This window comes from Ceratotherium simum, chromosome 4 (genome assembly GCF_057802395.1).
Source record: "Ceratotherium simum simum isolate JZ-2026a chromosome 4, ASM5780239v1, whole genome shotgun sequence".
NCBI classification, from domain to species: domain Eukaryota; kingdom Metazoa; phylum Chordata; class Mammalia; order Perissodactyla; family Rhinocerotidae; genus Ceratotherium; species Ceratotherium simum.
Window position 1 is genome coordinate 57,361,908 of NC_141903.1, and position 144,179 is coordinate 57,506,086.

General features: G+C 39.7%; 2 long non-coding RNA genes across 3 annotated transcripts; one reads left to right on the forward strand and one right to left on the reverse strand.

Annotated features, from left to right (window-relative positions):
- Window positions 1-7,356: 7,356 nt before the first annotated feature.
- LOC147917301 (uncharacterized) lies at window positions 7,357-23,509 on the reverse strand. Of its 2 annotated transcripts, XR_015551983.1 has the most exons (5): window positions 23,314-23,509; window positions 21,377-21,481; window positions 10,778-10,853; window positions 8,668-8,802; window positions 7,357-7,801 (listed from the first exon to the last, which is right to left on the reverse strand). It is a non-coding gene; the product is annotated as an uncharacterized LOC147917301 (long non-coding RNA). The 2 variants fall into 2 exon arrangements; XR_015551982.1 differs by lacking the exon at window positions 7,357-7,801 and having other exon boundaries at window positions 8,540-8,802.
- LOC147917302 (uncharacterized) lies at window positions 22,826-92,909 on the forward strand. Its single transcript, XR_015551981.1, has 3 exons — window positions 22,826-23,045; window positions 70,316-70,528; window positions 87,484-92,909. It is a non-coding gene; the product is annotated as an uncharacterized LOC147917302 (long non-coding RNA).
- The last annotated feature ends 51,270 nt before the right edge of the window (window positions 92,910-144,179 follow it).

Consider the following 144,179-nt stretch of genomic DNA (forward strand, 5'->3'; position numbering starts at 1 on the left):
CTCTGAAACATTTGTCTGGTGTCCCATCAGTTACCATGCTCCTCTTTACAGCATTTAGAAAAGCCTACATTATTTTCAGAGTCTCTTCTCTGAGAATTCTCAGCTCTTTCTTTGTCAATATGGCCATCTGTAACTTGCAGTACTACAGTAAATATAAAAAAAGCAAGCAAAAAAAATGCTTATTGGACTCTCAATGACCTTTGAAAATAACCACAAGTAAGGGGAAAACTCTATGGAGCTGAAAGGAAGACGGCTGTGCACCATCTGTCTTCTCCTTCTTCCATAGTAGGTGGGCCACGCTACATTCCCCATCCTTGCTGCCTGTTAGGCTTGGTCACACGACAAAGCTCTCTCCAATGGAATGAGAGCAGAAGCGATGTGTACCACTTCCAGGCCTGGCCCACAAAATCACGTGTGACATTTGCTAGAACAGTCTTCCTCCAATTAAGTGAAAATCTATATCCCTATCATTGCTGTCTGCTAATCTTGGTTTATTTCTCTGAAGTAAGAGGATAAGCTTATCCCTTCTTCCCCATGCCTCTTTAGGGTCCTTTTTAGCTCTAAATATCTATGATTTTATAACTGAGCTCAGAATGTCCCTTCAAAATGACTCAGTGATTAGAATTAAGGGCATCTAGGTTGATATTTATGGATATTTGATTACATATCTGTGAAAGACAGGTGAATGTAGGGGTTAAGAGGTCAGGCTCTGGGGTCACACTCCCCAGATATAATTCTTCCAATACCAGTTTCTGGCTATGTAACATTGGTCAGTTTATTTTAACTTTTCAAGTCTCAGTTTCCATATCAGTAAAATGGGGATAATAATAATACCTCATAAGGTTGTTGTGAGGATTAAATGAATTAATACAGGCAAAAGGCTTGAGAGAGTATCCTCAATAAATGTACTCAATAAATGTTAGCTATCACTATTAATTCTTGTAAATAAAACAGGCCAATGAAGCAGGAAATCAACTATTAAATCTGACCACTGCCCTACGTACCTATATTCAGCTTACTATATGTAATGATCGGTGACCCCTCCCCTCATGTCCCTTTTCTGCCTGGAATGAAGTCTGTGTCGTTTCTGATTGTTGGACTTAACTTGTAGCCTGCTTGTTCCGATGTGAATAGAATGAAAAGATGAGGGAGAGCTGGCAGATGACAAGTGGGTTTCTAGACAGTAAAATATGGGCCAAAGGGAATCTGCCTAAAACTAATTGTAATTCTAGCCTCCTTAGTGCCTATTAATGGCCAGGCTTCCTACTTGTGCAGTTTGGGGGTGAGAGATACAGTTTGTAGCGAGGGCATCTGCTTCCATGGCTTTTGGCCGCATATGTTCTCCATGGGGGTGTTCTGAAAAATGACCTAGTGAACACCTTTCTAGGCTACAAGAATGCAGCTGCCAATAGTCTATCATGTTCAAACCTTCTGGAAAAGGAAAGAGTAATTTTAAAGACCTAAAGATACACACACTAGAGAGTCCCTCAGGATCTCTGTGCAATGTGGGATATAAGGTTTGCATAACGATGACTGAAGTAAACCAGAAAAAAGATATAATCATGTCACTGTGGAACCCACCTGTGTTACTAAAGAGGCTAATTGCAAGATATAAGGCTGGAGTCTGGGGCCCCGTTCTATTCTTTCTGCAGTAACTCCTATCATCTGAACTTAAACAGCACTCAAGTCTATCCCTACACTTGTCTCACTTGTGTTTCTGCAGGCCTGGGGAGGAAGACTAGCAGAAAGATTAAGAGTATGGCTTTACTACTTAGCCTCTGTGTGAACTTGGTCACATTAGCCAAGTCTTGAAGTCTTGGTTTCCTTATTTCTAAAGTGGGAGAGTTATCGGTCCCTCTGATTGGATTATTGTGAGGTCTAAATGTGCTATGCATGTGAAGGATTTAGTTCAGTAAATGGTTGTTTTTATTGTACGTACCAGTAGGGTGTGCTTTCAGAATCTCTGTGCTATACCTTGGTTTCTTTCATCATGTTAGTCTCTTACACCCAGGAAATGTCACCTTGGAGACTTGAGTGGATTCTGAATCTTCTAATCTACTTGCTCACATATAACAGAATACTAATTGGGGGGTTTCAGGAACTATGCTCTATGTACAACAAAAGTAAATTGAAAACCTAGAGAGCTGCATGTCTCAAAGGCTGTGTGAAAACTCTTATATCCAAAAGAACACGAAGCAACAGCTAAGAATCATAAGTTATTAAGCTATTGCCCCATGAAGATTTTAATAGCTACGGAAATGGTACATATACCCTATGACTACCATACTTTATTTACTCCCTCTTTTATTAACTCATTCTGTAAATGTCTAATTTAATTCTGTGTTGGTGTCAGGCATTGGTTTAGATGCTGGAAATACCACGATGAACAAGGCAGATACATGCCTGCTCACATGGAGTTAGCATTTGAATGGGAAATATAGGCAAACACTGTTAAGAAAACAATTGAATTATTAAAAATAATTGTAAACTGTAATAAGTACTATGAAAGAAACCAACAGAAGTCTGAGATAGGAAGTAATGGCCATAGAGTGGGGGACAATTGCTTTATACTTGGGAAAGAGTGGAAAGAACTAGCCACGGAAAGAATAGAAGGGAAGCGTATTCCAGAAGGAAGGAAGATCATGCACAAAGACAAGTGATGAGGTTGGAGGTGGGTCAAGCCGAGTCATGCAGGGCCCTGCAGCCATGATAAGGAGGTTAAATTTTATCCCACAAAATGGAAGCCATTAAAGGATTTGTTTGAGCAGAAAAAACATATGATATCATTCATATTTTAAGATGCTCTGGCCTCTGGGTGGAGAATGTGGGGAGAGGAAGGGTCAAGAATGGCAGCATGGAGACAAGAGACTATAGTCGTAGTTCAGGTGGCTTAGCCTTGGGGTGGGGGCAGTGGAGATGGAGAAAAGTGAACTGAATCAATCTATGTATCTATCTATCTATCTACTATTAGGATTGACAGACCTTTGGGGGATAAAATATCAAGTAGGCAGTGGGATATGTGAATCTGTAGCTCAAAGGAGAGGTCTGAGCTGAGACGTAAATTTGGAAATTGCTGGTTTACATATGTTACAGTGTTTAAAACCACATTAAGGAAACTCTCACCTAGGAAATGCGTGTGGAGCGAGAAGAAGAGAGCCCGAGAAACGCAATGCTTTCGAACTCAGGTAAAGAGCAGCAAAGGAGATTGAGAAGGAGTAATTAACAAGACAAAGGAAATCTTGGAGTGTGTAGAAACCAAGAGATGAGAGAGTGTTAAAAACTCAATTATCAACTGAGTTGAATGCTGGCAAGAGGTGCAACAAGATGAAGACGGACAGGGCATTAGTTTGGGCAACATAGATACAGTTGGTGACCATGATAAGAACCATTTCAGTGGAGTGGTGGGGTTGAATTGGGTTGTGCTGTGTGGGGATCATGTTAGAATGGATTGAAGAGTGAATGGGGATAAGTTGATATTGTATGTATAGACGTATCTTTTGAGAAGTTTAGTAACGATGAGGTCAAGGAAAAAGAAGGGGTTTCAAAAGATGGGTTTTAAGAGAGCATGTTTGCATGTGACGAGAATGTTCTTCCAGAGAAGTAATAATTGAAGAAGCAAAGCCCCTGATCTAGAGCATAGGTGAAGGCATTGGTTTTGAGAGAAGCAGGAAAATTTCTTTTGTTAACAGGAAGACGGACTTAGATATATGAGGAGATCTGTGGCTTGTCAATTGGTCCATTTTTTGTCAATGAAGAGTGAGGCAAGACCATCGGGCGAGGATATGGATAGAGCAGGGAGCATGAGAGATTTGAAAGAAAACAGAGTTATAAAATGATCTAATCAGACAGGAGGAAAGCAGGCCTACAAGAAAAACAGGGTAGGATTGCTGGCCTTTCGAAGTGCACATTTGAATTCATAAATCTCAAGTGAGGCCTGTCCATTAGAATATAGACTCCAGAGAGCAAGTATCTTGTCTGTCTTTACCACGTCTCTCTGGTGCCTGAACAGGGCCTAGTAAATAATAGATGCCCAAGCAATATTTATTAAGTGAACGAATGAATGAATGAATGAGCTCAGTTCTTAACTTTCTCTGGCAATATTCAGCTGCTCAGGTAAAGGCACTAAGAAGGTAGAGGGTAAGACTCACAGAGGACCAGGGTTTTTCCGGGCAAGGATGACAGACAGAGAGCAGCCAGGGAGCTACAGGGCATTAGCATGGGAGTGATTATAGTGATGGGCCATAGAATCAAGGTTGGATGAGAACAAAAGGAAAGCTAATGGATCGTTAGCTAATGGATAGTGGGAAAGTGGTTTCCAGGCCATTAAGAGGTCAGAAAGTTTGGCAGTAGGAGTTCTTGAGAAAATCTTCCGGAAAAAGAAGGGTCATGACTGGAGGGTGGCAGTTTTGAAACTGGGATTTGAGAAGAAGTGCAGATGCCAGTGATGGCATAGTCCAGGTGTAACCACATCGGGGGCCCAGGCAAAGCAGAAGAAAAGGTCACTAATGATGAGATGGTCAAAGAGCTGACTGCCCTTCTCTATTTTCTCTTTAGTATCATTTAATACATCATGCTTATGATCTTGGCCCATGTGGAAGAGTAGATCAATTTTAAGATGAATCCATGAAAATGTAGGTGTAAATTTCCTACTCTCTCTATCCCCAACAAACACATATAACCAAGCATGATTATCATGGATATAAGGATATTTACATGGTTTGGAAGGCAAGCCAGAGTACACTATGTAGGGATTTGGTCAACGGTCATAAATAGTTGAGTCATTTGGAATGTAAGATGTCTAGAGGAAAAGCTTAACTAGGCATAAATATATTTTTAAGCCCACTGAAGAGTGGTTGGTGAATTGGAATTGTTGAAAATCTGAATAGAGTATCATTTTGCCGCATATGGAGTAATGATATTAGACCTTCATTACTCAAAGGTGGATTGTCACAACAGGTATCAAATTCTTGGTTTTTTAATTTGAAATGTTAGGGGTTGGTAGAGAAGGTGGTAAGAGAATCACTAGAGAAGTTTGTGGATTCAAGAATAGAAGGGGCTATGCCCTGCTCCCTTTTTCATTGCCTTGGGAAGGCACAAGCTCTTTTCTGCTATTAGAACATGGAAGAACAGGGATTAGAAATCCACACGGGATGCCTAGGCAGAGGGGCCTGAGGCACAAGTCTGGATGATGTGTGAGAACAGTAAGATTTCATTTTCCCATGCGGCTGCCAGTAGTAAGCACATAGCTGAGAAAAGGCCAGTATCTGGAGGGGCCTAATGGTTGGGGGGGTGTGGACTGTCAACAAATGTCCCATGGACCTGAGGACTAGAGGAATCTAGATACCTAAACAACTTACAAATTGAAAGATGCCAGCTTTTCTTGTTCATGGCCAGGTTCACAAGTCCCTCCTCATATCTGGACACTATAAATCCTCAGAAGACCAGGGAGTGGAGAAAACCCTGACTGGATGAGAAAACTCTGACTTAGTTGAGATGATTTTTTTCACCATCAAATTAGATGGAGCTTGGAATAGAGATTCTAAGCTGACATAATGAAAAATTAACTCACATTTCTTGCACATTTGGGAACATGGATTGGAAAATTCATACCTATTACATACATGATACTGTTTATTTTAGTTATGATACTAGTACAGCTGCTAACAAAGGCCCAAATAACATCTCTCATATAACAGTCTGAACATAAGCATTACAGGACAGATACAGTGGCCTCACAATATTGGGGATCCAGGTTCCCCCCATCTCATTGCTCTGCCATCCTCAATGCACTTTCTCCATCTTATAGCCTAGGATGGATGCTGTGCTTCTTGTCATCATAGCCACATTCTGGCCAGTGAGAAGAGGAGTAATGTGGAGGGCACAACCTGTAAGCTGCAAGTATTGCTTTCTCTCTCATCGCATTGACCAGAACATAGTCACATGACACACATAGCTGCAAGGGATGCTGAGAAATGCACACTTGAGCTGGTCAGCCATATGTCAAGCTAAAATTTTGGGGGAAATACTAACTGAAGGAATAAAGAGTAAACGTATTTTGAGGGACAACCAGCCATATCTGGTGCTCAGGGCTATGGGTGCCTTGGGGAACTAGATGAGGTATTAAAAAAGCAGCAGCATGGAGAGCATGAGTTATCCTTGTGTTGAACAACTATTCCTTTGGGAATGAGAGATGAATTTCTGCTACTAGTCCATGGGTGGGCCCTCCATCCCTGGGCCATTTAATATCCAGCTTCCTGAATGAGCTCATGTCTGGCCCTATCCTAATGGCTTCTTCACTTTAGTGCTAAGTGCTGGAAGCACAACAAAGGCTGCTCTTAAGTTTCTGTACTTAAGCTAATATTTAGCAGTTTTGAGATAATGGATCTGTTTTATTCATATTATTATTGTTAATAATATAATCACAAAACTATAAATTACAATTATATAACTGTATAGATTTTTGGTTGCCTGTTTACATCTATGATCTGATTTGATCTTCACAGACCTACTATTTTAAATAAGTATTTAAATACTTAATGTTTACAACTCTCCCTATCTTCTCAGGTTTTCAAATCCATCAGCACATTCCAACTTTCCTGTTTCTCCATTTATGACTTTTGGGGCTTCCTGTGCATGCCTCTGTTCACTCAGGATTCCTTCCTTTGTGTTCATTTCTTCCCCTGGTCCCAGGCTCTTTCCTATGGATCCGTTCTGGAGTCTTCTGAACATACCGAGCTCATTTCCCATGATTTTTCCTTCTCTTGATTTCCCTGATATTCTCCCTTCCCATCCTTTCCACTTTGGTGTCTTTCAAATATGGCCATTTCTCTGAAGCAGGTCCCACACGAGTCCTTACCTCTGTAGGGGATAGCTCCTCTCTTTTGTTCTATACCTCTGGTTCACCTCAGTCATTTTCTCTGTTTTTCTTGGCCATTTCCCATACTGTCCAAATATATTCTTTATTTCTACCCACGTCTCCTTTCTGAAGCACCCTTAACTGCCACCCTTTCTTTTACCATAGTAGGGAGTGTCCCTATATCTTTTGGGTATCCATAACCAGATGTAGTTATTTGACTACATCTTATCTTTCTTGCTTTTTGAAGGTGGCCCAAGAGGTACTTGCTTCTTGACTGTAATCTGGGTTTGAGTTAGGGCTCTGCATATGGCATGGTTTCTCAACTTTCCTGCTAGCAGCCCTTTATTTTTCTACCCCGAACGCCCCATGACTTTTGTTCACAACAGCCTCACACTGCCCCCAGTCTAGAGCTGCTTTCAGAGTAGCTGAAGCCTAGCTGATAGCTTCTCCTTTGACAATGTTCCCTCCACTACCATTTCACTTCCAGCCAACTGGTCCATTTGCTCTCCCACCCCTCATGCTTGCCTGATGAGAGCGCAGCACTCTCTGTCTTCTGTGCTACTGTTTTCAGGTCTACAGAGCACTGGGGCTGTCTTCTTTCTCCGGGATAGACTATACTTTAAATCTTCTGATTTCAATGAATCAGGAATTCCAAGGAACTGGGACCTGTACCAAGTAACATCAAAGCATTAACCTCCCTGCTTCTGCCCACTGCCTGAACTGTTCTGAGCCCCAGAACTGATGTAGGCAGCTGCCTTGGAGAAAGTTTGCCATGTGGAATGGTGAAACTTCTGCAGACCTACCTGGGCTATTCTCACACAGTTGGGGTGGAGTGCGGTTCTGACTTTATGATTTTCTTCATGGCAGAAGTGTGGATCCATGGTTATCTTCAATCACTGTGCACTTACATGACTTTGGATATTGTGGGACAGTTTTCTGTGTATTCTTTTATAGAAACATAAAAAGTTTACATGATTTCATAAACAAAGAAAAACTTCAAGTAAGGAATATTTAGATAATACTATTTTCTCCCCTTGTTGAATGTATGTGCCTGTTTTCTGGGAAAAGTTGCTGTAATTTTAGCGACTGCTTAGAGAAGAATAGCAAATGATCAGTCTGCTAATCCTCTCTGTTTCCTATCAGAAGAAGAAGTGTCAGGATGGGTGGGAGTTCAGGTTCCAGTAGGGAAATTTCCAGAGAGTCTCCCACAATAAGCTGTCGTCTTACTTGTTCATCTGTCTATTTGGCCAATTATTTAACTGAATTGTCATTATCTGATAACAACTCTGCCTCCCTTGCTAGAGTGTGAATTGCTCAAAAGCAGTGATATTGTCTTATTCTTGGTGAATGGCAGTTGTTGGAATTCAGCAAGTGTTTATTTGACGAATGAACAGATAGATAAATAAATGAGGAAACAGGAGCCAAGGGAGGTAATAAGCTGTGTGGTCTTGGGCTGTGTGTTAACTTCTCTGGGCTTTACTTATTTCACCTGTAAATTGAGGATGTTGGCAAAGCAGAAGGGGTTAAAGAAGGTTGGATGAGGCATTATGTACTTCTGAGAAAGGACTTTTTCCTGGCGAAGCGTTAAGGAGTGAGAGAATATGTGAACCAAAGGCAGGGGAGACCTGTCCTTCATACTGAGTGATCAGGAAAGACAAGTCATAGAATATCCAGCACTCCTCATTGTGTGGTGAGAACAGAAGAATGGAAATGCTGACATGCTCTGTCCAGACAGAGAGGGCCTGACACAGCTGTCAGGTTTCTTATAATCTGAGATTGGCAGGGAGAACATCTAAATATTTTCCACGTACCTGCTGAGAGGGCCAGAGGACTAGCTGAAGGAGGCTCCAGGACCTGGGGAAGCCTCTCATTGGGATGAGGGGTGCAGCAGCATGGCTGGCATGGAGAATGCGACTGACCAGGGACCATACAGGGCGTGCACGGCTCTGCAGACATCAATGGGGGAAAGGTGTCTATCAGTGACTGGAGGGAACCAGGATACTATAGTAGATGTCAGTGTAGACAGATGAGATCACAACCAAAGGCCATTTCCCATGCTCTCATGCTAAGTATTACAGTCTCTGCCCCTTCTTTGTTCTTGGAACTTAATTGCAACCACAGGGATAAGGGTCGAGAGAAGAAAACCCTGACTTGATTGATTTTACCCAGAAGTGTCTGATTGAAGTCTCTGCCAAAAGATGGAATGGAAAGTTTGAGATAGAAAGTAAGGTCACATATAGAAAATAAAGTTGAATTCTGGCATGCTTGAGTTTTGTGGATTGAGATTCTGTACCTCCTACGTACGTGAAATGTTAACACAGCCAGGAGCACTGAGCACTAATGATGGTAGAGACTTTAGAAATGCAGGGACAAGAGTGGAGATTTATCTTGGCTGTGGTTCTCTAAGTGTGGATTTTTGGGTTTCATTTCAGGATTTTGCTAATGTCCCTTTAGCCAACCAGTAATCAGGATTTTATTTTTCTTTCTTGTTCTCATTTATAATGTCCATAATTAACATATATTTGCATTTTAATTTTCTAACAGAAAGAATTGAATAAATATGCGATCTCTGCATACCACTGGAGCAGAAACACATTGAACTCCAGTAGCATGAGTTAAGGTCACTGTTGACATGCTTTTTACTTTAGCCCAAAACTATTTTCTAAGCTATGAGTGTAGCTTTCCTTTTTGGCACTTGGATCAAATAATTCCATTCTATTTTCATTTTTCCTAATGATGCTGAAAGATTTGTAAGTCTTCTGTGTGCACGAGAAATGACTTGAATATTTTTGAATGATTGGGTTTGTTAATTATGATGTTTAACTCTCCTGTATCTTTACCAATATTTTATTTGATTAAGCTATAAATCACTGAGAGAAGTGTTAAAACAGCCGACTATCAATGTGGATTTGTCTCCTCATAGGTCTGGCAGCGTTTCCTTCGTACACTTAGATGCTGAGCTATTAGGCAAACACAAGTATGGAATTGTTGTATTCTCCTTGCGACCTGCTTGTTTTATCATTGCATGGCGTCTCTCTTTATACATAGTAAGTCAGGATGCCTTTGGCTTGAACGACTAGGAATCTTATTATCTTACATGGAAAGAAGTCCAAAAAAGAGGGGTAGAGGGGTAAAGGAGTGGTAGCCATGAGAATGTGTCTTGCAGACCTCTAACTATAGAGAGCATGATTGACCAAGAACCTTCGCTGCTGTACTCTGAAAATCATTGCTGCACTTTGGTGGAAGCCGTGCTTTCCACAGGCTGCTCCCAGAGCAGCCAGTGACCGAGAGCAGCAAGGAGACTAAAGCAGGCCCATTCCTGGGAGACACGGATTCCTCTGACAACTGATTTTTGGCTTGTGGACTCCTAGACAGCCATGGACACTTCCATCCACCTTCCTTCCCTCTCTTTTCCTCAGGAATTAGACTTACCTTGCAGTCTGATCGTTCTCCCAGCCTTTCCCAGCTCCCTCCCATTTCCTCTCATTTCCTTAATAAAATCCCTGCACATTTAATCCTGTCTTGGCATCTCCTTTTCAGAGAACCTGGATAAGCACAGGAGGGCTCCTTGTTTGTTGATTTAGCCGCTTGATGATTTCATCAGGGAACACGATTTCCTTCATTTCTTGCTCGGCCATCCTCAGTGTGTTGTTCTGCTTTCAGGCCAGCCCTCATCATGGTCACTGTGGCCACTGCAGAGTGGCCACTGCAGGCAGCACATCCAGACACAACAACGTCCAGAGGGAGGAAGGGACTACATTTTTCAGTGTCTCTTTGTACCTGAGAAAATCTTTCCCAGCAGCCCTCCACAGCCTCCTTTACTTCTCATTGGCCAGACAGGGGTGATGTGTCTGCTTCACAACCAATCGCTGGCACGTGAAAAAAGATCTCACTGACTGACAGACACAAATCAATGCTTACCTATGAGTTGGGGATGAGGTCAGCTTCCTCTAAGTCCCATGGTAGAGAGACGGGTAACCAAACCAAGAGCAGTGTTCTATTATGAAGGAAGAAAGGAAAGATGGATATTGGGTGGGCAATCAATTGTCTGCTATATTTGATAACACTTTTGGCTCTAGGATCTATTTCATCAAGTATCAGTCACCTTTCTTTCTGATAGTTTTTTTTTTTTTTTGGTGAGGAAGATTGGCCCTGAGCTAACATCTCTTGCCAATCTTTCTCTTTTTGCTTGAGGAAGATGGTCCCTGAGCCAACATTGGTTCCAGTCTTCCTCTATTTTGTATATGGGACACTGCCACAGCATGGCTTAATGAGCGGTGTGTAGGTCCATTCCTGGGATCTGAAGCCACGAACCCCGGGCCACTGAAATAAGGTGCATGAACTTAACCACTATGCCACTGGGCTGGCCCCTCTTTTGGTTAGTTTTTGCCAGTATATCCTTTTTTATTTCTTTACTCTTATCGTTACTTTATCATTTTATTTTAGTTGTCTCTGTTGTAGATGGTATATGCCTGTATTTTGGTTTTGTTTCATTATTTTTTTTCCAATCTGAAAGTCTTTTACTTTTAGTTAGTATGACTGGCACATTTTTGCTTATTAGGATTATTGATCTCATTGGATTTATTTCTGCTATTTGATTTTCTGCTTTCTATTTATTGTGCTTTTTTTGCATTTTTACTCCCTTTCTGGTATTTTTTTTCCTTAAAAAAATTCAAAAATACATAAAAGTAAGAAAATAGTATGATAAATCTCTATACCTTTCTCACATAGATAGGACAATTACCAATGTTCTACCACAAGTACTTTATTTAACCCTTCTCTCTACCTTTACTTAAGGATTTTAAAGCAAATCACCCATATCATGACACTTCATCTTAAATACTTAAGTGTGAATGATGAAATTTTCTTTATTTTCCCCTTCCCTTTAATTCTTTGAAAGTTTATTTATATTCTATGTTTTATTTATTTATTTATTTGTTTATTTATTTATTTATTTATTTATTTATTGTGAGGAAGATCAGCCCTGAGCTAACATCCATGCTAATCCTCCTTTTTTTGCTGAGGAAGACCAGCTCTGAGCTAACATCTATTGCCAATCCTCCTCCTTTTTTTTTCCGCAAAGCCCCAGTAGATAGTTGTGTGTCATAGCTGCACATCCTTCTAGTTGCTGCATGTGGGATGCGGCCTCAGCATGGCCGGAGAAGCGGTGCATTGGTGCGTGCCGGGATCCGAGCCGGGCCTCTAGTAGCGGAGTGTGCGCACTTAACCGCTAAGCCACGGGGCGGCCCCTCTATTTGTTTTAAACATGCATAGTCGGTCAATATAGCCACTATTCACCCAAAAAAAGCAAGGACTTTAGAATTAACTTCTCCCCTTACACATGACTGGGTTGTGTGGTAGTTTATATTCATCTTGGGGTATTAGTTAGGCTAGGCTCAGCTGTGCTGTGATATAAATAAATCGCGAAATCTTGGTTGCTTAAAATAAAGGTGTTTTCTTGCTTACATCTCAGTCTCATACAGATTGGGAAGCTCTTTTCCAAGCAGGAAGTCCGGGAACCAGCCTGCTACCATCTTGTAGCTATGGCATCCAAACATGTGACTTCTGAAGTTTCTGGGGAAGGGAAGAAAGAGCTAGAGGATTTGGGGTGGGGGAGGTGATTTTAGGGGCCAGGCCGTTAGAATCCACCCACTGTCTATTTCATTAGTCCTAATTCAGTCACATAGACTCTAGGCTATTTGAGATGGTGGCTGGGAAATGCAGTCTTCCTATATTTTTAGAAAAAAGTCTAAATAGACTTTATTTAACTTATTTAAAATTAACTTAATTTTTTTTTTTTTTTTTTTTTTGTGCTGCTCCCTTTTCTCACTGCTTGTATTATTTATCTTGGGCTGCTGTAACAAAATAGGATAGCGTGGGTGGCTTAAACAACAGAAATTTATTTCTCATAGTTCTGGAGGCTAGGAAGTCCAAGATCAAGGTGCTGGTAAGAGAGGTTTCATTCTGAGGCCTCTTCTCTTGGCTTGTAGTGGCCACAATATCGCTGTGTGCTCATATGGCCTTTCTTTGGTGCATGTGTATGTAGAAAGAGCTCTGATGTCACTTCCTTATTTTATAAGAGTATCAGCCCTATAGGATTAGGGCCCCACCTTTATTACTTTTTTAACGTTTATCATCTCCTCACAGGACCTCTCTCCAAATGTAGTCACATTGCAGGTTTGGGCTTCAACATCTGAGTTTTGGGGGATCACAATTCAGTCCATAGCACTTCTGTTACTTGGAGCAGGAATATGACCAAAGAACCAATCGGATCTCTTTTTAGGGATTTATATAGATGCTGATGGAGAAAGAATGGTCTCTACAGCTGACATTAAGGAATATTTAATATTGGATCTGCTGGGGGCCATTGTTGCCACATGTGGGGAAGGCCTGACTGATAATGAAGTCAATTGAGTGAAAAATTGAATGGAGAGAAATGGAAAGAGGGACAGAATCCTGACAACATCATTAGAAACTTTGAATTTAGCTATGACTGAAATTAGATTTAATCTATTTCTCAGTTATATTAGCCAATAAATTCCATGTTTTTGTCTAGAATCTCTGACACAATGGCAGAATCCAGAAAATACAGTGGTGCCAAATAGAGACTGGTGATAATAGATAAATGTAAGCCCCGAGAGTCAGACAACTTACTGGCTGACACTATCTTGGGTCACATGACGTGACGGGGTGTTATTGATCTGTTGTCTGCTGTTTATGCTTCGGGATTTTCTCTACCACAGTAGAGCACAACTGGACTCCACCATAGTATTCTAGGCTGCAGTGGATCAAGTCCCTGTTGAGAAAGAGAGTCAGGGGACTGGGTTTGAGGGGAAGATTAAAAACTTTTTTTTCCTTTTGGCTGGATCCCCCATTCTATATCTACTATTAGTGAGGAAGCTTTTGGCTGCTAGAATCAGAAAATTCTGACTCAAATTGATTAATCGATAAGGAAATTTATTGTCTCCTGTGTGGGCTTCAGGTGTGGTTCAAAGCAGTAGCTCAGTAATGTTATCAGGGACCCAGGTTCTTCTATCTCTCCATTTTGCTGGCCTTAGTATTGGCTTAATTGAAAGCCTAGTTCTGACATTCCCTCAGGGTGACCTTTAGTGTAACTGGGGTTACCTACTTGCCTTTCCATGTTCAGCTGCCTACCTCTGGACCAATAACAGTGGCTAGGGATATACCATTCCCTTCTTGACTTAGACTAATTAGGAGCTGAATTTGGTGTGCATCAGGATACATTACGATTGGTCTCAATGTTGGGTCTCTGAGCTCCCCAACTGCCTCTTAAGACACATGGTGGGAGGGAGTGGTTGTATAAAAATTGAGGTTCTGTTATTAAGGAAAAAGAAGACGATGAATGCTGGGTTGGTACCAGCAGTGTCCACTATATACTTTGTTGTAGCATTGAAAAAGGAAAGCTGGTTCTACCCATGAATTTGATAGAGGGGCTTAATATTATCTTACTACCAAGGCCATACAAGTTGTACTACATCACTCTGCTAGTTCTCTTGGTAACATGAATCCAGGCTAGTCATCACAACTTGTACTTGTCTGTAGCAGAGGAAGTACATAAGCCCAAATATGTTGTTAGTTTGTTAGTGAATATCTTAAGATTCAGATCTTAATTTGGGGACCCAGAATGGATTACACAACAACTAATCATATTGTATAAAGGGGAACATTTAAGCCAGTCTTTGATTGACATTGGGAATGTGAGCCAGCTTTGGAACTTATGCAAAAATTGGGGAGCCATTGCAAGACATCTTGGCTGGATAGGCCTGGAAATTAGTGGTGAAAATTTTAGTAAGTCACTTAAGATGGTATAAAAATTGAGTAAACAGTTTATATATTAATTGCATGAGTAGAAAAATAAATCAGAAAAGAAGTGCCATGTTTACCGGATACCTGAACTGCAATGTACTTGTACTTGTAGTTGTGGGCATCCCTTCCCCCAAATTAGAGAAAGTGTTAGACTCATAATGAGTATGCAGCAGCTGTTCCATCAAGCTGTTTTCCAAATGGGCTTTCACCATTATTGTTGTTGTTAGACAGAGAGGGAAGTGATTTTAGTGTGAATGTGAAAATGAATTAATGTTGCCTGTCAGGAAACAAAACCAGTGCCAGGAGATCAGCTTATGCACAGCTGAAAGATTGAAAAAGAAAACTCTGGGAAATCAGAGAGCTAAAAAGACAATGATCCCAAATTCACACTAGTCTTGGAACATGGAAGTCAATGTTCCACTCCAGAGATGAAAATAGCTTCAAATAAGGCACTTTTGGTCACCATATCCAAGAAACTTGGAAAGTAATAGTGACACTGGCATTAAGATGATCTCATTCCCAACCTGAGCATCAGATAAAAATATCGATTCTTTGGCCACCTGAGTCAATTTGGAGTAGGTTTGCCAGATTTAGCAAATAAAAACACAGGATGTCTAGCTAAGTTTGAATTTCAGATACACAATGAATAATTTTTTGGGGATAAGTCCTAAACATTGCATGGGTCATAGTTATACTAAAAATTATTCATTGCTTATCTCAAGTCCAAATTTAACTGGGTGCCCCGTGGCAACCCTAATCTGGGATAATTAATACTCTTATCCTAATTTCCAGAACATTATGATATGGTTGCTTTTGAACTCTTCCCTGAAATTCCAATGTTGGACTCTTACTAATACCTCATGGCAGATTATATTTTAGATCCCAGATTATATTGTAGATTATATCTTCTGACAACATGACATTGACACTCTTCCATTGAGGGTGGGGTCTGGGTGGACTTTGTAATGCCTTGACCAATAGAGTATGGCAGAAGTGACACTATATGACCCCTGAGGCTGGATTATTAAAGGTAGGATAATTTCCAGTAGGCTCTCTTTCTCTCAGCACATTCACCTTGGGAGCCCTGAGCTGACATGTCAGAAGTTGGCTAGCATGAAGCCACCAGGCTGGAGAGACCATGTGGAGAGACCACATAGAGACAGAGAGGATGCCTGAGGTGCCCAGGTTCTCCCGCCTCCAGCTTTCACATCTTCTCTGTTTAGATGACCCCAGCTTTGAGATGACCCCAGTTTCATCCACTGTTTAATCGCAACCTCATTTAAGGCTGAGCTGAACTGCTTAGCCAAGCCACTCCCAGATTTCTGACCCATAGTCACTTGAGAGTTAATAAGTGATTATTGATTTAATCCACTGTTTTGGATTGATTAGTTACACAGCCACAGATAACTAATATATACTGGTTCTGGGGAAGAGGAATAACATTACTTTTAACATTAACATCTTTTGTAACAGTCTTTTAAAATAAGTAGCTTTGTTTTTAGGGATATGGACACAGTATTATGTCCAAATCTTTGTTTAAGTCAGGTTTTGAAGGTTTTACTGTTATTGTTTCTTCAGCTACCTTTTTTTTTAAAAAAAAATTCAAACAAATGCGTTAGTACTACGGGAATTGTATTGTCCATAGGAAAAACAAAACAAAACAAAACAAACAAGCAAACTTCAGTCCCAGTATTGTATAATGAAATGAGCACTGATACAGGAGATCTAGGTTGTCTTGGCTTTGACACTGAGTAGCTATTGGACTTTGAACAAGTTACTTATTCTCTAAAACTCAGCTCTTGTATCTAGGTAAGGGATGACAAATAGGCGGCATGCAAGCTACCGTTTTCTCTAGCAGACATCACTAATGAATTGTAGCACTCTTTCAACAGGAAATGACCTTAGTGTCTTTCTCAAAGCAGAACTCCAAGCAGTCAGGAGCAATCAATCACAGATGGCAATAATGACGAAATCATTTTTTGCCTTCCCAGACCTTGAACATGTCTACTGTTAATTCCAGTATTAAAATTTAATATCTCTATAATCTAAGTGATTCATCCAAGTTCTTAAAGAGTTGCTAAAGTGATTGTAGAAGTAATGTTGGAAATACTTGAAGGATCATGGAGCAAAAATTATTGACTATGCACTGGGTGCCACATAGTTATTTATGTATTGTGATGATATAATGTTGAAAAAGACAGTTTCTCCAAGAGAGAAAAGGATACACACAAATAACTCCAAATGAGACAGTTTTACCACCCTGATTCAGATTCGACCAATTTTGCCCAGATTGTCAGCTGAGACCACTCAGCTGTGGTCTTGAGGACAGTGTAAGAAAAGAGGTAGTGGGCCGGCCCCGTGGCTTGGTGGTTAAGTGCGCGCGCTGCGATGCTGGTGGCCCGGGTTCAGATCCCGGGTGCGCATCGAGGCACCACTTCTCCGTTCATCCTGAGGCCGAGTCCCGCATACAGCAACTAGAAGGATGTGCAGCTACGACATACAACTATCCACTGGGGCTTTGGGGGGAAAAAATAAAATAAATAAAATCTTTAAAAAAAAAAAAAAAAAAGAGGTAGTGATGTGTCTCAAGGGTACTTTGTTTACATTTGATCTAAGAGTATCTAAAGGATCCAGCTGCATAGCAGCACCACATACAACTTCAATTCTGAAAGAAGTCAATAGTTAACTCCTCTCAGCTCCCTACGCCTTACCTTATAGCCCAAGAATTTGCACTCCTTTGTAGTATTGCTGACAGCTCCCATCTTTCACTCTTTCCTTATATGGTTCTCCACTTTTATTTTAAACCTTTTTAAAACTGTATTACTATCTGTTTATTTCTCCACCACAGGCTTAGAAATTTCCCTTAAAGGCTATCAGCAATTCCCTTTTCACATGCCCTCTTGTTTGATCATCAGCCATTGGTTGTCTTTCCCTATCCTGGACCAAGTTTTCAAGATTTTTCTCCAAGTGTGTGGTTAGAATCCTCTTTTAAATTACATGAGGTTTTTAAATTTTGTTTTCGTATAAAAGGTTTGCAACCATTATACATAGTAGTAAGTGTACACATTCAGGTGCAAAATCTCAATATAATTTTTTGAATCCTTGAACTATATAGCACAGGACCCTCATTTTAGTGTCATCCACACAGCCACATATTGAACACTGATCTCTTTGTGTACCTACCCTGCATCTGAACCAAATAATAAAGTAACTGATCTCAAAAAGCAAAGGAGAGAGGCTGATTTCCAGCTGGGAGAATTGGAGAAGGAACTCTAGAGGAGGTAGCATCTGCCCTTGGCCTTGAAGGACAGATGGGAAATCAGAAGGCAGAAGTAGAATAGGGTGGGGATGGTGGGGGGGCATTCCAGGTTGAGGAAAAAGCAGGAGCAAGGAGTGAAGACAGAGAGATAGGAGAGTAAAATATATTTTTGTCTGCAATATAGTAGTCATTAGAGTAGAAGAGAGGTGGTGGAAGACCATTTGGCAGAGGCCCTTGGTATCTGTGGATTGGTTGATTAAGTAATTGAAGGCTGGTCCTGCTTCACTTGAGTTTTGGGAGTAGGTGATATATTTGCAAGTGGTTCTCTGGTACTTAGTCTCTGTTCTATTTTTGAAAGTTAAGGTTTAGAAAGGATGACTCCCTTGTCTATGCCTCCAGCCTTCTCTGTGAAAGAGAAATGTGGCAAAGGCAAATATTCAAAGTGGCGAAGATTCACCGTGCATTTAAATGACCATTTTAACAATCTGCTTGGAATTCTTTCTTTTCCCAGTATAGATATTCTCTAAGCCTCTAATAGTTGATCCTTCTAGCATACACTTAAGCACAAATGTACAAATTGGGCTTCCTAGGAACCACCAGAGAAGTAACCCAGATTTCCTCCACAAAGGACTTTGTGTAGCAGTCATTCTCCCTTTTTTCATCAATTCAGGAAATGTTTGTTGAGCAACTACTAGGTATGAGGCACTGAACTGGATATTGGACATAGATTGATATGCAACATAGAATATCCTTTGCATTTAGAGGATGAGCTCCTGAGAACCACATGTTAGGCATAATCCATCAGAAGAGATTGACATCCAATAGTACACATTGACAAATGCCAAGAAGGAAACTAACAGGCTGTAAAAATAAAGACTCATAGGGGGAGTAAATTGGGAGATTGACCAAGTTGACATGCTCTAGCCAATATCAACCTCAATCCTTAGAAATAACAGAAAGGCCTTTTTAGTCAAGGCACTACATGGATAACACTAGCTGCTGTAACAGATAAACCCCGAACTCTCGGTGGTTTCACATTGTAGAATTTTATTTCTTTTTCATGTAAAATTCAAAATGACTGTTTGTGATGAACTGGTGGCTCTCTTCTAAGAAGTGATTTAGGGACCTGACTTCTTCTATCTTGTGACTTTGTCCCTTTCAACATTTGGCTTCTAAGGTTGCTGTGTACATTAGCTCAAGCCTTAAGAGAAAAAAATCTGGTGGATCAAAAGTGGAAGATTTTTATGGTCAAGAATTGAAGTGGACACCTTACTTCTCTCCTCGTTATTTGGCCATACCTGCCTGGAATAGAAGCTGGGAAATGTTATATAGCTGTGTGTGTAGAAAGAAGAGGAGACAGTTTTGGTGAACAACATATGTATATATATCTTTGTCTGAAACATCATCAAACAGACCATGTGTTAGGCCGTGAAGGAAATTTAAACCAACATAAAAAAGGGAAAAGCACTATAACACAATCCAAGTAGACATTCTCAACAAAAGTTAATTCCTACCCCAAAACATCTTTATAAAAACAACCTTTTAAATAATTTTTGGCTTAATGAGATTATAAAAATGACAAAGTATTTAAAAATGAACAACACTAAGAGCAGTACACACAAAAATCTGTGCTTTGGGATATAGCAAAAGTGGTAGGCAGAGGAAAAATGTGTAGCTTTAGATGTAAATATTAGCAAATGAGAAAAATAGAAATTAATAGAATTGAGTGCTCAATACAAGAAGTTAGAAAAAGAACAAAATAAATTCAAAGCAATTAGAAGGAGGGACTAACAAAGATAAAGACGTAAGCAAAACAGAAAACAAACGCAAATACAAACTCATGAGAGTAGATCAGTAACAATAAAAACTTAAAAAAAACTAACAGAAGAAACTAGCAGATTTATCTAGAAAATAGAGAGAAGACACATATGTAACAACAATAAGAAGGTGAAAGGGGACCTAATTGTAGATATGACAGAAATTTTTAAAAATGACGAATATGTATAAATATTACCAATACATTTGAACATTAAATGAATTAAAATATTTTTTGGAAAATGTAAGAGACTAAAACTGAATAAAGAAGAAGTAGAAAACATGAATAAGTCTAAAATCCTTAAAAAAATTAAAAATGTGCAATATCTTTTCAAAGCTCAGGCAGTTTTGTGAGTAAAGTCTTCCAAAACTTCAAGCAAAGACAGTCCTCGTGTTCTAGAGCAGACAAAAACATGGCATGATATATACTCAACTTATTTTAAGAACCTAATACTTTTCTGATCCCCAAACTGGACAAAGATATCAGACCCATAAAAATAAGGGTAAGCAATCTCATTTATGAATGTGAAGGCAAAAATCTGAAATTAAGTATTTACAAATGTAATTTAGCAATGAATTAAAAGACTGATATATTATGATCAACTTACAGGTTATTACAGTAATGGAAGAAGGGCCAAATTTTTAAAAATCTATTAATCATTACATTAAAGAACTTATGAAGAAATATCAATTGATTATCTCATTGATCATCTCACTAAATATGGAAAAGCATTTGGTAAGAATAGGTACCCATTTTAAAGAAAAATCCTAAGAAACTAGGAATAAATTAAACTTCTTTAAGTTGATACAGGCAGCAACATAAAGCATCATTCATGGAGGTAGACAAGGACTTATGGCAACTGCTTAAATATATATCTCCATATTCTCCAAAAAACAATATAGAACAACAAGAACACATAATATGATGCCTTCAGTATAAGTATAAAATATACTGAACTTCAAATCACTTGTTAATAAAAAATGAAAAAGCTCCAAATCCTAGTGACTGAGTGGTCATGCCTTTAGTGCTAGTGTTTGTGGCAACTAAGGGCAGCCCCGAGAAAAACCGTGAGGAAGAGAGAAGTAGAGAGCTAGGAGTGGGCTTGAAATTGCTCCAAAGCAACCACCAGAGAGAGCAAGTTCATTTGAAACATGAAAAGAATAAAAAAGTGTCCTATTAGATTACAGCACTGACTACACGGAGGGTCTTAAAAATATGCATGATATGAGGTAGCAGTCTTTAAAAAGCATAGCCTCTGAGTGAAGAAGGCAAAAAAGATGGTAAAGAGGAAGATAAGGGGAAAATTTAGAGTCCTTTGAGACAAAAAAGAAGGAAAAAAACCACAGAGGACCACAATGCCTCCTCCAAAAAAACAAAACAAACCTCCCAAACCAAACAAACATAATGCTGGGAAGTAAGGAATTTCAAAAAGTAAAAGGATGGAGACATGTCAAAGGGACACAGGCATCAACTTGAAAGAATTACCAAAGGCCAAAGGTGGAATATCGTCAGCAACAAAATACTGGATTACAAACCAAAGTATAAAATAAATATAGATGAATCCACATTGATATAAATAAATGATCAAATAAAGACATAAATGGGGGAGAAGACATACCTTTTTCTGTAGAAGAATTCCAAATAGTATATGTTGATACTTCCCTCTGCAGGAAGTAGAGCTCAGATCCTTTGCTTTTGACTGTGGGCTGGACTCTATGAGTTGCTTCCAAAGAACAGAGTATGGAAAAGGAAAAATAGTAACTTTACAGTGGAGAAAACCGGCAAACACTACCTTAACCAGGTGATCAAGTTTAACATCACCCACGATATCCTGAGGATGTCCTGTACCCCTGGTATGATAAGATGAGAGAGTTACTTCATCTCCATGGTATTCTTTCCAAACCCTGTCTTGGTTCTTTCTAAACCTAAACCTAGTCTAATCTGAGAAAAACATCAGGTAAACCCAAATTGAAGGACAGTCTACAAGATATCTGACCAGTACTTCTAAAAACTGTCAAGGTCATGAAAAATTAGGAAAGGTTGAAAAAATGTTACACAACAGAGGAAAGAGGACAACTAGATGCCACGTGGTAACCTGGGTTGGATCTCAGAACAGAAAAATACATTAATGGAAAAACTGATGAAATCCAAATAAAGCCCAGAGTTCAGTTAATGGTAATATACCAATGTTGTTTTCTTAGTTTGTACAATTAACACTAGGGGAAACTGAAATTGACTGAGAGGTGTACAGGTGCTCTCTGTACTCTTTGCAGCTTTCCTGTAAACCTAAAATTATTCCAAAATAAAAAGAATATGTAAACAAACAAAACCACCAAAACCCATCCACTAAAGAGACTGGACTTTGCTTACTGATAGAAGATGGTGCCCTTGAATTAGAAATCTAAAAACCACCTCAAATTTACAAATTAAATAGGAGAAAGCTAAATATATCTATATAAAATTAAAATTACTATATTAGAAAATGATAATTAGTCTACGTCAGCTGATGAAAATTCATTCTCTCATCCAAACAAACAAATAAAGCAAGCAAGAAGCATAAGAAAATTGTAAGGTAACACTCCAAACTGATGAAATATACTCAAACAAGCAGTTGGGGATATGATAGCTTATCTTGAATGAGAAATACAAAAATTAAAAACAGAAGTAGACAAAATGACAGAAAGAAATGAAAAGAGAGTTGATTAAACTCATGAAAGAAATAGAAGAATAAAGACCAAATCATCTCACAAATAAACACTAAGTTACAAGTTGCCTGAGGGAGAATAGACTCAAAAGGAAATTTAATGAGGAACATTCAAGAAAGACAGAAAATAGCCAGGAGATTAAAAACGGGATAAAGATAGATGTAAAAAGGATCGGAGAGGGAGTGATTGAAATGGAAGAAAAAGGAGAAATAACGTGTGATTAAAGCCCTTGAAGAAGAAGAAACAGAACAACAGAACAGAACTAACAAACTCATAATGCAAGAGAACTTTTCAGAAATAAAAGAAGACCTAGATCTGCATATTAAAAGAGCTCACTGGAGATCTTGAGTCAAGATGGTGGTGTAAGCAGACTCGGAACTCACCTCCTCCCGCGGACACAGCCAATTTACAACTACTTGTGGAAAAATTACCCCTGAGACAGAACTGAAAACTGGATAAGAGGAACTCCTGCAACAGTGGACAATCCTAACTGAGGTGGAAGAGGCAGAGTCTCCCTTCTGGAGAGGAAAAACGACCTCTTCACAAGCCGCCAGCTTCACGGCCGCCGGGAGCAGCTCACAGGTACGCAGCCTCCCTGGAGGTGTGGGGCCCTGAGCCGGGGAGCGCCCCCGCTGTGGGCATATTGTGGACCCAGCACAATCGAGGCGAGTGGCATAATATCTGACTTTGCCTGCTACTAAAACATTGGGGAGTACCCCCAGAAAACCCGGTTCACAAAGAAACTAAAACCGGCTCTTAAAGGGCCCGCACACAAACTCACCCATTTCAGAAAGCATCCTAAAATCACGAGAAAGAAAGGTGCACAGTGCTGTGGTGAAAAGAGACTCACCTAATAGGCCCTGAGTGCATCTCGGTGAGGGGTGAGACCTCTCCAGGGACTGGGACATTGGCGGCAGCCATTGTTGTGGCCCGGTGTGCGCGTGCTGACACAGACGCCATTGGAGTTCTCCCTGAGGCCTGCTAGCCCAGGGTCTGCCCCACCCGCTAGAGCACCGATTTAATCCAGCTCAGCCAGGGCAGGCAGCCCACCCTAGAGACTGGCCCCACCCAACAACAAGCCCTCAGGCAACTTGTGGGCCTGCATAGATTAGTGACTGGATTCTCTGCAATCTGGCAACTGAGCCCACTTTAGCGGGGCAGGGTGTGCACAAGGAGCGGGTGGAGAGTGTGGGGCAGTGGTGGAGTGTGTGGGGCTCCTGCCATGGAGAGACTGGGTCCGCTTGGGGAGGTCGGGGTGCGTACGCTGGGCAGGACTGTGTTGACTGTGTGTGTGGACCTGTGGGCGACAAGACTTGTCAGCTGCAGAAGACTTGTGCTTCTCAAAGACCCACATAAGGGGTTTGCCCCACCTTCCAAAGCCTGAAACAATTGGGTGCTCCTGTGCCTGAGGCCAGCCCCACCCAGCTGCAATCCTCAGAGAGCTGACAAGAGACCTAATAGGCTAGAGGCTTACAGCAATTGTAAGGCCCTGAGCCTAACAACCTGCCACGCTGGGGGCCTACTCACTTAAAAGAAATACTGCAACACAAATGTGGTATCAGAACTTGCAGCCAACTGTGCTGGGGCTCCCCACAGCTGATAAAGAGACTGAAGGGCCCACAACAACTACAAGCAGCTGAGCATTACAACAGCTGGCCAGGAGCATAACTCAGCCTCCCTGGGCGCCTACAGGGAGAGCAAACAGGCCACAGCAGAAGGATACACATAGCCCACATAGGGGTCACCCCTGGAACATTGAGAACTGAGGGAAGCACACTGGAAGCCTCCTAAGCCATCACTTACATAAGGTCACCTATCCAAGAGCAGGAGACGTAGCTGACCTACCTAATACGTAGACACAAGCACAGGGAAAGAGGCAAAATGAAGAGGCAAAAGAATACAGTCCAAGTAAGGGAACAGGACAAAACCCCAGAAAAGGAACTTAGTGAAACAGAAATGAGCAACCTACCTGACAGAGAGTTCAAACTAAGAGTGTTAAGGATGGTCACTGATCTGGGGAGAAGAATAGATGGACTCAGTGAGAATGTCAACAGAGAAATGGAAGATATAAAAAAGAACCAATCAGAAATGAAGAATACAATACTGGAAATGAAAAACTCATTAGAGGGACTCAAAAGCAGAGTAGAGGATACAGAAGAACGGATCTGTGAGCTGGAAGAAAGACTAGAAGAAATTACCCAAGGTGAACAGGTAAAAGAGAAAAGAATTAAAAAGAGTGAGGACAGTCTAAGAGACCTCTGGGACAACATCAAGTGCACTAACATCCGTGTTATAGGTGTCCCGGAAGGAGAAGAGCGAGACAAGGGGGCAGAGAATCTATTTCAAGAAATAATAGATGAAAACTTCCCTAACCTAAGGAAGGAAACAGACATCCAGGTACAGGAGGCACAGAGAGCCCCAAACAAGATAAACCCAAAGAGGCCCACACCAAGACACATCATAATCAAAATGTCCAGAATTAAAGATAAAGAGAGAATCCTAAAAGCCGCAAGGGAATGTCAAGTTACATACAAAGGAAACCCCATAAGGCTATCAGCTGACTTCTCAGCAGAAACCTTACAGGCTAGAAGAGAATGGCATGATATATTTAAAGTGCTAAAAGGAAAAAACTTACAGCCAAGAATATTCTACCCAGCAAGGTTATCGTTCAAAATGGAAGGAGAGATCAAAATTTTCCCAGATAAGCAAAAATTAAAGGAGTTTGTCACCAAGAAACCAGTGTTACAAGAAATGTTAAAGGGACTGATTTAAGGGGAAAAGAAGACCACAAATAGGAAAAATTATCTATTTCCACGATTAGAACGTAATGGATACAAATGCACAAAAAGAGGTTGGATATGATATCAAAAACATAAAAGGAGGGAGGAGGGTAGTTAAAGAGTACAGCTTTCAGACAGAGGTCAAACTAAAGTGACCATCAATTCTGTATAGAAGAAGTAAGGAACAGAGAAGGACTACTAAAACACTGAGGGAAAAAAAAAAAAGGTAAAAAATGGCAGTAAGTACATACTTATCAATAGCTACTTTAAACGTCAATGGACTAAATGCTCCAATTAAAAGGCATAGGGTGGCTGACTGGATAAAAAAACAAGACCCATATATATGCTGCATACAAGAGACACACTTCAGACCTAAACACACTCACAAACTGAAAGTGAAGGGATGGAAAAAGATACTCCACGCAAATGGCAATGAAAAGAAAGCTGGGGTAGCAGTACTCATATCAGACAAAATAGACTTTAAAACAAAAACTGTAAAACGAGACAAAGAAGGGCATTACATAATGATCAAGGGAACAATCCAACAAGAGGATATAACACTTGTAAATATCTACGCACCCAATGTAGGTGCACCTAAATATATAAAGCAATTATTAACAGACATAAAAACAGAAATAGACAGTAACACAATAATAGTAGGGGACTTTAACACTCCACTTACACCAACGGATAGATCATCCAAACAGAAGATCAATAAGGAAACATTGGCCTTAAACGACACACTAGAACAGATGGACCTAGTAGATATATACAGAGCATTCCATCCAAAAACCGAAGAATACACGTTCTTTTCAAATGCACATGGAACGTTCTCCAGGATTGATCACATATTAGGCCACAAAACAAGTCTCCATAAATTTAAGAAGATTGAAATAATACCAAGCATCTTTTCTGACCACAAAGGTATGAAACTAGAAATCAACTATAGGAAGAAAATCAGAAAAGCCACAAATACGTGGAGATTAAACAAAATGCTACTGAACAACGACTGGGTTAATGAAGAAATCAAAGAAGAAATCAAAAATACCTGGAGACAAATGAAAATGAAAATACGACATGCCAGAATTTATGGGATACAGCAAAAGCGGTTCTAAGAGGGAAGTTTATAGCAATACAGGCCTATCTCAACAAACAAGAAAAATCTCAAATAAACAATCTAACAATGCACCTAAAGGAACTGGAAAAAGAAGAACAAACAAAGCCCAAAATCAGTAGAAGAAGGGAAATAATAAAAATCAGAGCAGAAATAAATGAAATAGAGACCAAAAAAACAATAGAAAAAATTAATAAAACCAAGAGCTGGTTCTTTGAAAAGATCAACAAAATTGACAAACCTTTAGCTAGACTCACCAAGAAAAAAAGAGAGAAGGCACAAATAAGTAAAATCAGAAATGAAAGAGGAGAGGTTACAACAGACTCCTTAGAAATACAAAAGATTATAGGAGAATACTATGAAAAGCTATATGCCAACCAATTCGACAATCTGGAAGAAATGGATAAATTCTTAGAATCATACAACCTTCCAAAACCGGATCAAGAAGAAGTAGAGAATTTGAATAGACCAATCACCAGTAAGGAGATCGAAACAGTAATCAGAAACCTCCCCAAAAATAAAAGTCCAGGACCAGACGGCTTCCCTGGGGAATTCTACCAAACATTCAAAGAAGACTTAATATCAATCCTTCTCAAACTCTTCCAAAAAATTGAGGAGGGGAGGAAGCTCCCTAACTCATTCTATGAAGCTGACATTACCCTGATACAAAAACCAGACAAGGACAACACACAAAAAAAAGAAAATTACAGGCCAATATCACTGATGAACATCGATGCAAAAATCCTCAACAAAATACTAGCAAATCGCATACAACAATACGTTAAAAAGATTATACACCATGATCAAGTGGGATTTATTCCAGGTATGCAGGCATGGTTTAACATTTGCAAGTCAATCAACGTAATACACCACATTAATAAAATGAAGAATAAAAATCACATGATCATCTCAATAGATGCAGAGAAAGCATTTGACAAGATACAGCATCCATTTATGATAAAAACTCTGAATAAAATGGGGATAGAAGGAAAGTACCTCAACGTAATAAAGACCATATATGAGAAACCTACAGCTAATATCATCCTCGATGGTGAAAAACTGAAAGCTATCCCTCTAAGAACAGGAACCAGACAAGGATGCCCACTGTCACCACTCCTATTTAACATAGTATTGGAAGTCCTAGCCAGAGCAATCAGGCAAGAGAAAGAAATAAAAGGGATCCAAATTGGAAAGGAAGAAGTGAAACTGTCACTATTTGTAGATGACATGATTTTATATATAGAATACCCTAAAGAATCCACCAGAAAACTTTTAGAACTAATAAACGAATATGGTAAAGTTGCAGGATACAAAATCAACATACAAAAATCAGTTGCATTTCTGTACACTAACAACGAAGTAGCAGAAAGAGAAATTAAGAATACCATCCCATTTACAACTGCAACAAAAAGAATAAAATACCTAGGAATAAACTTGACCAAAGAGGTGAAATATCTGTACACTGAAAACTATAAAACATTGCTGAAAGAAATTGAAGAAGACACAAAGAAATGGAAAGATATTCCGTGCTCTTGGATTGGAAGAATTAACATAGTAAAGATGTCCATACTTCCTAAAGCCATCTATAGATTCAATGCAATTCCTATCAAAGTTCCAATGACATTTTTCACAGAAATAGAACAAAGAATCCTAAAATTTATATGGAACAACAAAAGACCCCGAATAGTTAAAGGAATCCTGAAAAAAAAGAACAAAGCTGGAGGTATCACACTCCCTGATTTCAAAATATACTACAGAGCTATAGTAACCAAAACAGCATGGTACTGGCACAAAAACAGACACACAGATCAATGGAATAGAATTGAAAGCCCAGAAATAAACCCACACATCTATGGACAGCTAATCTTTGACAAAGGAGCCAAGAACATACAATGGGGAAAAGAAAGTCTCTTCAACAAGTGGTGTTGGGTAAACTGGATAGCCACATGCAAAAAAATGAAAGTAGACCCTTACCTTACACCATACACAAAAATTAACTCCAAATGGATTAAAGACTTGAATGTAAGACCTGAAACTGTGAAACTTCTAGAAGAAAACATAGGCAGTACGCTCGTCGACATCGGTCTTAGCAACGTCTTTTCAAACACCATGTCTGACTGGGCAAGAGAAACAATAGAAAAAATAAACAAATGGGACTACATCAAACTAAAAAGCTTCTGCACAGCAAAGGAAACCATCAACAAAATGAAAAGACAACCTAACAATTGGGAGAAGATATTTGCAAACCATACTTCTGATAAGGGCTTAATCTCCAAAATATATAAAGAATCATGCATCTCAACAACAAAAAAACTACCAACCCAACTAAAAAATGGGCCAAAGACCTGAACAGACATTTCTCTAAAGAAGATATACAGATGGCCAACAGACACATGAAAAGATGTTCAAAATCACTAACTATCAGGGAAATGCAAATCAAAACTACAATGAGATATCACCTCACGCTCGTCAGAATAGCTATAATTAACAAGACAGGAAACAGCATGTGTTGGAGAGGATGTGGAGAGAAGGGAACTCTCATACACTGCTGGTGGGAGTGCAAACTGGTGTAGCCACTATGGAAAACAGTATGGAGATTCCTCAAAAAATCAAGGCTAGAACTACCATATGATCCAGCTATTCCACTGCTGGGTATTTATCCAAAGAACTTGAAAACACCAATTTGTAAAGGTAAATGCATCCCTGTGTTCATTGCAGTGTTATTCACGATAGCCAAGACTTGGAAGCAACCTAAGTGCCCATCAAGGGACAAATGTATAAAGAAGATGTGGCATATATACACAATGGAATACTACTCAGCCGTAAGAAACGATGAAATCCAGCCATTTGTGACAACATGGATGGACATTGAGGGTATAATGCAAAGTGAGATAAGTCAGAGGGAGAAGGTCAAATACCGTATGATTTCCTTCATTAAGTAGTAGATAATAACAACAATAAACAAACACATAGGGACAGAGATTGGATTGGTGGCTACCAGAGGGGAAGGGGGGAGGGAGGAGGGTGAAAGGGATAATTTGGTACACGTGTGTGGTGATGGGTTGTAATTAGCATTTTGGTGGTGAACATGATGTAATCTATGCAGAAATAGAAGTATAATGATGTACACCTGAAATTTTTACAATGTCGTAAACCAATGTTACTGCAATAAACAAAAAATTAAAAAAAAAAAAAAAAGAAAACCTCTGGAAAAAAAAAAATAAAAGAGCTCACTGGATACTTGTGGAATTTAGCCCAGAAAAATTAACTTTAAGCTATATCTGAGAAAAATAATTAGACTTAAGTAATAAAAAATCCTCAAGGCCATCAGGCATAAAGATCAAATAACAAAAGCTAAGGATTCTGACTGGCACCCAATTTCTCAAAAACAACATGAAAAGCACGGCAACAATGGAGCAGCATTTTCATTAAAGTAAAGAAAAGTATGAACTAAAAATTCATACCTAGCCAAGCTATCCTTCAAGTACATAAGGTATCAGTAAACGACTTTAAACGAAGAGGAATTTAGGGAATTCTCATTACCTCCACTACTATTCAACACTATATGGGAAATATAAGTATCTAGGAAAGCAGCAAGAAAGAAAAACCATGTGGGAGACTAATCTTATGACATTAAAACATAATATAAACTGTCTATAATTAAGGCCGTGTAATACTGATAAATGAGTGACCAGACTAGTGAAATAAAATAAAAAGTTCAAAGAAAGACTCAGGTACATAAGGAAATTAAGCTTATGATAAAGGTGACATCTCAAATGACCAAGTCAAAGATGCATTTTTTAATAAATAGTGCTAAAAAAACTGTTTACTCATTTGGAAAAGACACAAGAATAAATGCCAAAGCCATGCAGGTTTGAAATATAAAAAATGAAGCCAATCAAGCAGAATTTATTTTCAAGAAGAAAAATGGGTGAATTCCTCTATAACCTGGGTGTAAGGAAAGGTTTTCTAACTATGATTCAAAATCCAGTGGCTATGAAAGATTGATAAATTTCACTATATAAAAATAAAAAATTGTATGTCAAAAAGCACCATAAACAAAGTCAAAAAACCAATGATAAACTGGTGGGAAATATTTCAACATATATTGTAGATAAAGGATAATACATCTACTAAATAAAGAACACTTAAAAACCGACAGAATAAAATTCAGAAACTTGATAGGAAAGTGAGCTAATGATATGAAATGATAAAAAAAAATCACCCTTAAATTAATGAAAAGCTTTTCAACTTTACTCATAATTATGGAAATGCAAATTAAAACTACACTGTGATACCATTTCTCACCTATCCTATTGGGTGAAAATTAAAAGCAGTATGACTAAAAACGCTGCTGGTGAGGCTGTGGGAAAATAGCCCCTTTCATACATTATTGGTGAAAATGCAAACTGGTACATCCCATTTGGAATGGAATTTAGCAAAATCTGACAAAATCATACGTGTACTTACCTTTTGACTCAGCAATCCTTCTTCCAGAAATTTACCCTGAAGATACACCTCCAAAAATCTCAAAATACAAATGCGCGTGGTTATTTATGGCAGCACTTTTAAAATTGCAAAATACAGGAAACAACTTAAATACCTGTGTATAGGAGAGTGATTGAATAAACGATAGTACAACCACACAATGGAGGGTTAATGGGGAGGATCTCTGTGAATCAAAGTATGGAATGATTTCTGGAGGTGTATTGTTAAGTGAAAAATAGAAAATGCAGAAAAATATCTATAATATGCTATCTTTCATGTTAAGAAAGAAGAGGAAATAAGAAAATATATATGTATCTGCTCATTTGTGCAAAAAAATATATGCGAAGGGCGGGTGGAACAGAATGGAATGGATGGGGGATGGACATGGGGTGAAAGGATGCAGAGAGTGACACTTCTCTCCTTGTAATTCTGTATATTTTTGACTTTTAGAATCATGTTAATGTTTCTCACTGTATATATATAAAAATACATATAAAATATATATATAATTTTATATATAATATATATAAATACATATAAAATATATATATAATTTTATATATAATATATATAAAAATACATATAAGAATATATATAATTTTATATATAATATGTATATAAAAATACATATAAAATATATATAATTTTATATATAATATATATATAAAAATACATATAAAATATATATAAATTTATATATAATATATATATAAAAATACATATAAGACTTTATATAATTTTATATATAATATATATATAAAAATACATATAAGAATATATATAATTTTATATATTATATATATAAAAATACATATAAGAATATATATAATTTTATATATAATATATATATAAAAATACATATAAGAATATATATAATTTTATATATAATATATATATAAAAATACAAATAAAAATATATATAAATTTATATATAATATATATATAAAAATACATATAAAATATATATAATTTTATATATTATATATATAAAAATACATATAAAATATATATAATTTTATATATAATATATATATAAAAATACATATAAAAATATATATAATTTTATATATAATATAAAAATACATATAAAAATATATATAATTTTATATATAATATATATATAAAAATACACTTAAAAATCCACACCCAAAGCATTCTCTTTGAAGTCAAAAATAAATCAATGGTGCCTGTCTTAATTGCTTTCATTGCTGCCATTCTACTTTGTACTAGAAATCTTAATGTATACAATATGGAGAACAAAATATATAATATGCATGAATATTAGAAAGAAAAAAAATCGCATACATTTGCAGATGTTGTGTTTATCTGCTTGAAAACTAAAACAGAATCTAGTGACACATGAATTGTATTCTAAGACAGTAAATCAAAATGAATGTATAAAAATCCACAGCTTTCCTATGCATGATCAACAGAAAATTAGAATATATGAAGTTGATGGGCTAAGATATCAAGTGAAGGGCATTGAGGAGTAAATGGGAATCAGATTACAGAGACTGTGTGTGCAAGCAATTCTGAGAATTTTGCATACAAAGAGGAGGAATGGCTGGCTGGGTATGTAAAAGAGGGTAGTTTTCTTTCTTCCTCTTCTTTCTCCACCTCCTCCTTGTTCTTGGGGAGAAATATTAGAGCGTTTTTGTATACTATGGAAATAATCAGTAGGAGGAGAAACACTGATGTTGCTGAACAGTGATGGTAACCAAAGCCCCTGCAAATGCATTGGGATAACCTTAGAAAAGAACAGATCGTTTCCTTAATTACCATAGAGGAAACTGTGGAAGATGTGTGCACATGGGCAAAGATTTGTGGATCTGGGGGTGTAACAATGAGGAAGCATTGTGAAGTACAGGCAAGCTCAACATCTGAGGACGAGGGTGGGGTGGGAGATTTGAGTTTACAGGTGAACAGGTGAAAGAGTAATCCTAGAGTCAGAAATCAAGTTTACTATAGAAAGGAGTAGAATTACTGGGCAGTTGAGATTTTATTTGCAATATTAGAATATGAATTAAAAGCAAAACCATTTTTCCTTGTTTATTTGAATTTCTCTGGCAATATTAAGCTGCTTTGGGTGCAGGCACAGAAAAGGTGGATCGTTGCTTTGCATCCAGAGTGGAGTTTTCCCAGGGGGGTATGATGGAGGGAGAGAAGGGACAAGGGAATTGATGGTGTTTGCCAACATCAATTATGGTTTAATTACAGCGATGGAGCATGTCATCTAAGCTGAACAAGGAGAGAAGTGAATGGAGGATGAGGCTCTGGGTAGAGAAAAAAATTATAGGACCAAGGGTTAGAAATCATTATGGGGTTGAAACATTTTAAAATGGTGATACTTAAGCAAGTGTGCTAGCTGGAGAGGAGACTGTCTAGAGAGTGAAATGTTTGCATTCAAGATGTCAAAGTTGCACAACTTTTGGTGGACACGGTGTGACCATCACAGGGGGCTGAAGTAAAGTCAAGTCACAAAGTAAGGAGCTCAAGAATTTGAGTGTCCCAGGGTGTCCGTAAGGTCTTCCGTATGTACATTGGCATTACTAAAAGTGAAAAAAGGAGTTGGAATGGAGAGGAAGGTTGTGAGCCAGGAACAAGGCAGTATAGCCAGACGGCATAGCCTCAAATAATGGGGTATTTGTAGGAGGGTAGAGGTGCAATGGAGTGGACATGACAATGGAAAACAGGGAAGACAACCTGCCCATCATAACATGAGGCTGGAGACAAGAACAGCCTGTATTGGGAGGGCTACCCAGAGGTGCTTTGTTTTCAAGAGACAACCAGATTTTAATTAAATGAAAAGGTGGAGGAACTATTCCAAGAAGAAGTTGAGTATGTAGGGTTGTTTGCTGATCACCAACACGAGTGAAAGGTTTTGGGAACGAGGAGATCAAAGGTGGATTGATTCAGATGGGATAGACAGAGCAGTGTGGGTGTAAGAGTTTTGGTAAAAGTAACCAGGGAGGCTTGTGCTGGGATTTGAATCGTGATAGGTTTCACCTGATCATTTTCTAATGGGGCATGAATTTGTTCCACCGTATTTGTGTGTAAGAAATGTAATTTTTATTTTTCTTTATTAAATCTTACTTGGCTCTGAGTCTTTGTCTGCTTATCTGATAAGAAATGAAATTTTAGGCATGTTTGGTGGTCCCCTTCTATTCTCTGGGATTGTGTAAGAATGGGAGGTTTTTTACACTGTTCAGGAAGTTGGGGAGGGCCTTCTGGGATCCATATCATAATTGTTTCTGATAAACTGCTTATATTGTCCAAATGGTGTTTCATTTGAAGTAAGGCAGTTATTCTGCTTGAAAGTCTATTTGTAACCCCCAGTTCTGCCCTATGCAATTTGACCATGCACCTCTAGGCTGTGTCTCCAGATTCAGTCCCAGGGAATCCACATCCTAGCTTTATGAGAAGGTCCTAGTATCTCCTGGAGCATTGGGTGAGGTTGGGGCAATGATCTCTGCCACTGGCAGAACCCACTTTCGTTTCAGTACTCCACATCTTCACAAAATTCTTCTTACCCTGAAGTTGCGAAAAACCCCATTTTAACTGTTTATTCCCATGAGCATAGGCTTTTGAAACAAATAGTTCCATTCTATCCAAGGGTTAGATCTAGAAGATAACACTCTTGCCTACTGGGTAGAAGGAAGGGAAAAAGACTGCATTCTTTCATGACAAGGCTATGGGAACATTTTTCAATCAAATTATTCTCATCTACCTTTTAGAGTGGAGTGGGCACTCAGATCTTGTCCTGGGGTGTGAATACATTAGCCATGGCATGGAAATTTCCAGGGCAGCTGCTCCCTCTGTTTTTAAGAGCTCATGTGACTAGACTGAGGTGGTATAGGGTGATGAGAGGCACTGCTCCCTCAAAGAGGGTGGGGTGATGTGGCTTTGATATCTGGCTCCTGCTCCCTTAGAAACTAGCGTGGCATGTGGAACTGCAGAAATAGGAAAGACTTGCCCCAAACTGGGAGTTCTCCACCATTATGCAAATCAGTTAACACCAAACAGTTGCTTTCACAGTCACATAGTCAGGGTGCCCAGAGTAATCATTTCTGTTGCCACCATCGGGTGGGTGTGAGAACTGGGCTCATCTTAAAACATATGACTAATGAGCATGTAACCGGGTGGTCCATCTGGTATTGATGGGCTGATCTGAAATGATGGCAATGTAGCCAAGACCCAGGAACACAGTTTATGGACGACTGAGTGAGCCTTCATGGCTTTCTCCATGTGGGGGTTGGTGGTGGGAAGGGAAGGGTTTCGGTGTCTCTTGTTTTATTCAGAATATCTTCCTTTTGAGAGCATTTAGTTGAAAGATATCCAGGCAAATCAGTTACCAAATCAATTTGTAACCTTCTGCTTTCTGGAAAATACAAATAAGGTAATGCTCAAATGATTTTATTTAGGACCAGCCTGTGGTCACTTTGGTTAACACCATCTGTCCTCTTGATTTCACTTAGAAAGTAGCATGTGAGCATGAGAAATGTCAACTCCCAGAAGAAAATGAACTGAGGGCTACATTCCTGGAAAGAAATGAAAGTTGAATCATCCACTTTAATAATTAAGAACAGGAAACATAGGACTCTATCTGATAAATGCAGCATATGTGATAAAAACATATTTTAAAAACCTACTATACATTAGTTAAGAAAAGACTGAGAGAATGCAATATAGATAAAAGAGAAAACCAGAGACAGCTAGAGAATGGGAGGGTAAAAGTGAGAGGAAAAGCAATAAATTATACTTACCACCAAATACCCATTATGATGGAGTCTTATTTATATTGTTCTTCCTTTGATTTTCACCTCCTTTTCTACCTATTTTCTTTTCTCTTGTTGGCTTAGAGACCTAAATTTGAACAAAATCAACTTTTGGTGGTATTAGTTGAAATGAGTATTAACCTCCTCTCCTCCCATATTATTTACTTGATTTGGATTTATGTGATTTTTAGTCCATACTCTGATCTTTACTATCAGCAAGGGGCTTCCTGGAAAAGGGCTATAGCCGGCATCATACTCCTCTGTATTCTCTTGCTGCCATAACAACTTAACACAAACAGATCATATTATCTTATAGTTCTGAAGGTCAGAAGTCCGACACAGGTCTCAGGCTAAATCTCAGGATTTTTCCTGGTGCCTGAGCTAAAATCAAGGTGTTAGCAGGGCTGTGTTTCTTTCTGGAGGCTGTAAGGAAAAAAACCTGTTTTCTGGCCTGCTCCAGCTTCTGGAGGCCACCCACATTCCTTGGCTTGTGGCCCCTTCTGTCTTCAAAGCCAGCAACATTATGTCTTTCTCACCCTTCTTTCATTCTCCCCTGTCACTCTTACCATAGCCAGGAAAGGTCCTCCACTTTTAAAGGCTCGTGTGGTTAGATTGGGCCCACTTGGATAATCCAGGATACTCGCTCCCTCTCAAGGCCAGCTGATGAGTAACCTTAATTCCTCTGCCATGTAACATAACATAACATCAAAGATTCCAGGAATTAGGACATGGACATTTTTGGGAGTTATTATTATGGGTAGGCCATTATACACCTACCACAACTTCTCTTGTATTACAATAAGCAGATAATTTCCCATTTAGGTCTACCGGAACCTCTCCCAGTATGCCTACAAGGATTTGTCTATGAGGAATGTCGAACAAGGATATTGTGGCCCTAGAAGAGGTTCACTTTTATTTTATGGAGAACTCAGTTCTTCCAGCCAAATTCTATACATAGTTTTAAAGGTTGTTCCAGAAATTTTGGTCTACTTGATCCATAATAAATATGATCTGTATCTTATTTTATCAAGTGTTCCTTAGCATTTGTCATCTAATGATATTTAGAATTAGCCTTTATGTGTATAGATAGAGGCAGGAACAGGGAAGATCCCTTATGAGGAGATAGATTTAATCTAAGTTTCTGACTTGGGGCTCCTGACTGTACAGTGTCACACTCCTGTTGGGAGGGAAAATGTCTTGAAGAGCTTACTGTCACCATTTGAATATAAACTAATCTTTCCAAATAAAAATGTTAATATTAGTGATTTTGTTGACATTGTCTCTGGTTCAGATTTACTTGCAATTTTTAATTCTTTTGACCCTGGTCATATCAAACCTAATGAGATAAATGGAAATTAGCTCTCCGTTTTTCTCCTTCCCTATTTTCTTCTCCTACGTCATATCCATTCCTACTACCCTCAGAGAATCAGGGATGATTGTTGTAGGGAAGTCAGTTCTTTTTATTAAAACTCTGGGATGCTGTTTGGTTTTGCCCTCCTACCTCCACCTCAACACCCACCAAGAGTATTCTCCATACAGTGGAAATTAGATATCAGAGAGGGTAATTAATTGTGTCCAAGGACTGATGTCAACATTCATCTCTAGCTCAGCCACTGTAAAGAGCATAATTATTCTTCCCACTTCATGCACATTATAACCTGGTCTCTAGGGTGCTGGGAAATGAACTCCTCTTCTCTGTCCTGCAGTAAATGGCCCATGTCAGAGATATGCTCTTAGAGTGCTGTTTGGCCAAAGTATCAACAAAGAGGTGAAAAACAGGAGATCTTTTTAATAGCAGAATTCTTGCATGACAACTTCTGAAAGTCTCGATGCTTTCCTATTAGCTTTTTGAAAAGGTGGACACAGAAGAGTGCACTCGGGAAATAACTTAATTTTTCTCTGATTCCTGCCTCTAAGCCCATTGCTCTTTTCTATTCATAGATAATATCTTGGGTGGCTTCCCTAGTGTTTTAGTCACTTTTGAATGGTCTCATATGAAATGAACATCAGAACTTCACGTACAATCAAAAGCTTCTTGCCTCTCTCCAGTGCAAGCCTTTATCCAGGCCTTTCCCAACCGGCATAAGGGAAAGAGCACACGTGATCTGTTCATTTATTCTCCTTCATCCACTTTTTCTCATCCTTGTGGTTGGCAGGAGGCAGGGGGAGAGCAGATTAGAGGGAAAAATACAAAGTCTGCATTGCACTGCCCCAGTGCTGGCTCTCTCATGTGGGCACTTTGGTTGGCTATTTTGACCCCTTCTCATTGTGGACTCCCACACTGGGCCTCTCCCTAGTAGCTGACCCCTTACGACTCACCCCCACCTGCCCAGCTCTTGTTCCCTGGGGAACATTTCTGGCCAGACTGATATTCAGCCAGTATGGATCTGTACTGGATATATATTGTTTGCTGGATTCCATCCTCACTGTTCAGTGCTACTGTCTTATTAGTGGTACGTATTTTAAATATCATCCCTATTTCCAGCCTTTCTTCTTCTGGGGACAACACTTCCCAGCATGTGGTCCTCCTGTGATCTCCTTTCAAGATGAGTCAAGCTCAGTTACCTTCTATGGGATCTACTTAGTCTCTGAGAACTGCACTGGCAGCCTTCAGCTGCAGCAGAGCCAGGCTTTCCAGCAGACTTCTCATGAGAATCACCAGGCACCAGTCCCCACTGTGCCCCCCTCCCCAAATCCAGGGAACAGGTATCAAGTTTCCCCAGGAACTCTTTAACCTTACCCTTTTCTAGCCGCACGGCAACATTGAAGCCAGCAAAGCTCCTCATTTGAAAGAACAAGTGAAAGGAGAAGAAAATACACATCACTCTCCGTTCTTTGGAATTCCTATGAAAACAATCTCTTCCATCCTTAAAACATCTCTAGCCTTCTCCTGTATGCAGGAAGGGGCATCAACTGCTGAGCCTGTTTGGCCATATCTCGGCAAGTCCTATAATGACGTGCAAGACACTGCTGTTTAGAAACTGTGAGCATCTATCAGCCATTGTCCTTTGCTTTGAGGCCTCAGCCAAAACACTGAAGAGACAAAAGGAAAAGTCCCACTGAACATTGTCACAACCAAAGGCAACCTCAATAGTCAGACGAGGTCATGCAGACAGGTATGTGCTTTAAATAGAACACCCCACCTCCATTTGCTGACTGAACAATAGTCCCTGTTGAATTCCGGTCTCAGAGTTTACCAGGCCCCACATGGAGTGCCTCCTGAGAGCAGGAGGATGTTGCAGGAGGATGTTGCATTAAGTGCTGCTGAAAAAACAAAGAGGACTTGGTTCTTCAATTGTGCAGTCAATGAGCTTATATGATAGAAGGTGGCAAAGATAAAACCTTGATATGAATACCCCAAAATCTGATAATCATAATAGCAGAGGTATAGCCATTATGCTATGAAAATTCAGAAGAGAGAAGTTATTTTCAGCTCAGAGAGTGAAGGTGTCATAGAAGAGGTAGTGCTTTTCATTCAAGAAGGAGTAAGATTGGATGAGCTAAAGCGGAGTTGTTAATCTGAAAGTCAGCAGCAAGCACTAGAGAAAGTTAATTCATTAATAAAATAGCAAACATTTTTGAGCACTCGCTGTGTGGCAGGCTCTGTGTTATTTATATGCACGTAATTTAATTTTCAAAATAACCTTATGAAAAATGTGCCATTATTATCTCCATTTAACTGTTAAGGAAACTCAGATGTTGATTAAATTAACTTGACCAAGGTCACACAGCTAATACGTGATGCAGCTGGGATCTGAGCCCAGGGTTCTTCTGACATTAAGGTCCATAGGTTATAATCTCTCTAAAAGGCAAGATTCACAAAAAATTCATGAGTTCATAAAAGTAGGAGAATGTCTGCTGACGAAGACCGTATGGATGTGTGTGTTACGGTGTTTAGTCCAGCTCCCAGGATGATGCTCACCCCTGCTTCTGGGCCTCTGTTCTCATAGTTCTCAGAATCTCAGATGTTGTCCCTTCTTTTCTATGCTCAGTCAAATTCCTTGTCTCCTTGAAGGGCTTATAGAAGATTTGCCGCTATAAAGGCACCTCCAGCTCCATCATCCCCACAAGCCCAGAGGTCTCTCCACTTTATCCTCACCTATTGTAATTCCAGTTCACATCACTGAGTACTACAGGACACACTTTCTTTGTTGTTTCTTATTTACTTCTTCAGATAAAATGTAAATTCTTGAAAGACGGGACTATGGTTTATGTTCCTTTTGTATTTCTCACAGTGCCTGTAGACCTGCTGATTGATTATAGGGTTTGGGGCTATTTTTAGAGTAGAATTAATTGCTGGTATATAGGATTCTGCAGGAAAGATTTGACCTTCCATTTTGCAAAACTTGTGGCAGGATAAAACTACAAGATTGAGAAACTTCTTGTGAATTTCAAATGCACCAGAGTGCAAGGCAATGGAGAGGATGCGTGTAGTGCTGAAGAGTCATTAGCAATGCCTCCACAAGGGAGAATGTTGGGTTTGACGAGAGCCAAAGCGACAGCAGGGAGAATCCAAAGATTCATAAGATCAGGCTGCACCGAAGAGTGTGAGAAACACGAAAGGCCGTTGTTTTTGTCTCAAGTGTTTCCCTTCTCAGAGAACGAGCCAAGGGAATATGTGGTTTCAGAACTTCCCTTCTGTTCTCCAGCTTTTGTGACACCCCAGCAAATGCAAAGCATTGTACGTGCATGAATTTCTCAGTGGAACAGGAAGAACTCGGGAGGCAATGACAAATACTTCACAGTGCCTCCCTGGCATCTGAGGTGGTTTTCTGAGAGAACACGAGCTCCTACTTAGTGGATTCTCAGGGGACATCTGTGGGAGGAGCTTTCCATAGCAAATATGTACACTCTCACCATCCCCACAGCGCAAATGCCACGAGACTGCGTAAAATCTGGTGCAAACCAAGAACAATGAAGGGAGAGTTAAGGAAGCCTTAAGGAAAACTCATGACCACACACCTTGTCCAGAAGACTGAATGATAATTGTATAAATCATATGTGTTATTTTCAAGAAAATCACAGAGAATGAATGCAGCAAAAGGAAACTCAGGAAGGAAGCAGGTTGGGGTAAAACAAAGTATTACATTTATGAGGATGTAAGAAGTGGCTTTTGGGAATTGCTCATCTTGAAAAATATGACAGTGTCGGTCTTTAGAAAAAAATGACAATCCAAAATATAACAATTTTCAAACAGCGGTAGAAACCTGGATGTGGCTTTATTGAGAGTCTCCCTACCCCCAAATGAAATCTTAGTCACATGTCTTTACAGCTAAAGAGCCATGGCTGCTTATCTTCTTGGCTGATATATTTAGATTTTGTTCAGCACATGCTTGATGAAGTAATACTTGCCAAATTAATTCAAGTTGGCTTGAATAAGAGCTTAGTCATGTGGATCTCAAACTGGATGAAACTGATTAACAATAAATGTCAGGATTTTAAAATAATGAGTGAAATGCCAGAAATGTAGAAGAGAAGGCAGCCTCTTGACACAATTTCTCTCCTTTCAGTGCAGTGTCTGTTTGCTCCACCCTTGCCAAGGAGGGTGGAAGGCTGCCAGGTGGGAGGTGGCTGGAGAATGGTAATTATTTTGTGAGATTGTCTTGCTCCTTTGTATAAGTGCATGGGAGTAGGCATCATCAGTTTTTTAGGCACTTTAGTTTCCTGAGGTCTGGGACTGTCTTGGTTCGGCCCCTTTTCCATACTGTCTAGTACAATGTGAGTATCTAGGGTGGGGTCCTGCCAAGCTCCCTTTGCCCCAGAACTTGCCAGAGGCCTCCAGGATGCTCTGAAATTGTCCCTTCTCAGGGCTAAGATAAAGCTCTGGTCAGCCTGGCGTGGTGGGACCACACAGTGACTAGCCCTCTCTCCTGTCAGGGCCACTGCTCAGTTCTTCCTTCTTTTATTTTTACTGTGCTTGTTCATCTCCTGAGCCTCTTCCTTCAAGGACAGGAAGTTCATTTATAATTTAAAGAATTAATTCAACAAAGGTATGTTTTTATGGCATCTAAGGGAGACAAAGACAAATAAGACAAGAAGTTCATAGTACGGAAGATGAGGAATACAACTACAGTACAGGGAGACACATGCTATGCTCAGGTATGCACAGGATGCTGTGGAAACGCAGAGGAGCAGAGCTTACTCCAGTCAGGAGAGCATACAAAAGGGTCAGAGTGCTTTCTGGAGGGCATGATGCATGAAGTGAGTTCTGATGAATAGGGAGAAAGGGACGTTCTCTTCATTTATTCATCAAATATCTATGTAGCACCTACTAAACACCTGACTTTTGACTGGTTGCTGGGAAATATCAGTAAACAAGAAGACATGTAGTAGGACCAACCCAGACATGCAAACAAACAAAAAGGAAAGTTCTTTACCTTCTTGTTATTTATTTAAAATTTTATTTTTAAATTTATTTATTTCCTATTTTTTAAAATTTTTATTGCGGTCACTTTGGTTTATAACATTGGTGTACTGTACACCTGAAATTTATACTTTTATATAATTTAACTTCTAAATTGAATCTCTTTTTGCTCTGAAACACCCTGTTCTCTACTGGCAGGGGTGGAAGGTGCGGTGTACACTTGTGATTAAAAGGTTGCCATTTCTTTCAGTTCGAACAGTCTCTTGTAAATAAACTCAGTCTCTTTTGGGGTACTTGGTCAGCCTTTCAGAGCTTTTTTCACCTCCTCTTCTCTTTCCTTTCTTGCCATGAAGCATCTGGGCACAGAGGGAGTTTATTTAACCCACTGGAGTGGTGGGCGGCCAGCAGGGAAGTGAGTCTGGTCTAAGGGGTGTCCTTCTCTGTGGGTTTCTACTGACATTAGATTATCTCACCTGGTTTCTGGGAATGGACTTCTGTCATCACTTCATCTACTGTGAATATAAAGTGTAGTATTTGATCTTGACACAGAAGACGTGTGGTGATTATGGCTTAGGAGCTCACGTATCTCCTTTTACTGAAGGGGAATTGTCTCAGCTCTAACTAGGGATGTGCAACCTCTGAGGTCTAATTATGACTCCTCCAAATCGTGGCTCCTCTAGATTATGATTCCTGCACCTTTTGCTACATGGACATTTCAACCCTTATCTTAGCAAGCTCTCAGTCTCCACTCTCAGACATCTTCCTTGCCCTCCTCCACTCCTTCCCCTTGGAGTATTAGTGGAACTTCTAAGTTCCTTCTACATAACATGGAAGCCAAAGGAGACTTGGAGTCACCATTTTCCTTTCTGTTATGTTGTGTGTCCTTCCCATGGTTCCCAATGGTAATTAGGGCTCAGACCCCTGCTGATTTTGGCTTTTCTCTCAGCCTATCTGGAACTTCTATCTTCTTGACCCACTCTCCATGGTTGAGGGTCCCAGGCATCATCTTTACTCTGGATTTGTCCCTTCCAAACTGCCTCCTTCCTCCAAAAAGAAGCACTCTCTACTGATTCCAGGGAGAACTGGGAGCCTCTTTTGTGTCATATCCTGCATTCTCTCTGTCTATGACTTGTGATAAAATTCTATGTTGGATCTCTAAGCTTTGTTCTTGGTCTGAAAAAAAAACACACTTTTCACACGGAATAAAGCCTGTTTTTTTAAATTATTGTGTTACACTGGCCTCAGAAACTTATTTTAGAGGGAAAAGTCTGAACATATTTTCCTTTCACTGCATTTCTGCTATATCTTGTTCTAATGATGCCTCAAGTATCACATGCCTCAGAATTAATGGAGAGGAGTTTCATATAAGGAAGAACAACAGAGAGCACATTAACATACTTTGCAAAATAGTTTCCCCCAACTTAAATAAGTTACTGTACCTGCTTTCATTGAGTTCACATTTAGTCTAGGGAGACAGAAGTTTTTGAATTTGATGTAGTCGCATTTGTCTGTTTTTACTTTTGTTGCCTGGGCTACTCTAGCCTTTTTGAAGCCTAAGTACACAGGTCTCCATTCAGCTACAGTAATAGGGCTTGGACACACACCACTCAACACACAGCATTAACCTCTGTGACCCATCTTCTGAAAGGAAGTCATTTTGCAAGGTCCAGGCAGGGCAATCCTCTTTATTTGCCTTTGACTGAATGCCACTGAACTACTCAGCTATTTTCATAAGACAAAAACAATTGTCTTAATATTTGGAGTTATAGATATTGGAGCATTTTTGGTGAGATTTTTTCAGAATAGAAAAGTTTGGGAAATGTATGAAGGATATATTAGCCTTTCTTTCTCTTCTAATGTCCTAAGAGTCTTTTTCTCATTATCTATAAATTTCTGTACACATGGTTTGGAAACATGTCTAAACTTTCAGTCAGATGAATTATTGCTGTTTCTCTAAATTGCTGATTAAACTGAGGGATGAGTTTCTCCTAGGCCAGAGCTTCCTAAACTTTATTTGCATGATATTTATGTACCATGCAAGATTTTCCCCAGATCCCTATCATCTCTACTATTATTTTTACTTAATTAAAAAAATTTAATTTTAAATGGACTCACAAAATTCTACTCAACAGTTCTGAAATCATTTGTTTGTAACACATTAAATTAAACATATAACTATTAAAATTTATGTATGACCTAAAATGCCCTTGTGTGCCTCCAGAGAAATGCACATCAGAATTCTCTTCTCTGCTCACTAACATTTCCTAGTTTGCTGCAAAGGCTCCTCAAACTCAACTCAAAATCCAGGCCCCACCAACCCCAACCACCTCACCAAACTCTCTCAGTGTCCCTTATCTCTGTGAACATCACCATCCTCTATCCAGCTGCTCAAGCTGGAGACTCAGGAATCATCCTACCCACCCCCCCACACCCCCCAAATCAAATCTATCATCACGTCTTGTCAATTTTACCTCCTAAAATTTTATCTCTTGAATCCATCCTAGTCTGAAGTAACATTATCTCAGTCCTAGGCCACTGCAATTGCCTCCTGACCAGTGTTCAATGATGTTTCAGTCACCCTGCAATCGACACTAAACATTGCAACCAGAGGGCTCATTTCAAAGAACAAAATTCTTAACAAGACCCTCCTGCACCTCCAGACTAATTTCACCCAGTACTCTTTCCCAGCCTCCCTTTTCGCACCTACTGGTCTCTCTCAACCACTTTTGTGCCTCACATTGTCCTGCCATGGGCATTTTCACATGCTAATTCCTCTCCCTTCCAACCCTTTTCCTCTTTTATGCACTTCTTAGCCCAGTTAACTTCCTACTCCTCTTTCAGGTCTCAGCTCAATTATCACCTCCTCAGGGAAGACTTTTTTGACTTTAATAACTAGATTGAATTCACTTACTTTCAGTTCTCATACTACCTCAACTCTGTTTCATCCCACTTACTAAAGTTATAATTTTACCTGTATTTGTATGACTATTTGGTTAATGTTTGACTTCTTCACAGGCTGTAGTGCAAGATCTGTGTCTATTTTTATCTCTCTTGTAAAACCAATGCCTGTCATGGTTCCTGGCATATTGGATGGCCTCAGTAAATATTTTCTGAATAAATAGATGGATTCATAATAAGTTGTGAGGCTGGAGCATGAGAAAGAGACATAGACTTCAGGATTTGCAAAGGGAAGAAATTCGATGAGAATCGAGTTTTAAATTTTCTCCAAGAACAGGTTACATAAGCAAGGAACTGGTTAGGGAGCTTCCCTCAGCAACTCTTTAAAGATTGATTGAAACAGAATCAAACACTCAGTTTGACAGGTGTTTCAAAGAAATGAGGAAGGAAAGCAGAAATAAAAAGATAGATATTGATCAACAAGAGCAATGTTGAGAAATTGGAGGAAGCCTGGAATGAGAGTTGACAAATAGGTTAGAGGTAGACTCTGAGAGTAAGAGCAGAAATGCTGGGTTTATTTAATCTGAAGAATCAATGACTGAGGTGTCACTTAGCAAATGCCCTTAATATCCCACTGGGCAGGCCAGAGCAAGAGAAAATGGAATGAAATTGCACCCAGAGAGTTCTGTTTGATAAGGAAGATCTTCTTGTCTTTATGGATGATTAAACCATGGACCAGACTAATAGGGAAGGCTGATGAACCTTAGTCCTGTAGGAATGGAAGAGACAATCATTTATGTGGACTAAAGGCAAGCGATAAACTAGGCTAACTCTTAACTCCTTTGTGTTTTTGGAATTGATGCTTTTCTTGCTAAGAAATTTGTCTCCACCTTTTCTGCTCAAATCTACTCAGAGGCAAGAGTTTTATCTAAGAATACACTGTAGTGAAAATCAGGCTCCACTACTTTCATCTTAAAAAGGAAATACAAGTCTTTCAACTACAGGGTCCCCTTTAGCTGGACCCTACCTCTTTTCTCTTTCCAGGCAAAGCTGGTTAAATGTTTGTCTGTTTGCCGACCTCATTTCTCTATATATTCCTCTACCCACTGCATCCTGACTTCTTCCCTCCCCTCTTCTCTGAAGCATTTACCAACACTACTAATGACATCCTCATTAGTGAATTCAAAAGTGTGCTTTTTGTTCCTTATCCTAATAGAACTTTTAAGACAAACAGCACTTGATCCCTCTTTCCTTTTTGTAACACTCTTTTCCTTGAATTTTTTTGTTGCTATGTTTTTATTGTAGTAAAATATATAACATAAAATTTGCCATTTTAATCATTTTAAGTGTAGAATTCTGTGACATTAATTACATTCACACTGTTGTTCAACCATCACCACTATCTTATTCCAAAATTTTTCATCACACCCAACAGAGACTCTCTACGCATTAAACAATAACTCTCCATCTTTCTTGACTTTGTAAAACCATGATCTTCTAATTTTTCTTTTCTTTCTCTCTTTCTTCCTTCTCAGGCTTCTTTGTGTGTATCTTTTCCTTTCCCCATTACTTAAAACCTACACTCCTTGGATACTGTCCTACGCTCTGGTCTCTTCGTACCATATACATTTTTTTTGGTAAATCTCAATCTATCCTTGCAGCTTCAATGAGCATCTAAGCTCAGATTTCTGTCCTTAACCCTTTGATATAATTCCTTGTTTATCTCTTGCCACCTACCAATGCTACAGGCCTTCTTGTCCCTCTAAAGCTTTATGTTAGTTTTGTTTTTTTCATTCTCCTTAGCCCCATCCAGTTTGCCTTGCGATTAGTGAATAGCTATACAAATCAAAATTACTTGGATTTATCATCAGTCTTTTCTACAAAACTGTAAGATCCTTGAAGCCTGGGAAGCACATCTTGTTCAGTGTATTATTCCAGTACCTGTGAGGCCCAGCAAGACCCTTATTATATACCTGTGGAAAGTGGTATTGGGAGCAAGAAGGAATTTTCCTAGGGTGCTAGACCTAGACTGTGTGAAGCAGGAATTTTAACTCAGGTGGTCTGATTCCAAAGTTTATAGTTTAATTTCACCAAAAATCAATTATTATTAAATGTTTTTAAAAAATTATTGGAATATATGCCATACACCAAAAAACCCTCAGTTTTCTTGGAGAGTTTTACATACCTCAGGATTTTTGAGCGATTTACTAATCGATGTAAACTGATGGCTAGCCTGTCTTTCTGGTGGGATTGTAAATTCCTAAAGGACAAGGAAAGTGCTTTGTACATTTTTTTCTCCCAGCTTTATTGAGATATAATTGACAAAGCTTTATGTTATTTCTCTTTCTCACCTTTGCAATTGCATTTCCCTGTACTTGAAATTTACTTCTCCTTTTGCTCACTTAGCTTCTCCACACTCTTAAGATCTCAGTTGGGAGGTCACTTCTCAAGGAAGCTACTTAGGAGCTCCTCCTAACTTCTCTTACTGTGCTGTCATGGCCAGTATCCCCAACTGGTCCCTAAATTCCATGATTGGTAGAGGTAAGAACTACTGTATTTATTGTGTATTTCCAGCCTCAGTATGTAGTTGGTAATCATTAATTGACTCAACAGCAATGGCTGCCATTGAATGAAGTTATAAAGAAGTATTGAGAACATCTAAGTATTTTTATGCTGACAGATGGATACTAGAGGTTGGAGATAATTGATTCTGTCTGGCCCTTGCTTTTTTTGTGTGTGATGTCAAAACACTTTACATTTAATTGAGAAACAGTATAAGTAATGACAGGGCTTTTATGGACAATTAACTAGAAGCTTCAAAACTTTATTTGCAACTTAGCTTGATGGGTACATTAGCTTAATTGATATTTATTGATTTAAGATCAAGTCTTATCTAGCATTATTTAAACTGAGGTTCTGCTTTTCTTTTTTAATTAAAAAAAATAAAGAACGAAACAGTTCCTATGAAACAGAGTTGCCTCGTCTCTGTTATTTATAGAGAATGCAAATTTCTGGGTGCTCTTGCTCTGTAAACTACCAGAAGGAAGCTGTAACTCCTGTTCTGATCCTGTCTGTGTTCCAGGCACTTTGGATGATGTGTGTTTGCTTTGAAATAGACAGCCTTGGTGCATTTCATTTGAAGAGGAGACTTGTTGAAGAAGACCCAGCTGCACTGAGCAGGGCAATGCAATGTTACACATTTCTACACCATTCCATGATGGAGAAATACTTCCAAGCCCTTGTTGATAGGAGTTCTATAAAAAGGGCTTGGAAGCATTTTCTAACAATAACTCCGTGAAGTATATATATATTTTTTCAGACTTTATTTTATAGCCGTGAGACCTTGGCCTTCAGTTTCTTCATATTTAAAATGACTCTAAGATCTTGGTGCCCAGAGGTACACTTTAAATATGTTTCATGTCTGAAAAGTATATTGTTTGTATTCTTTTTTATGAGACTAATATTTTTAAAGATAATTTTAAAAATCTTAAAAGCCAGACATCAAACTTGGGAAAATATCTACAAATTGGTATTTAAAAAAAAAAAAAGGCAAATAGGGAAAATAGACAAGGGATATGAATAATTTCCAACATAAAAATAATAAATGGCTAATATATGTGAAAAAGTTCAATCACACTTGTAAGATAAATGCAAATTAAGATAACAATAAAATTGAATTGGGAAAGATTAAAGAGATATAAAGATATAAAAATTAAAGATAATTTCCAGTATTAGCAATAACAATGGCTACTAGCTATTGAGTGCTCACTATATGCAAGATACTGTACTTAGTTCTTTACCTTTACTAATGCACTTGGTCATCACGAAAAACATTTGTGGTAGATATTGTTGTCAACTCAAATTTTACACATGAGGAAACTGTGTCAGAAGGATGATGAAGTGCCCAAGTACATACAGCTGATAAGAGACAAGCCAGAGAGTTTGAAACGATAACCATTATACTACACTGCTTTGTGAATTATTAGGTGAACAGATGTTGCCACAAATGGCGACTTGGGACGAATGTTGGTATAAATATTCTGGACATCAATTTTGATCTCATTTTGGGCTATGGAACACCTGCAGCAGATGATCATCTCTGCTTCTCTTGCTTGGGAAACCTTTTTATACCTTTTTCCTGTATCCTTTATCCTTTTTGTTCTCCTAAATATTATTACTATAACTTCATCTTACAATTTTATGTTCCATGTCAACATACAGCTGCCCAAGAACGCACTTACCTAGGTATTCATTTTTGTTAACTATTATCATATTATGAAATGATATGTTATCATATTTCAAATCAATTTTATCTATGAATGTCATTCTATCTTCAGCTCAATTTTTACATAGAATACGTAGATTTAAAGAAAAGTATTACTGTGCAGATACAAAACCATAAGCCATAATCAATCATTTAAATTTACTATGAATTATTTATCATCTCATGAGATGCTAAGGAATGAGAGTCATTGGGAAGGGTAAGCATCTCAGTGATGGAGGAGGAAGACTGATTCAACACGTGTGGTGCTATCTTGAAAAAGACAGCCTAGATGTGGGGTGTGGTGAAGAGTCTGGGCATTCAGGGGTACAACAAAGGAGCACTGGGGCTCCAGAGACTGGAGCAGGAAGAGACAAGGCCCCCAGTGGGCTGAAATGACTCCCATTAGAAGAGAGGAGATTGTACAAAAGTCATACTTTACAACGGTGTGTAGAGTCAACTAGCCTGGATGATTCCATGGGCCTGACAACTCAGAAAAAGGAGGCGTTCTTGCTTGAGGATGGCATGTTTCCAATGTCTCCCTACATAAACATCTCAATTAGACAATCTTGACCATCAAGAGCAGTGTTCCTCAACTTTTTTTGCTTCTCTGTTCACAGGCTGCTACTTAGACAAAATGCTCCTCAAGTTATAAGTCATTCCCTGCAGCTCTGCCCGCATCTTTCCTACTCAAGAAGGTGGATCACATGCTTTTTCAAGCTACACATTCTCCCCATCCCATCGTTCTAGCATACACCACTACCCTTAGGAGCAACCCTTCTACGTGCACATGGGGAATTACCGCTCTAGGTAAAGAGAAAGAACTTAGGAAAAAATATGACATGATCTATTTTGCCAGATCAGGAACTTCCGAAACTTAAAACAAAACAGATTTATCTAGAGTCAGCGTGTGTTCCTCCATATCAAGCTGCTCGAGGCCTGAAAGACAGATGCGTGCTGATCTGATCTCCTTCACTTCAGCCTCCCACCCAGCGTCTGGCACTCCCATTCCTTTAAGTGCAATTCCCTTGCATTAATGAAAATGTTGCCCCTGCTACTTTATTTCTAGATCTAGAAACAGTGCCCAAGAATATTCTTATGGGCTATGCTTATTTGAATATGAATGTGCTTTAATTTATAACGGTTATGTTAAATTACTTAACTTTACCTATAATGGAGATAATTCAAGGTAAGAGGAGTTTCTGAGTTACTTATCTAAGGGAGTTTCATTAGCTGAAGCTTGAGAAAGGCTCACTACTATTAACTTTAAAGACCATTGAAAGACATTTATTTAAGGGGTGAAAGAGTAGGGATGTGTTCAAGCATTCTGTAAAAAAAGCAGCTTCTGTACATTAAAAACAACACAGCAAAAAGATTGTTCAGAAAGTAAGACAGAATCAGATTAAGTAAATTCAGGACTTTTTAGAAAATTACATAGTAGCTAATTAGAAACAACTAACAATAATAATTAATAAATAAACTATCTAAATAAAATTCAAAATATGTAGATTTTGGCAAATTAAAATAGTTGAAATACAGAAACCCAAAGTTCTTATTATAGTAAAATTGAGAAAGAGAAGGCTTTTCATTTGTAATCCTTGTTAATTTGATAATCAAAACTATCTTATTATGATTTTAATTTTCATCTCTGATCACTACTTCATCAGGTTTCTCATACGTTTATTTTTTCTGGCTATGCCCTCTTTTGGGAATTGTCTGTATCCTTTGCCCATGTATCTATAGAAGTCTTATTATTTTTATAATGAGTTTACCATCTTTGTTGCAAAGATATATTTCATGGTCTTGCATACTACCTAGCACATTTGTACGTGTTCAATGCATATTGATTTCATCGAAAAATAAAAGAGAATTTTTTTGTATTTGGAAGTATTTTTTCCTTTGCATTATTGATTTATTTTATATAGCACATGAATTGCCTGATATATTTATCATTTTAAAATATATTCCAATTTTATTTGCATACCGGCAAAGCATTTCCTTCGGAGTTTTTATTTTTCCAATTCTAAAGCTTTGCATGATTAGTATAAGTGCAGGAGAAATTAAAAATATTCCACAAGGCTGAGAGCTTTGAAAAAGAAGGCAAACGTATCTGCATTGGGGGGTACTCCTCCCTCTGCTAATACTGGCTCTCTGCTTGTCGTGGGATGCAGGGCTGTTATGGTAAAGGGTAGGTGATTGAAATTGGAAAGGAATGTAATATGTTGATAACAGAAAAGTTTTTTTAAAAATGATACATAATTTGTCAAAATATTCTTCTTTAAAATGGGTTTGATTCATTGAATTGCCTATTGGCTTTATAGGAGCAATAAAATCTCCCAAGATATTGCAAGTCAAATTGGTCTTTATCATCTTTATGCTTTCCTGGCAATGACAGAGACCATGACTAATGAAGGACATCTCATTGTAGGAACATATTTCACTTCCTCTATGTGGAGCTCATGTCTAGTACCAAGGCTTCCAAAGATTTAGATTTCCTGGCATTGAAACACAGCCAAACCAGTCTTCCTGGGACTGGCTGCCGTGATTATTACTAGACTGTCACCAAGACTGGCCTTCCCTGCTTTGATCAGTCTTTTGTACCACCTGTCTTTTCTCCCATAAGTAAGTTTCCTAAATTTGCTCTTAAGTTCAGACTCATGCCTCTGAATGTCTGATGAACAAGAGAAGCTAAGGTAGGAATAAAACCTTAAGTCTTCTTTCTTGCATGAGGTGTAATAACTTATACACCACACTCTATAAGTGAAATCAACCTTGCTTCCTTTGCTATTGATGATTGGGTCATGTACTCACAAGCAAGTCAAACCTAGCCATGATGGGTTTGAGAATGAGGGAGGCTAGAAGCCTCTGAGATGAATTGGCATGATCTGCTCATTTATTCATTAATTTTTTCACCCCTCTGTTCAATAAATATTTGAGGGCTGATCATGTTATAGGCACAGTGCTATACCACTAAGCCTTCCTAGAACTTAGAGGTTAGTGAAGAAGCAGACATAATCATAATAAAATGCAAACAAGGAAATAATTGCAATGTTGGTATATACTACGATGGAGAAGTACAAAGCATTCTGAGAGCCTATAATAGGGACACTGACTTCGTTTAGGGAAAGCTTGGCTGGAGATCACACACTTGATCTGAATATGAAGGCTGAATTATGTTAATAGGGATAGGAATAGCAAAAATAAATATGCTTTTTTAGGTAAACAAGAGAAAACAGTTATAGCTCAATTTCTGTCTCAGAGAAGCTGAAAAGTATTCCCTCTTCTCTTTCTCGCTAACATTTCCAGCAATGAGAGTGTTGCGTGACCTCTCATGCTCCTTCAGGTTTCTTTGTGTTAATGTGCCATTATTGAAGGCTATTGGCACAGATCTCTTCTGTGAGATGCTACGGCATTGGGAAGACTTGAACAGTACTTGAGAAGTACAACCAACTTCTCAGTAACCAAGTCTTGTTTTGGTTCCCTTAGTCTTGTCCTGGGACTTCCTGAGACTGCAGGTCTTCCTAGATCTTTGGTACCAGCCTATTGTGAGGCCAGCGCCAGGGGCAGGGTGGAGGGGCATGGGTGTAGGGGAAGACTGGGTGAAATGCTGCCTGCAAGCACAGTGGCCTAGGAGGAAAATGGGTTTGATCCATTATCCCGCTGTTCCAGTCTCAGTAGTGACTCCGATTTTTGTCAAAAAGATTCAACACATCCATATAAGAATGTGAAATACTGGGTGACAGCAGCCTAAGAACGATACGTGGACGTAGGAAGGTTGGGTAAAATATTTAACTCAGCACACATACACGTGTAGAATAAAGATTTTGCACTAAGGAAGATGTAAATCTAGTCAAAGGCAAGACTGGACCAGTGTGGCATTCTTCTCAGGTCATACTTGGCTTACGGTGTCTATTGTCAGCATGAGGAAAATGTGGGTAAAGTTTTGTCTTTCTTTTAGGGCAAAAGTGAGTTAACTCAGGCCAGAACCCACTTTACAGGATGACTCTGCTACAGAAACGTGAAAATGCTATTTAATGTATGCTTACCTTTTGGGTGAAGATTTTGCATCTTTTTAAAGGTCTTGGGAAGCTCCACAAAAACAATAACTGTAGTTATCCCAAAGACAATTTTTCATGATGAGAAAAGAGCCTGAAGTGTTCTCTTACATTGCGTATTTTAGAACAACATGGTTCTTGGTGGCTTCTTAATTTTGTAACAGGCTTGGCTTCTAAGCTTTATTTCTGATCATTGTTAGAAAATTTTAGAAGAGCCAAATTTAAAATAAGTTTAGGGGCTGGCCTGGTGGTGCAGCAGTGAAGTTCGGGCGCTCTGCTTTGATGGCCTGGGGTTCGCTGGTTCGGATCCTGGGCACAGACCTAAGCACCACTCATCAAACCATGCTGAGGCAGCGTCCCACATAGAGCAACTAGAAGGATGTACAGCTATGACATACAACTATCCACTTGGTCTTTGGGGAGAAAAAAGAAAAAAAAAGGAGGAATATTAGCAACAGATGTTAGCTCAGGGCCAATCTTCCTCAAAAAAAAAAAGTGTAAATGTTCTTAACTAATATTCAGAATTGGAAAAGTTTTCATCAATGCATAAGATTATAAATTAAAAATAGTCTCTCCGCATCCTTTTTCACCCACACTTACTCCCTCGAATGTTATTGCTAATAACTTGTTATCCCTAAGACTGTATTAGTTATTATTTTTATCTTTTATATAGTCATATATATGTGCACATTTACATATACACACACACATAGTATACATGTTCACACATTCTCTCTTTCTCACACAAACACTTATATATATACTATTTTTAAACACATGAGATATGAGATTACATTGTATATATTATTAAAAATCGAGCTTTTTTTTTTTTATTCAGCAACATACCACGGACATCTTTTCATGTCAGAATATGTAAATACAATTGACTATGTTTAATGATTGCATAGTATTCCCGGTTTGAACATTTCATGATTTATTTAACCATTCTCAAATTGATGGACATTCAGGTTGACTTCAAAATTTTGCCTTTACTAAAAATACTGCCATGAACCTCACTTGTCCACTTACTTTGGTATACTTTTACCAGAATTTCTTTAGGATGTCTTTCTAGAAGTAGAATTGCTGGGTCAAAGGTTGAGCATATTTAAAATTTTGATACATACCAAGGACAGAATGTTAGAGATATGGAAGTACTTCCTTGCCTCTTCTCTCCCTTCCAAAAGGAATGTATCGTTAATAGATTGCCAGAGCCATGTTCTAAGCTAGGGTGCCTGGGGATAGACTGCTTTATAAAGGAGAGTCAGCCAGCCAGTTCTCCTGCCTGGTCCAAGAGTTTGAATTTATAAATAGAGAGAGAAATATTGACTTTCTTGTTACTCAAGCTGTTGTAAAATTGCTTCCCAACTATTAAAAAAGTAATTTGATTTGTTTTCCTGGCCAAATTTCAAATGGCGTAGCCCTTACATACCTTGAGAAGATTGTCTCCGAGTCTCATAACTCCCCTTCCTATTGGTCAGCTCTGTCTCTTTTTCTTTATTGCATCATTTTTCTCATGTTGATTCTCCCGTATTTCATAATAAATGACTTTGCTGACTCACTGCTGGAGGTCCCAGGCTACTATTGACAGTTCCACTCCTACTAACTTGAATGACAGAAATATCATGATGATAAAGGTATAGGCCTTTTTTAAAATAAAAGCAAAGAAAAAATATGTTCCCCTTTTTGTATGGTGCCTCTTGAGTTTTCTTATCTACCACAACCCGAGTGACATTGGTGACCTTTGTTTATTCCCTCTGCCCCTGATTTTAATAGGTCTGGCATTCTTGTTAAAACCAGGATGAAGTTTCTGCTTATATGTATGTAGCTCACACACATAAACTGCTTTTTAGTTACCTCATCCATTTCAAGTTAATGTCCGCATTGTTTTCCTCCCTGACCTTTACATCTCTGTGAGCATTGCTGATTCCTTGGTTTCTGCCTTACACTGAACACGTGTTTCTACTAAGTGTGTATTCCCTTAGTTACCTAATTTTTCTTTTAGTTTCTTTTACTATAAAAGTAACACACATTTATTATAAACCATTTAGAAGGTACACAAATGGAATTTTTAAAAAGTAACCATAACTCTACTCCTCAAAAAGATTGGCTGTTAATGTTTTGTGTATTTTTTCCTAGGATTTTAATTTTTTTTTATTCTACATACTTTAAATCATTCTATGTATGAAATTTTTATCTTTATACATTTTTATATTTATACATTTACTTTTCAGTATCTTGTATTGTGGTACAATATACATAATATAAAATTTACCATTTTAACTATTTTTAAGTACAGTCTGCAGCAGCATTTTGTACATTTATATTGTCGTGCTACCATTACCACCATTCATCCACAGAACTCTTTTCACCTTGCAAAACTGAAACTCTGTACTGATTAAACAATAACTCCCTGTTCCCCTCGCCCCCTAGCCCTAGGTAACCACCATTCTACTTATTGTCTCTGTGAGATTGACTATTCTAGGTACTTCATATAAGTGGAATCACATAGTATTTTTCATTTTGTGTCTGGCTTATTTTACTTAGCATGTCTTCAAGTTTCATTCATGTACATAATGTCTTCAAGTTTCATCCATGTAGTTTGTGTCAGAATTTCTCCCCTTTCTGAGGTTGAATAATATTCTATTGTAGCTACATATCACATTTTCTCATCTATTTGTCTGTGATGGATACTTAGGTTGCTTCCACACTTTTTGGCAATTGTGAATATGGGTGTACACATATCTTTCCTAATCCCTGATTTCAATTCTTTTGGGAATATACACAAAAGTGGAATTGTAGGATCATTTGGTAATTCTATGTTTAATTTTTTGAGGAAGTGCCATACTGTTTTCCATAGTGGCTGCACCATTTTTTGTGCACCAACAACAGTGAAGAAGGGTTCCAGTTTCTCCACATCCTCACCAACACTTGTGATTTTTTTTTTTTTTTAAATTTAAGCTTTTTCTCCCCCTCCTTGCAGGGAAAGATTTGCCCTGAGCTAACATCTGTTGCCAATCTTCCTCTTTTTTTTTTTCCCTTCCCAAAGCCCCAGTGCACCAGATTGTATATTCTAGTTGTAAATCCTTCTAGTTCTTCTATGTGAGCCACTGCCACATGATGGCAACTGACAGATGAATGGTGTGGTTCTGTGACCAGGAAAGAAACTCAGGCCTCTGAAATGGTGAGAGCACTGAACTTTAACCACTAGGCCATCAGGGCTGGCTCTGGTTTTTTTTTTTTGATAGTAGTCATCCTAATGGGTATGAGGGGGTATCTCATTGTGGTTTTGATATGCATTTCCCTACTGATTAGTGATGTTGAACATCTTTTCATGTGCTTATTGGCCATTTGTACATCTTCTTTGGAGAAATATCTGTTTAAATCCTTTGTCCATTTTTTAATTTGGTTTTTTGTTGTTGTTGTAACTGTTAAGTTGTAGTTCTTTATATATTTGGGCATTAACTCCTTGTCTTAGTCAGTTTGGACTGCTGTAACAAAACTGTTATCAAAGAAAATCTTTATTTCTCCTTAACATTTGAAGGATAATTTCTCTGTACAGAAGTCTAGATTGGTGGGTTTTTTCTCTACCATCTTAAATATTTCACTCCATTCTCTTCTTGCTTGCATGAATTCTGAAGAGAAGTTGGATGTAATTCTTATCTTTGCTCCTCTATAGGTAAGGTGTTTTTATCCTCTGCCTTCTTTCAAGATTTTTTTTTTAATCTTTGATTTTCTGACATTTGAATATGATATGCTTAGGCGTAGTTTTCTTGGCATTTATCTTGCTTAGTGTTCTCTGAGCTTCCTGGATCTGTGGTTTGGTGTCTGACGTTAATTATCTCAGGCCATTAGACACTTGTTACTCTATTCCATTCACAGTGCCTTCCCTCTGGGCCTCAAGCACACCAAGCTCTTTTCTAACCTTAAGATCTTTGTTCTGTTGTTTCCTTTCCTTAGAGTGCTTCTGCCCTAGCTCCTCCTCTAACTTTATTTCATCCTTCAGGTCTGAGGTGAAACATTCACTTCTGGGGGAAGAGATAAAATAGGAAGCTGACAAGTGCAGGTTCTCTGGTTCAGACTCTGGTCCACTTTTTATTGCCTTCTGCAGAGTCCCAGGAAGACATGAGTTTTAATAATTTGCCAAAGAAAACTTACAGATAGAAAGTGGACATTTACTACAATTTTGAAAGATTTATTTCCAGAGAGTATGTAAGATAGTGAAGAGACTTGAAGGACAGGGCTCATGTTATTTAATTCTTTTGTGTTTATCATAGCAATAGATATTTGTTATTTGAATAATTTGTAGATATTTGCCATTAATACTATGGTCATTATAAGAAATACTTATTGTTAGGTTGATTTCAAAGTATTCCTGTTGCATTAAGGGAAATTTGCTGGTAAATAGCCTAGTTTCTAGACTGCTCTACTGTGTTTCTGTATTCTTTGAGCCTCTAGCAATGCACTAATACCCAATTCATTTGTTCATCCATTCACTCAGTCAATCACTCATTCATTCAACACGCATTTATTGAGGCCTCTACATGGCAGGTGATATTGAAATTACAAAGAAGAATAGGAAGAATAAGGATTGGCTCTGTCCTTAGAGCTCAGAGTTTGGTGAGGGAGACAGATTTGTGAAGAAACCTCTGTATTGTGGTGTCCAATACGGGAACCAGGAAAGAATGTTAATCAGGCTTCACTCTAGAGATAAAATCTGAACAAGTTCTAAAGGGAGAAGTGCAGTCCTGGTAAGGTGAGCAGTGTGAACCAGGGCAGGAGGATATAGAAATGATGAATATGTTTGGAGGACTGAGAATAGTTTAACGTGACTGGGGTGTCAACTGTGGGAGAAGGGACAGGCAAAGGATGACGTGAGACAGTCAGATGGAGCCAGATGGTAAAGCAAGCCCTTGAATGCTGTGCTACTGTGTTTGAATTTTCTCATGGACTTGATGGACAGTGACAGTGGGAGTGGCCTAATCCAACCAGTGTTTAGAGACATAACTCTGGAATCAGTGAGGAGAATGGCCTGCATCCACTGATACTGTGTTGACTGAATTAATTACCTTGTTTACTTGCCCAGGCAGTGAATATATAAAATCCTTTGTTGCCACCTAGAAAAATGATATAGCTACCCCTTTTCATGGGAAAGAAAGCTAAACAACAATAAAATAGTCAAAGCAAAAAAATCATGAAGATTAACCCCTCTCTAAAAAAACAAACCACATTAACTGAAATGATTTATCTCCATCAAATTATTTTTCTTTATATTATTAAGGTATTTTTTTTCCTTTAAACATTCCACCATAGTTTTGAAGACCTGTACCTTATAACATTGAATGATTATATGCTTGCCACACAGATTTTAACCTTGCCAAGAATCAGGACTTGTTTTTGGCAGGGGAGAAATAAAGCTAGCACTTAGGTGTTTACAACATAATGTGTCTGTCAAGAATAGAAAAGCTGAAGCAGACAGGCTTCGGCAAAGGCCTTTTACGTCCTGTCACCCGCTCTTCACACTTCCTCATTCAGAACGTTTATGAACAAACTTGGGAGATTCAGTCACCCCCTCACAGTCAATGTGTACATTTATGGGTCTAATGAAATAAAACTACTTTATGAGTGAAAATTGCCCTTCCATAGGAATGAGAGTTGTGCAGCTGTTTTGTCAGCGCCATTTTATTGCTTTTCTGTATCGTTGGATCTAAGTGAAACGAATCATTTTGATGCTTGGAAGCAGTGCCAATCATTTTGAGACAATGAGAAACATCAGGATTGGTTTTGCTTTTTATAAAAGGTCACTCTCATCAAGTGATTTAGAGTCTATTTTTGAAGAAACATGTTGTTTCTGTGAAAGAGGATTTTCCAACCGAGTGGTTGGAAAATATTCTCCAAGTTGTTCTCAAGCCAAGCATAAAGAGATCAAGGAGAAATGCCTATTTCCTTTCTAAATATTCCAGAATTGTTTTTGGGAGAAATGCTAATCCAATTGGAAAAAGAACTCACTGATGTCCCCGTGTGATCATATTTCCGTGTATGATTGTTTTTTTTTTCTTTTTTGATTTTTCTTTGTGTATCTACACGATAAATATTTATTGTTTTGTTTTGTTTTTTGGGTTCTATGATCCAGCTCACAATTTGGACAACTTTTGTGAATTTGATGAGGTCAATCACTGGATGATGGACCACAAAAGAGAACTTTTATTAGGACTAACAACTGATATGCCCTGTCTCCTGAGTCCAGATTTCTTCTAGCCTGCCCAACCAATGTCCACCCTCTCCCTGGGAAGTCTAACTGTGGCAAACACCAGGACAGAAAAGTTCCCTTCTGCCACTGGGCTGTGGAACTCTGTGTTCTCTATTCAGAAACAGGGCTGAGTTTCTCCATTTAGGCACAATTCAAAGAGAAACTGTAGTTTCTCCAGAAGGATTATATTTTATAATCGGAGACCAGTAGACATCTAAAGTAAATCATGGTCGGAGACCTCAGGGTTAGAAGGGACTTTAAAGGCCATTTGATGTTGAATCTTCTCCATGACATTCCAAGAGTTGCCTCTTGAATGCTTCCTCCAGTAGGGAGCTTTCTGGTTCCCTGGGGACTACACTTGTTGACACTTAGCTATTCTTTCCTTATTTCTGTCTAAAATCGATTCTTTTAACTTTCAACCTGTTTGTCCTAGTCAGACACTCTGGAGCTTGGAATAGCATCTGATTGTTTAAGACCAGTGCTTCTCAAACTTTAGCATGCTTGAGAAATTGCCACAATACAGCTTCCTGGGGTCCACTTCCAGACATTCTGATTCAGAAGGTGTGAGATTGTGTCACAGCATTTGCATTTCTAACACGCTCCCAGGTGGGTGCTGCTGCTGCTCTGTGGATTACCCTCCAGTAGCTGATTTAGACTACTCAAGATCCTTCCCTCTTCCTTTGGGAACTGCACCTGTTTTTTCCTTTGGAGACTAACGTGTCTCCTACTGCAGACAGACTGGTTGGGACTGCCAGCCAAGCCTCTCTATCGGCCAAGTATGGGCATGTGACAGCCAAAGGGATGCCGACTCATGAGAATTTGAAACAAGGGGAGAAAAAGTAGACGCTCCATCATCCTATTGACCACAACTACTACCGAGCTCCTTGGGCCTGCCCTGCTCCCCCGCTTCTGAATCTAACCCTCAGGTTTTCCTTTCATTCCTTGAACTACCTCACATCCTTTCAATCAGTGATGGTTTTTCTTCTGGCTCCACTTCAGTTTTTTCTCCTCTTCTTTCTCCTCCTTTTCTTCCTCCTCTCCCTCTTCTTATAAAACTACAAAGAATTCACCTGCTCTCTTGACCATGGCCCACACTTCCACATAAAGACATTGCTGACTTGCTTCTCCAGGTCCAAGGCCCGTAGTTCTTTCACTGGTTCTTTGTAGATCGTGTTTTTTAAGTCTCCACACTGTTGTGTTTTCTTTGGGTCCATCTACTAGTTGTCTCATCCCTTTTCAAGTGTGCTAAGCAGAAGTAAATCCATTGCTTCACCAGTTCAATATGGCATGATCCAGACTGCAGAGAGGCAGGAGATTTTAACACCCCTGCTGTGGGCACTGTACTCTGTTTAATGCCACCTGAATCAGAAAGAGAAAGGAAAAATGGACAATTACATAGTAGTTTATTTGGTCAGCGTCAACAATGAATGGAGATCGTCCAGGTTCCAAAGTGGATCTTTTGTACTGAATGTTTAAGTTTTGATTCGATTTCTCCCCTACCCTTAGTGCTATGTAGACCAGAGAGAATTCCAGATGTCTCTCACTTGAGCTGACAGGCAAGCAGGGAAATTGGCCCGAGACGGCAGAGAAAGCAAGAGTTTCTTTGGACAGCACGTGCTCAGGGCTGGCCTTGTGTAGAGGAGAAGGGAGGGTAGAACATTAAAGACTCAGCCATCAACATGTGCTCAGGGAGTGTGTTGGCAGTTTGAAAAATAGTAGAAGCAAAAGGCTCTCCTGGGATTCTCCTTAACTGCGGACAAGACATTTATTTATGGACTTGATGACTCTCTTTATTCTGGGAGAGTCAGAGAAGTCTGAGAAGAAGGCAGGGATGCTCAGGAGCATAAAGAATTTTAAAAAACAAATGATTGTTATTATTGCTATTCCATGTAAATACTCAGAAGTTTAATTTGTCTACTTGATATGCATATTCATAACTAGTCATTTCTTGGGCAGGAACTTCTCAGGAAATAACAAATGGTCCTCTTTGTCCTCAATAGTGATTTTGAATTTAAAGCAGAGTGACACAAAGCATTTGGTCACTTCCAATAACAATGGTAGGGAACATAGGCATAATAGGTCTTTGGATTTTTCATCTAATTTACTTTAAATTATTGTTATGTGTCCCTGAGATTTAGGGTCAGGTTACTTCTATCCAGCAGAGTGGGGTTGGACAGAGGGAGGGGGATGAACCACGATGCTTTTGCAACGAAGGCCTCTGCCAATGCATGAGGAGGTCTGCTGTTAGGATGGCCCTTCAGAGTTGTCCCAGACCGAAACAATGGGGCTGAGCCTTTGTATCCCCTTATCAACTGATCACTGGATGTGGGCTGCCCTTGGTAGGGGGTATGACTTTGGCTGAAGTGGCTCTCTCTGTCTGACTGCAGTTCTCACAGAAGGCCTCAGCTGAGAGCTGTCAGGTGGCCACACTCCCAGCAGCTGGCCAATAGGTCCTGTCTGGGGAGTACTGACAAGGAGCTGGGCAGTGCACCCCACCTCCACCACAGTTCTGAGTGTCCCAGTGGCTGCCTGGTGGGTCTGGGTGACACAGGGGAGATTTAATACTCTGTGGAGAGAATTTTGATGGATGATGGGAGATGGAAAGGCATCAATAGATAAACTGCTCTCCTCTCTTTCTTTCTCTGGATTGTTCTGTGATGCAGTTCATGTGACTGAGCAGTACGCTGCATTTGTTGCAAAGGTGTGACCAGCTTTGTAACATAGCCTCTTGTATGTGCTCTCCTGTCTTCTCTAACTCATTTCCCTTATCCCTCTTCTTTTCCCTGGAAGTGTACCCTCACACTAAAATGCTAGCATGGTAGCTTTTGCTTTACCTTCTGTTTTCTAGGCATCCCAGGTTAAAACCAAATGACCCTATGTCTCTAGAATTATAGAACTTAAGTTATAAGGGGCCTTATAGATTACCTAGTCTAATCCTGCCCACTTTACAGGTCAGGAGACAGAGGCTCAGAATGGTTCAGCAATTTGAGCGAATCCCAAACCCAGAACCTAGGCTTCCTGACTCCTGGTCCCATGCTCTTCCCACTTGGTCACATGTTATTTACACTAACTCACTTGGAAAATGACTTGACCCCAGAAAATGGCCCTGTGATGGGATTATACCTTGGACATGCAGTAGCCAGGGCCCATCCTTGATACAAATGCAGTTGAGCTTTTCGTGCTGCCTTTTACAAATGCCTCCCAGAGATTTTTGAATAGTATAGAGTCTCTCAACTTTTAAAGCTGGTAGGAATACACTGAGCCTTGTAGATTCCAACCTATTTACCATCAAGGATCTCTTCTGCTACTTCCCTTCATATCATTCCCAAAACTTCTTTTTACAAAGATTTCTTCTGAATTGTTTTTTTAGGACATAATTATTTTTTTATGTCTTTAATTAACTAAAATCATATAAAACTTCCATCAGAGTTATTGATGTGAGCTTACCATTTCAGCCTTATATATTGCAGATAAATATATGGCTTCTATTTAACTCTTTAAAAGAGAGAAGAGAGTGATCAAGCCAGCTTTATAGAATCCTTCCAGGAACCCCACGGGATGAACCACTAATCTGCTCGGCCTCCCATACCCACCCTTCACTGTCCCAACAGAGGCCCAGCAGGTACCAGAGCCTGGACTAGAATCTGCGTTTTCTGACTTGAACGAGGAGGCTCTTCCCAAGTTCACAACAACATTCCCCCTCAAGAGGCTTCTTACCTCATTAGTCACTGTCAAGTCCTCACTGGTGATTATTAGCAGGCACCACTACTACCCAAATGCTTGTGCCTGCAGTTCCCTCAGCCTCACTGTTCTCTGGAGAGTCCTTGGCCATCCGACCTTGGACTGCCATTCTTCCTCCAGGATGCTCATCCAGAGGAGAAGACGATATGGGGTCTTGTCAGTTACACTCTAGTTGTTACTCTTTTTCCCAGAAGCAGTTCTTGGTGGACTAGCCATAGCAGACTGCTCGGCCTTAAACTGCATGTACGGCCAGGAGGGAGGGGACACCCATCAGTGGCCTCCTGCCTGTCACTTTCAGGTCCATCTGCATTTGGATTTCCCTGGGAAGAGAAGCACTGAAGCTCAGGAGGAGAGGAGTCTGTGGCGTGATTTTATGGGAGACATTTTGCTAAGGACGAGTGCCTTTATTTAGTTAATTAGGACTAATTAAGTCAACAGATGGATTCTTCCTAGCCTCCTAATGTTAGACTGGGAATTGAGAGAATTAGGTTCCAGTCCTTACTCATTTGCAATGCCATCTTGAGAACATCACAACTTCTGAAGGGTTGTTTCTTATTTTGTGTCGGGAAAATAATACCCATTTTAGCTCCCCGACAGTTTATCACTCTCTCTGCCACTATCATCCTGGTTCAAGCCACAGTCATCTCTCCCTGGCCAACTGCCAGTCAGCCTCCTAACTGTTCTAGTCCTGCTTCATAAAAAGTCCATTCTCCATAGAGAAGTCAGAGTAATCTTTTAAAAAATGTAAATTAGACTCTATCACTCTCCTGCGTAAATCCCTCCAATAGCTTCCCATTAGATTTAAAATAAAATGTGAGCATTTCATTATGACCCTCTGATTTAGCCTCTGTTTACCTCTCAGTCCTCATTCTTCCCCTGCTCTTGCTGGTACACCACGCTCCAGCCACACTGATGTTGTGTTTGTTCTTGCAACGCACCAAGCTTTGTTCTTGCCTCAAGACCTTTGCATTGCTGTCTCCTCTGCCTGGAATGCTGTTCCACACCTGGCTGCCTCCTTCTTGTCATTCAGGTCTTGGCTCAAATTATTTCCCTGAGAAGTCTTTCCTGACTGCCCTATTTAAAGTGGTCCTTCATCCCTACCCTTAGTCCTTCTTTATTCCATCATCATTTATCACTACCAGAGATTATCTAACTTAGATAAATAAATAAATAACTTATCCACTTAGTAGGTTTTCTCCCACTAAAACGCGAGCTCCATCAGGCAGGGCGCATGTTGGCCTTCTTCACTACTGTATCTATTTCAGCTACTAGACTCCCAGAGCAGATGTTCATTAATAATGTGTTAAGAGCTTTTGTTCATTTCACGCTGCTCACTGAGCTCCTCCTATGTGGTAGGTGCTGCTCTAGCCATGAGGATTAGCAGGGACACAATGGACAAAGCCCCTGTGCTCGTGGAACTTATATTCTCTGGGGACTGGTGTGGGGGAGAAATCAGAAAGTATAAATAAATAAGCAAATACATGTCAGGTGGTGGTAAGAGCTACAGAGTAAGAGATGTCGGAAGGAGGCTTGGAGAGTCAGGGCAGGATGGGGGTCGGGGAGATCTCACTGACATGTGATGAGAGACTTGAGGAGAGTGAGGAAGCAAACCATGAAGGTGGGGGTGGTGGTGAAAGAATGTTCTGGGCAAAGGCTTTGTGGTAGGTGTGTAGCTGGCATGTTGGAGGGATAGCAGAGAGGCGGTGTGGCTGTAGCAGAGAGAACAAGGGAAAGTAGTAGAAGTCAGAGAGGTATCAAGGCAGAGCAAGGAGGCTCTGCTGGGCCTGCAAGGGCTTGGGCTTAACTCTGAGCAAGAAGGAAACCTCTGGACATGTCAGACCAGAAGTGACATTTGATCTGTCTTACTTTCTAAAAGAGTTACTCCGGCCACTGTGTTGAGGGTAGACTTGGGGGGGAGGTAAAAATAGGGAGATACTTAGGAGACAAAAGGAGGGGCGTTCTGAGTCAAGGTTATTTCAAGATGAAGCAGACAGGACTTGTTGATAGATGGGATGTGGGGTGGAAGAGAAGAGTCAAAGTCGATTCCCAGGTTTTGACATGAGTGATTCGAAGAATAGAGTTGCTATTTATTGAGAGGGAAGAAATCTGTGGGATGAGCAGGTTTGGGGGAAAAATCAGACACATTTTTTTTGGAAAGAATTATATCTTCTTAAGGTGGTGGTGTCATTAAGATGATTGATTCTAGACCTTCAGGGGGCTCTTGAGAGTTCCTGTAGTTTTTCTATCTAACATCCTCTGCCTTCATTTAAAAACTATGCTTAATTTTAAAAATTCTTGAAAATATATTTGTGTGCATGTTTGTGTGTATGTGTGTTACGGCTGGAGGGCATGAATAAGTCATGCCAGTAATTGATAGGAGAAGCCTAATTTTGGCATGTCGCTAGCTGGGATGGCCCACACTCCCTGCTTCCCGTCTCATTTTGGATACTAGAAAACCAAATCCCAGAGAGGTGAGGTGGTTTGTTTGAGGCCAAACAGCTAGAGAGAATTGAAACTAGACCTGGAACAAGGTTTCTGCTCTCTTTGGCGAGTGCCCCTTCCACAATATCACACTAATTCTCCACAGTTAGTTCTCATTAAAGCAACTGGCATCTCTTGGAGAACAAGGATTAGAAACAGGTTGAGTAAAATACACACTGTTAAAGATCATTGTATCCTCAGAAATATTCGAAATTGCCCAAAAGCCAGAGAGTGGGGGAGAGAAGGCAGCGTGAATGTTTACAGTCACAAGATGTGAAGCACTAAGCATTTGCCTATAACTTACCAAAAAACTTGAGTATTTATTTCCTCTTCTTTATGCTTGTAAAGCAGCAGGAAGAGACAAGCTGTTCCATTCAGAAACCACAGAAAAATGCTTCCGTGATCTGGGGCTGCCTGTAGCATATGGGATAAATCCTTTGGATTTAAGATGCAAAATTCAACAGACCGTCCTTCCCTCCCTGAGACTCTGCCTGTGACAACGGGCCCTGCTGAAGGACTGGTTGACTGTGCTTGACTCCAGAGGGAAAGGCTAGATCTGTACTCCCTACCTCACCCCCCAACAGAAGGGTTTTTGCTTTGCAAAGCTGTGAAGGGTCAATAGAAAAATTGGCATGCTCAGCACTCTCCTTGGATATTTCTTAAGGTTGGAAAGTAAATGATATAACTGTCTAATTAGGGAAGAAAGACACGGGCACATTTAATCTTGGTGGGGGCTGGGGATCGCACTTGGTCTCATTATCGCTTCTGCTACCTACAGTCTTCCCTGACACTTCTCCTATTACTTTCCAAGCGCCGTGCCAGTCGCTGCACTCAAGCAGCCGAGCCACCGTGTGCTGCAGCTGTCATTGATACAGAGGTGACATAAGGACCAAAGCCCTGGTTCAAGTTTCTTTTGTACTCTGTGGGAAAGAGCCACTGGTTCAAATCTGGTCAAGGATCACAAGGAGACGTTTGGCTCTGCTAGATTCATCTGGAGGCAATTCCCTCCTAAAGCACAGACTGAAGTGTTCATATAAGTTTCTATAGAAAATGCCAGGCTGTCATCTTTTGGGGAGGTGTGATTTTTAAAGCAAATTAGCCACCGGCATTTGATGAGTTTCGGCTTCTGAGATTTTCCTGTAGTCTGTGGGAACTTGATAGAGTGCGACTCTTGAGATTTTACAAGCAAATATATGAATACTCAACAACTGTTCATAATTCCTACGCCTTGAGGGTAAAATATTGGGGAAGAGGATATTAAAAAAAGCTCAAACTGGCCCCAGTGCAAAAGTGTTAGGACATTTCTTGCGGGAGGGCAGGCCCGTGATCCTGGCTAATCACCAACTATCCTATTAGTTTGAGAGAAGAAATATCAGTTTCTTTCTGGTGAGGTGTCAGGGACCACATGGCGAGTAAAAAATGTACAGTTAGTAGCAGAGAGTTTACATTTGGTTAAAGCCTTTTCAGCCCAAATAGTAGAAATTATCCTCTGTATTCCAAAAACTTTTCCCATAATTCAAATAGATGAGGAGAACAACAGGCATGGTTTCATGCCCAATCATCTCTCAATCCTTCGTTGAAGAACCTCAGAAAGTACCACCATGGTGAATTTCAGATGTGGACGGTGGAAGTATTTTAAATTCGGAAAATGCTCTTTTGTTAGGGGTATCTCCCAATGCTGCTGGGAGGAGGCGTCAGTACCCATGGCTTATTTTTTCATTCCCCTCCTGGCAAAATGACATTAAAAACCAAAGCAGAAAGCTGTTTCAAGGATAACACAACATCATGCGAGCCAAGGAAAATTCCCGAAGCTGAGGGTGAGCACCCCTGGGAGAAGGGCCCTGCTGGCCCAGCCTGGGTGCTGGGGGAGGTGCCCACAGAATGGGGTCCAGGCGCCCCGTGGACACTGTAGGCCCCATGCCTGCTACCTCACAGAGGAGTACAGCTGGCTCCCCCACCCAGCCCACACGCAGGGACAGGACAGACTGTGCAGGGAGCTGGGAGAAGGCAGATGGCGGCTGGTTCTGTTATGGCAAGGACTGAGCTCTCCTTATGAGAGAAGTGTCTACTTCGTGAGGAGGTGGTTATGCTCTCAGGGACTGCGCCGTTCCTCTCAGCTGTTGTGAGGTTTTTCCTCAGAGTCTCTTGATCTCAAACATAGAAGTCCTATTAAAATCCAGAGGATCAGCTACAGGCCTCCAGTGAGAGACGGGGCCTCCCTCCTGCAGGGGATCAGCCCAAGGAGGCATTTTCTCTCCCACTCCCTCCTTTTTTGGTCTTTCATGGAGACTGTATCTTGATTTAAAAATCATCGGAGAAGTAGCAAATGCTATCAAAACCGTAGAGAGCCAACAGGGAAGAGCGTATTAATAAAGGGATAACCTTGCAGTACAGATAAGGATCAAAGCCAGTAGACAGAAATCCAGGGTGGGTGGCCAAGGCTGTTCTCTGTATATGTAAGGCCTGCTCTTAGGCGGAGGTTTTGATGCTGGTGATGTCAATGGAATAAAGTCCAACATCTGAGAAATATTTCTGCTGGGGCTCCTTGGGACCCATGGCGTCCATTCAAGGCTTTCCACAAACATATTCTATCCAAACTTCTTGAAATCTCTGTACTTCCATGTTCCTTTTACGGAGTGGAAAGGATCTTAAACCACCCTCTGACTAAGCTAGCAACAAGTGGTTTCTTTTCTAAAGCTCTAAATGCTGCCCCAAAGCCATTTAACAATTATCTTGTTAATTGGGAGACTTTAGATTTTGCTAATTGGGCTTCAGTATTTCTGCAAGCCCTTCCCAATTAACCCAGTTTCATTTTGAGACAGGAACATTCCCCAGTGGAGGTAACCCCTTCTAGTGCAGGCTTCTCAGGATGGAGAGATTTTTTTTCTCCCTATTTTTCTAACAATACAAAACCAAGCAAACAAACTTTAGAATTGGCCCTTGTAAATAAAGCCCATGAAAAGTAGCAGGAGCGGAAGTGAAGTGCCCAGTTCGCTGTGGGGGCCAGTGAACAAGCAAAAGGGACAAATGTCTCTGGGTGATCGGCCCCTGGGAGAGCAGTTCTCCCAGGGTTGAATTCCCAGTGCCCCTGAGAAAAGAGCTGGATAAGGAGGGAAGAAAAATAGAAGGAGGAGGAGGCAAATGAAGCCCAAACCAGCTGTAGGCTCAGATGTTCTTGTAGATTAGGGCAAGGTCCCGAGACAGCCTATCTAGAACTATATTCCTATTTTTTTTTGCTAACTATTTCTCTGTACAATTTTCATTTTTCCTTCTTCAGCTTCTCCTCACATTTATTTTAAAAAATATTTCCTGGTTTGCTTTTCATTTCCCACATTTGGTACATATCCTCTCTCTGAATGGCCCTCTGTCTCTTATGTCCTTTCCCACTCATTTTAGTTTATTTTCACTTTCCAGTCTTTTTCTCTTCTCCCACCTTCTCTAACCCCCATTGAATAGATGCAGGACATAGGAAAATGATTTCCAGAGCCACAGGCTTTCCAACAATTGAGAAATAAAACACCTTTCTACAATAATTTTTGTCTTTAATCTCAGAGGAAAAGCTTGTTTGTTTGTTAATAGACGAGTTCACTCTAATGAACAGTGCAGCTACTGAGTTCTGGTCACTGCTCAAAATGCTGGGAACACACGGATGAATCAGATAGTAAAAGCAGCTGACTTAGCGTGTGCTCTATTCCAGGCACAGTGCTTGACATTTCCTATTTTTTTTCTTTCTGCTAATCCTCACAGCCAGCCTTATGAGGAAAGTTCAATTTCCCCTGTTTTCAGACCATTGCCTTTAAGCGTTGGGACCACACTATGAACCCAGCAATACGGCTACAGAGCCCCTGCCTTTAACACTTTGCTCTGGTGTTAGTCCCTGCCTTCCTTAGTCCCTGCCATAGAGTAGCCTGCAGTCTAGTGGAGGTGATTGACAAGTGAAGTGAGGATCACTGCAGTAGAATGTGTGGGGTGCTTTGCTGGGAAGGTCATGTATAGTTGGGCAGGTTGCATGCTGTGTAAATTCTGGAAGTGTCATTCACATATCCCCAGAATTGTGCAGTGCTCTATCAGGAGACAAAACCCATACAAATAATTTGAATGGGGAAAGTTTAATAAGAAGAATTTTTAGCTGGTAATGGAGATTACAAATGGGGATAAGGAGAATTTTAAAGAATACAGGAATGGCAGAGATAGGATTTTAGTATCTTGATTCCTTTCTGAAATCAGAGAGGGCTTACAGCATGAAAAATTGTTTTTAGCAATTGTAAAGAATATTTCATTAACATATCAAATGCATATTAAGACCTTAACATCGCATATACAAATTAAGAGGTGTGAAAAGGAGATAGTGTGTCTGAGAGATTTTATTTCCCTCAAGCAAACTAACTTCAGTGTGCCCATGTATGCTAGACTTCCAGACCAGAACTTCCCTCTGGTGACAGGCAATGTCCAAACCCCCACTGTGGGTGAAAGGACACAGGGACCAATCACATTTAAAATTAGCCTGATGTTGCCTCCAAGTGTTGTCAGATAGCTTGTGTTGCAATTAGCATTTGCTCTTCACATTATGTGGAACCAGGTGGCTTATTTAAGAACTGGTGAACTCAATTTGTGGTTATGTTCTATGTAATCTTTGTTTTTCTTCTAGGAAGACTTGGGGCTCATAGTCCAAGGATGGAAGTGACCAGAGGACACTGTAGAGGATAGATGACTGCCTGGTTTATACAATGTGGAAGCCTCTGAACTTCATTCAGTCTTAGCGTAAATGCAGTTTCCACAGGGTGACACTATGACTGCAGCATCCTCATAGGATCAGGATGCGGCAAGCACATCCTCAGAGCAGGTGGATTGGCTTGCTCAGGTAGGTATCAAGACCTGAGTCACTCTCTGAGCACATCTGGTGCCTGCTGTGTGCACCGGCCCTGTTTAAATAGTAATTCAAAAGGTCATCCTCATTTCTCTATGTAAGTGGAGGTTTCACTGCACCACTGAGACACCCCAGCCTTGAGGCTGGGAAAAACCTCAAGTGGCCAATCTGAAAAAAAAAAAAAAACAAGGACTCTCTCCTTCTGCTCATTTTTTTTCTGGTAATTCAACAAGGTATCCTGTAACAGCATCATTGGAGCCCTCCTCTATCCCCTAGGAAACATGGCTATCGGTTACTCAGCTGGTTGCACGTTAATTGCTCTGCTTATGGTGGGGAAAGCAAAAAAGGGCATTGAGTCAAGGCATGGGAGGCAGATCTCACTCCTGCTTTTGTCCTCTTTCTCTTGGTCCCAGCTTCATGCAAGAAGAGCTCATGGATTGCAGAAGGCTGGAGATGTGTTTGTTTTGTTTTTCTCCAAAGGCAAAGCAGTGCACTTTGGTGTTTGTATTTGTGAAATTAGAAACTATAGCTCAAACCATCGAGAGGAGGCGAGGGTCAAGAGTATATGCCCATGCCTTTGTGTACTTTATTTTTCTAGGTCTGCAATACATTTGTTCTTTAAAAAAATAATGAACATGATTTCATGTAGAAATTCTGAGAATAGTCTTTTTTTTTTGTATTTTTTTTAGTAAAAGGCAAAATATTTATTTGCTCTGAAGAGAAATCAGAGTATAGAGGCTTCTTTTTTTAGTCTGGTGATGAGATGCCAATTCTTATAGGCCTTGAGCAGATTAAACAAAGCTGACTGAATAAAGGCTAATGAAACCAAAAAAGGAGAAAACTCCTCTGCATGGTGCAAGTGCAGATGAGTTTTCCCTGGGTAAACACTGCCCAAGTTGGCACGGCAGGGTTTCTGATGTGGGGCTGAATCTAGAGGAAAGGTCACTTACAAAATAGGCTCTGGAATATTCTGGTAGCCTCCAACGCTTGTCAGTTTACCAGTCTCAGATCTGGATGCTTCTGCCTGATTTTCCTTCTTTTAAGTAGGCCCCCCCCTTTTTTTTTAAATAGCTTTATTGAGGTATAACTGACATACAATAAGTTGCTATATTTAAACTACATAATTTAATATGTTTTCATATTTGTATACAGCATCACCACAATCAAGATGTTAAATGTTTGCATTTAAGTGACTGAAATAAAGGTTAAAGGCTCAGCTGATAGGCATCAGGGAGCCTCTGAAGACCAGGTAACTCCCACTTGAAGCAGAGCTGGGGTGTTATGGGGTGAGCAGAAGAGAGGGATATATGTCCTTGTGCTGTGGCTCACATAGAAGTCATAGTTTTTAACTGCTGTGAATCTTACAGCTGGAATTATTAGAGATTGTTCTCTTTTTTGTGTTTCTTGCTTGGAATCTTTAGTGCAATCCCATCCAGATAACTGTCAGAACAGTTCTCCTGACAGCTATTATTGCCATCTTTGTGGATTGTTGGTCAGTCAATGTTTGGGGGAAGGGAGGAATAGCAAATAAAAGGGGAGAGAGAGGGAAAAAGGGAAAGAAGGTAAGAGTCAAAGGCAAGGGAATCTGGGTCTTGCTGTCATGATGTTTTAAATTCTTTTACAAAAGATAATCTCCATCACCCCCCAAAATTTCCTCATCTCCCTCCAACCTCTCACTCTGCAAAACTCTCACTGATCTACTTTCTCTCCCTACAGATTAGTTTGCATTTTCTAGACTTTTATGTAAATAGAATCCTACAATGTGAACTCTTTTTGTCTGTCTTCATCAGCATAATTATTTTGAGATTCATCCATGTCTTTGTGTGTATCAATCATAGTTCATTGCTTTTTATAGCCGAGTGGCATTCCCTTGTATGGTGATACCACAGTTTGTTGTCCATTCACCTGTTGAGAGAGTTTTGAGTTGTTTCTAGGTTTCGGCTGTGACAAACAAAACTGCTATAAATATTTATGTACAAGTCTTTGTATGGACATATACTTGTATTTCTCTTGGGTAAAACCTAGGAATGGAATCAAAGAATCATATGATAGTTGTATATTTCATTTTTTAAAAAACTGTAAAGTGTTTTTGAAAGTGATTGTCATTTAACATTCCCACTAGCTGTGTATGAGAGTTTCAGTTTTTCCACATCCTCATCAGCACTTGGTGTGGTCAGTCTTCTTAATTTTAGAAATCCTAATATGTGAATAGTGGCACCAGATTATGGTTTTAATTTGCATTTTTCCTAACTACTGATGATATTGAGCATTTTTTCAAGTGTCTATTTGTCATCTCCATATCTTCTTTGGTGAAATGTGTGTTCAGATCTTTGCCCATTTAAAAAAATTGGGTTATTTGTTTTCATATTATTGAGTTTGGTGAGTTCTTTATATATTCTGGATACAAGGACTTTATCAGATATGTGATTTTCCAATGTTTTCTCCGAGTCTGTGGCTTATTTTTTTGTTCTCTTAACTGTGTCATTTGAAGATCAGAAGTTCTTAATTTGATGCAACTCAATTTACCCTTTTTTAAAAAAAACGGAATGTGCTTTTGGTGTTGTTTCTAAGAAATCTTTGCCTAACAAGTTCACAAAGATTTTCTCCTAGAAGTTTTATTATCTGGTTTACATTTAGGTCTATGATCCATTTGGAGTTAATTTTTGTATGTGATACAAGGAATGTATCAAAGTTCAGTTTTTTTGGATATGGATATCAAATTGTTCAAGCACCATTTGTTGAAAAGACTACCCTTTCCTCATTGAATTACCTTTGCATTTTGTCTAAAATCAGTTAACCATATATGTGTGGTTCTACTTCTGGACTCTATTATGTTCTGTTGGTCTATTTGACTTTCTTGGCACCAGTACTATACTCCCTTGATCTCTGTTGTTTTATAACAAGTTTTGAAGTAAGGTGGTAAAAGTCCTTCATTTTTGTTCTTTCTCAAAGTTGTTCTGCCTATTGTAAGGCCTTTGCATTTCCACATGAGTTTTAGAATCATCTTGCCAATGTCAACAAAAAATCTTGCTGGGATTTTGATTGGAATCATGTTGAATCTGTAAATTAACTTAGGGAAATTGGTATCTTACTAATGTGGAGTCTTGTGATTCATGAACAGATTACATTTCTTCATTTATTTAGGTATGCTTTAATTCCCCTTAGCAATGTTTTATAGTTTTCAGCATACAGGTCTTGCATATACTTTGTCAGATTGTTTCCTAGAATTTTATATTTTTTGATGAAATTGTAAATGATATCTTTTAAAATTTCAATTTCGAGTTATTCATTGCTAGTATATTAAAATACAATCAATTTGTTAAAATATTGTACTTGTATCTTTCCACCATACTAAACTCACTTCCTAGTTCTACGAGGTTCTTTTATAAGTTCCATTGGATTTTCTACACAGATAATCATGTCGTCTGTGAATAAAGACGGTTTTACTTCTTCCTTTCTAGTGTGCATGTTGTGTTTTTCATTTACCTTGTTGAGTTCTGTGTGTTTTTGTATCCCTGTAAATATTCTTGACATGGTTAAGTTACTTCGAAATAGTCTGATCTTTTAAGATCAGTTCTAGACTTCTGCAACCTGATGGGGCATCTGACTCCACAGTGCCTTCAAGAGCACCACATTCTGGGTATGCCTCTGAAACTGACAAGGGAGGCAGCAGCCGTGGCAATCACCTCCATCAGTCTCATCCACCTCCTGAAAAACTCTGTGGAATGGCCTAGTTCAACTCTGAGTCTCTTAACCTCTCTGGTATTTTCTCTTACTTTGGCTCTCTATGCTGCGTTATAGGTAATTCCTTCAGATGTAACTTTTAGTTTAGTAATTCTCGTTTCAGCTGTGCCTAATCTCTGGTTTAACCCACCCATAAATTTTTTTTTAATTCTTTTTTAGCTTTTTTATCTGAAATTTTTTGATAGTTATTTTTCCTGGTTAATATTTTTATTCCATTTAAATTTGTTTAAACGTTTCACTATATTTACTTTACATTACATATCTGATAATTCCTAGGGCTCTAATTCTGCTGGCAGTTGTTTCTGCTGATTCTCACTGATGACAGCTTAAGTAATTATGTACTTTTGGATTTTGAACCCATGTTCTGTGGTGCTTTATCTTTGGGAATCTTTTGAGGTTGTGCTGATGACATTTCTCTTCAGAGTCAATTTGAGTTTGCTTCTAACCGGCACCCTGGTTAGCTACCAATCTTGGAGTACTTTAAGTCACTATCTTGCCTGTTTTTTCCTAAATCACTTTGGTGGTACAAATTCAAATCTTAAACCCATGTGAGGGCAAGCATGGGGTTACAAGTGCTTAGCGGTGATTTTCCCATCCTGAGCCCAGACTAAGACAGACGCATTTTCTTGTCATCTCCATTTGCCAGCAAGCCAATTTTATTATTTTTTTCTATTCTGTTCTTCTATTGAATGTGCAGCCCTAATACAACCTGGGCTTTATATAGGGGTCTCAGTTCCAGCTTCCACCTTATCTCCTGGCTCCTGTGTGGCTGTCAGAAGGCAAGGCTATTGGTTACCAAGATTGGCAAAGATACACAGGTTGGCTGTAGCTACCACTTACCACCTTGTTTTCAGCATCCTCTTCCCTTTTGCTCCTGCACTTTTTCTGTTTTCTTGCAAGCTCAGATCTGCATTTCGATGGGTGACAATTACATTTTATTCAACATTTACGTGCTTTTTGATTTTGTATTGGGAGAGATTTTACTTTTTATGCTCTCTAGCTTACCTTTATATATGAAACAAACTAGAAAGAAATTAGTGAGGTTTTTTTGTTGTTTGTTTTTTTCTATTTAGTATTCAGATTGACACTGGAATGCTTCCAGGTCTCTGTGTCAGATGGCCAGATGTCGTATAATCATGAGGTACTGCACAGGATGAGTGGGAGTTCCACCACATGCGAGGGGGGTGGTTGACAGTGGTGTTCTCATTTATTTTGTTGCTTTTGGCGTTTTTCTTTTGGAGTATGGAGGTTTACGTGCATGTGGTTATATGGATTTATGTTTATATTATCTAGTTTAAATTACTCCCACAAATGGACATATGGCTTAAAAAGATTACTGCAAATAAACCATGGATTGAGACAACATTACCAGTGCAAGCACATGGCAACTGCAAGAGAAAGGCAGAGCTAACACGCCTGCTCCCAGGATGAGATCTTCATCAGCCTCATCTTTAATCACTACTGGAAGTTAAGGTTGCTTCTTATTTCCTCTCTTTTATTTTCTGTGAAGTGTGGTCTGGTATAATTGCCAGGTCTCTGAAGTTCTTTTCTACATGGCTCTCTCATTTACTCTCATCAGCAGTGGTATAGTGTAACGAATTTAGAATATATGTGATGTGTATCCTGGGTTTGAATTCTGGCTCCACACCTTTCTAACTCTAAGACTTGAGCAAGTTTCTTAACTCCAGTGCCTCAGTTTAAATCACTTGTAGTTCTATCTACCTCACAGGCTTGTTGTGAGGATGAACGAATATGTGTAGAGTGCCTAAAACAGTGCCTGGCACATAGTAGTATGTATAAACAATGGAATACTACTCAGCCATAAAAAAGATGAAATCTTGCCATTCACGACAACATGGATGGACCTTGAGGGTACTATGCTAAGTGAAATAAGTCAGACAGAGAAAGACAAATACTGTATGATTTCATACATATGTGGAAGATGAGAAAACAAACAAACATGGAGAAGGGATTGGTGGTTACCAGAGGGAAAGTGGTGGAGGGAGGGTGAAAGGGGTAAAAGGGCACATATGTATGGTGATGGATGGAAACTAGACTTTTGGTGGTGAACATGATGTAGTCTATACAGAAGCTGAAATATAATGATGAACACCTGAAATTTACACAAGGTTATAAACCAATGTGACCTCATTAGCAACAAAAAAAAAGAGTGAGCTACCCCTTGGTCTTCCTATCACAGAGGAGTTATGAAGTATAGATGAGAAATTGCATGTAGAGTTGCATTGTAAAGGGAGAGGTCATACAACAAAACATAGGATTATGAGGATAGTTCTCTAAATCAGGTGCCTTTCTCTAGGGTACATCAGAGTGACAGAAGGGAGAGGACCTTGGTTAGCAGGAAAATGTTTAGGAAGGTTCTGGTCCAGTAGAACTAAGTAAGAAGTAGAAATTGTGTTATTCTAATAGTAATATACTCAATAGTGCTATTATTCAGGGTATTATAACAATTATCGCATTTGTTAGGAAGCTTGGAGGGACTAGTTTCTAGAAAATACTCTAAACTTTTAAAACCCAATTGAATATCTAAAACTTCCTGAAAAAGATAGAAACAAACATTTGAATGTAATTCCTGACCTTCATCCAGAATTAATACTTCCTCTCTTTCCCTGTCAGCCAATTAAAAAGAATTTAAATTGTGATAAAATACTCATAATATAGACTTCACACATCTTAACCATTTTTAAGTATACAATTCAGTAGTGTTAAGTATATTCACATTGTTGTGCAACCAATCTTCAGAACTTTTTCATCTTGCAAAACTGAAACTCTATACCCATTAAATAACAACTCTCCATTTCTCTCCACCACCACTCCCCCTCCCCCGCCTCTGGCAACCATCATTCTACTTTCTGTTTGTATGATCTTCTAGTCAATTTTTAAAGCCTTACGCTGTCTTTGAGTAGACCCAGTGCGTAAGAAGGAAAATGCCTTTTTGATGCATTTATTTTATGATTGTGTGGAATTATCCCACAGAACTTCTGAAAATCATTAAGGATCACAAAGGTATAGCAAGCACATTGATTACCAGCCAAAGAGCGGACATGCGCTTTCCTTTAGGATTGAATCAGCTCTTAGAGAATTGGTAAAAATGATGAAATTCTCCTCTTCTGTGTTGTTATTTGAGGACCTTGCCACTTGATCTCCCATTTGAAAGGTTGATGGCTATCAGCCGCTGGAACTCAAACTTCAAGTCCTAGAACAAGACCTGTTAAGGAATGCTTCAGGGTGTTCGCTCTCTCTGGTGGCCTTGACTGTAGGATTCCATCTCATTTCAAAGCCAAACAACACCACTTTTTTGGGGACAGTGATTAGTCATTTGGAGTTCATTAGCAATCATGGAATTTTTAGATTTTTCTACACTTTAAGTAACTTCGAAGACTTTCAGTTTCAAGTAATTTCACAGCGGAGTGAGAGTAGATGAGTATCCGTTACAGTGTCTGGTGGATACTAAGTACTCGGTGAACATTTATTATAAATAGATGAAATTAAAATGGCTTATTAAAATTGTTATATTAAAGATACATAGCCAGACAGCCACTGGAAGGATCTGATCATAAAATAAATAAGAAAGTATCATATTGAGATAATTGTTACAATTACATTACAACATGCATTAGTACCTGTAAATGTATCATTCACATGGCAATCCATATAGGGAATTTAAGTACTTAAATTTAATATTTAGTTAAATTGTTATTTAAATATGAAAAATAGATTTAGCGTTTGTACTGTTGGGATGGAGCCCATGTCACAATTTGGACTTTTCTATTTTCATCTCACAGAAATGAAACACAGTCATGCACTGCATAACGACGTTTCGGTCCACTAATAGACCACATATATGATGGTGGTCCCATAAGATTAGTACCGTATACCCAGGTGGTAGTAGGCTATACCATCTAGGTTTGTGTGACTACACTCTATGATGTTCACACAATGATGAAATCGCCCAATGACGCATTTCTCGGAACGTATCCCTGTTGTTAAGCGACGGCGTGACTGTAGGTGGTAAACTTTGCCTTACTATCTTTCAAACATTCCAGTGTTCTGGGAGTCAGAGGCACCTAGGTTTTTATTGTCTCCCTGACACTGATTGTTGTGTGGGCTTAGGACAAACATTCCACCCTCTCTGTGCTTCCTTTTCTTCTCCACACTCATGGAAAGAAGTATCACAGTGTCTGTCCTGAGTGTGCCTCAGAGAAAAGAGCGGACATTTGTTTCACATTGTGGCTTAAGGACAAATGTTCTTTCTGCTTTTAGCAGTTGCCAGCTAAATGAGCTTGTTTCTTTTTAAAGAGGCAGGCCCTCTGTGCGATGTGTTGCCACGCTGTGATGAAGGCCTCTTTGAGGCATGTCCTCTGCCAAGGTTAGGCACATTCAGCTATTCATCTGATTTTGTTGCCTATTCAAGGCAAACCTGGGCCTCCACCTCTTTCCCCGGTGAAACTCCTCTGCCTGTGGACTCACGCCAGAGGCAGGACGTTCTCCTTGTCACACACCACGCTCACCGTCTGCAATCATGGTTCTGCGGTTCCAGCGGTCAGGCTGCTGACAGACGCACAGCGGGCTCCCTCCAAGGGGTTTTTTGTTGAAAAATATCATCATCTACAGGCTTTCATAGAATAAAAAGAAGAATTAAAAGAACAGAGGCAAGGGAGTTTTAATTATGTAGGATTATTCCCAGGCCAAGATACTGCCCATAAACTCAAAGGAAAATACTTAATTAAAATAATGCCACACCATCTTTTAAAATTTATCTGACTTTTGTTTTTCTTAGTAGTTACTATCTTTATCTTCTGAGAAAATGGTGAGGATGCTTTCTGGGGGAAAGGAGAGGAAAGAAGTATAGACCCTATATTAAAAACAACAACAACAAAAAACCCAGAAATGAGACTTGCTTGAGTTACCAGATTTTTGGCAAATTTCCTGGCCTGTCCTGTGTGTGAACACTTGGGTTTGCGTGAAGGAAGAAGGTACAGTGTTTCTTCTCTTTTTTGCAGAGGTTGCTACTGGCACTTAGAGCTCTGCCACTTCCGGCTGTGAGACATTAAATATGTGACTCCATTTGCCAATCCTCAGTTCCCTTGGTTCCAGAATGGGAGGAGTAGTAGCATTTTCCTCATACGATGGTTGGTAGGAGGCTGAATGAGACACTGTGGATAAAGTGTTTAGCTCTGTGACTGTCACACAATAAATGCCCAATTAATTATCATTTTTATTAGTTTTATTCCACTGTACTTTTTAATCAGCTTCAGAAAGGCTCAGACTTAGTTCTCTTTCTCTTTTTGCTTAGGTCTCCTCTCTCCCCAGAAGGCATTCAATGAATCTTGAGTCTGGAGCATGTAGATGATGATGATGACGGTGGTGATGATGGCAGTGATGGTGGTGGTGGTGATGATGATGATGATGTTGTAAGGGAACCCTTATAGGGAACACTTCTACAGTGATGACAACATGCCTCTGGGGCTTTTACGAGAGCCCTAAATAAGCAGGTGTATGGCAGGCAGATGCTCAGCCTCAGTCTCTCCTTCCATCAATGCCATGAGGAAGCTATGATTACTACCCCTACTTTAGAGATGAGAAAACTGAGAATTAGAAAGTTGAGTAACTTGCCCAATGTCATACAGCTAGACGAGGCAGAGCTGTCTAACAGCCAAGCCCACACAACTCTGCAAAGAGGAGAAGAAACCCTGTTCCTCCTTTCTTCACCTGCACTCCAGCCTTCATGCCAGGCCTGCGATTGTCTGGATGACTTGGAGCCAATGAGGCATCTCATGGCATCTGGTTTCTCCAATGGCGCTATGAGAATGGAGTTGAAAGGAAATGAGACAGACACAGAGCGTTTCTCAGGAGTCTTTGCAAAGCCAGTGGTCAGTGCTGTCTATGTGGATGCTCACCTACCACTCACAACTAAGGGCCTCTGGAGTCTATTTTCCTCAGTCTCTTTAATTCAGATTTTCATTCTCTAGATTTAGTAGGGGTCATTGACCTTTTTTTTTTTTTTTTTTTGGTGTTTGGATTCTTAAAATATTTAGGCAGAAGTTTTAGATATGTGTGCCACGTTTTTGGAGATTTGAAATTTCTATTACTGTGTGGTTAAAACCGTTTCAAATCTCTTCAAACCCTGATGAATTATTGGTGTAAATATTGGTGAGACAGATACTTCTGAAAGAGGTCTGTTTTTTTGAAATGTAAAGAGAGAAATGTTTGTTAAGTTCCTGCTTGGGGCTGAGTCTGTAACGTTTGTCTTTGCTCTATTTAATTTCTAAGATACTTCTGCAACACTAAAATCTACATTCCTAGAAGGGCTAGAACTGCATGTTACTCATCTAAGTCCTCAATGCCTTGTCTGTGCCTAGCATGTGGTAGCACTCCATTAATTCAATGAACACTTGAATGAATGTTACACATTAGAAAACTGAGGACAATATATCCAATGCTAGGGAGCATCTCCATTAATCAATAAATTAATCAATCAATCGATAGAAAACACAGATTTCTTACAGGCAGTGGAGGCTCCAGAATGTCTTCATAGGAGGGATTTGGAGGAGGCATTCTGGTTGGAAGGAAGGGCTTCAGGACAGGTCTTAAAACTCTCTTGGCATAGCAAGCACATGATTTTTGCTTTTTTTTTTTTTTTTAAAGATTTTATTTATTTATTTTTTTCCCCCCAAAGCCCCAGTAGATTGTTGTACGTCATAGTTGCACATCCTTCTAGTTGCTGTATGTGGGACGCGGCCTCAGCATGGCCGGAGAAGCGGTGCGTCGGTGCGTGCCCGGGATCCGAACCCAGGCCGCCAGCAGCGGAGCGCGCGCACTTAACCGCTAAGCCACGGGGCCGGCCCCGATTTTTGCTTTTATTGTGTTTATTTTGAGTGGCTTTAGAGGTGCTGATAGAGATAATGGAGAAAGATGATAAACTGCTTTTGGCACCATGAATGGACATAAGCTTCTGGAGAAGTGCTCCCAGAGGCAGACAGAACTGACATGGAAGTGTGCTTAATTTGGCTCCTTTAACCAGCCCTATGTGAGTCAGCAGCAAGTAGAAAAGATGGACCAGCAGTCAGCAGCAACATTACAGCAGAGGGGCCACAAAAGGAGTGAGCTGTCTCCTGCTCCTTGACTCAGTTGTAGTAGGCAATTAAACTTTCTTTGGTAAAGGAGTTAAAGGTTCTGGGTATGGCAGCAGAACAACTGACTACAGGCTGTTGACCCTTGAAGAAAAGGGCTTTTGACTTAAAACTTGGAAGGGCTATCAATCATAATAAGATTAGCTATAATCATTGAGTGCTAAGGACTTTTTAGATAGCATCCCATTTAATCCTATCAAGTAGGCGCTATTATTAACTCCACAATATGGATGAGGAAGTCAAGGCTTATACATGTTACATCACTTGCCCAGAGTCACACAAGTAATCAGCAGGAAGCCGGGATTCAACCCTGTGACCCTGGGCCTGTCTGGCTCTTGAACTGCTCTGTGTGACTGCCGCATTTTGATGGACACATCACAGAGGAGCAGTCTCCTTAGGGGATGGGCCTGGAGGCTAGATTGTGTGAGTGACAGACTTGAGCGCTGGTCTGGAGGATTTTGTTTTTCACATTTCAATATGTTCTCTAGGACTATCTGTTTTGTTTTTCTGTTCTTTTAATCACAAGATCCTTCTTTAAAGGACAGTGAAGGGGGAAAGCAAGCTAGTAGAAACCTCAGCCATATCAATGATGGAATACTACTGTTTGAATAAGTGGTCCCCAAACTTTGAAGTGCAAAAAAATCACCTAGGACATATTAAAAATGCAGATTCGCGTTTTCTCCCTTCAGAGATTCTGATTCAGTAGGTATGGGGCCTGGGAGTCTGCATTCTTAATAAGATCCTTCAGGTGATCCTAATACCTGTGAACCACTTTATGAGCTCCCAACAATACCACCACCTACTGTCAGTGTCCTCTAATTGCAGGCAAAGAGGAAGTTGCCAGGAGAGATTAAATGGCTTCCTAAGGCTGGGCTGGCAATCCTGACCTCTGAAGGGATAACAATGTCTCAGCAGTACACTACTGAGTTGTTGTGGTGAATATGATGGAATTCTTCATACTCAGGATTCTACAAGCCGTTTGCCAGAATGATTTAGGATTATTTATTTCTGGCTAAGGTTAGGAAAAAAAGTGCTCAAAGATAAATAGATTCCCCTTTGCTTCCTAGCCAAAAATAAAGATACAAATCAAAATCCTTCTAAATACCTAGAGATTGCTTCGCTTAGTATGATGAGTACCGAGACGTGCTCGTGTTCTATCTCCAGCTGTATAAGGTTTGAATTAACTAAAGAGGTTTTCCAGTCTGCTGGAAAGCACTATACCTCTTAAAACAAAAGAACACTCCAAAGGCAGTACAACACCACACGAGAATGTCCAAAAAATAGTCTCTGGCCCCAGAAGACTTTTTGTTTTTTATTTCTGAAGTTCGCGTTGCAGTGAAAGCCTTCCTATCAGGTAGGATAAACATGTCAGTTGCCAGTTGACTGACCTGATCATTTATTTATCTTGACTGTCTGAACGAGAAGGGTCACTGGTTTAGCAATGCAGTCCCTTGGCAATGAGCTGACCAGGACTCAAGGGAAGGTTGTCAGCAGCTGCTATTACTAATTTAGCTTGGTGTCCTGCATTATATTTAAAGATCACTACCACTCAGCAAAGTGCCATGGTATGATAAAATGCTTAGGTGGGAGGGGACCCCCCTCCCAGGGCCTCAACGACAGGCGGAACTTTCAGCCGTATTGTGTTACCAGGATACAAGAAACGGCTCCAGCATTTGAAAGTAGGGTGCAGCGTAATTACACGCAATTAACTAAGGACTCCTTGGGCAGCAGCCCAATCTGAGACTTTATCTGTCAGGGCTGCAGAGGAGAAAGAAGGAGGGAGAGACCTTGTCTTAACCGTGTTAGGGAAAAAAATGTCAAAGCTTGAGGCTGATTGAAGAACATCATGTATAATGAGAAATGAAAAGCAGTTCAAATAAAACAAAAACAGTTTTCCACTTCTGTCACTTGAACTGTCTATCTAAAGCAATCATTTTTTACCTAGTTTGAACAATACTATTGATCCACAGAGTGTTTTTTTCCTCTTTGTATCCTCTTAGAGAGCTGGAGAGAATGTTAAAGGGAGAGCAGAGTAGGAACCGAGTTGAGGTAAGCTCCCACCAAGACAATTAGCAACTTTAAGGTGAGAATCCATTCTTCTCTCCTTGTTCAGGGTGAACACTAACTTTATAAAGAAATTGATACTTATATTTGTTACATATGCTATTTCCAGATAAAATGCAAGAATTCATCTGGAAATCTAGGATTTATTTTCTTATATATTTGCCTTAGTTTGGTTAAACTGCTTTGCATGGCAACAGAAATGTGCTGTTAGGCTGGGGGAAAGCATTTCTTGAAAAGACGGAATGCTGATCTTCCTGTAACTTTAGGGATTTAGATGTTTGTGTACAGAATGTCTTCCATTAACTACGGTGAGATTCTTTCAGAAAAAAATATCTTTCAATGAGGCTGAAATTATCAGTAAAGAATAATATATGAATGAGAAAAAAATTATGTAGCCTCTTGGGAAATTGGGGTGCCAGTTCTGTGCAAAGGGCTGTGAGGGCTCAATGAAAATACTTCGCAGTAGCAAGCATTGAAGGTATTAGTCCTATGAGAAGCTCCGAGAGAAACACAAGATACTAAGGGATCATTCTAAAAATCCAAGACATACATAACTTTGTTGTACTATGTATGGCTTCAGCTATTGTTCACTGGCATTTTGTTTTTAACCAGATATGCCACCTTCATCCATTACTGGGCTGCTCGAAGATTGTCTTTGGTGTCAAACTAATCCCAGGCACAAAGTTCCATCTCTTCTATCGCCTTTTACCTTAAAGGACAATGTTTTCTCTTTGCCTGATTGATCTTCAGACTCTGGTCTTTGGCTCTGGTCCTATATGTTTCTCCTCCTGCCACTTAGGCTCTGAGCTGAAGGGAGACTCTTCAGTCATGAGGGGCAGTCAACACTTACATTCTGTAGTCACAGGATCCTGCACAGCCTGCCCTCTGGCCATTCTCCACAGCTGAAAATGTACTGGATGAAATTATTTACATATTAGGGCTTCCATCTCCCTCCCACTCCTTTCCTTCCTTCTTTCCTCCTTGCCTTCCTCCCTTCCTTCTTCCTTCCTCCCTCCCTCCCTCCCATTTCTTTTTTGAAGTAGGAAGGAACGTTGTCTTCTTTTAAAGTTCACATATTATAGGTCAGAATTTGTTACGGCAACAAACTCTCTGGGTAGGATTTTCTAGCCTAGCAGAAGGACCACTTTTTGAGGAAATGTTACCTGCGTTGGATATTCCTTGAAATCAGTTCCAACACCAAGTTTCTGGCGGAACAAAAGAGGAGCTGTGTGGTAGAGAGCATACTAGGCTGGGAGGGAGGAGATAGGGCTGCATTTTGCTCTCCTGCGGGGAGCCACAGTGTGAGCCTGGGACAGTCACTATACCTTCTGAGCCTGAGCCTTCCTGCCTGTGACATGAGAGCTTTAGATGTAAAGCAACTCTGTGCTCCCTCCCATTCCTCAGAGCCTAGCATTCTCTCTATTGGTTGAAATAGATTTAACTGGACTTCCGCATTTTCAAATTTCTTTCTCCCTTCCTTCCATTCTCCCCTCCTTCCTTCTTTCATTCCTTCCTTCTTTCTTCCCTCTCTCCCTCCGTCCCTTCTCCCCTTCTTTTCTCGCCTCCCCCTTCCCTCTCTCCCTCTTTTTCTTCATTTTTCCCAAGCATCCATCTTTACTTTTATTTTGTTTCTCTATTTCTTAAGGTCTGTTATTTTACAGTAGGGAGACAGAGGATCAGATGTGTTAAATGATTTTCCTAAGGTTGCACAGTTAGTGGTTTTGTAAGAACCTGAATGCATCTTTAGGACTGAGTCTCTCTTTCTACTATATTATGTGTCCATAATTTCTCCCTTGCTTTGTCTTGGCGATTCTTATTATAGATAATATGAAGCCCTCCAAAACAAAAAATAAGTACAGACAATCAGATTATACTTTTATTCCAGAACATGGGAAGGGACAAGAGAGGGATAGACAGTGACAAGTAAGCAGACTCTTCCCTGGGAAATGGGGAAGGATCAGGCTTGGGGAACCTAAGAGAATGCTGGAAGTGTTTGCTCCCATAAAAATCCAAGACTGTGAGCGAGGTGTGACAGCTAGAATTTAATTAGTGAAGGCACTGAGAAACAGCAACCACCTCGACCACCCAAACTCATATTCCAGTCTCTGCTCCAAAGACTAGCTGGGTGACCTCGAGGAAATGACTTCACCAACCTCTCAGGGCCTGAGTTGCTCATAAAATAATGATCTGTTAAATATCAATAATGATAATAATAATATAGAATCTGCCTCAAGGCAGGGAGACTGGATTTTTCAGGCTCCTCTGGGCTCTATGTTCTAAGATTTGATTTTATAACTGAAAAGTAACCTTGGACAGACATTGTCAAGACTGTGAAAAAGCCTGAGGCACTATGTAACCCAAGAATTAACAAAACTACTGGTTGGAACCAGGTTTTCATCATTCTGAGCTAAAAAGTGAGAATATACCTTTGTACTTAAAAGGCAATTTTTCTCCCTCCCCTTCTTGCTCCATATATCATTGCATGGTATTTATAATTAGAACTGAATTAAAATAATTAAAAAAAATAACCCATTTTCCTGGTTCTTGCTTGCATCTACTCATGCAGGGTTCCAGTGGCCTGTAAGGTCTCCCCAGGCAGTGGCCTGTGGGAGTCCTGGCTTATCCTCCTTTCCTGCTCCATCTCCCTGCAGCTGGGTGGGCATTGGCACCTTCACTGGCCACCACTCTCTCTTAGATGGGTATTGCTGTGTTGTGAGGTGTCACACCCCTGGTCCCAGTGCCACTGTGCTCACTGACCAAGTGGGGCAGAACACTTTGTGGTATTACATGCTTCCAGAGGGCTTCTAAGCAGGGCTGCTGATGTCTCCACAGTGAGACAGTGTGCCTAATTTTTCCTTATTGTTTCTAGTTCCCAAATAGGGTTCTGACTTTGTGTGTTGGGAGAGGAGTGAGGACGCTGGGCCAGGAGATGGCAAAGCTGCATGAGAAACACCTTGATATCCTCGGACCCAGGCTGAGGCTTTGGTCTTGGGCCAAGCACATAGTGCACCACGGATGACCAACTTTCCTGGTCTCCTGGGACTGAGGAGTTTCCTAGCATGGGAACTCACAGTACTAAAACTGGGCAGTCCTGGGCAAACTGGGACAGTCGGTCACCCTAATGGCTCCCTTAGTCCACACCCCCTCCCAAGGGGTTCCTCAGAGGTCTTGGCATTTAGCCATCTATGAACCCAGCAGTACATATGGCTTAGATTCAAATTAGGCCTGCTGCTTTCTATTTACGTTGATTTTTGTGTAGAAAAAATAAAATCTGAATTTCTTCATTTTCCCATGTTCAAAGAGAACCACTGTACCTGACACACCACCCAAAAGAGGCAGCCCTCCGCACCTGGGGCGTGAGCCAGACGTCAGGGCAAAGTGCTAAGGACTCAGCAACCTCAACAAGTATTTATTAAATGTCTATCAGGACCCTACACAGACCTCAGCCTCTTAGGTCTCAGACCACAGACCATTAGGACAAACCTGAACCATTGTCCTCCTAGCAGAGCAGAAAGATTCTTCACCATTTCTATACTCTTTCCTTGAAAGTGCCCCCCACCTCCAAAAAGGGGATTTTCAGTTCTTTCATCATTATATCAAAATTTAACAGTATTATTTAAATAATACCACCTGGGAATTAGAACTAAACTGACAGCTTACAGAGATCAATCAGTTTTTCAGTTTTATTTTTTCCTTTTAAACCGCGTGAAGGTAATTTAGCCTGCTGCTAATTGCAATCTATTTAATTACAATGCATGCAGATGTAAAACCAAGTACTAACACAGGTTGCAATTAAAACATCATATCAAAAAGCTGTTGAGGTGTCCGTGATCATGGAATTAGAGGATGGGGGAAGCCTCAGAGGTCAGTTAGCTCATTTTCCTATTGTGGGGACTTCACGCCACATTTATATAACGCTTTGTGTACATCTCCTGTGATTATTACACCACAAAAAGGTAGAAAGGATTGACACTAATGTTTATTCTTTAGCCACCAGGTACCAGGCCTGATCTGGGAAGACGACAGAGATGATTTCACTTAACCTGCCCAGCTGCCCTATAAGGGTGGTATTTTACTCGTATTTGTAGGTGAGTTAACGATGCTCCGAGAAATGAGATGGTTTTCCCCAAGTTGTCACAGCTCGTAGGTGATGTCGGGATGAGCTGAACCCAGATCTGCTTGGCATGAATGCTTGCGCTCTCGCCACCCTAGAACATCAGCCGCTCTTCTCTCATGGAGGGAGAACCTGCAACTCACAAAGTGACTTGGCCAAGGCTCGATTACAGAATGTGAGACCCGGAAAAGACGTTAGAGGTTATGAAGGTCAACTTGCTCATTTTATGAGTGAATAAATCGAGGTTCCAAGAAGCTGTGTTGAGCTTGAGGCTTGCTGACTGGGGGCTGTGAAGCCAGTCCTCTCTCCACCCCGGCCTTGGCCTTGGCTCTAGTGCATAAGCTCAGACAACTTCCTCTCCGCTCTCCTGGACAGCTCATCTTTCAGAATCCACTTCTGGGTGATTAATTGTGCTGGACAGGCTGATGCCTGGAGCTTCTGTTTCTTCGAAGGATGGTAGAAGACTAAGTGATGGAGAATTATAGTCTCTCTCCGTAAGAACTCTTCTATTCTGGTGTTTAGGAATTTGCCTCCAAAACCTAGGGAAAATGTGGCTATTCCCTAGCCTTGCGGAAGAGCTGTGATGACTTTGAAAGCTGTGAATGCATACATTCTCCTTAGAAGGAGGAGCCTCAGGCTGCATTAGCAGAGAGTTATGAGATGTTTTGTAAAACTGGTTATAATTTCAATTTTGCGAGAGTGAAGTTTTATTTGTGAATAACGCTTTGTTTGCTGGTGCTTCTCAAACTTGAGCTTGCCTAAGAACTGGGAGGGCCTGTTTGTACTCAGTTGCTTGGGCCCTGGACCCAGAGATTCTGATTCAGGAGGTCTGGGTGTGGCCTGAGGATTCTCGTTTCTCATTAGCCCCTGGGTGATGCTGAGGCAATAAGGCCTGTTTGCCCCAGAAGTGCTGCATAAATGCACCGACCACAGACGATCTGGTCCCCCACAGGAGAGCTGCCTCAGGACCCGATGAACCCAGATATGTGAACACGGCCATGCTTCTTCAAGGCAGCCAAACATCATTTATGAAGAAAGAACTAAGGACGTCTACTTGTTACTCCACCTGTTGCCAATTTATTTTCTCCATTGTAAACAAATGTAGATTCTACAATTTGTTATTTTGCATAAGTTTGATTATATGATGTGTGAAATCCAGTCTTCTGATAATTGCGCAATAGAGTAAGACTTAAAAATAACATCATGTTTCTACACAGTGGAGGCTGCTGTTTTTCATCCCAAAGCTAGTGTCTGCAGCATTTCCACTGTTTTTTGTAGAACCCTATATCCTTCATCCCAGGTTCATTTATAAACTTGACTCATTACTAATCCCCAGTCTCTCTGATCTCCCTCTCCCTTAGTTCGAGGAAGACTATACAGGCAGAATTATGTTGACATGGACTCATTCCCTTTTTCAGTGGCTATTCACTGATAAGAAGATGTGTGATCCTGGCCGCATAACTAAGGAAACTCCTGTTAAAGAACGACTAATGGATCAAAGGAACTGAAGGCTGAAGTGAAGAATCACTTTTTAAACAGCAGCTTCTCCTTGATGTAATTTGCAGGAGCCCCACCAGGCATTTCCAGCACAGGATCTCGCGACGGGAGGGGAATGCAGCAGTGTGTTGTTTTCCCTACACCTCCGGAGATAATGGTCCATGCTGCTCTGTGATTTATTTCTTTCACTGAAAACTTAGAGGGAAGGAATGCATTCAGTGAAACAGAAAAAGGAGAATCTAAAACATGTATTTTTAATTACTGCAATAAAATGCAGCCGCATCAAAAGGCCTCTCGACAGCTTTCGTGATTAAATTTGATAAACAATTTGGTAAATTTTAGGACGTTTACTTGCAAAATTTACCATAAAAGAGTGCACTTCTTTGAGATCTGAAAAGATCTGATTTTCAAGCAGAAAATCACACGGTTCTTCGGAGCGGGCGAAGACACCTGCAGCAAGTCGTGAGGAGGGCTGCGTTCTTATCTCTGTTTGCACCAGCCCATCTCCTGCTCCCAGGTCGACCCCTAACCCCTCTTCTGCTCTTTTGAATTATCCCACTCAGTTTCCAGTTGCACTTTTCTCACCCCAAGAAAAAAAAAAAACGAGGAATGAATGCTTTCTCTTTTATAACCTGCTATTTTGGGAGGTATTTGAGGCTGTCTTTGAACCTTATTTCATTTAAATTGTTTTTTCAAACAAATGTTGTTCTCTACCTAATTTTGGTCACTTCTTTGCCATGCCCTTTCACAGAGCAAAGACAAAAATAGGTGCTAGTGTCACCGAGTAGAAGTTTGCTTCCCAAATGCCCTAACTGTCCTTAATCCAATTCTCTCACATCAGGAACTATAGCTGCTAGTGCTGTTGAGGAAGAATATTTTCCTTGCTTCTGACAGTCTTCCCCTGGTGCCTTGATCCCAAGCCCTCTAATTATGGTTAAGTGTCCTGGAGCTATGGTGCCTGAACATAAATTGTCCTTAAGGAACTAGGTTTTCTTCTGACGTTCACTATTTTGTGTTCTTCTTGCTTATTGACAGTTATGTAAAAACACTTTCAAATTTGTAATGGCTACCACAAAGTCCATTTAACTGACGTATTACATTCCTTTCAACCATTCCTCAATGCTGACTATTTAAAATTTTTTCGTTATGTACGTAATGTTTTCCTGTTTCTGCTTTATTTAATCAGAAGACATTCCCAAGAGTGAGACTATTGGATCAAAGGGCATTAATATTTTTCTAGCTCTTGAAACAGTATGTCAAAGATATTCCATTGTCTGAGTACAATTTCACCGTGATGATACCAGAATTTGGTGTTACTATTATTTGAATTTGTTTTGCCATCTTAATAGATAGATAATGGGGCCTATTATTTTTAAATTTTCGTTTCTTTTGTAACTAGTAAGGTAATACATTTTCTAATATGTTTATTTGCCATTTGTGTCTATCACTTAAAAAATGCGACTTTATGTTGGTAAATATTAGTTCAGTGAATACTGAGTTTATTGGGCATATTCTACCCATGGGCAGGATAGGAGGGAGGGAAAGAGGAAGGAAGGAAGGGACCAGCAAGAACTCGTGTTCTAACAATAGTCATTGGCAGTGCTTGACCTTACTCAAATATGGGCCCATCTTACAAAACCTGTCCCAGTTTAAAATTAGATGACTATAGGGGACAGTCCAAATATGCAGGCTTTAGGAACTGAAGCCTTCTGTTTAACTATTCCTTGCTTCTTTGTTATGAATGTGTTTTGTGTTACCATATGCTCTTCTCCCTTTGAGATGGGCATTTTGCCATGTGTATAATGCTTTGAGACTATTAATTACTCTGTATGAAATAAGTTATTATTACTGCGAGTCTCTTCTCTGTGATTCCAGTTTTCAAGGAGAAGTGGGTTTTCATTTTGTTAGTTTTTAAATAGTCTGCTTCTTATTTTGAGACTTAGTTGCAGTGGCAGGGCACGTAGCTATGGTGAGCTTTCGTGATAACTCAGCTCTCTGGGGTCTGCATAATTTGGGGAAGACATTTGTCATTGGTGACACTCCTGGAAGACTTGAACCTGCTACATGGCTTCTGCTCTGCTTGGGGACATTCAGTATCTCCAATATATTTTTTATGGCTAATGCTACTGAGGATCCATAGACTCATAGAGATGAGCAATCTATTTCTCTGCCTCTAAATAGGACAGCCAGCAGGTGGGCTTGTTCAGTCACTTGTTCAATCATTCATTAGTTCATGGACAAATCCAGCTCATATTTATTAACAAACTGTAGTGCCAGGCACCCTGCTAATAACTCTGATTCAGGATTGTTTAGGGCAGGTAGTGCAGCCGCGCTTCCCCTGGGTGTCCTGTGCTAATTCTCTGATGTCTGTTAAGTACTCATTTAAAAAATAGAAAACTCTTTCTAGCAAACTAACTTTGGCTAATCCAACCCCCAACCTCACCCCACTCCCCCAGCACACACAGCTGATAAGATCCTTGAGCAAAGAAAGGAGTTGGAAAAAATATGTGACTTCAAGATCTGAACATGGAGAAAATGGAGGCCTCATCAGAAACAGGATCAGCAAACAGGGAAGGTCAAGAAATTAATATTGGCCAAATACCAGGTGCTTTATACTGTTGTGAGGATTATAGAGGATGGCAAATATAAAGCACCTCATGATCTGATTTGCATTTGCTGAGGGTCTATGACTACTTGGTTGATCGAATTGTAGGACAACGAGAAAGATTGAGAGGCCAGTCAGAGGCTGTTGGGAGTGTTCAGAGTGATGGTGGCAGCTTAGATCACACTGTGGAGATGAAGAGAGGCAGACAGAGCCCAGATATATTCTGGAAGTTGAAATGGCTATAGTTGCTAAGTGATTGGGTGTGGAAGATGAGGCAAAGGGAAGAATCAAGGTTGACTTCTGGGTCCTGGCTTAAGCAGATGGGTGCTACTATTTATTGAACCAGGAAGAACAGGAATGGAGAGGTATGCTGGGTTGGGAGCAAATTTGAGCCTATGTGTACGGGGAAAGGGGAAATTCTGGGACCACCCTGAGAAATCTTGTCTATAGTTTTCTCCTGACAAATAGGAGGAAATAAATTGGTTACTTAAAAGTGTATCATCTTCTGCAAACTCTCCTGGTTGAATAGATGGGTTAGATTCTCAAAGACTTTTATCTCCTTTAAAAAGATTCCATCCTTCCAAAACCATGACAAAGGCAAAACTTTTAGCTCCTGGAACTTTCTTGTCAAGTGTAATGAAGAGAAGCATAGGGAACATTCACGGAGCACTCACTATGTGCCAATCACTGTTGGAAGAGTTTTACATATGTTACCTCATTTAATCCTCACTGTAACTACATTAAGTAGGTTGCCTTACTCTTCCTATTCTACAAATAGGAAAACTGAGATATTAGGATGGTCAGTACTTGTCTAAAGTCATACAGATAGTAAATGGGAAAGTTCATTTTCGAACCCTGGCAGTCTAGTTTTGGAATTGGTGCTTTCAATCACTGTATTACACAGCACAAAAGAGACTACCAAAAGAATTAAGATTGTTTTCTCATGTTGAGTGCTTAGCTTTAATAAAAACATGCTGAATTTCTTGTCTTTTAAGTTCATCTCTGTTTCTTGTCTTTCAAGTTCATCACAAGTTCATCTCTGTTTCTCTATGGTCTGATACTGACGGGTGCTGTTGTGCATATTCTCCAGAGAAAGAAAGATGGTAAACAAATTAGGAAAGTATCCTATTTATTTTTTGGTGTGTTTGTTTGTGTGTGGGGGTGGGTGTGTATATCCCTATGATACACAAACACACATGATCACTCACATGATCATGATCACTCATGATCACTCATGATCACTCACATAGGCATCTAAAACCATGGAATCTGGATATTGTAAGGGAGCTCAGATATCCTCTTTTTACAGAAAACAGCTTCAGAGGATGAGGCGACTCCACACAACCTGGTTAGTCGAAGAAATAGTGCTGGAATTGAGTTTCACAATGCCACCTGTATTTTTTTATTTCTCTCTTCTATATACTGTGTCACCTCCATCTTCCTCCCAAGTATGCTTCCTTCATGATAATTCTGTATGAGAATTTTGGAGAAGAAGTAGCAACTGTAGACAGTGAATCACTTAAAAATAATCAAAGATCCTCCAGATTTTGCAATGGAGATTGCAGAGGGCCTCTGAGAAACCCTAACTTTTGTGTCCTAAGATTTGTCATCCTCCTAAAGGCCTTCAGTTAATTATTTCTGCCACTATCTCCAGGTGGCACTGTTTCCCTGTTAACACTGCTCTGAGTAAGCACACACTATACTTTCCTTGTAATACCTCACAGCATGATGGAGGTCAAGCTGAAGATTGTACAGATATCTTCACTCAAAAGTAGCAGAATGACTAAAAGTGTCTGCAGCTCACAGACCCAATCTACCCTGGTTCTCGTCTGTTGCCACAACTGGACCAAGGGCTCCAGAACCTGGGAGTTTCTAAACTAGAGAAACATAGGTGGTGGAATAGGTCCCTCTGGGGAGAAGTAGGGATGATATGCTTAGGCTGAAGGGATTGAGAGGAAGCGTGTTCGGAGTGTGGGGTATTTGGGAACTAAAGGGCAATAAAGCAAATTCATTTCAAGTCCTAAACCTCAGAGACTTCAAGAAAGGACAATAAGATGATAGGTGGCTAAGTGGAAACTTCTTGCAGGAGAAACAAGAAATGGCTGGGATCCAAAGGATGTGGCTGTGAAGATGTGGAAGAAGGGAAAGATCTTGTGGATAGAGAAGAAAGCTGGAATTTGGTGAAAATCTGGCTGTGCAGAGTAAATAGATGTAAAGAATTGAGTTTTTCTGTAAATTGAGAGGAGGAGATGGAAGATGGACACAGGTGAATGTCCCTTGGCAGCAGGAGAGTTTTTGGGGAAAGATCCCCCCAGGAAGAGTTGTTAAATGTACATCCTGAGAATCAGGAGAACCAAGGGGACCTGGTGCAGGAGAACACATTGACTACTGGTGTGATTTTCAGTAAGAAGGAAAGGAGAAACATGAATAAGGAAAAACAGCTCTTAGATTTTATCACTGCACACATAAAGCCGTATCCTCTCCTCTACAACATTACCTATAAAGTGATGCACAGTCTTTCCTTCAAGCTCTGCTTCTTGGGGTGTGTTTACACAGAACACAAAAAGTATACTGGTATGTATTCAGCTTTTGTTTCTATTTTTCAAGCCAGAAGTGATTCTTTTTACCAAAAGGGACTTTTGACAAACATCCTTCACTGAAGGATGCTTGCCTATCTATGCTGGCATGAGGGCTCAGAGCAGAGAGACAGGGAGCTGCAGTGTCCCCAGGCACAGCTAGCATCTTGCAGACAGTGTTGAGTAAACAAAGCCTCCAGCAGAAATCAGTGACTCAGTGACTGTATGCTGGGCAAATAAAAGCAAAATCAAGATTTGTTACAAAGAATTTGAAACAATAGAGCTTTCTCTAGAAAAATTGCCCTTCTCAGAAAAGATGCAGACAGAACAGCATAGGGACTATTTCCTTAGGTCAGGGGTAGGCCCGGCAGCAATTCCACAGAGAGAAGGGCTGAACAGTACAATTCGAATTACAACTGTATTCTTTTTTACAAAGACTGATATTATGGAAAATTTCAGTCATCTATAACAACAGACAGACTAGTATATCCATAATTCAACTTCAGCAATTATCAACTGATGGCCAATTTTGTTTCATCTGTATCCTCTTTGCCCTCATATTATTTTTGAAGCATATCCCAGACACTGTATTATTTATCTGTAAATATTTCATTACACATCTATCAAATATATAATCAGCATTCAAACTTCTGATTGTCTCATAAATGTTATAATTTGTTTTGTTTAAAACAGGATCTAAGTAAGGTGCACCCATTGTGTTGATTTATATGTCTTTTGGTCTTTTAAAATCTACAGGTTCTCTTCACTACCTTTTTTTTTATTCCTTGCAATGAATTTGTGGAAGACAACTATATTCTTTAAGTTGTTTGAGTGTAAGCATCCCTGTGGCAGAAACTGGCTAAACATTCATCAACCATGCTTTCTTTTCCTTCTAGGCACACATAACCAAATTTCCCATCCTTCTTTGCACTTAGATGTAACCAAGTGATTGAGTTGTGGCCAATGGAATGTGGGTGGAAGAGATGGGTACCATCATGCCTGGCCCATAAAGACCTCCCATGTACCCCTCCATGCTCTTTCCTCTTCCCTAGTGAAACAGGAGCCATGCATTAAAGATAGAAGGGCCACAAGATGCAAAGAGCCTGCATCCCTGAATCACCATCTGAACAACAGGAGGATAGTTCCTGGCTGCCCAGGAGCACCTTCTGTTTTGTTAGTGAGATTTTGGGTTTGTTTGTAACATCAGCTAGCATTTCCTTAACAATTATTATGATTAACAATTTATATGAATCTCATTATAGAGTAGTGGTTCTCAACCCTGACTGCATATTACAAACACCACAAGAACTTTTAAAAAAGACAGATGCCTGGGCCCTGCCCCAGGACAATTAAATATGAATCACTGGGAGGGCTTCAGGGCATTTAAACAGGGTGTTTAAACAGAGCACAACACGTCATTATAATGTTTCTGGGGTTGAGGACAACTGTTGCTATTATGAGTTCAGTGATTCTTAGCAACTCCTTTTCTCATCTTCGTAAAATACTGAGCTGAAAAACCCCTCTAGATATTGTTTCATTGTGATATACAGATACCAGGCAGGATAAACATTCTTTGGTTATTAATCAAGATTCTGGTGTATAGCATGGTAAAATCAGGTACCCAGCCTCTTACCTCCCGGTTGCCTTTATAGAACACCATTTTAATGGGACTTACTTCTTTCTGGGCCACACTGGCACATACAGTCTTAAAATTTTCCATTGTAATCCTCTATTTATACGTACGTTTCTGCCAGGAAACAAAGAACATTCTTGAGAAGAAGAGTTGTCAAATCATTGCCTCCCATTGACTGGAACAGTGGTGGTCACATAGTAGGCTTTCATTAAATATTGTTGATGAATGAATGAGTGAATGAACTTATCATGAGGAGATTATGGAAGAACCTGGACAGAGTAGTTCTTCCAGAGAGGAGAAGTAGTTGTGAAGAGAAATGAGGAAACAGCTGACTCAAAGTAAGTAAAGCAAGAAGGCTTCTGGTCAATTAGGTTTGAAGAGGAAGAATGTACAGGAGAGAAGAGTGATATCTACAAATTCATTAGAATCATGAGTTATACATAGTACCAGATAGGAAGCATTAGAATCATGAGTTATACATAGTACCAGATAGGAAGCAAATATGCACATCATAAAATGTTAGACTTGGGAGGGACTCAAGCATTGATCTAGTCCAATGATTCTCAAAGTGTGGTCAATGATTCTCAAAGTGTGGTCCATGGACCCTTAAAAGTCCTCATGACCCTCAGGGAGTCTTCGAGGTTAAAACTATTTTCGTAATAATACTACACATGATTTGCCTTTTTCATCATGTTGACATTTGCGTCTAGGGCACCAAAGTAATGGTGAATAGAACTGTTGGTGCCTTAGTATGGATCGAGGCACTAAACTGTACTCTTCACCACCACACACTCACAGTAATAATAAAAAATAATTTTAAAGACCAGTTTTACTTAAGATTGTTCTTGATGAAGCAGTGCAAATTATTAATTTTACTAAATCTTGAACCTCAAGTACATGGCTGTTTACTATTCTGTGTGACAAAACAAGAAGTATGCATAAAGCATTTCCCCTGCATACTAAAGAATGGTGGTTGCCTCTAGGAAAAGCTCTTGTGTGATTGTTTGAGTTGCAAGCTGGACTAGTCGGTTTTTTCATGGTATACTGTTTTTACTTGAAAGAATGACTGACAAACTATAGTTATTCAGACCTGGAATCTGGTGGACATTCTCTTGAAAATAAAAGAATTAAGCCTACTATCTCAAGAAAAACACCTGAAAGTTTTTGTTGACACTGATAAAATTTTAGCTTTCTAGCAAAAATTAGAATTTTGGAAAACATGTATCTACCACCATACTTAATATCTTCCTAATACTTAAAGATTTTCTGATGAGATTGGTGGTAATATTAATGAATATGATTTTTTGATGTTGTGCAAAGTATTGTGTCAACATTTATAAGATCTGAAATAAGCCAGTGAACCAATATTTCCAAGTGACCAATGCATGCTTTTACAAAATCATATATCAGTAAAAGATACATTCAAAGTGCAAGATGGACCCATGGATTTTCATGTAACAGAATACAAAAATTTTGTTGGTATGGCTTCTGCATTGCAACTGATATTTAAGAAACTACAACTTATGAAGTTCGGTATGGTATCATGGATGACTATTGACAATTATCTGGAAAGGCTCTTAAAATATCCCTCCCTTTTCCAACTACATATTTGTGTAAGGCTGGATCTTCTTCATATATTTCGACCTAAATGACATAGCACAATAGATTGAGTACAGAAATAGATGTGAGAATCTAGTTGTCTCCTATGAAGCCAGACATTAAAGAGATTTGCAAAATTGTAGAACAGTTCTACTCTTCTCACTAATTTATTTTTTGTTTTGAAAAATAGTTATTTTTAAAAAATATGTTTTGTAGGTTAACATGTGATGGGTTTACTATTACTAATTTAAAAAACTTTCCAGTTTTAATTCCTAATATGTTAAATATTAATGGATGTAGTCTACCTAAACACAAGATTTTTGGGTTCCTCAGTAATTCTTAAAATTGTGAAGGGTCCTGAGACCAAAAAGGGCTGGGAACCTCTGCTCTATCCCATCACCTCATTGTTCTGATGGGGAAACTGAGGTAAGAACTAGATGAAGAGATAGGACATTAAACATCACTAAATATAAATGATAGTGCTAAAGAGATAGGGCATTAAACATCACTAAAATATAAATGATAGTGCTTCTTTTGCATGAGAAAGTGCTTTTAGACAGAAAACAAACACACAATTCCTTACTAGAAGTGTTTCTGTTGAGTATTTTTATGACCTGGAAGTGCAGTTGTCACAGTGGAGATTCTAAGCTTGAATAATGTATGGCGTGGTGCAACTTACCATAAACAAGTGATTTACTTTATTATTCTAAATTTAAAAACCTTCAGTATGCATCTCAATCACTTGTCTGTTTGGAAAAGTACAAAAGAAAACAACAGCAACAAAAAGAAGAGTATTAGCGGTAGATAAATGCACAACTTATGCTAACTAGAGCTGGTTAGTCGTTAACCTGGGGCCAGAAGTCTGAGGTCCTGGTTGTCAGCTCAGTTGACTACTGGAAACAAGACAGAAATGAGGTCTTCAACAATGTTCTGCTGAGAGAGATGTGATTGAAGAGCATGGGATGCTTCAGAACATTCCTGCAGGCCGTGTCACTGTCAGAGACACAAGAAGGCTCAGCCAATCAAAAATTTTCAAGGACTAGTAACGTTGGACTTCAAGTCATGCAGAATTGTTGGGGGCTGCTGGGGAAGAGAAGCAGAAAGGTTCCAGGTCTAAGGAAGTGGCAGAGAAAAGGGTGATGTAGGTTTCAGGTAGACAGTGTGGTCACACAGTATGCTCTTCACCCAGAGTCACTGAGCATTTTAAATGACAGACATCAAGGTCTCAGAATATAGACATGGGCCAGAGGAGCCCTGCACCTTAGAGGCCCCCATTCTAGCCTCCTCTAGCCACATACCTCCCAACAGGGCAAAGAATCTGTAGGGCCAAGGGGACTTTCCCTCACTGAGCCCACGCTACACACTTGTAGGCCACATTCTGGGCCCAGGGTTCCTGCAATTCTCTGTACAAAAAATCCCCATCCTGTATCCAGGCTAGGCCTGTCTTCCTGAGGGTGGGGCAGGCACCAATGTGTGACTATAAGTCTGAGGCGTGACTGAGGGTTGGCTATTTGAAGAGAGTGTGGATGGAGCTTGGACATGTGGTCTGTGGTGTCCACGCTCAAACACATGAGGCCCCTTGTGGTACAGATGGAGCCAAGACTTATGGATGGCTGTCTTCATGTGCGATTATTCCTGCACAAAACTCTGAGGAGCCCAAGAATTCCAAGTTTGAATCTGACCTTCTCTAGTTCATCACCTCACTGTTGTCAAGGCAGGAGGATAGAACATACTTTTAAACAGCAGGACCCCATTTATACTCTTGTCTGGAGCCCCACAGTTGTTAGGCACAGGTCTATTCAAAACGGTGTTTGCAGACGTCCTGGCTGACCTTTAGCACTGGAAAGTTCCTGGTGAGCCATGGTCTCTATCTCCAATCATTTCTTATCCAGAAACTCAAACTGCAGGATCACAGTGTTTTCTCACATTGTGAATTCTTAGCAAAATAAACATGTTTGTATCCAGGCATTACATCAGAGACTTTTACAAGTCATTAAAGTTATTAAGGAGTCAATAAACTCCTCCCTGAAGGGGAATCAACTGGGCCAGTGGACTGTGTTCCGTCCTCTCAGGAGTATCCAGAGTGTTTGCCTGTGTTGTTGCTGGAATCTTCCCTATACATCAGTCCAGAGGGACAGCTACCCCAGAGCAGGGTCACTGACTCATCCACGGCTTGTGGGGAAGCAAGGCCTGCTAATTCAGAGACTATCAGACCCGGAGGAATCGTGCACGGAACCAGAGCTCCTCAATCATGACACTGTCTGGGAGCACGCCATACATTGGAGAAATGCCTGTTGACTCGCTATCCTAACGGCAGATGGCTCAATTAACAATCAGAACTGTGGCTACTGTTGAGAGTTAAAGATATGACATTCTCAATCTTTGCAAGTCACTCATAAATGTAGTTGCCATTGTGGAGTGCTTCCTGTATGCCACTAATGACTTCATGGTCATTGTTTAATACTTTAGTTTAAATTCACATAACACTACTCTGAGCCAACACTGTTCTAGGCATTTAAAAATGTTAATTCATACAATCCTCATCACAACCTTATATGTAAGCACAATGTTTAATTCCATTTTGCAATTGAGGAAACTGAGGCACAGAGTGGTTAGCTAACGTGCCCAAGGTAGTAACCTAGTAGGTGGTAGACTAGGGGCATGAACTGAGACAGTCTGCCTCCTGGGATTAATATAGTTAATTCTCCCAACAGCCCTTCAGGGCAGACACAATTACCATCGAATTTCACGGAGGAGGCACAGGAAGCAGAGCCCTCTAGGTTCTCCAGCTTTACTGGATGAGCGAATTGGCTAAAGTTGCATAGGTGATAAGAGCTCGAACGCTGTCTACTAAACGGGCTGGACCATGGAGCTCCCCTGCCCCTTTTCTGAGAGTTCTGGGTGAACAGGAGTTTGCTGCGTATTGAAAGACTTTGACAACCATTGAGGTCAGGCCCATTGCGTCATTTCCATTCTCTGTGATAACTGATTTGGGATAAGGGTCGATAGACTGGGATGGGAGAAGCCCTGTGATCACTTTACAAAACACTTGAGATTCTGAGGAGGAAAGATGGGCATTGCAGGAAAGATCAATTGCTCTTGCTGCCTAATGACCTTGGAGAATTTTGGTTACTGGGCGCTCAGTTAACATATGTCTTGGCCATAACCAGGATACATGGAATGAAATGCCTCCTTAGACAGTGAAAGAGTACAGGTTTTGGAGAGTGGCAGACCTGGGTTTGCATTCCACTTTCATTGTTTACTTGACCACCTGGAGTCTTGTTTCCTCCTGCTAAAATGGGAAGGATAGCAGTGACCATGCTGGGTCGAGGTGATGACAGGGCACAGAGCAGGCAGCCCACATACAAATGCCAGTTCCCTTCCCCTTTCTTCCTTCAGAGCTTCGTGTGAGCTCTGAAAGGACCTGTAGAAAGCTCCCTGTGCAGGGGATTTGGCGAATGCAGGGAGCGTCATGCCAGCCCCTTTGTCTCCTGGACTCCGGAAAGTGGAGACCTCCCTGGCCAGCAGTGCAGCCTACTGAGCCCACTGACGCAATGGCTCCGGCAGAAGGCCCAGCTCTGCCTGGCCCTGGGCCTGGACTGCCTGAGCCAAAGTGCAGGAGCCAGGAGGCCTTGCTGGCAAGGCCCAGAGGCCTGCGGCCATCCTTTCTCTTCAGCCTGGGGTCTGCCTCTCCATGCTCAGAGGGATGCTTGGGGCATTTGCAGAAGCAAGATAGGGGAACTGGTGCCAAATTTCTCTTTATCATTCTATTTTGCGGTTTTGTTTTGTGTTATGGGATAAAGACAAATGAGCAGTAAAACCATTCCTGAGAAGCCATCAAAATTGGCGATTTGTCCCCCGGGTCAGGGCTGCAAAAGGGCCAGGAAGCTGTAACTTCACATTTTTTGTATTCTTTAGGGGAGGGTAAGGAGCCCAGGTCTAGAAATATTTCTAAAGCGTTTCCTTTGCTCTCCCTGCCTGGCTCAGAGGTAAGAGAGGGAGCTGGAGCATATGTTCCATATTGATTTGCATTTGCACATTTTCCTGCATCCATTATTTCACCTCATTAGGGCTTGGAAGGGGAAGCGGAGCCGAGTGCGGCGGCAGCATGCGCTTTCCTGAGCCCTGTGGAGAATTGTCCCAAACGGTAAATGAAACAGTTGCAAGGGCCAGCCAGGAGCCTGCGGGCAGCCGGCATCTCTGGGCCCGAGCCCAGCAGTGACCAGCCAGCTTAGAAGGGTCCAGCTGCGCCCAAGTCACATGACCCAGTGAGGGAGCATCCCCGGCCAGGCGGCTCCGTGATTGATGATCCCACTGGAGCTCACAGTGTCTGCAAGGCCCTGTGGATCCCCACATGTCTGCTCTCCTGGTTTTATGCTCCTGGAGCAGTAAAGCAAATGGTTATAACGAAGCAACCCCTTCCCTCTTTCACTAATGACCACGTTTTAAAAGTGAGGGTGGACAGAGAACTATTGTTCTTAATGAAAGTGACATAAAGGAAATCCCAAAATCAGGGTTGATCAAGAAGTAGGAGGCATGGTGATGGGGGGGCAGCTTGCCTCTGTGGCTTTCATGCACACCTGAACTTTATAACCAAATAAGCCTCTATGTTCAGTTGTATTTTGTGTGAATGTATTAAAAATATGTGTATGTATGTATATGTATGTACATATTTATGTGTATGTGTGTAGATATGGAAGTGGCCCAGGCCTTACCAGACCTCCTGACAGCCCTACCTAGGACAATCCTCAAAGGTCTGTGTGATCTTCTCCTTTGATCCTCTGATGGCTATCTTATGGTTTGCTTCTGAGACTTTTCTCTTTCCCTTCCTTGGTTTCTAGACCTGGCTCTGTCACTCATCAGCTGTGTGAACATGAATAAATCGTTTGACTCCCCTGGGCCTCAATTTCCTCATCAGTTGAGTAGATGACACCATATTGAGTGGCCTAGTTACGGTGTTGAGGTTTTGTGAAAACAAAATGACCCAACAATACCTGCCAATGTGTTTCCGTGGTGATAAAGTGCTATGTAAAAGTGGAGTGGTATCATTTGGGCATGAATAAAGCCATTTTCCCCCCTTGCCTGTGAAGAGTTGTCTTTATTGATTATCTATTGAATCTTTCCCTTAAAGTCATCTGGACTAGCTCTGGGCCTCCCGTAAGCAAAACATCATGAGATCAAAAAGCTAGTCTTTGAGGAGAAAAAGTGCCCTTCATAAGCTTCCCCAAGGGGCAGGGATCAAGCGAATTCAGGGCTTACTGAAATAGTGAGATGTTTGGTGATTGTTCTTGCCTCCATCCAGAAAGGGAAGTGGACAACGGAGCATTTGCTGACCCGCCTGGTGGTCCTGAGGAGAGAAGCGTCCAGGCTGGAGGAATGTAAGAAGATCACGAAGAATCTGTGGCAAGAGGTAGGGTCCAGCCAGCCCTGGGGGCATGGCATGACCCTGGTACATGGTGGGAGACCATTATTTCATAGATTCTTTTTTTTTTTTTTGTGAGGAAGATCAGCCTTGAGATAACATCCATGCTAATCCTCTTCTTTTTGCTGAGGAAGACCAGCTCTCAGCTAACACCTATTGCCAATCCTCCTCCTTTTACTTCCCAAAGCCCCAGTAGATAGTTGTATGTCATAGTTGCACATCCTTCTAGTTGCTGTATGTGGGACGCGGCCTCAGCATGGCTGGAGAAGTGGTGCGCCGGTGGCGTCCAGGATCCCAACCCCGGGCTGCCAGTAGTGGAACACACGCACTTAACCGCTAAGCCACGGGGCCGGCCCTATTTCATAGATTCTGATTGCCACTGAAAAGACACAAAAGCTGTCAGGACTGCTTTTCACCTCTTATCCTCTGAGAAGTGTTTTTCACGGGTCTGTGGTTTATCAGCTCTAAATTAAATGGTTCACAGTGCCATTTGCTTTAAGGTAACTTGAAAAGAATCACTAGGCCCTAGAACAAACAGTACAGAGAAGTGGGCGGATTAGAAAGCAAAATCGGGCATCGGGATAACAACAGTTTACCCTCACGGAAAGGAATTTTCTGCCAACTGTTCCCATATACTTTCCTTTCAAACATCCCCTCATTACCATTTTAAAACATGTTCTTATTCAGCTGCTCTCTGGTTCTACAGTTTGGCAAAGTAAAGTTGGTAGTGTTAGCCATTATGTGGTAGCTCGGGTGCAAGGCATGCTGGGTCTTTGGCATTCAGGACATGGGAAGGTGTGGAGGAGGGAGAGGGCAGCCATGTTAGAGTCTGGAAGCCGATAGCCCCAGATACACAGTGGGGAATGGGCATAGCAGAGGGTGATGCAGGGATTGTTGCAAATCAGGGGACCAGGCAGGCTATGATTGCCGCTCCCTGGCAGCAGGAGCATCCTGCCTTCAGCTTGGAGGGTGGTAAGTCATCCTAAGAGAGGGTTCTGGAAGACAACATAGAGGCAGAGTATCCAGACCTAGACAAATGGACTGTGTTTCGGGTTGGGCTTGGGCACTAGACAGGGCAGCAGGCTACACAAAGGAGGCAACAGTGTCTGTGGCCTGCCAGGATCCAGGGACTAAGCAGAGCTTGGCTTAGGGGACAAATGAAAGCTTGCGCTTGGCCCTGCTGTGCCTGGGCTGGGGGCTCCACTTGGCAGGCTGACTAAAAACCTGACTATCTTGATAGGGCTACTAGTAACAGTCCAAACCCCTATTGGCTGGCCCTGACTATTTGGTGATTGGATCAGGGATTGGGGCTGCCTGAATCTGAAGGATGGAGACTTCAAGAGATGTACCTACAAGAACCTAGAGAAGATAGAGGCTGAGATTTGAGGATAATATGACTCCCATAAATATTATTTGCTAGTATTCAGGGACAGAACTACAAAGCAGAAGAAGATTCCTCTTTGGAATAATCACCTTTTACACTTTCAATACCGCCTTAGATGAAGGTGGGATACAGATTGGCTCTGAGGGCACTTTACCCTTTCACGATCATGAAAATGATCATTTTCATGAGTTTGCAGGGCAGGTGGCTGGAGTTGAGAGTGGTCAATTAGCATGACGTGTAGTTAAACTAATGGGTTAGAATAGGACTTTGGACTTGGCCTCAGTAACTTCAGGCTTTAATCCGTGGAGCCAAACTCTTGACTTTGTGGGAGGTAGTTTTGACAACTGCTGCTGCTTTGAGGAGGCAGAAACAGTGTGCACAGAAGTTCTGTCATAATTAGGGGAGGGGAAGGGAGGACTGAGGATGGAAGCTGGGCTCAGGGGTGGGTTGGGCTATCAACCAACGTTGTACAAACAGCAGGACTTCACTTGGAGGTAATAGGGAATCTGAAGCCCCAAGAACTTTACTCTTGAATCTCTGAAGGGGAGAAGTTGGTCTTGTTTGAGAAGGTTTCTGGGTTCTGAACCTTATCCTCTTCTTGAGACTGACAAATGCACCTGGCTTAACTGAAAACAATAGACAGTTTTCTTAAGGCCCTTGATTCTTTGGCCAGTACTTCCTGAGAGAGGCCCACACGGGCACCTGAACAGTGTGTGTGTCCTGTGAAACTCCCCAAAAGTGCTTAACGTGACCTATAAATAAATAACGGTGATCACGGTGAAGATAATAAGCACTGAGGTGCATTTCCTGGACCCAAACTAACGTGTCATTATCCTGCTGAGGGAGCAGCTTCTTGTTGGAATGTTAAATTATTCTTTTTATTGTATTTAAGGCACAATGTTTAGTGATCTACTCCTCTTTGTAATTAGGCTGGGTGATCAGAGAAATCGTTCGGTGGCTCTGTTCTTTCCCTTTAATAGCACTCTCACAGAGAGTCTGAAGGCAACGTGCTGCTGACTGAGCAGAGGAACATTTAGAGTTAGGTGAGAACATTTTTGCAAAGTGAAAAGAAATTTAAATCTTCTCCAGAGATTATCATTAATAATGTAAATATGCAGCAAAATCCAACAGCTGGTCTATCTACATTGAAAGATTGGGAAAATTACAGTTCTTCAAAATGCAGCTACATAGAGTAGGTAGACAGACGTCTCAAATACTTGAAGCCTTGCTCGAATCTAAGCTTCTAGAGGACGAAATCTGATGGTAGAGTGGTACCTCTTTGGCCTCACCTATGGAGATTTCCTTTTCAGAAGGGATGTATATTTTTTGTCTCTACTATTACAGGTTACCCATAGCATTCCCTTCAGAGGTGGCCCCACACATGGAGGCTGTTTTTTGCATGGCAAATGGGCATCCAGAATGCAGTGGTTTGAGCACAGTCAAGGCTCTGATTGGAACTTTCAATATTTACCCATATCTGCAGCCTTTTTCCTTGTAGGAAGTTTGGAGGAGGGGGAAGGGCAGGCAAAAATTACTTCTTTAAATCATGCTCTGGTTATTTCCAGGCTCATGCCATTTTATCTGATGTGTGAGTGTGCGCGTATGTCTGTGTATGTGTGTCTGGGGAAGATAATGGCGAAGAAAATGGAGAGCAGACGGATACCGTACGATAGAGCTCCCTGCTCCAATTCCCAACTCCCCATGCGGTGAAGCCGGAGCAAAGATAGAGCCAATTGACTTTCATTCAACATTAGTTCTTGACTTTTTCAGTGCAAGGGCCCCTTAAAATTTTTTCTCTTTAACCCGATGTTTTGAAATATTTCATCTGCCAAGCTGATTTATGTAATACTACATTCATCCTATCTTGAGATTATCATTGTTACCCCATTGGTTTGATACTCTAGCCAATAACAATAACAACAAGAAAAGAAACTCTTGAACTAGTTAGTTGGTGTAATTTTACCTTGGTTATACATATGATTTCCACTGGACTTTTTGAAATAGTAAAAATAATTTGATGAGTTTATATTATTTCCTTCATAGCTCTTAGAATTCCGGGCAGCTGATATAGGAAGCCATTCTTATCCTATGTGGGTCTTTCAGGCCTCTTCTTCACACACTGCTTCTGTAGGACTTAAATTTCAACCTATGTGGGATTCACAGAGCAGCATCTTCCATACACAGATGCTTAAGCCTTAGATCTTTAAATGTTGGTTGGCTTTGTATTAACTGCTGCATTTGCAACTGCTCAGTTATGTGACCCTCCAGGTCCCCATTGTCTTCTCTAAACCAAGGATATTGTGGCCTGATGCCACAGCTCCAATTAATGCACAGTGGGGTTTTAGTTAGATATTGTGTTTTAAAATGTTTCTTGCAATTCATTGAGTGGTATATTATGGAACAGTCTCAACCTACAAGATACTTGGTATAGATCAACTTTGAGGAAGTCTGTTTTCTTAGTAGTTATATTTAGCACCCTTGAGAGTCTGGTGATTTTAGTTTTAAAGATGCACTTTTGTATTATTTGGGTATTTTTTTCCCCTAGGATTAGAAAAGAGAGCGCTTGACTCTGTGTTGAGAGAAATACATGAATTAGTGGACCTACGGGTCCTTGTGAAGTTTTAATGGGAGTTGGCACCATGTTTGTTCATGAAAAAGAAGGGAAATACAGTATGGTGAACCAAAATGACATGGTAGTTCCCATTTTAATGTTCCCAGAGACATAGTTCCAATCATTTTTCATTTATGCTATTCATAGCTCTTACTTTCCCTTGTGTAACTCCAGCATTCTAAGAAAAATCACTTGTGTTAAAGGTGACATTGCTTTCTCTTTTGGAACATGCACTTGGCAAGGAATTCATTAGCCAGACAGGTGTTTATGTCACTGTCAAATTGCAATTGCTATTTTTTGTTGTTTCTGCCTATGGGAATAACACAAGCTATTAGATGTTAATAAGCAGCAACTTATTATGACATATAACTTTCTATGACATTTTCTAAGTTTAGGCATCTGAATGAAACAGCAGTTGTTATTTCAAGGGTTCCCTATTATTATTGTTTTCTCTCTACAAACTTAAAATGGCATGAGCCTGGAGGTAACCTGAGATGAGTATGCTTTGGGGACTGGTTGAAAACCCTTTATCAAGAGTATAAAATCAAGGCAGGAGGAAATTGGAAGCCTCTCGTGAGAAGGAAACACATAAAATAACACATGAAAGAGTTGATTGTTGCTATATCATTATATATAGAGGATTGGGAAGGAACAAAAGTAAGAGGGCTAGATTAGCAAGAACACTGGAGAAGTTTATGCACAAGTAAAAATGACATAGATGGAGGCTGAAACAAAGGGAGGCAGAAGGATAATTTAAGTACTATCATTCAGCAGAACTTGGCAGTGTTAGGCTAGCTATGTAGGCAAAAAAAAAAAATCAAAGATGTCTCCAAGGTTAAGACATTAGGGAACAAACTGGAAATGCCAGCCATTGGGGGGAGATAAGAACAGAGATAATTTGGGAACAAGCTGTTACTAAGTTTAAATGGCAGTGAAACATTGGGGTGGAAAAACTGGAAAGATAGAGCTGAAGGAAGCTTAGCAATCATTCAGACTGCTCATCCTAGAGATGAGACTGGAGCAAAGGAAATTTCAATGACTTGGCTAGTTAGTGGCACAGTTGGGACTTTGGAACTACTACCCATGTTTCTTGGTTTGTGTTTTATACCAAGGTGCCTTGTCAATGCCTCATGGAAAATAAATGAGAGAGAAGGATATATATTAACATTTTGGGTACCCATGTTATAGGCCAAACTAGAAGCTAGGTTTGCACTTACAGGGTGGATGCCAAAGGTTTGAGTATGAAGCAGGTTCTAGGAACAGCTGCTTTAGAACCAGGTGTGTAAGATAGAATACATAATGGAAAGGACATTTAGGTAAGAACAATTAGCCAAAAATTCCAATAGTAGAACTGTGTAACTGCAGGTTCTTACATGTGTGGGAGTTCCTGGGGGAGCTCAAGCCTCAGGTGGAACTCAGGATTTGGGAGAAGCAGGTTCTGGGGCTAATATTGAGGGTGCTCCATGTAGCTGTAACCTACCTAAGAAACTGATCTTGTGGGAGGCGCCAAAGGCTGGGCGATATGTTACAGTGTTAGGTCAGATGTATCAGTTGCCTTGGTTTCTCTGACTGGAGGTTTAGAAATTAGCATGGTGAACTTGGGAACTCCCACTGAGCTATCAAGTAATACCAGAGAAGACTCTGGAAGGCCTTAGTTGATTCTGTGAGCTGGTCAGAAGCCAAGCCTGGCTATTTGAGAGCTTGAGGTCTTCTCAGGTGAAAGAGGGGATGATGAATGAAGTTAATAGGAGTGACTCCAAGGGCTGACCTTGACTCTTCAGGGACTATAGTGGGCAATCTGTGTCTACTCTGAGTGGCAGAGCATCTCCTAGGGCCTCAAATAAAACTTTCCCTGTGAGCCATTGCTGAGGAGAGCTTCCAGCTCTGCTTAGTGGTTCTCGACAAGCTTCTCTGGGCTGGGACACCATGTTTCATCTGCTGGCCTCTTGATTGGAGGGAGTGTCAGAGACTGGCTTATAAGTTCAAGGCCAAGTTATGCATAGGAGGCTCAGGGAACATATTAGGGCTGGTTTCAGAGGGCTGGTTAATGAAATGATTTCAGTGGTGGTATTGCCTAGTGGTTGAGCATTCAGACTTACTTTGACACCTTACTTCTATGATCTTAGACAAGTTGTATAACTTCTCTGAATCTCAGTTTCTTCATCTGTAAAATGGACATAATAAAAATACTTGTATCATTGGGCTTTGAGGATGATTAAATGAGGTAATGTATATGAGATACTTAACATTGTGCCTAGCTCATGAGAAGCATTCCTTAGATGTCAGGTATTGTTATTATTATTGTGACTTCTGGTGAGTGACGGGTCTGGAATGTAGTTTGAGGAGTCCTTTGGAATTCTCAGCCCTGGAGAGCTCTGCAGCAATCTAGTGTCTCAGAATATAGTAGTAAAAACCTTCCCAGGCCTAAAGGAAACGCTCTGACTCAAGTCTCCATGAATTCAGAAGGAAGAAAGAACATGGAAGTAAGAGGTGAACTCAGCACCACCTCCCCTCACCCCTAGGAAGGTCTGTATGTACTTTGCAAGGTTCTGAACTCTGGAATTAACTGGACCCCAACATTGAATTACCATGAACCCCAAGAGTGGGACTCTCTGGGTCTGGGCACCAGTAGGAACAAAAATATTTGAATGTTTAGAGAAGAAAGAGGTTTAGGATATGGCCCAGCTTCAGTGGCCCAGAGGCAAGAAGCAGAGACCACATGATGTGTTCGTGGGCAGTGGAGTTAATGGGCTTCAGAAATGGCTAGGAAGAAGAAGGCTTCACTTCTTGGGGTAACCCAGGGCCCGGGTCCTGACATTCTGAGAGATCACTAGGAGTGAATTCCTGCTATTTCTGGGCAGTGTCTCCAGAGACTCGGACCATGGGGGATGAGGGGAGATGCCAGGCCTGATTGGTGGGGCTGGTGTGCCGGCACAGGGAGCCCTGCAGGATCCAGGGAGTTCCTGGTGGCCATGGTGGTGTGAAGAATAACAGCAGCGAGCAGTTACTTCTAATAGACCAGTTAGTTCTATTTCCTGGCACTTTGTAAAGTGCTTCATGTTAAGGGGTAGAAAAATATGATCATTTTACTAAAGGGCACCCACTTCTTTTACAAAAGGAATTGTATTTATGTGTTAATTGCTTTGCTAAGGGCTTGGAGGTGGAAGACGAGGCCCCAAGGGTCTGAGTTTTAAAGAGGTAACAAAGATTTGAACTATTTTACATCAATGGACACAAATTTTTGGGTGATAGGAGAGAGGAAAGGTGAGATGGGACTGGGGAGAGAGGACAGAGAGAGAGATTGGAACCAGATGGTGGCAGCCCAATGCCCACCTTGGTAAATAGGGCCCAGGGAATGCTGGGAACTACAGTGTCTCATATTTAAACTTAAGTTTTTTCTCTTGCTGTGTTGAAAAGCCCCTTGTTTTCTCTAAACTTTCAATAATGTCTGCTACTCACCCGAAAGCCTTGGTGAGCGTGTGTGAGTGTGTGTGCAAGTCAGGAGAGCTGACCTGGGTCGCATGGCTGGGTTGATGTGGAGAGGAACACGCGCAGCTGAGCATCGCCCGTCAGCCAGCTCTGTGTACTGTGTGGGTGAGAATTAGCAGCAAAAGCAGGAGCTCAGAATGGTCCCGGTTTCTTAGATGCGCTGTTTATTCACCAAGTTAGTATGGAGAAAGAGACATTTTGAACACTGAAATAAAAATAATTTACTTGACAGAATTCTTGACTGTTGCCAATTTTCTCAGGTGCTTAATAATTGTTTCCTCTCGTAAGACAGAGACTCAGTTGAGGGAGACTTTCGGCAATCAGTGTCAATAGATGTGACGGGCTGACACATAGTGTCAGTGCTGTTGAGAGGGGCCCTGATTTTGGTGACATGTTCTCCTATGAATCAGCATATCTGGAGGGATCTTAGAGATCAATTAGCATCTTCTTCCCAGAGATCACAATCACCCACATTCTATTATCATTTATAGAGTCCAGAAGCAAATTATTTTACATCTTGGATTTCCCAGAGATTGTTATACAAAGTGGTACAAGCATTAGTATAATGGTTCCAGATCTTTCTAGTTTATTTTTTTTTTCAGGGGGACAGGGGAGCTTGGTATTCTATGCTAGTCTTTTCTTTATATCGTCCAATACATATTGGCTTAACTCTCCTTGGGTTTCAAGTACCACATCCAAATGTCCACCTTTCCAAATCTCTCTGTGGTTAAACTAGGCCTCCCCTTCCTCCTATTTGGAGTCCATTTATGATTTGTAGTCCTGTTCTCCACTTACAATGAGATCTCTAGTGATTGACAAGCTCTGCTGCTATGAAAAATAGTGAGAACTTCCACATTAGCTCTTGCATCCTTATGAATAGTTTTCCTAGTGAAAAAGCTTCCCATGCTAGCATACAAATTACAATGCCTTGAAAATGTAAACTATATAGTTTTAATATATAACTCCTTTTTTAATCTTCTTCCATTTCCAGCTATAACAGATTTCTCTTATATTGTCTATTTACTCTTCTATTTCTTAAACATCGGATTCCACATACAAAGCGTAAAAAGCAATGTGCCTGTAAATTATTAGCTTCCCCTTTCTTTAGAACACTTGGTTCTAATTTTCTTTCCATTAGAATCCTATCCAACAATTATCAGCAGCGCCAGAATGTTTGACCCTTAATATAAATGATCTTTGAACACAAGAGCCATTCAAAGTAACTCCCACTGATGAATTTTATTTTTTAAAAAATATTTTAAAGTTTGCTTCTTTTTAAAATGTTCATATTATTTTGAAAAAGATATTAAAATCTTATAAATATACAATATTGATTTTTTTCTAGGTTTAAGCCTAATTACATGTTTCAATAAATAGAATATGAGGGAGAAGAACAATATAAAAGTCACTGTTGTTCTGTTTTGTCCTCAGAGGATAAGATGGCTATTTTCGCTTTCTTTAATAAAATACCTTCTAGCGTAGTCTTACACAAAAAAGTGTTAGAGCCTCCTAAACCCATAGCCTGTGGGCCATGGGTGGACATGCCCTCTTGGCCACAGCTCTTTAGTGAGTAGGGTGGGCAAAGCCAGAGAAGGGCCAGAGCAGGGTACCCAGAGCAAGGCACTCATGGCCAGCGTCCCACTTGTCTAGAGTGTAAGGGCTGTGCTGTATCAGAGGTGGGGGATGGGCAGGGACAACTGAAAAACTCAATAAGAAATGGGGATGGGGCTATCAACTGTATATAGGCTAGATTTTAATCTATCAGTGTCACTAGTCCTGAAGGATATCAAGTTTTATTTTACTGAGAAACCTAAACAGAAAAGATAATTAACTGTAATCAATAATGATATGAGGTCACACATTCATGTTCTGGAATGACTCCCAAGAGGGTCCTCAAAGAGAGAAGGTGTTTTAAAAACATTTTATTTATCTATTTTTGTAAAGTATTACATGATCCCACTACAAAATTCAACGGGTAAAAAAGATATTCAGTGAAAAACGAGTCTTTTATTATACTCCTACTCCAGCCATCATCCAGTTCTCCTTTCCAAAGATAACCACCGTTACCAGTTTTGTGTGTATCTTTACAGAGGTAGTTTTATGCATTTACCGCTTTAAAAATATATACAGGCATTGTCATGCATCTTTGTGTTTTTTTCACTTAATATAACTTGGAGATTCCATACCTTATCAGTACTTTTAGAGTTGCCACAGAAAATAGTATTTTTTGCCTTCTGTCCTCAGTTTTTCCTGATAGTTGAATAGCTGCTCTGTAAAGATTTAAGAAAGAGGATTCTACAATCTTTCTGAAAATCTATAAAACTTTTGTATTGTATTTTCCACATTCCTTCTTCAAGCACTACTTTATGATGATTTAACATAAAAATTGAGAGTTACAAATACAAGAACATCTCATCCAGAACCATATAATTTATATTCAATTTCTAGTTCAATTGTAATTTTCACAAAGTAGATGAAATGCATAGACAATCAAAGATAAACAAACCAGTAGATTATGTAACTGAGACTCATGAAATAGAAAGATATGCCATTAAAACTTCCCCGATATTCCCGATGATAAGAATCATCTAGAGCACTTGGTAAATTAACAGTTTCCCAGGCTTCTCTCTGCCTAGGCAATCTCATTCAGTGGGTCTAGAGTGGGGACTGGAGGTTTGTAGCTGTAACAAAGTTACTGTATGAGTTATCTTTTACCTCAAATCACCTCAAAACTTTATGGCTTAAAACAACCATCATCAGGTATCATCTTAGAATTTTGTGAGTCAATTGTTCGGACAGGGCACAGTGCAGATGGCTAGTCTCTTCTTCACCATGTCTGGGGCCTCAGCTAGAAGACTCGGGTTAGGGTAGGAAGCACCTGAAGGCTGTTCACTCACGTATCTGGCAGTTGATGCTGGCTGTTAGCTGAGGGCATAGATGAGGCGGTCAGCCAGAACATCTACACATGACCTCTCTATGTAGCCTGGGTTTCCTCACAATATGATGGTTATGTCTCAAGGACAATTTTCCTCAGAAAGAGAGAGAGAGACAGAGACAGAAGAAGAGAGAGAGAAAACTAGGCAGAGGCTGTATCCTCACTATGTCCTAGCATCAGAAATTTAATAGCATCACTTCGGCCATACACCCTACTCCATTGGTTGGGGCAGTCAACTTCCCCCTACCCCAATTTAAGGGAAGGAAACTAGACCTCATCTCTTGGTGGGAGTGCCAGTCGTACTGTGAGAAGAGCATGTGGGATGGGATAAATACGTAGGCGTGGTTATCTTTGGAGAATACTCTGTCTCAGGCCATTCTATGGCCACAGCAATTCGTATTCCCTCGTGTGTAAAACATACTTATCCTCTTCTCCTAGACCTCCAAGTCTCATCTCGTGGCAGCATCTGGCTCAGGACTGGAAGCTAAAGGACGGACCGTTGTGGTCAGCCTCCAAGATTGCCTGTCCCCTTGAGCCTCACATCACCTGGTATTCATGCCTTTGTGTAGTTTCCCACATTGGGTCAGGCTGACCCATATGACCAAAACAATACAGTAGAACTAACAGTGGGTAACTTGAAAGGGCAGGTTGTAAAAGCCATTGCAGCTTCTGCTTGGTCTCTCCTTGCTCGCCCTGGGGGAAGCTAGCCGCTGTGCTATGAGGACTCAGCAGCCCTGGGGAGAGGCCCACGTGGAGATGAAGCAAGGTTTTCTAACAACAGCGAGCACCAGTACTAACTTGCCAGCCGTGTGAGTGCGCCACTTTGGAGGTAGATCCTCTATCCCCGGTCTAGCTTTCTGCCAACTGCAGCCCCATTGGATGTCTGACTAGAACCCCTTGAGAGACTCCAAGCCAGAACTGTCAGCCAAGCCTCTTCTGAATTTTTGTCCCTTAAGTCACTATGTTTTGAGGTGACTTGTTTCATAGCATTGGATAACTAATACAGCTCCCCAGGTAAATCTCATTTCACTAAAATTTGAGAACCCTGGGTCAAGACTTCACTGGTTATGCCGATAGAGTTCCAAGCAGAAGCAGTTGTTCATCCTTGTGAACAACCTTGTTAGAAGTAGACTGTGCCCACCTAACGTGAAAAGTAATGGTTATGCTTCTCATTTTCAAGACATAGCATGGAACAGGGTGAAGCTTTTCCTCAGAAGGAAGTAGGGAAACTATAGCCACATTTTCAAGAATTTTGGGAAAGGCAATTCTGGACTGCAGGTTCTTCAGGAAGGAAACTCCACCACGGGCAATTTTATCCTCAGATTGTGACTTGAATTTGTATACGTCTTGACAGATATTAGCTCTGGATCCCTTTAGGAATAGATCTACAGAACACCACATTTAACTCTGTTACTCCTGAGATTAGGTCCCCATGTAAATAGTAGTTTCCACCCTAGTTGTTTTTCCTGCAGACTGCATATCAGTTAGTAATTATTCTCACGGGGAAAGTCTACCAGGCTGACTCAGCTCTTTATGTCCCTACAATCTGCCAGGCAGTGGGGCTGTGTGTATTCGCAGGAGTGGAAACAATCTTCCAGTGAGAAAGTTTATGGTGATATCAGCCACAGAAAATATTGTCAATATGGTAGGTTAACAAGGGTTTAAAATATCAAACAATTCTTGAATACTCTATGATTTTCTTCCTGAAATGTGGGACATGATATTTTCCCATGGTAGGAATAACATAAAAAGCTAAAAAAGGTAGAATAAACTAAAATTTAAAAGGTAGAATAAATATAACAAGTTCTCCTGGAGGTAGTGGTAGAACTAAAGAAGTGGGATTGAAAACCCAAGAATATAACACTTGCATCAACCATTGGCTATTGTCTTTTTTGCCTGCAGCCTTTGTGCCCCTCACTACTGCCTAATATTCACTCCATTACCAATCATTAGTGAGCATCCAGCCTGTGTGATGCTGGAGGGCCATGGCTCTTTAGGGCATATTCTCTGCCATTGAGTACCTGAGGATCTTGTGGAAGAAATAAAGACGTACACAGAATTGTCCATGGTATAAGCTACTAGGTGATATAAATGATGAATGCGTGCTTGGATGTCCAGAAAGGACATTGAATGAGAGCTGGTTCTTAAATAATAGCTAAAAGGATTGCAAGTTGTGAAAATAATACATATTTATTATAGAGAATCAAACCAATACAAATAAGCAAATAGAAGAAGAGAATCTATTATTTGACCACATGGAAAATACCCCTGTTAACAGTTTAGTATATATTCTCTCACTCTTTATTCTGTCTGTCTAGTTATCTAAATATTCATTGCATTTTAAAAATCGAACTGGTATTACATTATATATATTCTGTTATTGTTTTTTCTTAATATACAGAGAGTATATTTCTACATCAATAAATCTCTTCATAACGTTTTTAAATGACTGCATATTTTGTTATTAAATATCCTGTTACTGAACATTTAGATGATTTCCAATTTTTCCCATTATAAACAGTGGTAATATAAATATCCTTTGAGACAACTTTTTGTGCATATCCGTCATTTCCTTAGGATACAATCCTAAATGTGAATTTCTGAGTAAAAGTGTATGTAAAATTTTAGAGCTTGTTGACAATTGCTTTCCAGACAGGTTGTACTCATCACACTTCCATTAAGGATATGTAAAACTTGGATAGCAGTGGTAGAGAGGCAAGACATTCCAGGCACAGAGAGTGGTGTGAGGAACGGATTGACAAAACGTATCCAGGAAGTTTGGCTGAAGCACAGATTCTGTGAAGCATAGTTGCAGAGAACAGGAATGAGAAGGTTGCTAGATTATAGAGTGCTTGAGTGCCAAAGTGGGATTTTTTTTTAATCTTTTTAAAAAAAGCAGGTCATTGAGAATCACTGAAGTTTTGAAAGAGGACAGTGACATAATTAAAATAAAGATTTTAGGACATTATTCTTTAAAAACGCACAAAGTGATATTGTCAGAAAGACCATTTAGGAAGTCAAACTTCAGTAGTGGCGGAGAACAGAACATTTTCTAAGAAAGAAAATAAAAGAAGGCTATATGAGACATTTAGAACGTGAGAAAGGAAGCAATGTCAAAGGTCACCAGGTCACTACAGGGTTTGGGATCTACTTGAAATGATACTAACATTAAATGAGTTAGTGGGAGCTACTGGGTTATAAAGTTTAGAAGAAAGAGTTGCTGGAGGAAAAGGAAGATAATGAGTTCTGTTTGGGATATATTGTATTTAAAGTGTTGGTGGTCAATTCAGGTAGAGTCCACAGGAAAATACTGGAATTCATCTTGGGAGAGAGATCAGGCCTGGAGAAATGAAAGGTTTAGGTGTAATCTTAGAAGTTTTGATGTTGTTGAGGCTGTCGGATTGATGAGATCTGAGGAAGAGAGGATAAAAAAGAGTATTCAGCTGAGTAGCGACCATTGCACGAGTGTGCCACCAGAGGTTGGGGGAGAAACACCCAAAAGTGTTAGAGTTATCAGTGTCTGGTGCCTGCACAGGCACGGGGATAGTGCCTATTCCCACAATCTAGACCTGAAAACCTCATAATTCAAGAGACCTTGGGTAAAGTAGACAGAAGGGTCTTGCTTTGTTGTATGGAATAATTTGCCCTAGAGTTAGCACTGCTCTGGTTCTGCCTAGTAAATCTTAAAAGAAAAACCTGAAAGGAGCAAACGTTATCCATGAAGCCTAACTGCTTTCCAGAACACAGCTCAAGCACATTTATAAGAATACAAAAATATCCAGCACCTAACAAAGTAAAATTCACAATTTCTAGAATCCAGTAAAAAATTATGAGGCATGCAAAGAATTAGGAAAATACAGCCTGTAACAAGAAGATAAACCAATCAATCGGAAACAGACAAGAACATTAAAACGGTTATTGTTCAAAACATTAGGTAGAGACATGGAAGATATAAAAAGACTCAAATTGAACATCTAAAGGTGAAAACTACAGTATAGGATAAAAATACTTTGCTTGAGATTAATTGCAGATTTGACATTGAAAAAGAAAATATTAGTTAAATTGGAAGATATAGAAATAGAAACTATGCAAAATGGAGCACAGAGGGGAAAAACAATAAAACAAAAATGAATACAATATCAATGAACTGTGGAATAATGACAACTGCAAGTGGCCTAATATACATATAATTGGAGTTCCCAAAGGCGAGAAGAGAGAGGTGGAGAGAGAAAAAATATTTGAAGAAATAATGGTCAAAAATTTTCCAAATTTGATAATAATTATAAACTCACAGATCCAAGAAGTTCAATGAAACTCAAGCACAATTAGCATGAATAAAAACACACCAAGGCACAACGTATTCAAATTGCTCAAAATCAGTGATAAAGAGAAAATGTTAATACAGCCAGAAGAAAAAGACATGTTAGCGACAAAGATAAGGTTATAGCAGATTTCTCATAGGAAGCAACGCAGGTAAGAAGACAATGGAGCAACGTTTTAACGTACTGGGGACAAAAGCTGTCAACCAAGAATTCTATGTCCAGTGAAAATATCTCTCGAAAATGAAGGCAAAATAAAGATTTTTTAAGATATACAAAAGCTGATAGAATTCATCCAGCAGACCTTAACTTTAATAAATGTTAAAGCAAGTCTTCAGGTAGAAGGAATATAATACCATTTGGAAATACGAATCTATACAAAGGAATAAAGACCACCAGAAATGGTGAAAACAGTAAATATATAAGAATTTTTCTTATCAGTTAAACTTTTTAAAATTATAATTGACCATTTATAAGATTTTTTTTTTTTTTGTGAGGAAGATCGGCCCTGAGCTAACATCTGCCAATCCTCCTCTTTTTGTCGAGGAAGACTGGCCCTGGGCTAACATCCATGCCCATCGTCCATCTTCCTCCACTTTGTATGGGACGCCGCCACAGCATAGCTTGACAAGTGGTGCATTGGTGCACGCCCGGGATCCAAACTCGCAAACCCTGGGCCGCTGCAGCAGAGCACACGCACTCAACCACTTGTACAACTGGGCTGGCCCAAGGTTTTTATTACTTAATCTTTTAAAATGATAATTCACTGTTTAATCAAAAATAATGCCAATGCATTATGGAATTAGTAACATACATAAAATAAAATGTGTAACAAAAATAACACAAATGTTGCAAGGAGGGAAATAGAAGTGTCTGTCACAAGGTTTGTCTATTATACATGAAGTGGTGTAAGATCATTTGGAGGTGTATTCTGCAAACCCCAAAGCAACCACTAAAATCAGCCAAGAAAGGAGCTATTACAGAATCATAAAATAATTAATTCCAAAGAAGCAGCAAAAGAGGAAAAGGAAACAAAGCACAGATAAGACAAATGAAAAACAAACAGCAAGATGATAGATTTAAACTTAACTATATCAATGATCACATTAAGTGTAAATGGTCAAATAGCCTGATGAAAAGGCAAATGTTGCCAGATTGATAAAAAAGCCAGACCTAACCATATCCTGCCTGCAAGAAACACAAATAGGTTAAAAGTAAAGGATAGAAAAAGATTTCTGTGCTAACACTAACCTAAAGAAAGCTGGAGTGGCTATTTTAATATCAGACAAAGTAGCTATATAAGCAAAGAATATTACCAAGGTAAAAGAAGGTCATTTCTTTTTTTTTTTTTTTTTGTGAGGAAGATCAGCCCTGAGCTAACATCCATGCTAATCCTCCTCTTTTTTTGCTGAGGAAGACCGGTTCTGAGCTAACATCTATTGCCAATCCTCCTCCCTTTTTTTTCCCCCAAAGCCCCAGTAGATAGTTGTACATCATAGTTGCACATCCTTCCAGCTGCTGTATGTGGGACACGGCGTCACCATGGTGGGAGAAGCGGTGTGTCAGTGCTCGCCTGGGATCCGAACCTGGGCCGCCAGCAGCAGAGCGCTTGCACTTAACCGCTAAGCCATGGGGCCGGCCCAAGAAGGTCATTTCTTAAACATAAAGGAGTCAACTCATCAAGAGGAGATACTAATCCCTACGTTTCTGGCTTAAACAATGAGGACACATTATCTCACACGACAGGAAGTGCAGAGACATCTGGCTCCAGGGTTGGCTAGTTCAGCAGCTCAAAGCCATCATCAAGGATTCAGATTATTTCCACGTTTCTGCTCTCCCATCCCCAGGATGTCAACTTGGTCCTCAGACTGGCCTCCCTCAGGAAAGCAAAATGGCTGCCATCATTCCAGGCATCACATCCAGTGGGAGAAAAGGAATCTCTTTTTTTCCCAGTTGCCCCCAGTAGACTTAAGTGTCACTCATCAACACTGGGTCACTTGTCCACCTGTAAACTGAACCAAACGCTGGCAAGGGGAATGGTATTACTGATACCATTGGCTTAGACCAGTGATCAGCGAAGTTTTTCTGTAAAGGGTCAGATGGCAAATACAGTTTTGCAGGCCATATGGTTTCTGTTGCAACTACTCAATTCTGCTGTTTAGCACGAAAACATTCATAGATGATATGTAAATGAATGACATAGTTGTAGCACATTTTTATATACAGAAACAGCCAATGGGCTGGATTTGACTTGTGAGCCATTGTTTGCTGACTCCTGTCTTAGACTAATCAGCTGGAGTGGAGACAGGGTTGGATACTTAAAATTAGTGTTCTCTAAGGAAAGAAGTTGGAAGGAATGGCTGCTGGGTAAGCAATCGGCAGTATCTGTCACATACTATCCCTGTCTCCTCCACAGCACCTAGAAGTTATTAGGTGGTCAATAAATATTGGTTGAATGAATAATAAATGATATACGCACTAATATGGTGAATGAGCACCTCTGCAGACAGACCTAAGCTTTGATAGTTTTAGGCTCAGGGAATTGTTTCCACATTGTTACCTCTTGGCCCTAGCGCCTTGCAAACCCTTGAGAAAAGATTCATTCTCCTTGTAGTTCTTACATGATGTTACTTAGGTAATCTGGAAAGAAACCAGGTGAGGGAGGGAGATCACAGTACTGAAGCGACATCCCTGCTTCCCTGAGACGATATCCTTGCCTCCCTCAGGTCCCTTACTTCAAAGCTTCTCAGCGCAGCAGCACAAATAATAAATTAAAAGAGAACAGATCAAGCATGGCAATGCATGGCTGAAAGGCTGAATTATGATGTTACAAAGAAAGAGAAAGAGAAGCCCCTTCCCCTGTTTTTTCAACTTGGACTTATATTTCGTTTTCCTTTGGCTAGTGAACATAGTTCTGTTATTTCTGCAAATGCGTTCTTTCTGAACTGAATGTATACGTGCTGTGAAAATATGTGGGTGCCTGCTAGGATGATTCATTTCCCCAAAACATCCAGCAACTGGGGGAGTCATGTCACCCCCTCTAATTGCAGGTTTGGGGCCCCCTTCCTGCAGCTAGCCAGGAGTTATCATATTCTTGACCCATTTGTTGTTCATCCACCCAAGATCCTAGGGAATTCTGAGCCAGGAAGGCACTTTTCTCAAGAAATGACAAATCGGTAGTTGGCTTTTAAATGATTTATTAATGTGATGAATTCTAGGAAAGGAAACCTCGGGGTTGATTATAAAAATAGTTCGTTTATACAAGTAAGAGCTTTCAGGAGTGTTGCCTTTAATTTAACAGAAACAGAAAAATTCCAGGCATGCTGAAGATGCCGAGTCCAGCTCCATGCCTCTTTACCCTCAGTGCACCAAGGACATTTCTAGTAAGATCCAGGTAACATGTGGGGAACACAGTGGCCTCTGGGCTCAAACTTCTGGGTTCAAATCTCAGCTCTGTTATTCACTGGCTTTACATCTTTGGTCAAGTTGATTAAACTCTCCAAGCCTCTATTTATTTACCTTTAAAATGGGTATGATAATAGCACCTGCCTCCTAGAGGTAAGATGAAAGGATTCCATCTATGTAAAGTGCAAAGGAAGGGAAAGTGACTGAAATGATAGAGAGAGGTACAGGGACAATCCCACTGCAATAACAGCATGGAGAGCTGGAAATGGGGCTCTGTGGTTATACTTTCTTCTTCTTGTTTGGCTTCCACCCCAGCCTGACCCTTCTTAGTAGGCCTCCCGGGAACATGGACTTCTCTATACAGAGAAAAAATGAATGGTATTTCCTGGGCAGCCTGGCTCAGTAAGTAAACAGAGGTGTGAGCAATTGGCTTCCGACTGGCCACTCATTTGATAAGGCCAATGGAACTGGGCTTCCAGGGGGAGAAACGTGGAGTCCTGCTCCTGGCCATGTCAGCTGAGGCCTTCTGTGCTGGGCTTTCAAAGATTTTGTTTTTCCATTCTCTCTTCTCGAAGTCGAACCAGCTCAGAGAAAAAAAATTCTTGAATCTGCATTTTAACCAAGTGTAAACATTGGTTTTCTCAGACAATAATCGGAAATATGAGCCAATTTGGGGGGAAGTTTTGAAAACTAGCATAAGCTTTATTGTGAAACATTTTACGGCAAGTTAAATTCTATGAATATGATAAATAATAAATATTTATATTCTGTTCGAGTCTTTTTATTTCAACTCTCTATGTAAACCACTTTAATTAACATAAATATGTGTTTAGTTTCTTGAATGCATGGCTTTCCTCGGTCCAGGATGACTATTTTGGCCATGTTTCCCATTAGATTGATATATTTATCATAAGCCTTTCTTTCAGGACATCACATGTGGTTTTCTTTCTAAAAATCTCGTTCTCACAGCTTTTTGAATTAGTATTGCTTCAGTTCACAGTAGTCAATGTGGGTAGAGTCACTGTCTCCAAAGTTACTGAGATATTGTTATTCTCCGTCCTTTCTGACAAGAATATTAACTAAGGAGTTGAGTATGGTTCCTGGTGCCAGCAGATGTTCTCTGAATCATATTCCACGTTACCTTTAGTTCCTTCTTTTGTTTTTAGTGATTGAAGATTGCAGTACATTTCCTGTATGAGTTTCTATCACTTTAGATGTGGTTTAAATAGGAGGGCCCGACGTGCAGGAGACATGCCAGAGAGGAGAGACTGAATCCTCAGGGTACGATGCCGAGTGCCAAGGCCACGCCCCACTGTCTGCTGATGGCCTGATCTTGAGAAAATCACTTTGGGTCTCTCAGCTTTATCTGTAAAATGAGAATAATTTTAACACCCATACTGTGGATTAGTTGAGAGAATCAAGTTAAAACCTGTATGTGAAACTGCTTGTTAGTATTTGTCTCGCTATATTGGGCTCAATTTCTTCGTGACCTTTGCTGGTGATCTGTCTAGTAACCCAAAGCGCCTGTTGCTTAACTTGATATGTCCTCACAACAGTAAGGAAAACAACTTCTTCCCAAAGGAGTTGGCTTTCCTGCCCCTAAGGCTGTGGCCTCTACTACCTCCATCCCAGCTCAGATATTAACTTAAACTGTAGGAATTCTACTTAGAGTCTCTCTCTCTCTACTCTCTTTTCTTTCCCTTGGTTTTACAGTTATGATTTTTTTTTTTTTTTTTTGCTTTCCCCTAACAACTTCAGGATGGCTTTTGTAATATCATTAAATATAAGAATTAAAATAACAATTCCTATCTTTCATGAAGCCTTTTCCCTGAGAGAAGTCTAGTTAGAGGTTGACCAAATCCAGAATAAGTTTTTATTTTTATTAATTTCTGTGTCTCACTTTGTTTCTGATGTAACAGTGACATCTTGTTCCATCTGCATAAGCAGCTGTGTAGAAGAGGAAATTGCAAAAGGAACACAAATCACTATCATGCCTTTCACTAATTTATGCATGTGGGGTTCATTTCCTCCAGCAGAGCCCAGGATTAGAAGTGATGGATGCCTCCCAGGGGCCCTGATCCATCATTGGGCGAATGCTCTGCCACATCCACAAGGAATAGCCCGGTTCTTTGAGATGCTTCTTTCTTTCCTTACTTTCTTTACTATTTCTTGTTTGCAAGGGTTATTTTTCTTCAATAGCCTGGGCTTTACTGTGACCTAGAATAAGAAAATCATTCATTCACGAACGCATTTATCCATTCATTCATTTACTCAATAAAAATGCATGAAGAGTCTACTTCGTGCTAGACCCTCTACCATGCACAGAAAATAGCATGTGAAGAAAAGTTAGTTCAAGCCCTCAGGGTTTCCACTCTTGGAAAGGCCATAGACAGAGAAACCAGGCAGGCTTATAATGGGCTGAATGCCTGAAGAGAAGATTGTCTCTATACTGTTGCTCTGGGAGAATAGTAAGAGCTAATCTTTTACAGTTTTTATCATGTGCCAGACACTATTCTAAGCACTTGCTACGTATTAACTCATTTAATCCACACAGTAACTTTATGAGGCAGATATAATTTTATCCACTTTCGTGGCCGAGAAAATTAGGCAGAGAGTATGTAAGCAACTTGTCCAAGGTCACAGAGCTGATGGCTTTTTTTTTAAGGAAACGGGAGCTGAAGGAAATGAGTCCCTGCTGCTGGTGTTGGTTAGTGTGTTAGATAGTTGGTGATTAGATAGACAACACTGCTGTGGTTTGGGCCCAGGACTCCCTTAAAAGGCATGAGTATTTACCCTGGTGCCCATCTGGGGAGCAGTCCGGGCTTGGGAAGGAGGGTAGAACTTAGATCTGGAGGAGGAGTCATTCCTGCCTTTCTGTGGGCCTTGCTCTCTGGGCTTGGACTCATAGATGCCCAGATATAACTCAGGGTGCTCCTGCATGGTGGGGCTGCTATATGCCTTCCCACAGCGCAGCCTCAGAATTCATCAGGAAGTCGGCCCTAAGAGAAGCCTGGGACCATGGGCCAGAGCCTGTGGGTTCCCGAAAGAGCTGTTCTACAGAACAATAACAATAACGATTGCTGCAATTGGGCCAATAACACAGAGCAGCTGTGGCAAGGACATACTCATGTCAGATACCTGCTGGGACTGCCCGAGATGAAAGGAGAGGAAATGTGAGGTCCTAAAAGAATGCAGGATGGGGCTACCAGCTCACAAAAGCTGTGTACATATCAGTGCTTTTCCAGTTCACCAAATATTTATGGAGCACCTATTATGTGCCTGGTATTGTTCTAGAAGCTGGGACTCAACAATGGAACAGAGCACACAAAAATTCCTGCCTTCAGAGAACTTACATTCAAATAGGGAAGAAATCCAATAAAGAAGAAAAGTAAGTAAAATACAGTATATAGTATGGTAAGTAGTGATATGTGCCACAGATAAAGGTAAAGATAAAGCATGAATGGCGGATAGAAAGTGCGTGCTTGTGTGTACGTGTGTGCATGTGTGTGTGTGTGTGTGTGTGTGTGTGTGTGGTGGTGGGGGCTACAGTCTTAGATTGGAAGTCCAGGGAAGGCCTCACTAAAATATAACATTTGCTAAAATTCTAAGGTGAAGGACATGAGAGATGAGCCCTACATCTAGGGGAGAGAAGGTGGTAAGTGCAAAGACCTGAGGCAGGAGAGTTCCTAGCTTGTTCGAGGAATGGCAAGGAGGCCATTGTGGTGGCGGAAGTAGAGTGAACTGGGGGCAGGGTAGCAGGGAGAAGTTCTGAGAAGTAGGAGGAGGAGGCAGATAAGATAGGGTCATATAGATTACTTTTGTTCTGAGTGATCTGGGAAGTTAATGCAAGACCTTGAGGGAAAATCATCTGACCTACATTTTAACAGGATCACTCTGGCCCCTGCATTGAAAATAGGGGAAAAAGGGAGGAAGCAGGGAGATTACTTAGGCTATACAGTAATCAGGTGAGAGATGATGGTGGCTCGGACCAAGGTGGTAGCAGTGGAGGTGGTGAGTAGTGGTCAGATTCTGCATATAATTTGAAGGTAGAGACAAAATGTTTTGCTGCTGGATTGGACGTGTGGTACGAAATGGAGAGAGGAGTCTAGGCTGACTTCTGTGTTTTTGGCCTGAGCATTTGAAAACATGGACTTGCCATATTCTGCAATGGGGAAGTCTGGGAAGAGCAGGTTTGTGGAGTGGGGGATGAGGGCTCAGGCTTGAACACATTGACTTGGGAGGCCTCCTAGACATCCAACATGTCTGTGTACCCAAGACCTGTTGAGACTGGAGAATACTCTGAATTGGATTGAATCAAAGAAAGTAAAAAATATATTAAACATTTGTATGGGTGACAGATAAAGCAAATTCTTGCAATTTCATGTCGCTGATGTCGTTCATAATTTCTGGTTAGATATACTCATCCTGTGCAAGCGAATACCTGCCTCTCCCTTTTGAATAGTGATTCCCCAACTGAAATAAAAAGTTCCTGCTTCCCTTTGTTCAGGGACGCCAGACTTTGGAAATGATTCCCCATGGCCTCCTATTTGCTGCAAATACACTTTACTTTGTAAGACAACTTCCACTGGTGTAGAGTCTTATTTAACTTACCAGGAGGTGAGCCTATTTGGTTCAGCAACACAGCTAGCGTCTGAGACCTTGCCCTCTACCTTGGAAAGTACACATGTTTCTGGCTACCACATAACACAACAGGCCTAATATTTTGCACTTTTTCTGAAGTTTACTACAAAAAAATACAGATGTGAATCTTTATCTATTTTGAATTTTCACTAGTGTAGGAAGTCAGACAAATTCTTTTTTTTTTTCCCTAGATTGATGGGTAGTTATCTTAATATCATTCATTGATTTGGAATGCCAAATTTATTATATACAAAGTTTCTTATGTATTTAGGTCTATTTCTGAACTCTCTACTCTGTTCTATTATTCTCTTATACAGGCACCAATACCAACCACTCCATTTGGAATATGTTCGTAATGTTTTATTATCTAGTGAGGCTAGTGCCCTCTCAGGATTCTTCTTGTTCTGGTTTTTTAGAATGGAAAATTTTGATTATTTTATATATGATACTAAAAGTCAATTTGTCCAACTTCAAAACTAGCAAGAAAATTGGTATCTTTAAAGCTTTGACTCGTATTCAAGAGTAAGATATATCTTTCTATTTATTCGCCATCCTGTATATTTTTCTTTAGTATTTCAAAGTTTTCTTTGTCTATAATGGGGACATCTCTTGAAAATTTCACTCCACATATTTTATTCTTTTCAATATATTGTAAATGAGCTTTTTTCTTAATTTTGTAATTGACATTGTTTTTATATAAGAAATCCATTGATACTGATATATTAATATGATAACCAGATACATTACTGTATTCTATTACCATTAGTTTTCACCTGATTTTCTTGGAGTTTACAGATGTGAAGTCATGTTCTAAAATGGTGAGTGTTTAGCTTTATTCCAATTTTTGTGTCTTTTATTTCTTTTGGCTAATTTAATTAGTACTTCCAAAACCCTGTTAAATATTAGTGATGATATGTGTTTTCTTTATTTAATAACTGATACTATGGAAATGTTTCTAATAATGGTTATGATGATTATAAATAATAATGAACGAGTGTGATATTATGTTCCAAAAACTCTTCTAAGTGTTTTACATACATTGACTTAATATTCAGAATGGCTGGCTTTTTTTTTTTTGGTGAGGAAGATTGGCCCTGAGCTAACATCTGTTGCCAATCTTCCTCTTTTTTTTTCTTGAGGAAGATGATCCCTGAGCTAACATCCATGCCAATCTTCCTCTACTTTGTATATGAGACACCGCCACAGCATGGCTTGATGAGCGGTATGGTGTGTAGGTCTGTACCCAGGATCCAAACCCACAAACTCCAGGCTACCAAAATGGATTGCATGAACTTAAGCACTATGCCACTGGGCCAGCCCCTGGAATGGCTGGCATTTGACCTGAGATATATGTATTTTATCATGCAATGGAGTTTCCATATATTTATATTTAATTAAAAATTAAAATTCTTAATCTATTCTAGATTTCAAAAATGAAATACCTTTCCAACATCTGTATAGCTGATGATATAGGGTGCTTTTCTCTTTTGACTTGTTGATAGAGTGCCTTGTATTAATATATGTCTTAATATTGAATTGTCCTGGTATGGTTAGAGATATGTCATTCTTTTAGTATGATTCTGGCTTCTATTTACTTCTATCTTTATACAGGATTTTTTAAGCATTAATATTCATGAGTCAGATTAGACTATAATTTTTTTGCTATATTTATCAGATTTCTGTATCACTGTCATGCAGGCTTTTGAAAAAAATTGGCAGTTTGTATTCTCTCCATCTGTATTGGAAAATTTTAAATAATTGAGTTTGTTCCTTGAAGATTTTATAGAACTTACCTGTGAGATTATCTGCACATGTGCTTTTTGTGAGGAATTTTTTGATAACATTCTGGTCTTTTTTCTACTGCTTTTCATTTCTAGTGTCAGTTTTAGTAATGTGTATTTTCCTCTTCCTGTCTTCTTGGTTTTCATTTTAATTTAATAGGCTTTGACAAATTTTTCATAATTAAAATTTTTTTCTCCTATTCATATTTGTGTATGTATAGTTATTCTCTGCTCTTTACCTCCCCCTTCCCCATGCTCCTAAATTAAGTTGGTTAGTGGCTTATTTATTCTTTTTCCCTCCCCTCTTCCCAAACCAATTTTGCCCTTAGATGTAACCTTAAAGTTCTACCAATTTGAGAAATATTACTATACAACTTAATTTGTTAGCACATTTTTATAAAAGTATGCAAGATATTGACTTGGTTCTTGTCAGGGATTCAGGATCTTTAAAATAGCTTTGTTTTCTAGATGAAAAAAGATAATAGAAAAATGAGGTAAGATCATCAGCATTGCTGCATTGCAGTGGAGAGTTTGGAAGTGATGAGATCACTTAGCAGGGGAACGGATTTGGCCTTAAAAGGCCACCACTGTTCTTGAGACCAGAGGCTTTTAGGTTTTAGTGGTGATCAATCCCTCTTAGCCAGGTGGACTTCACAGACATAAAGGGGCATACAGCACTCGTGAGTCCATGTTGATCTTGAGCAATTTTCAATTTTATTTCCCACTTTACCTCTCCACTCCATTAAAATCAATAGGATTTGGTGACCAATTGGAGAGGAGGGGCAGGAGGGAAGAGGAATGTTGGAATTTTCACTTGTTTCTAGTGTTGGGGCAGGGGAAAATCCCCTTTCTATCCTTCTTGTTCTTATGGTTTGAGCAATAGTAAAACTGACACAAGACCAGATTAATAGGAGAAAAACCCAGTTTAATACATATGTATTGCAGATCATAGAGAAATGATGCTCAGAGAGTGAACAAAGCAGGCAGTATATATACCTTTTACACAAAGAAACAATAAATTTGTGAGGAATGACAGGACAAAGAAACTTAGGTTTGGGGTATGCAATTAGTGAGGAGTTTAAGCAGAGTTTAGGCTTGAGGTAGCAAATTAGCAAGGTTTGTTTATAAGGGCTTCTCAGCCTGGAATTCTCTAGCTCTGGTGATAAGGACACAGAGAGAGCACCCTTCACATGGGAGATCTATTTCCTGCTTTCAGGGGGAAGAGAGACAGGAGGGTCAGAAAGCCCTTTTTGCTTCTCAAGTAACTTTAATTCAAAATAATCAATATACTATTGTGGAATATTTTGGGGTGGCCTGCCCTGGGCGCCAACACTAGGCTGGGAAACTGGATGGATGAAAAAGCCATTAAGCAGAATAGGAAAACAGGAGAAGGAATAGATTTCATTGGAAAGGTAATGAGTTTCATTCTGGATATGTAGAGTTTGCAGAGCCTATAAGCCATCGAAGGTGAAAGGCCTAGTCTGTATTTTGATACCTAAAATACTTGCCTGCCTCTATATTTATCCAAACTTCTGCCTTATTTCAGATTCTTATAATTTCACCCATAATTATTGCAATAGCTCTGGTTTTTCTTGCTTGCCGTCTTGATCTTCTATGATCTAATCCAGATTAAGGTCCTTCAAACTCCCTACAGGGCCTGGCAGGGTTCTTTATAGTTTGCTCTCCCCACTTCTTCCTTTCAAGCTTACTTCCACAGCATTACCCCAGGGCCAGTCATGCTGAACTGTTTTATTTTCTGAACTCTTTGTCTCCTGACTCAAATGGATTTCATACATTTGCTCTTGTAAATTGACCCTCTGCTTGGAAGACAACTTCCCCCAAACCTGTACAATCATATTCATCATTCCTTGCAGGTCATCCTAAATGCTGCCTCCTCTGTGAAATGCTTCGGACCTTCCTCTGTAGCATTAACAGTTCCTTTGTTTGTCGGCTCATAGTGTGCTCACTGATCCCCCCAAAATAGTCTGTTTTCTTATCAATGAAACTTATGAAAGAACAAACTCTTAATAGCAGAGATTCACTTCATGCCTCCAGTACCTGGGTTAGTTCTGGTATATATTGAAAGCTCTGGATTGTTGGCTAAATGAATGGGTGACCTTTTAATCAGAATGATATGTAGTGAGAATTTCAGGTTGAATGATCAGTGGAGGTGAACAATGAAACTAGCAGCTGAGATGTTTTGGGCCATGATGGGTGTACCTAGCCCTGGGACTTATAAAACAGCCAGATCTACCCAATCTGCTAGGATAAAAGGGAGTCTTAAACTCATCAGACCATAGCAGCCACTCTGAATCCACCTGCTTACTTGTCCCTGCACTCGTTGTGCTCCAGTTCTCTCTTCGCTGAATTTGAACTCTTGGCACCACATTCCCAACCAGAATTCCACCTCTAACTCCCAGGACATGGAAGTCGCTCTTCATCCCATCATTTAAATCTTTTTGTTTCCCGACTGGCTCTGCAGCACCTTACAATACTTGTTCTCACTCCACTTCCTTTGTCTGAGGCAGGAACTCCTGCCCCCTCCCAAACCTGAAGAACTCACCTGCTGGATGAGTAACTAGATCCCCGGTGGAGCCAGGTCTGGTCTACGTGAAGGGGAGATTGACATGAACCATACCGATAAATGATTGTTTATCTCAAATTCCCATTTTCATCGTAATTAACCACAGATACACACACACACAAAAAACAGGAATAATGATTTTAAAGTTTCAAGGGAATAATCAGTTAGTTTGAGATATTTGAAAGACAAATCTTTGTTTTCTACAAGAGGGTAGATGATGATATATCATTTGCAGCTGGTGTGGTTCCAGAAGGTTCTGAGATAATGATGATTACCCAAGCAGCATCAGCCACTGTTTGTCCTGTTGAAAACTCCTTGGAGAGTGTCCTGAGGATAAGGCTTGGAAACAAAATCAAGACCTGTTGCTATGTGATGAGTCCCAAGAGATGCTTGGCTTCCCCAGTATTTAACAGCATATGAGTAACGTTAATGGCCATAATTACTAATGGCTCAACAAGGAAAATCAAAAACCCCTTTGAAGAGCAAGGGAATGACTATACTTTGCACAGCAAGTGTCATATGAGAGGAAAGGAGGCCCAATTACTGCTGAAAGCTGTGTGTGAGGAGTTAAAGAAATATTTCCTCAATTGGTTTTGTTGGGTCTTATTTCATGGGCATAAATGTCTTTCCTTTTTTCTTTGTGCTTTGATTTTGCCATTAAGTACAAAGGAAAATCATTTAGGGGGAGTAATACAGTAACACTTACTGGGAATTTATTATATAAAGACACCATATGGATTAACTCATTTATCTCACAATAACCCTGTAAAGTAGGCAACATTATTATCTCCATTTAATAGGCAAATAAACTGAGTCTCAGAGATGATTATTGACTTGTGTAAGTGACACAGTCAGTAGGTGACAGAGCCCAACACTGACTGTGGGAAGCCTAACTCTAGAACCTGTGCTTTGTGCTGTTCTAACACTCCAACTTGAATCCATGTTTAAGGATTGCCTGCTAAGCTGCCCAGTCTGAGAGGGGAGGTGACCAGAAATAAGCTCTTTGGCTGGGCTTTGCTCAGAAAAAGAAGCCGTTGTGACAGGAAAGTGGTAGGAGATGTAAATCCAGGCCTTTGGCTATTCTGGGGAAGAGTGAAAACTGGGGTGGGAGTGGACAGGAGAACAGAGGGGATTTGTACACCACAGACTGCTCCCAGAGCGATCATCTTAGCAGCGTCGTGTGTCAAGGAGCACAACAAGAGGAACCGTAGGTGCAGATGATGATGGGGAAGGGATGAGAACCCCAGACCAAGGGAAAGACAAGGAGAGACAATGGGAGAGTTGTAAAAGGACAAGTAACTTAACTGAGTGGTCCAGAAATGAGAAAAGGCTATGGCTTCCTGAAAACATTTTGACTGAATCCAAGGAGACCAAGAAAATTTCCCACAGATGAGGTTGGCATGAGCCCCTGTGGTGACCTTACAGCAACAAGATTGGCTTGTCCTAGCAGACGGCAGGCAGCCACCAGGAAAGGAGAACTTAGAAGAGATTTCTACATATTTTGTTACGCAATTTCTATTTCCTTGGGTTCTAAAGTCAATCTTGCAAAAACGTTTTCAAGTAGAATCGTAATCCTGAACTCCTTTCTCTACCAGAACTTTCCAATATTATTCACTTTAGGGGCTCTAATTTCCTCTGATGTCAAGACTCTGTGGTTTTACAACTAAAGATTGGCACTAGATACATGGGGACTTATCTAGGTCATGTTTCATGATTAATATATTCTACCCTCAGGACATTAATAGCTTCTTTTCATTTATAATCAGATTTTTTTTTTTTTACTGTTAATGACCTTTTAACCTATTTTCATATAAAGTAAGACTTCTCCTCTGGGGATGGCAATTTCTTGATACACTTAGGCATTAAAACTCTTTATAGAAAAAATATTTTTTATGGGGGTTTGAGTAGAGCATCTTATACAAAGTTTCCACGTGTTTGGAAAAATGTGTAGTTTGGCCCATTTTCAAGTAATGAGAACTCTAAATAGAACTGTACTCTTTAAAAAAAAATCTTACTGGTTTAAAAAAAATTAGAAAGCTTGCTCAGATATAAAAAAATGTAAATGGAAATAAAAATAGGAACGCAAATGAGTCCCAGATTTAGCAAAGATGACAGCCCTCTTTAATGCCGCCATCCTAAGCCACTCTTTGCACTCTTTTCTGTTATATATTTTTAATGGAAAGCAGCTGCCTTGGAAGGCATTGTTTACAATGGATCTCTGTCATAGCTCTGCATTTTAGCTATAAATAATGTCAACATGTTCTTCCGTCCAGCAGCCTGGATGCTGATGCCACCCATCCATACCAGATGAGGTTATATTATTCTTCCCCAAACATATTCATTATCATCTCATGCTGTCCCCATCCCTGAGGGTAATGATGACCCTTTGTAACACCATTCATCACTGCCTGCGATTGTTTCCAGCTGAGGCTGTTGGCCTGTGAGTCCTCTCCCGCCCAGCTTCTCTGTTGCCCAGCGATATCATGTCTGCTCTGCCTTCTTTTTAATCTCTTTCTTCAAAATGTTCATCTTTATCAGTGTGAATCTGTGGCTGTAAAAGAAAAGCAAATGCAGGTACATCTATGCTAGTATCTAACATAGTCATGTAGGGGTCTTGGCAGTTTAACCAGGTAAGGGATGAGTCACTAATGGGAAGTCTAGGAAGGCTCTTGAAAGGTGAATAGAAGGTCAGGGTGAAACTCTAACATAGAGATTTTAAATACGTTTTCTGGGAAAAGCTAGAATAAATGGAGGCCAGTCATTCAGTGACACGACCTTGTGTCTATTCTCCCCAGCACCTTGGTGAGAGTCGGGGGCCCTAAAACCTTAGTGCATATGTGTTTTTCTAGGCAGGAGGTTACTTCGTTTTGCTGAAGTCTTGGGTTTGGAATCACATATGGAAAATATAATGAATAAATACCTAGCAACACTAAGAAATAGAGAGAGGAGCCATCAATAGAATAAAATTTGAAGACTACTTGAAAGAAAGAAGGCAGATGGGATTAAATTGGTGGGAAAACTAAGCTCAAAACAGGCATAGGAGAAGATGGCTGCTGCCTGTGGAGACAAAATTGGAGGTTCTCTAAAATCAGTTTTGGGTATCAGATGTAGAAAGGGGTCCTAAGATCAGAGGACTGGTTTTTGGATCAGTAGGTGAACTAGCCTACACCTACCACCTTGGCTGGTGGGAGGGGTTGGGGGGACTCTTTCACCCCAGAAGATTAGCCACTTGTAGATCGTAGTTCTCCCCCCACCCCACCAATAACTGGAGAAAGGCTATGGTAAAAACAAAAATAACATCGACAAACAGGCTAACAGTGATTAAGCACAGAGACAAGCCAGTAACCCAGATTTCCAAATGTTTGAAGAACAAATACCACCAAATCAACAGAGGACCTAATATCTGAGGTTACAGTGGATTTTAAAAGAAGTATATTTTTGTCTATACTTTTGTCTATGAGAGGATATCATATTTACAAAATAAGAGCAGTCCATTACATGTTACAGTAAAATCCTTAGAGACCTCGGGTGTAGGAAATAATATTATCCAAATTAAAAACCAAAAGCTCTGTTAACCTGAATACAAAAGGAACAAATTTATGCACCAAAATAATTACCAAAAATATTGAGCAGAAGAATTTTCCTAGAACCAGCACAAAAAAGTACAGAAGCAAAAAGTATGTAATAAAAGTGAAACAAAAAGAGAGACACGAAAGTTTCAAAATTTATCTAATAGGAGTTCCTGAAGAAGAAAATGGAAGACAGCAATTACTTAAAGAAATAGTAGAAGATAATTCCCCACAAGTTAGCGGCAGAGGCCCTGGGTTTGAATGGGCACACTGAGGCCCGGCAGAGTGGAAAAGGTAACAGATCCTCCCTCAACGCATCACGGAGAACTTTCAGAGCACCAAACATAAACAGACACTTCCAAAAAAAGAAGTCAAAAAGATACATATATAGGAAAATAAATTGGATTGACATCATATTTCTCAATGGCAACATTAGATAAAGGAAGATGAAAGATTTGAACCCTGATTTGTGTATTCAGTCAAATTCTCATTTATCTGTGAGAGAAAAATTAATTTTTTTCAGATATATTAAAGAAAAAGAAATTCTACCACTTACAAATTCCGGTGAGAGAATAACCATCATGTATTCTAGCAAAATGAAAAATATACCTAATGAAAAATAATAATTATAGAAAACTAGAAGAAGAATCTAAGAAAATAACATCGTGGTTATGTCTGAATAATCATTCCTTATTAGAACAAAATCTGCATTACTTTAATGTATGATTAGAAAAGAATGAAAGGAAGTGTGAGTTAACATGCATTCCTTGTTCAATGAGATCATGTGATATAAATAACTCTTTGGAGTAGGAAAATAAGTATAAATGTTTATATACAAATAGGATGTTTGAATTCCAGACCATTCGAATGGAAAAAAAACAATCCAAACTGAAACACTCTAACTAAATACAAGGGAGGAAAAGACACAAGAAAATATAGGAAATAGAAAAACAAAGTGGCTAACGTAAGTCCAAATACACCAGTTATCCTGATAAATCTAAACAGATTAAATTCCCCAATTCTGGATAGAAATTCTGAGATTAGGTTAAAGAAATCAATCTCCAGGCTATTTCAGGAAACCTCTAAAATAAAATGAAACCAGAATGTTGGAAATCAAGTCTTGAGAAAATATAACTTAGCTTATGCCTTTCAACAGAAAGCAGAGCAAAATATTAAGCTAATATTCAAGGTAAGAAGCACTAAAAGGGACATATTAATCAGATAAATCAATTAAAAAACATGAATGACAAACATTCGTAAAGCTAGTAACATAGATTTATATGTATAAAGTAAAACATTGAAAAGTCAGTAAGGAGAAATGGACAAATTCATACTCAAAGTGGAAGACTTAAAACAAAACAACACAAATCTCACTCAGATATTGATAGATCAAATAGATAAGATGAATTAGAACATAGTGATATAATCCACAAATATGACTGACTGATCATATACATAAATTTGTAACCTACAAAGTACAGAGTCTTCTCAGATACACATATTATACTCATAGAAAAACTGGGATAAAAAATCAAAACTAAAATGAGAAGTTATCAAAGAATTAGAATGACAGAATTCTGATAGAAATTTAAACTCTTAAATATATTTATTAAACAACTGGAAAAACTAAATCTAAGAAACAAAATATTTTTAAAAAGACATGTATAAAAATAAAAGCATAAATTAGTCAAAAAGTAGACTTTATAAGAATTTTTTTTTTACTTTACCAAGAATATAGAAAATTTCTGGACAAATGTGATTAGAAATACAACAAAGAACCAAAACCTTTTCAAGAATTAAAAAGGAGGTAGAATTAAAGATTTTAGGAAAATTTAAGTAAAAGAGCAAGTGTAATATCTTATTAATAAACTTGAGAATCTAGGAGAAATGGATGAATTTTGAAAATATAAAAAATGCTAATCTTGACTCAAAAAGCAATTTATCTGAATAGAGTAATAAACATAAAAGTAAAAATATAGTAAAAATAAACCAACTCTCCCAAAGATCTTAGCGTTTATGGATCAAAAAATATGAGAGAAGACTAACAATCATCAAGTAATTACAAGCATAACGAGTGTCATGAAAACAGAAGTAGAGAATGCTTTCTTTTTCTGTGATTTTGCTAGAAATTCTTGAGAAAAAGCAAAAGGGACCTGTTTTCCTCAGCCCTTTACAGAAAACTCTTGACGTTCCTACAATTTGACAATGAAGTTGTTTCCCACCTATCTACTCCAAAACATGTGCTTTTCCAAAGGAAGCTGCTCAGTCATCATAAGACAATCAGGAGAAAGAAGCCTTTCCTTTCTTTAGTAATATTTGATCCCTGAAGGAAAGCAGCGAAGATTAAAGTAATGGCAATAACATGAAAAAGAAACCCTGTTATCTTGACTCACACGAGAAATGGAAATGAAGTGTTTCTAATTTACTTTTTCACATATATCACAGAATGGAGAACATATGATAACATTTAATGAGTGAATTAATTTTTCACAGTGTTCAGTTGATGAAAACAATGTTGGAACACTAAGGAATGCTGGTGATATAAGACGGTCCTCTAAGTATAAGTGATGATGTGTCAGGTGGAAGTTACATTAAGTTTGGCACGCGTCATTAAACAGTGTCTGATATGAGCAGATGTTCAATTTTTCACACTGAGGAGGTGGTTCAGGAAATTCTATTGTAACATAACGTAATGTAATGGTATAATGTGCTGTGAAAGTAAAATAAGCCATCCATCTTGAATGCGGCAGTTGGTATCTCTTTGGGAAGTATGTTGATAATTTCAATGTTCCTGTCTGCAGTGGAAACTAAAGATGATTCTGAAGGTCCTAAATACCCCTTGTCTACATTTGTTATTATCTATATTGTTCTAATACAGTGTCATAGGTGAGTAACACCTCGAAATATCTGATAATGGGTATCCTCAAAGACTAATATTTCCTCAAATTTACCATTGTATCCTATAATACTCCCTCACTGTGCCCACTTCCTATGTCCTGGAAGTCATGGGAAAGTTGCTAAAATATGAGAGGTAAATTCCATGGAGCCTCAACTCCCTGAAAGACTTCTTCTTTACACTTATGTTTCTATCCAAAGGCTGGGTTCTCTAGTCACCTGTTTTGGATGGTGATGTTCTCGTCATATCAGTTCCTCATTTTTGTGTTAGCATCTCAAAAAGTGGAAAGATAGCTGAACCTAGGGTGGGTATGTAAATTTGACTCTTCCCACTTCTCAAAAAAATGATAAAGAACAACAAGAACAACAAAACTACACAAATTCCATTTTCTCAGCATAACTAGAAGTCAGATTGACCAAACCTCAAATTATCAGTAAGTGGAAAAGTAGTACAAAATTCCAGCACGCTATCTTCCATTCTTCCTGCTGCAAACCTTTGGGGACTGCATGGGCATTTCAGCAAAAAACTGCAGAGCAGAGATAAAATAGAGAGATAGCAGTGGGAGAAAAAAAATAAATCTAACAAGCTACCATCAGAAAGAAAAAGATTATAAGGAAATATAGAAAAAGTGTAGTGGTAGGCCAGAGTTCTGACTACAGGAAAGGGGCTTAAAAGTATGTGTGGGACATGAAGAAACAGTCTTTGGGAGGTAACACGCCAGGCAAAGAAGAGAGTTAAAGCAATGGAGAACTATCCCTTGCAAAGTGTCTGATGAAAGGAAAAAGAAACTAGATGGAGAAGTTGAACAGCAGAGAATCAAAATATCAAAGGACACACTACACCCCTCCGTCATCTCCCACTCCCCCCAGCCCTCCAAAAAACACAACACCTGGTAAAGAAATTACTCCTTGCTGCACCGATAGAAGAGGGTATTCTTGAACTAGAAATCTCACAAACACCCCAGACTACTGGCTCTGTCCACAGAAATGCTGAAGCATGTTTCCGTCTATTTTTTTTTAAAGGCTGCTACAAAAATAAAGCAAAATGAGAATAATTCAAATGTTCAGCTGATGAAAATTTATCCTCACCAAAACCTATGGCAAAACAGAAAAGAACTGAAATGCAACACTCCAAACTGAATGAAATATCCTTAAACATGCTTTTGGGGTTTCTGGAGAACACTTCAAATCAAAAGTTTAAAAACTGAGAACATAATGGACAAAAAGTCAAAGAAATGAAACAACTTGATTAAACTCAGGGAAGAAATAGAAGAAAAAGTTAAAATCACATCAGAAATGTAGGCTAACTTACCACTTTAACTTACCACTAAATCACCAAAGAAGAACAATTAAAAACATAAGGACATTGGAAAAAAATAGGAAACAACCAAGAGAATGAAAATGAGATAAAGCAAGAAGTAAAAAGAGTCAGAGATAGTGACTGATTTGGAAGACAACCAAAGAAGGAATAACATTTATATAAATGGAGTCCCAAGGAAGAAAAACAAAAGTGGAACAGAACTAATATTTATAACTATTTAAAAAAACTCCACCTTTCTGGATGTAAAGAACTTGAATCTACATATTGAAAGTGCTCGTTGGCACTATTGTAACCTAACCTTTAATAATCAACTCAAGGTCATATTCTCATAAAGCTACTAAACAAAGATAAAATATCCTTAGGACCATGAGAGGAAGAGATAAAACAATGTATAAAGAAAGATAACTAGACTGGCACCAGTCTTCTCAAAAACATTGGACAAAGCAAGGCAATAATGGAGTAGCATTTTTCAAGAAAGTCCAGAATAAAAAGCATGACCCAAAGATTTTTCCTTCCAGCCAAGCTGTCTTTTAAGTATCAAGGCTATAAAAAAATAGTTTTAAACACATAAGAGCTCAGGGAATTCTGGATCCATGTACCCTTTCTAAAGAATCTGACCAGGGAAACTTTAGCAAAAGGAGTGATGGACAGCATTTAACAACTTAATTGTAGATATGAGACAAAGATGAATAAGAAAGGTACAGAATAAAATGTTATGACATATGCTGATGTTATGTATTCTATGTTCTGATAAAGTAGAAATACTATGACTAGAAAGATGAAAGTAGAATAAGTTCGTTAATTATTGTATAGGTGTTAGATGGGGTTAAGTATATCATTAAAAACTCAGAAATGATAGTAATGATTTTTAAAAATGAGGGAATAAGGGCATTTAAAATGGTACAAATACAGAACTAACCATTAGGACAATAATACAAACCTCCTTAAAAACCGAAAAAACACACACAAAAAAATAGAGAACAAAGTAAAAGCATCATATAGAGAAAAAAATCATAAATTATGTAATACAGTTGAGATCAAACATAGCAGTCTTAATAATAAAAGTAAATGAGCTTAACTCACTTATTGAAAGAAAAAGATGTCCAACTGGCTCACAAAGGAAGGCCCACCTATACACCATATCCAAGAGACACACCTAAAACAAAATAACTCAAAAAGGCAGGCCAACAAGAAAGAGATCAGCAAAAATATACCAGGCAAATGGAAACAATAAGAAAGCAGAGTCAGCAAACTAATATTATGCAGAGTACAATTCAATCCCCAAAGCATTAAACACAAAAATGAAGGATGCTTTTTAATGTTGAGACATAATTCACAATTAATATATAAAAATTGTGAATATCTATGCACCAAAATAACACAATAATCATCTTTATAAAGAAAAAACTGCCAGCCCGGTTGTGTAGCGGCTAAGTTCACGCATTCTGCTTCAGTGGCCCGGGGTTCACAGGTTCGCATCCTGGGTGTGGACCAATACACTGCTTGTCAAGCGATGCTGTGGCGGCAGCCCATATAAAGTAGAGGAAGATGGGCTCAGATGTTAGCCCAGGGCCAATCTTCCTCAGCGAAAAAGAGGAGGATTGGCAACAGACGTTAGCTTAGGGCTAATCTTCTTCACAAACAAACAAAAAACAAAACAAAAAAAAGAAAAAACTACGAGAAATGCAAGGAGACATAGAGAAAACATGCTAATAATATGAGACTTAAGACACACAAGATACATCAAGTTGACAAAAGCAAGGATATGGAAAACCTAAATATGATAACCAAAAGATAAATTTTATGATGTATTGAACTTTATACCTTGATATAGATGATACATCTTTCTCTGAAGCACAGGTGGAACACTAAAAAAATTATGTATTATGTAATAAAGAAAAGAGTACAAATATTAAATATTAGAAATAACACTATTGGATTACAATGGAATGAAACAAAAAAAATATTAAATTAAAAAAACTCAAAATATCCTTGCACCTGGATACTTAATAACTTTTTATTATACAACTGGTGATTGAAAGGGGAAATACAATATAAAATTATATAACTTCTAAAAATTGTATAATTATATAGTTATATAATTTCCAAAAAATGAAAACGCTACATATTAAAACAGGTGAAATACATTTAAAGCAGTGATAAGAGGGAAATTAGCACAAAACACTTTTACATAAAAATGAAAAGATAAATAAATGAAATTACAAGCATAAAAGTTAGAAAAAAACCCTACTGTAAACCAGAAGAGAGCACAAGGAAGAGATAATAGTGATGAAAGCAGAAATTAAGCAGAAGGACAGTAGAAAAATAGTAGATCTAATTAATAAATAAAACTGGTAATTTGAAAACATTAAATAGACAAAGCTATAGATGTCTTACTCAAGACACAAAGGGACAAATCACAAATACACAAAATAAGAAATGGCAAGGGAGAAATGACCAGTGAGTCACACAGTTTTAAAATATCATCAGAATATTTTGTAGAACTTTAAGCAATAAATTTGAAAATGTAGATGAAATAGATAATTTCCTAGGGAGATATAATTTATCAAATTGACCCAATTAAAGATAGAATGCTTACTCAAATAAATTGCCCTAGAAGAAACTAAGAAAGTTATTAAGGAACTACCCCTCAAAAAGTACCATGTCTGGGAGAGAATACACAAGGGAATTCTAGCAAACTTGAAAGCGCAGATGGTACCAATGCTTTATGCATTATTGGAGAGCATTGAAATTGAAGGAAAACTTGCTAATGTTTTTATGAAGCAAGTATAACATTGATATAGAAATTTGGTAAGACAGTTCAAAAAACATTTATGGACCAACGTCACCTATGAATATTGATGTAAAAGTTCGAAATAAAATATAGTGAACAGAATCTAGTGTCACTATAAGAAAACAGTACACAATGACCTAGTGAGTTTATTTTAGGAAAATGAGGTTAATTCAATATTTGGAAATTCATTAATATAATACACCTAAATAATATGTCTAAGGAAAAAATAAAGAATTGTCTCCACAGATACTGAAAAAAAAATTTTAACAAAATTCAGCACCTATTCCTTATAAAATACACTTAGGCAAATAGGAATTGATAGACATATTTTTTTACATGATAAAATATATATACCCTACTCCTGAGGCTAGCATCTTCCTGAATTGGGAAATAAGCGGCATTTCCAGTAATATCAGCGAGAAACAACTGTAATAGGGAATCTGGGTGATGGTATCTGGGAATTCTTTTTACGAGTCTTGTAAATTTTCTCTAAGTCTGTAATTATGTCAAAATAAAATATTTAAAAATGTGGAGAACTGGGTTAATTCTGCCTTTTTTCTTTATCAGGACCTAGGACAGGTATTTCTAGCTAGCTACCCACTATCTGTTTCTCCTATCTTTCTTCCAAAAGTACTTTTTTCAGTGAGGTCTGAGGTAAAATACTTTTTTTGTTATTCAATTTTGACCCCTAAGATAAAGTGGAAGTTTCTGGGTAGGGCTTCTGGGAAAAATTCCAAAAAGGGGCAGTCTTGGCTGACATTACCCTTACGCCTTTTGCCCTTCTACAGAGTATCCACAAGGAGGAAACCCTCAGGCTGAAGTCATATGAAGGAACGGATATAGAAGGAGCTTGAGTCCTTGCTGAAGTCATTGAGTCATTACATCAACCACTGATGGCCAATTTCTGGATGTTTTGCATAATAGAAATAATCTTCTTCCTTACTTAAGCCATAGTTGGTTGGGTTTACTGTTTCTTTCAGCTGGAAAAATTTAATAGATTTTTTTCACATTGGTATGACATGATTTTAAATGTCACAAGAATCCTCAGAGGAATCAGAAAATCAAAATAGTTGAAAACCACCGCTCAAGACAAAAAGATTCAGGATTAAATCCCAATCCGCATCTCAAAGTAGAGGTTTTAGAGAGTTCATACTATGTTGAGAACCATTCTAATGCCTTGGAAAAATAAACATAATGCACAATGCTTTCACCCTCTGTTGTTTTATCAATCAATGCTATTTGCTGAGAAACTACTATGAGAAAAACACTGGAAAATAGAACTGTGCTTCAGTAGTTCACAAGGACCTTCTAAACCTGCTAGCAAGTAAATAGAGATGGAAGTGCTATAACAAATAAAACCCACGCATGGAGTTACACTGAAAGTGTTAATAAGAAATATAGACGGTACAAGTCCTATTCAAAGACACGTACTAGATGGAGAGAGGAAGAATTCGAGGAGGAGGTAGCATGTGAGTAAGTCTTGGCAAAAAGATAAAACTTGGATCATTGGAAGGGATAGGTGGGAAGGCATTCTTGGCAAAATAAATGGCATATACCAATGGGTGGAAGTTATAAAGAAAGTGACATTTAGAGGCAGTAAGGCAGCCAGTTCTTTTGGAGTAGAATGTTTTTGACATTATAAATTCTTCCACAGGGATATAGTCTGATTGAAGAAGAATTTTAGAAAGTTATCTAATATGTAGGATGAAATAGAGGAAGCTTAGAGAGAATCAAACAGGATGATAAATTTAGTAATCTTGATCATAGGTGGAGGAGTACGAATGAGAAACATATTCAAGAGCTATTTCTAAAGAAAGATTCACAGACTGAATTTTTCTAAGTTGTTCATCAATACTCCTGTTCTTCAGCTTTTAAAAAACTCTTTGGCTCTTTAAAAAGATATCTTATTTCTCCTACTTTCCTTAAGCTTGCAATATAGTTGTCATTTTAAATTCTGAGCTGCAAATTTGAGGTTTGTGTACAGGGCTTGTTGTTTTGTAATAATGGAATAAGTCAAGGTTATGAATTTGTTACAAAAACAGCTTTAGTTTTCCTTTATTAATTTTGTTATGCAGTATTCTCATTGATAATATTTTCTAACTGTTGGATTATTGCCGTTTTATATCCTTGTTGTTCCAAGCATTATATAGGTGAGTGGTTTAATTTCCCAGTTTGTTTTTCTTAAATAACCTTTAAGAAAGGTTTCTATAATAAAGTTATATTAAAATTTCCAGTTTAATTGCATTTTGGTCAGTGATCGCAACTTGTGTAATTCTGCCTTTTGAAATCTGACATTTTCTTATGGCCTTATTTATGCTAGTTGATTATTATAATCAACTATAAATGTTTCATGGATGTTTAAAATGTTTATTCTCTGATAGAATACAAATATCACCATACATATATTGAATCAAACTTAATAATTATGTTATTCAGATCCTTTCTGTCTTTATATTTTGTTTACTTGTTCTCTGAATGACTAAGGGTAAAATATTTAAAACATAAGTAACAAACAATCAGCCACATACAGGTATATTATGTTGGTCCATGCAAACAGTTGGCCATGCAATGTTATTTTTAAAATTAAACTAATCTAAACTGGTTAGTTTAATTTCATATAACTTTCAAGTTTCTGACTTTCTTTGAAAAATTAGAAAATCTGCCAAACCCAGGTCTTCATCACCACACAGATATGTTTGAAATTTATGTCTTTAGAAGCTGAGAAGTGTTTGTGCTTGTGGGGGATCAGAATTTGCCATCCAAAAATGTGTCTCTTTGGCTTGATTATCTTTAAGAACAAAAGACTCAAAAAGAAACTTTAACCTTCCCCTTAACTACCAGAAGAAATTAAGATGGAAGGCCTGTTTCAGGGAGGAGCTAATAGCATAGATAACTATAATATAATATGAAGTAGGTGTGGTAGACAGGGAGGAACCTAACAAGGCCCATTTGATCCAAGTCCTCTCTGTCCCATTGTCTTTGCAAGGCATGACCAACATTTGTTTACCAAACATTTGCTTTTCCGTCTCCATGTGAAATCCTTTCCTCCTCTTTGAAGTCCCAAACCACTACCCACAACGTTCTCCTTTGTCTTTAGCTGAAGATGGTATTTAATGTGGTGGCTTTGGCCATTTTGGCGAGTTACTCAGTTTTCCTGGGTTTCTCTCATGTATATATGTTATTAAATTTGATTTTCTCCTGTTATTATGTCTCATGTCAATTTAATTCTTAGACCAGCTGGAAGAACCTAGAGGCTAGAGGAATATGCCTTCCTCCCCTACACCCTCTTAAGATGGTCATACACTCTCCATTTGACGTGGGCCTCCCCTGTCACCTGAGACTGAGGCCTCTGACCGTGAATGTGAGTTGCCATTTACTTTTGTTCTTGCTCTATTGTATTAGCTGTGGTAGAATGGAGGAAACTGGGGAAAAAAAACAAAAGAACCACCAGAAGTAGCAAATCAAAAGATAGACCAAGAAGGCATTGTGTTTAAGGGAAAAAAAACCTTAAA